Here is a 144,179-nt window from a genome sequence, read left to right as displayed (position 1 = left end):
CCCTCCTGTCCCTTTCAGTTCCCATGAGCTCAACTAGTGTCCACAAAACTAAGAAATTTCAACTGAAAGAGTACTGGGAGGAGGGGGGACATTATGCAGGAGGTGGGGGCTGCAGCTAGCCCCCTGCAGTGTAGATGGGCCACAGGCTACATCTGGGGATACTCCACGACAGTGAGCCTTGCTCCTGAAGACCATCGAAACCTTGCCACTGGCAGACACTTTACCCAAAACTTTGCATTTCATGCAGGTATTTAGAATTTTTTAAATTATTTAAAAGTATTTTTGAAAGTGTCACTTTCCTGGCAGGGTTACATCAAAGCCAGGACAGGTTACATACTCTACAAAGTCACAGAGCCAAGAGCACCCCAGGCTCAGAAGCTGCTAAAGGGAAGAAGCTGCTGGCAGGTTTTAACAGGCTCCCGCCAACGGAGATTTTTAATAAGCACAGAACACCACAGCAATAAAAATGTAATGTGCTAACCTGGGGTAAGCTTGAGAATGAGCTTCCTGAGGAAACCTTGCTGTTGATTTTCAGCGAGGCACAGCCTACACCTTATCCTGATCTATCTGGCCTGGAAGCTACCGAGCCTGTTGGCACAGGGCTTATCCAGTCCTTAACTTCAAATCTCAACCATCAAAATAAAATACATTAAAAAAAGGCTAGATGAGTTATTGTTAGTGATTCTTAGAGGCGATGACAGTGTACCCTATGAAATAGGCACACATTATGCTGGATGCCATCAACTACACTGCATTACACTGAATGTGATGAGGTATTTCTCATCATTACCTACAAAGAAAAAATAAGGGTGTTTCCAGCAACAGCAATATTATTGCTAATGTCACAGATGAGTAAAATCTCAGTTACAATGGTGTATAAAGTTCTTGCTATCTGTGTGTTCAGGAAAGATGAATTCCATCTGAGACAGACAGGGAAGGTCCACCAAGATGGTAAGAGGATGGGAATGCATGATGCAAGAGAAAACTGAAGGCATTCATCCTCACAAAAGAAAAACTGAGATATTATATTGTTACTATTTAATGCCCTGGGGCAAACACCACGGCAAGAGAGGATTCAGTCAAGCTGAAGGAGAGCGCTCCAGAGCAGTCTGCCTGTAGGAGCAGTGAAGGCAAACAACCTAATCTAAGAATGAACCTTATTTTCATCTTTTTACAGGCTTTAAATGAAATGTTTAGGGTTTTTTGGTGTACAAAAATCAAAAAGGTCCTTCCCTTTCTCACTTCTTATATTTTACAAATTGCCTCACTGTGGCACTATGTCAGCAGCATTTCTTGGCTCTGCCATGCTGCCTTTGTGTATTACACATGATCAAAATACAAAATCCTCTGATTTGTGGTAATGTCATTAGCCAAGGTGACTGGTGCAGTAGCAACAGGCAAGAAATGATAACTGGTCAAGTTGCAAATTACTGATCTATAGTCTGTTACACTGAAAGGAGAATGCCGTAGCATGTTGTATTAATATAACTCCGTATTTCTTAATCCATCAGGCAGAAAAGCACTGCTTTCTGCTGTACCCATTTTAATATTTTTAGTTGTTAAAATAATTTAAAATATTCATTAATCAATATCAGTAGATTTAGAGAAGGATAAAATGTAATTATGTGGGAAGCCTGTACTCATGGTCCATCCATCAAAAAGCAAAAGGTGAATTTTCTGGAATTGGCAAATAAACTGATAGAAAAATTCTTGACAGTGCTTTTTAAATCTATCTCCAAATCTGCTCATATCCCAAGTGCCTTGCTAAGAAGAGTGCAAAGGTGGTTAGCAGAGTAACAGTGACCAAGAGATGATAACTACTGTATCGTTCCTATGACCAAGTTGCAAATCAGAGATCAAGGCTGGGACATACGGAGAGAGGACAGCAGTGCTGATGGGATCTATCTCGGCGGGACTGATAAATAATAACAAACCTGCCAACCTAAGAATGAAAAAACGTGATTTGGATCCAAGTCACAATAATTATTTGAATTTTTTTTTTTATATACATAATAGAATTTAGAAAATGCGTTTGTCTCCTGGTTTGATAGCCCAGGTTTTTTGTGCAACCAGAAAAACTGAAACTTACTAAAAGCAAAAGGAAATGGAAGAAACTGGCATTCACATGGCATCAGGATATAGGATAAATATGGGACTGTGGGACTGAATTTAACAATGGCAATGCTGCATTGGCTAAAATAAACAAAATGCTTACATACCAACTATTTCAAAATAAATTAAGATAAATGGCAGTCTCAGAACAGCTGTTTTCTAGTTATTAGTTGTTTTGCTCCTCAATAAAGAAAGTTTGGTGACATCTCTTTGATTTATAAAACACTTTCTTTGTTGCAAAATCCCATCTATAAACAAACAAGTTTATTGCAACTTAAGCTGCAATTGCTCCTATTATACTGTCAGTTCTGATTAAGTTGACCGTAATCTGGTACACCAGCTTATTGTAACAGGCAGACATGGGTTTCTTCTCATGAGAACAAAGTAATGGATATGCGGAATGAAGACCTTTGTTTTTAAGGCTGTACTCTGTTCTAATGCAGCAAAAACCAACAACAAGAATGAGAACCATGATGGATCCATAAACACTGTGGATGTTGTCTACCTAGACTTCAGTAAAGCCTCTGACACCATTTCCCACAGCATTCTTCTGGAGAAACTGACTGCTCATGGCTTGGACAGGTGTACAGGTGTTGGTCAAGAGCTGGATGAATATGAGCCAGCAGTGTGCCCATGTGGCCAAGAAGGCCAAGAGCATCCTGGTTTTCATCAGAAATAGCGTGGCCAGCAGGACTAGGGAAGTGATTGTCCCCCTGTACTTGGCACTGGTGAGGCTGCACCTAGAATACTGTGTTCAGTTTTGGGCCCCTCACTACAAGAAAGACATTGAGGTGCTGGAGTGTGTCCAAAGAAGAGCAACAAGGCTGGTGAAGGGTCTAGAGCACAAGTCTTATGAGGAGTGGCTGAGGGAACTGGGGCTGTTTAGCCTGGAGGAAAGGAGGCTCAGGGGAGACCATATCATTCTCTACAACTACCTGAAAGGAGGCTGTAGTGCGGTGGGTGTTGGTGTCTTTTCCCAAGTAACAAGAAATAGGACAAGGGGAAATGGCCTCAAGTCATGCCAGGGGAGGTTTAAATTGGATATTAGGAAAAATTTCTTCACTGAAAGGGTTGTCAAACATTGGACCAGGCTGTCCAGGGAAGTGGTTGGGTCACCATCTCTGGAGGTATAGACGTGTACACGTGGTGCTTAGGGACATGGTTTAGTGGTGGACTTGGCAGTGCTAGGTTAACGGTTGGACTTGATGATCTTAAAGGTCTTTTAAAACTAAATGATTCCATGATTCTATCATTTTGGTGCTGGCCTAAAACAAGCACTGGCATTCTTCTCACTTAAAAAAATGCCCCATTATGAGACTTTGTCCAGTATCAGTTTAATAGCCTCTTCTCAGCTCACTATAATGGTGCAGGTGCCACTTTCCAACCTGCATCGCCCCACCAGGCAGCATGGAAAGTTTAGCTTAATAACTTTCCCTTGTTGTTTAAACAGGTTAAGTAGATTTCATTTTTGCCAAATACTTTACACAGAATAAATCATCTGAGAGCCAGGACAGTTATGCTGAAAGAATTAATTTCTGTGTGACAACACCTGTCATCACTTTTCCATTGAATCAAAAAACAGATCTCAAAGCTACAGTTGAATAAGTTAGTCTCTTATTTACAAAGTAAAAAGTAACTGTGCTTAAAAACTTCAAATATTTTGTTTGATGGCTAATGTTAGACGGAAACAAAACAGTTTTAAGAATGAGTAAGAAGATAGTCTGAAATGCCTCACTGTGGTTTGCTAAGTATTTTTTCCCACATGACAAAACAAGCTTTCATCTGATTTTCTGGCTTGTGGGTCTAGATTTCACAATGTGGGTGACACAGATGACACAATGGTGGTTCTACATCTCTTGACTCTTCCCTCTTCCCTCTGCTCTTACCAAAGGGGCATGGGGACAACAGTCAGGTCCTTTCTCTCCTACAACAACTTTTCTTCACCTTTTCTTACCTGTAGCTTCCTTCTTAACCTTTTGACACAAGCCCTGCATTCAAAAGAAGCATGCCCTGAGCAGATAAAAATTGGAGGAAAGGAGCAAGCAATGACCATGCAATTGCCCACAGGGAAAAAAATAGGGAGGGAGAATCTCACAGGCTGACATCTTTACAGGAACAAAATAACACATCAATACATCTCCTCTTCTGCAATGATCCAGCAAGTATCAAAATCATCCGTTTTGGAGCAGGAGCACTTAGATCTGGAGTTGACCAACTAGCATACATACCAGTAACGACCAGCCACAAAAATCCTACTCTGTTCAAAACTTACTTGATGTTATAAGTATTCAGGACTAGCTCAAATAAATCCCCCAAACAAACATTTCCAACAGGGAAACAGGCTTTCCCACCTGTCTAAAGTCTTGAAGAAAAAGGAGAGGCTGAATTCTTCACCCTAGGAGATGACAGTGAAAACCCAAGGGTCGGGAAAAAAACAAATTAAACACTGTCAAAGTGTTGTCCATGAAATTGCAGCACCCCATAGCACCTAGGCACTCTCTTGAGAAACAGGCAAATGAATATGTTGCTTAACACCAATGAGGCTTGACAGCTATGTTTACATACAGGCTTAGAAGATCAAACGATGAAGAGCATTGAAGTTGTAAGTTTAATGCTGAGAGGTTGATTTGTGCAAATTTTACAACTATCTCAGGTTTTACATCCCTTCTAAACCTGTTTTTGAGCTTTTCAAAGTACCTCTGAACATTCCCACTACTCACAGAAGTATCTAGTCCTCTTCCCAGTCCTGCTGACTTCTGAGCCTAGTTGCTATTTCTTGGCAATGAGTCTCAAGCTCCAGCTGTACATGACATAAAATGCATTTCCATTAATCTGTTTGGAATTTGCTCATATTTCATCTCTGTTCCCTTGCTCCTGTGTTGTGAGAAAGGGAATAAAAGCAACAAATCTAACCATTCTAAATGCTTTACTATGTTGTCTAATTTTGCACTTTCCCTTTTGCTTACGCCCTCACAAATGAAAAAGTTCCAAACTTTTCACTCTCTGTGGAAGATTGGATTTATTGGAGAGGGCAGGAGCTGCCTCTTTCTACTCTTCCTGTGCTAGGAGGGGAAACTGGGAAAGCTTTGTTACCTCTACCATCAGAAAGGGACCGACACATCATGCCTGTTGAGGAATATCTAAAGACACAAGATCAAACTGCTGGACCAAGCATGTTCCAGAGAAAGGAAGGGTTTTTTTCATGTGTCAGCCTGAGGCATCATTAGAAAATCATTTACTTGTAGACTTCTTGGTTCTCAAGCTGAGGAAGGCAATGAGTAAATGAGACTATCAGGTGCTTTCCTGGGTGACTCTGTCTCTGTGCTGTCAGTCACTAATAAAAGTAGCTCCCACCTCAGATGTCAGTGGATGAAGCATGAGTAACTCATTTAGTCACCTTAAGATGCTTCTAAATCCAATGGTGCCTTCTTTCCTTTCAAGTTAGAAACTTCTTTCCTCTTCTAAAGCATTGCTGATGGCAAGTGATGCAGAGTTTTGCAAATCATTATCATTCAAACACATTTCTTTAGTTACTGTAGGTTTCAATGTTACCATTTCAAATCCATCTAAGAAATGAGTTTCCTAAAAGGAATAGTGATCACACTGTGATGCTGGGCTAAGGAGAATATAAGCTTTGTTTTAGTGAAAGCAGATACTCAGATTTCAAAGGTCACTGTTTGCTTAATACTTTTCACAACAAAAATTTGATTTCCCATGTTACAGATTTGAAATTACTGAAGAACTGAAAACTACCATGAATGGGCTGTACTATATGGTATAAAACTTACTGTAAATGAGAGTTCTCATCAAAAAAACTTCAGCGGAAAGGCAGACCCAAATGTTCATGCAATGCACATAATTTTTAGTCACAAATTACAAAAACTGAAATACTTGGATTCTCCACAGCTCAGGTTATTTTAACTTTCCTCCCAGAGCCACTTCATCCCTTTGAGCAACATCAGTGACTTGGGGAGGTCTCATATATTGTATTATAATGCAAAAACCAAAAGCTTCATCTAAAACTAGAAACAATTCAGCTACTTCTGAAGTTGTAATAGGGGAGTAAGGACAGAAATAGAGTTTTCTCATGAAGAAATGCAGATGAGCTGAATGCATCTAGATCTGGATCCCTACTGACTTTACCACAGTTAGTGGTCAAAAAGACAGAGAGCAGGAGTTCTGGCAGCAAATATCTCTCTAATAGCTGTAGATGAGTTGCCCCAGCAAGAAGCAAGTTGTATCAACTGTAAAAAGTATGAGTTTGGATTGACTAGTCTGAGCCCATGAGGAAAAAACTCTGGGCTGACTGTGACGGACTTTGGATAAACCACCTGCTTTGGAAACACAAGCCAATGGCCCAAGCCCTGAGTATATGTATTTATGGTATCCAAAATATGCAGACTAAATAGCTTAGAAAAAGCTCAAATGATCCTAGAAAGCAGCCTGCCCCTACACTGCTGTGAGGCACGTTCACTACCCAAAGTCTTATGCAATACCAACTTTCACCGGCGTGCCGAGGTGGGCACATACCTGCTGTGTGCCCTGTTCATCCCCAGGCCAGTCCCTTCTGGCACTGGGTGCTTCATCAGCTCTGATGCAGCCCCACACATGTCATCGGGGGGGGTGGGGACAGAGGAGACCTCCCATCCTCAGCTCTCTGGGGATCTAATTGGGCCTGATCCTGCCACCGGGAAAAGCCATGTCTGAAGACTGACTGACAGTCAGAGAGTTCTTGGAGTTGAGAAGAAGGAAAAGAAAGATCAGTAATGTTACAGTTTTATAGATTAAAAAGAGATTATAAACAGAAGCTGAAAAGGCTGTCATGGAAACAATAAAATTGGCAAAATATCACTTTGGTTTTGCTCAGTATTGTTGTTTGAACAAAAACTTACATGCTATTAATGCTCTCTCCAGCACAGCATGAAAGAACATGACACATTAAGAAAGAAGGAGTGTTTAAGAATGGTCGATGTAGCAATGCCTCATAGGTCTTTAGTGGAAAGCTGGACTGAGAATCAACGTATATGCATAAAAAGTAGGTGCAGTATTAAGTCCTGTGGGGCTCCTTAATGCATAAACTAACCAGAAAACAAATTTATCAAGAGACTGATGTGGAAGACAGGAGAAGTATGCTCTGATATGATCTTTCAGAAGATTCAAGACTTTAGCACCCACAAAAGCACTACCTTCTTCCTAACCAAGAGACATAAGCTACTCACCATGCATGCTTTCATTAGTCCTACTAGGAGTAGTGTGAGCAGAGAAATTAATTAACCTGCCCCTGTGGATTTGTGCCTTGTTGTTGAATTATCTATTAAAGGATGAGCTTGTGATGAAGCCTACCCTTCAACAAACCTCTGATGATACATCTCTCTTCTGTCCAGTTTGACTGAAGTTTACAGGAACGTCCAGGACTCTGGGGATGTCTGTCCCTCTAGTCCAGAGTGGCCAGTGGGTTCAAGAGCTGTTTGCAGGGCATTTGGACACACACATGTGCAGTCAGCAAGTACTGCACTTGCCTTGCCTTGCCAAGAAACTAGATAAAACAAGACGCTCTCCTCATCTGCTTATTAAAGGAAAGTGTCCAAGAGAAACGTGGACAAATATTTTGCAGGACTGCTGTCTACTTCTTTTTAATAATTGTTGCATTAAGGGTAGTTGGAACAGCCTCAGAGATCAACACATAATTCAGATTTCATGAATAGCTGACCTCCAAGAAGGCTGTAGGTGGTCAAGCACATCTGCTTGACTTGAATGGGATCAGACTGTGAAAATCAACAATGAAAAAAAAAGTGAGAGGCCAGCGGTGCAATGGTAATAGGACACAAAGCCTTCCCATTCTGTACTGTTTTATGACCAAAATATCCCCAGTCCTAGAGAAAGATAGCTGTGAACCTGTCCTGGCGCCAGGCGCTGGAACCAAAGTGACATACAGAGAGTTGGGTATACTCCATTTCACACCTTCTAAGCACATATTTTATATATGTGCTTCCAGTGTAAAAGATAACAAACAGCAAATAGACTTAGCGAGCAAGAGCCATTTCCGGCCTGTTTAACTGCATGGAATTGTTTCAATAAACATAAACATTAAGAATATAAAGACAAGCTAATACTCCAATAATATTAACAATCTTTCTTTGTTCAGTCTTCTGATGACCCAAAAGGAAAATAAATGTATCAAGCTGCGCATGTGACTGATGCTCATTTTTGTCACTTTTCCTCTAGTAATCTTGCACAATTTACTATGTTTGTGGTTTACGACTTAGATAAAAACAGACCAGCATCCTGAAATACCAACTTATAAATGTCAAAATATAAGCAAATTTGCTTCTGCACTATCAGACTATTTATCTTATTAACGACTAGTCTTATTACATAAGATCTATGTGCTGTGCACTTATAAACCACATTATCAGCTTCATTTAACTTCAATCAAATTCATGCCCTAACAAGTATTTATCAAGATAACATGAATGACATCACGTATTTTGCCATAAGGTGTTTTACAACTCATACCTGGCTAGACAGTGTTTATTCCTCAAACTCTTCCATAATTAGATATTGCTTAAGTATCTCGTGTGTGTGCTAGTGCTCTGAAACACTCCGTGTAAATACACCTTGGAAAACTGACTTACCACCTGTGGGGGAGATGATATCATACTTCCTTGGTGGTATTACCATAAACCCTCAGTTCACATTTGCTTGTAATACGAGACATGGGAAACACATGCTGCATGTAGCTAGAAGAAAAAAATGACACATCTCACTTTTTAATCATTTCAACTTTCCATGGCATAGCCAAGTTTTTTGTGGTTTTTTTTAGTGCAACGTTCTTTACCGATGATTTTTGTCTTCATTCTCAGCCGCAATCTTTTCAAGCTGGTGTTCTCATTGCAGCATATGCCTCTCATGCTAGAAGACAGCGGTTTTGTTATAGAAGACAATTTTAGCGAAAATAAAGGAATTGGCCACATATACCATGGAAAAACTGGTCTACTGTCAACACACACATTTAGCCTGAATCCTCCCATCTTCCCTGAAAAAGGTTCAAGTCAAAAGAAATCCTATGGAGTGTGCTAAGCCAGAGAAGATTTGTGGGGACTGAACACATGAAGAACCTTACTGGGATACAGAAATGCCTTGTAACTTCCACCAAATCCCATAGCAATCCCACATTTCAAGAGGTTAATAGGAAAAGTGCCCGATAATTAGGTGAAGTAATTAAATGAGTCCACATCATCTACGAGCAAAGAAATGTACCGTGGTCACAGAGCAACTGCACTTCTATCAACTTCAGAGAGGAAATGTATCCTATTAGGATTTGGTCTCTGCATTAGGGTCTTGCATGTCTGCCCAATTTTCATAATTGTCCTCTACGTTTTCTGTACAAAACAGAATAGATATTTTAAATAACAAAAGATATGTCACTGAAATGTTTTAGTTCTACATTCACCAGAGATAGTTTCTGAAAAGATGAGATGTACAGTTACTGAAAAAGAGAAATGAAACATAACTTTGATGAAGATGGTCCTACCCGTGTACTCTACCCAAATACGCACACACTGCTGTATTTTTTCAAGCATTAAAACAGACTAGTTGGGAGATGAGGAGGAGAAGTTGAGAACATGAAAGTGTCTTCCAAGCAAATCATAAAAATAGCTCTTGTTAAAGTAGAAATAGGTGCTTCTGGGGACACGTAAACCCCTGTGTCATTTTCATGGGAAAAGGCAATGCTCTTAACTATCACAACACTGTTATGATAATAAACTAATAAAAGCAATGAAATTCAAAGGTGGCTACACATCCATATAGTTAACTATTATAACTCCATACTGCATTTTTTCAACCTTTTTCATTACCTCACAAGATCTTGCTGCAGGACATATAATATTGAAATGAAATTGCTTCCCACTCTGAAAAGAGAGCCACAAGATAATACAAATAGCAATACTGGGGTTGTGTGCCACAAGATTTATCTTAAAAAGAACCAAAACTTTTTGTTCTACTCACTTGTGCTCTTTTGAATACTCTGTCCAATTTTAGGCTCTGTCTTTAAGAATAACACAGAGCAATAGCAAGGTGCCTGGAAAAAAAATCAACAAGAATTGCCATATATCTATGAGCTATAATCTACAAGGAGGCTGAGGGGCTCCACCTAGAGAAGACTGAGGGGACACACCACGTCAGACTTCAAATATATAAAAGGCTGCAGACAGAAGAACCTATTCCCCATATCCCTGATGGATAAAAAGTGATGTGTCTGAACTGCAAGAAGGAAACCTGAAGTGTGACGTTTGGGAAAGGGCGACAAAGCCTCAGACATACTCAAAGGACAAAGTGGATCTCCGTTGGGTAGGGTTTTCAGGAGAGCTCAGACAACACATCTGCTGGAAGTGTGACATACGTATTTGATCCAGACTTGGCAGAAGCACAGTGGGCTGTGTTGTCCCTGGAGATCCTCCTCAGTCCTCCATGGCTCCAGCCGTGTACTCCATCTCTGCAATTTCCAGCTGTAGTTTTTAGCCACTTGGCCCCCTAGGCTGCTCCACCTTGTGCATGGGAGCACAAAGCCAAGGAACAAGGGGTCACAGTGGGGAGCTCTGTGTCCTCTGGATGCTCATGCGTGTGTTGCTGGTGAACGGCACATCTGCAGCCGAGGCTGTGGCTCTGCACCTGAGCTGTGCACAGCTTTCTCCCATGAGTCAGGGCGTGACCACATCCACAGCGGAGCTGGAGTTGTTTGTCCCAGGTGATACCTAACAGATGTAATAAAAGAGGCACTCCCTGACCGCATGTGGAGTTAACTGCTTTTTGCCACAAGTATTTTTCTACTACATTTGGGGTTTTAAACCTGTGTTTTGTTGCTGGATTTCCCAAATGAGTTTGTAAGAGGTGCCAGGAAAATGTTTCAAGTAAGGTGAGCCGGTGTCATCAGTCAGCTTCATCACTTGGCATTAAGATGAAAGCGAGTGTGGTGCCTAGTTGATTTTAATACAGGTCTGACTTGACAAAACAAACTTTGGTAAACAGCAGAAGTGGATGCATGTATTTATTTCTCCTGGTATAGAAGATGCTTGGTTTTTTCTCACATTTTCTTAGTAAGATGGGAAATATCTGTCAGAAGTTATCTACCAGTGGGAACACTTAGCAAGTGTCTTCTTGAATGTAAAAAGGCATTAAGTATAACAGGTAATGCCAGGCAAAAGTATAAAAAAGGAAAATGAGTCTGTAGGTAAAGTATAGGAACAGAAGTAATCAAATTTTATTTTATTGCCAAGTAAGTAAAAAATGTCAGGGATGGCCTCTGGAAAGTCCCTAATCATGTTGTTTCAGTGTTTTCCTCTAAAATGGAATTTTAATAATTACCCACCTCACAAGCGTGCTGTGCTGCTATGTTTAGGAGTGATTGCGAAAGGGTCTGCGATTACCTCACAAAAAAATGTTATTCACATTATTATCACTATGATCTGTGTATATTTATGCAAATACATTTGCGTCCCCAGGTGATCTATTTCAGATGCTGGCTGGAATTTATAGGTAACTACTTACACTTAGATTGTTCCTCCGTAGTTTAGTACAATTGATTGACAGAGATACTTATTCCAGATTACAAACTGTTTTACTGTATAATCTGGACAGTTGCCTAGATCTTAAATCAAGAGCAAATAGTGACTAGCCCACTCAAAATTCATCCTGTAATATGTAACAAGGATGCTGTAGAGCAAATTATGTCGAGGAAGGGTACATTAAAACCACAGTAAACAGCCCATTTTAAAATGCCCAATGTGGATTTAGTAAACAAAATCCATATACTTACCTGCTGAAATAATTAATTTATTATTTTATTATTATTATAATGATTATAATAATAATCATTTCAGCTGACCTTGATGGAAGGGTAAGAATTACACACCATACAGAACAAGTCAGGCTACAACTCAATAATACAACTCCACAAGGCAAGTGTACTTGGAATATAGATCTAAAATACCTGGGCTACATAAAACTCATACAAGCTTGCTCTGTCAATTCAGATTAGTCCAGAATAATCTGAAGAGATATGATCACCTATGCAGAGTTTATGCCAGACTAGATAGGATTTTTTTCATACTGCTCTTATGGGTATCATATCTCCTTACACATCTGGCATAAAGCGTAAAAACTGTCAGAACAAGTTTGTCCTGCCAGATGATGTGGTAACGCACTGAGGTGGCATTAGTGTGCGCTCACGGATCCTACAGCTCAGCGTGCTGGAAGACAACTGGCCAGAGAGGTGTGTCCATGCTGCACTACTTTGGCTTCCAGGAAATAAGAGTTTAAAGGAGTGTTAAATGAAGGGGTTGTAGTTGCTATTATTACCAGAAAGGAGGAATTCTTATCAATGTGAACACCAAAGATCACAGTGGAATCATCTAACAAGACTGTCAACAAACAGGACTGAAAAAGCACTCAGATATGAGTGACATGACTAGGACTAAGAAGAGTCAACTTTAGACCCATGCAAGAGAAGAGGTGTGTGGGCACGCACAGAGCAGGCCCTGGCTGCCTTCCACCTGCAGTGCTTGGTAAAACTGCACTGAAATGCATAAAAGTGCACCAGGGCCACCACCATCCCTGCTCCGCAAAGCCATCTCAGGCCACAATAATGCTGAGACAGGCCACAATCAAACTCATTCACCCCCATCAAAACAAGGTAAAACCATGTACATGCCAATGACAGCAGAGAAACATTTTTCTAACTTGACGAGACCTCCAATGCCTAGCCTTCTCCATTGCTCTGTTGTCTTGGCACAAAGTTTTTCCTACCGTTTAAATCTTGTGTAATGATCAGCTTTGACCACACATCCATTAGAGCTAGAAAAAAGCCTCAGTCCTTATTACTTTTTAAGACATTCACCCAAATACTGAAATCCTTATCAGCCTAAGCAAGCCAAAGAGTTTCCATCTTGAACTTTGCTATAGTTCTTGCTGCTCTGCTCTAATCTCCCTCCAGCCTGTCCACGTGTCTCTTGAATACAGTGCTTACAGTTCCCCTGATGTGACTTCACTGGGGCAGGAAGAGACTGACAGCCACCACGCATGTCTTACATATTATTCTGCTTCTTATCCATTGCAGACTGACATCTGCCTTTTGCAACGTCCCCACACTTTCTGTTTAATTTGTGATCTATCATGACACCAACCTCCCTGATGCTTGTGCACAGGCTGCCTTCTCAGGCAAGGTTTCTGCTTAGGGGCATAAGCATTGAAAATACTGACTGTTAGGTAGATACCATGAACCAATCTTATTGTGTCTAGTCCTCTGCACTTGTATTACTTCATCTTGTTGGTGTTCAGTCCTCCCTGCAATATACCCAAATCACTTGGGAAGCTAAGCCCGTCTCCTCTACTCACAGCCTGCTGAAGCTTCCCTCTCTAATTTGAATCATGTGGAAATACTGACTCGCATCAAATGGCCCATCATTTCTCTTGGTTGGAATAACTTAACGAAAAGTATGCAGCTTAAGACAAGAGGATAATTTAGTAAATGTTGAGTTTATCAACATTTTTCAAAGCTTGTATTTTCTCAGCATTTTAAGAAATCTGCCATGCAAAAATGCTTAGTATGATTGGCACCGTCACTTTTCCATGGGCGCTATAAAGAGTGAAGCTGTTTGCGTGCTGAAACCATTGCTTAATCACACCTACCGAGACTCTCTGTATCTCCCTCCTCTCTCACACCTGGACTTCACCCTCTTTCAGGAAGCGACTTCCCACTCCACTCTACCTCAACAGCAGCAAGTGCCGTGCAGGCAGAGCACTGCCCACTACGGAAGCAGCAACAGTAAATAACACCGCAGCAGATGGTTACTGCTGCTGTATTTTACATGTGCACTGCTTCAGACTCGGCATCCATTTCTATGATCCTTATCCAGCTGAAGGTCACAGTAGCTGGTTTGTCCTCCTGATCTAATGTCAGGTTTCTGTCTGGGAATTCAAAATCTGCAGTAGACTGAAAACATACCTTATGCTCCAGCAGCCACTGCTTTGCAACACAAGCATTGCAAATGCTGAGTATTAATTAGACAGATATCATGAATCAATCTCCATCACTCTACTTTCATCAAAAAACCCCTTATCTTCAGTAGGACTTTCTCTTGCATGTACAAGTGAAATGTGGGACTGCTGCTTCTTTACAGCTTCTTCATATCCGACTCCTCACAATTATCTTTTGATAACGTAACCCAGGATTACTTTAATAAAGGAAAAGGAAAATATTATACTATGCTTGTCGCATGCTTTTTCACAGCCTGCACACTGGTGGGCTTTCTTGCCCAGGGGAAAGGGAAAGGTCAAGGCACAGAAATACCCAAGTCTTCTTCAGCTTTCGCTCCAGGATACAGTTTATTATCTAAACATCAAATTCATAAAGTAACACAAAGCAAAGCTATTCCCTCATCCAAAGCCAGCTGCAGGGGCTCCCAGGCTTTCCATGCCAGAAAAAGGGCACACATCTTCATCTAAACCCCTGCTGAATCAAGTGACAAGCAGGCAGCCTGTAACCCTTTCCTGACTGTTTAACCCTGTCACAACAGGATTTGCTGTTGTGAATGTTTCATTCCAGGGCTCAAGCAGGCAGTTTTACACTCCTTCAAGTTTTTGAGAGCACAACACTTTAAGGGTTCGGTTTGTGCATCAGTACTTACAGCAACATTAGATAATTTTGCTAAACTTATTTAAAAATCAGGCTGTGGAGTGCTATATGTGATTTTTTTTTTTTTTAAACAAAATGGAAACCTTTCTTCACCAGAACAAGCCTGTACACACATTTCATCTTTCAGAAAGATACTGACAACAGAAAGACCAACCGTGTGTACAAGAGTTCATGATCTCTGAGAAGCTGCTATTAGATGTGAGTTTTCTACACTCAGTCAAAGTATCAGGACAAATGGGGAAGAACAACAATGAAGATATGCAAAAGTGTTATGTATTTTGGATGCTTAGAACTGAAAAACATGATGGTAAACAGTAAATTAATAAGGAAAAGAAGAGCTTTTTAAAGGGCAGATAAGCTGGAGGGTTGAAAATGGGAAGCAAGAAATAGCAGAGCAGAGAGGAGAAAAGCAAACAGATTTATTTTCAAGGCTGGTTCAGATAAATGCCTTTCACTAGCAGTCTGTGATTGCCTGCTGTACTGTGGGCTTGTGAAGATGAAAGGTAATGTTGGTTTGTCTGACTTAAGAACAGAGTAAAAACTCAATCCCTCAATCACTATCCTGCAAATTTAAACACCATTTTTCTGGATGCTGGCTGTACAGGGTCTATCTTAACAAGACAGAGAACAATAGAATGGATACTGGGCAGATCTACAAACTATTATCACTCCCAATTTTATGGGGAAGCGGAGGCACAGAAAAGATTAAAAGTGTTTATGTCCAGAAACACAAACTTACATGGTGCTCTTGTAACAATAGGTCCATCTTGTCTTCTGCTATTTTATCATTTTATGATGCCCTTATTTGTAAGAGTAGCACTCGACTCTCTGTACCCTGTCCCACTGCCTCCAAGGGAAGTGTGAGTAGCACAGTCTGTCCCCTAAATCCCACAAAACTGCATTTAACTCATGTTGTTTTCACTTCCCTGGAGATAAGAGGTGGTGCTGAGAATGAACGGGATCCTTTCCCTTTCCTGAACCTCCAAGCGAAATGTCTAATTAATTCCTTTGGTGCAGCCTTTAACACTGGGTTAAGACACGTAGCAGAAATAAAACCACTCAAGTTTCAGACCTCAAGGTTAGTTTACTTGCCTGGCAGATAAAAACACTTCCTTTCTGCTTGAAGACCTAGCTAATTTGATGTGGAATCACTGAAATAAATTTTTTTTTAAATGTCACTAGGCTTTCTCTGTGGTTACTTTCAAGGGTGAGCAAGTCAGTGTGTGGGCTCGGCACTGGACCCCACATCCCCTTGCAGTTTTCTGCTGTAACTACTAGACTAACTACTTGCTCTTCCTCTCCTGCAGGACCAGGCAACCCATGAGTGGTGGATATTATTTAAATCTCTCTAAGCGAGGCTAGCTCAAACAAAATCTCTCCAGGTAGTGTGGGGGGCTGAGACCCATGCAACAAAATGTGGATTGCATCTCCATCACAGGCCCCCACTCCTCAGTAGTGCTGCATCCCTGCACGCTCAGCACTGACTCCGTTGCCACAAATCATCTCATTTGTAGCTTCCTCCTCCACCTCCAATCTTCTCCTTGCCATGCCAGAGTATGTATGAACAGGGAATCCTACTCGCCGTTTTTGCTTAATTTTCATGAAGCTTTCAGGAGGTCGGTTGCAGAAGCAGCCATGAACAAACCACAGCCCAGATAACGTGATCATACATTCCTTGCCTGAAGAGAGGGCAAGACTTGGGCTCTACACAAAAGTGCAATATAGGCCTTTACATAACTGGTGGATTAAGTAAGAACCGAATCAGGTTCTGTCACTTTAAAACTTTCCTCCACCCTCCATCACCTCCATCCATCAGTTGCCTGCAGCATGTATATTGAGGAATCGCGTGCAAACCTTACCATAACCCAAGGCTTAACATAAACTATACTCTTTCAGGTCATTGGCAAATAACAGGTATATCCGGTTGTGCCTTTGTACTTGCCTGCACGCAAATTAAAAGCGCATGTAAAGTTACAATAATCAAAGTCAGTCAGGGGGAAGGGGAGGAGAGCGGGGGGATAATAACCGGGGGATCAGGTTATTTATCTTCACAGGGAAGCCACTGAGAGGAGCCTGCTTGCATGCCATTTACACCTCAAAAGAAAGACAGGGCCAAACCTGGCTTCTGGCCAAAGCCATCCCCTAGAGAGCCTCAAGCTGTGCCTAATCCTGCCTTCTCCCTGCAGATGGTAAAGCACCCTGTTACCTCCACCACTGCTACCTCTTCCCCACGGTGCCACACAACGTTTTAAGCTTCCTCCTTCTCTGTAGGGTGAGAGAGCTCCTATGTGAGAGGACAGTGGCCAAGACGGATTTTGGGCTTTCTTCCTGGGGAGACCTTTGCTCTCATGATCTCAGCTACGGCTGCTTTCGCCTTTGCCATGAGGGTGCACCTCCAAGTGCAATGCTGCTTCTGCGGCTGCTTCATCCCCTATTTCCCCACGGAGCCAGCACCCTGCAGGGTGACCCCAGATCTGCCCTGCCACCCCGGGGCGGGCATGGGCTCCCGAACTACTCTCCCTTCTGGAGGCAGCTAGCAAGCCTTCATGTGGCCACCCTGAGCCTGGGTGTGGGCTGCTTGGGAAAGGGAAGAATTTATGGCTATTTTTTGCTGTCTTTCTCCCTTGGCGTGCCATGAGATTAACAGACATTAGCAAATGCCTCTTCCCGGAGTGCTATGACAAGACGAAACCTGCCCTGACTGGCACCTGCAGTCTGTTTCCCTCGTGGTCTTTGATCTGCCATTGCTGAAGGTTAGAAGACCTGAATGGCTCAGAAACAGACACTTCCTTGGGTTTGCTTCCAAATGCTAGCAGCAATCTGTATGTGTTAAGAGTGTTTCCTCCCCCTGATGAATTTACTGAGGGCTAGAGGAAATGTTTATTGATATTATTTGTCTTACAGGAGAAGTCAACTGTCTTGATCAAGATTGCAGCCCTTACATGGAATACTGTAAAAATCTCCTAAGCTCAATTTTCCATCATTGACCACAGATACCACAAAGGGAGTTTCCCTTATCCCCTTGGTTTGAATATACTTTCTCCAAGTCTTTATTCAAATTAAAAAATGTGCAGATAAACAACTCCCATTTCTCATACCTCAGGGAAGAGCATGAATAATTTTATAGGCTAGAATATTATCCGCATACATCCCAGTCCCTAGTATTTGAGTCATTTCATTTACCGCTGAAATGCAGTTACCGCTGGAGGCAAATCCTCCAAACCCTTGCACAACAGAGCGGAAGAAGCCAAGAATGCCCTGCTGCAGAGGGATGTGCAAATGTTTCCTGAGCTGAGCTTCAGCAGCCAGATCAGTGAAGGTCCTGGTTTGGATTCACACATTTCCATCTTGACAGGATACTTCAGCAAAGCCAGTGCAGCCAGACCACTGTTTCTGGTGGAAAATCTATCACTCTGCAGCTTCTTCACAAACACTATTCAACATTTTATTGACCTGCAGTAATGGAAGGGAGAAGGAGGGTGAGCATGTTCATTTGAAGAGGGCTCTCTAAGCGGTGACATTTACAAGCAACTCCTTGACTGACAGGAAATTTCTTAGGTCCTTGACATGAATCTTCTCTGGGAAATCCCAGCTAAAGGCCTGTCTCTTCATGATTAAAAGCTAGGGAAAGCCCTCATGATGCACAAATTATGTGTTTCTGTTTGGTTCAGATGCCGTCTTGACAATCAGTTTGTGCCCAGCACCACCTCCTCTCTCAGAGCACCTGAAAACCTGCAAGGAGCAGTACTAAGGATAATATTTTTTTAAAATGCTGTAAACTTCCCATTATAAATTTTCAACCTCTTGGACAAGAAATTAGCCCAGACCCTATGGAGTCCACATCTAATAGTGCAAGCAAGTTTGGTGTATCCACTTGAACATGCAGGTAAGCAAACAGGCTTTTCAGAAGTTAGAACTGGAGCCCAAAGAAGAGAGGTACACACTGCCAGGCCCATGAAAACACCACATGACCAGAGGTAGCCAAGACCTGCCTTTTGCACTTGACACTATGCTTCAGCAACAGTCCTTGTCTGACTCCAAAAGAGAAAGCATATAAATATATGACTTAAAGTCTTAAAGGCACAGAAGCAGGCTGTTCCCGTGTGCCGAAAAACAAGCAGGCAGGGAAGGAGACCGGCCTGGCTAAACAGGGACCTTTGGCTGGATCTCAAGAACAAAAGGAGAATCTATGACCTTTGGAAGAGAGGGCAGGTCTCTCATGAAGACTATAAAGATGTAGTGAAGTTATGCAGGGAGAGCATTAGGAGAGCCAAAGCACAGCTAGAGCTCAACTTGGCTACAGCTGTTAAAGATAATAAAAAATGTTTCTATAAATCCGTTAACAGCAAAAGGAGGATTAGGGAAAATCTCCCTCCTTTATTGGATGCAGAGGGAAACATGGTAACTAAGGATGAGGAAAAGGCTGAGGTGCTCAACGCCTACTTTGCCTCAGTCTTTAGCAGTGTAACTGGCTGTTCCCTGGACACCCAGCCTCATGAGCTGGGAGATGGGAAGGGGAAGCAGAATGAGGTCAGCACAGTTAAAGAGGAAGTGGTCAGAGACCTGCTACACCACTCAAATGCACACAAATCTGTGGGACTGGGTGGGTTACACCCAAGGGTGCTGAAAGAGTTGGCAGATTGCTCGCCAAGCTGCTTTCCATGATCTACCTGAAGTCATGGCTAACTGGGGAGGTCCCATTGGACTGGAGGGTAGCAAATGTAACACCCATCTACAAGAGAGGCAGAAAGGAGAACCCAGGAAACTATAGACCTGTCAGTCTGACCTCAGTGCCAGGGAAGATCATGGACCAGATCATCTTGAGTGCCATTAAAAGTCATATAATGGACAACCAGGGGATCAGGCCTAGTCAGCATGGGTTAATGAAAGGCAGGTCCTGCCTGACAAACCTGATCTCCTTCTATGACAAGATGATCCGACCATTGGATGAGGGAAAAGCTGTGGATATTGTCTACCCGAATTTTCAAAAAGCATTCGACACAGTTCCCCATAGGATTCACATAGAAAAACTGGCTGCCCATGGCCTGAATGAGTGAATGATCTGCTGGGTCAAGCACTGGCTGGATGGATGGTCCCAGAGAGTGGTGGTCAATGGAGCTAAATCCGGCTGACAGCCGGTCACAAGTGGTGTTTCTCAGGGCTCGGTGTTAGGACCATTTCTGTTCAACATCTTTATTGATAAGGACATAGAGTGTATCATCAGTAAATTCGCAAATGACACCAAGTTAAGCGGGAGTGTTGATCTGCATGAGGATAGGGAGGCTCTACAGAGAGACTTGGATAGATTGGATCAGTGGGCCAACGTTAACGGGATGAGCTTCAACAAGGCCAAGTGCCAGGTCCTGCACTTGGGCCACAACAACCCCATGCATCGCTACAGGCTTGGGGAGGTGTGGCTGGAGAGCTGTCTGGAAGAGAAGGATCTGGGGGTTCTAATTGACAAGCAGCTGAATGTGAGCCGGTAGTGTGCCCAGGTGGCCAAGAAAGCCAACGGCATCCTGGCTTGTATTAGAAATAATGTGACCAGCAGAAGTAGGGAGGTGATAGTCCCCCTCTACTCTGCACTGGTGAGGCCACACCTGGAGTCTTGTGTCCAGTTTTGGGCATCTCTATACAGGAGAGATATTGAGGTGCTGGAGTGAGTGCAGAGGAGGGCAACGAAGCTGGTGAAGGCCCTGGAGAACAGATCCTATGAGGAGTGATTGAAGAAGCTGGGACTGTTCAGTTTGAGGAGGAGAAGGCTAAGGGGAGACCTTATCACTCTCTACAGCTACCTGAAAGGACATTGTAGAGAAGTTGGTGCTGGTCTCTTCTCACAGGTAATTAGTGACAGAACAAGGGGGAACGGCTTTAAACTCCAACAGGGGAGGTTCAGACTGGACATTAGGAAAAAAATTTTCACAGAAAGAGTGGTCAGACAGTGGAATAGGCTGCCCAGGGAGGTGGTGGAGTCACCATCCCTGGATGTGTTTAAGGGTCATTTAGATGAGATGCTGGGGGATATGGTGTAGGGGAGAACTTTGTAGAGTAGGGCTGATGGTTGGACTCGATGATCCCAAGGGTCTTTTCCAACCTGAATGATTCTGTGATTCTATGATATATATGTACACACACAGCCCAGTCTAAGAACCCCCTTAAGCATCAAGACTGGAGGTGTTGTAACAGGGGACAAAGTAATGTTCACAGCTCTGTGCAGCTCCTTTACCTAGATCAGACCCGCACCCCCCACTACATAACCAGGTTCATTCTCTGAAGGAAGGAGAAATCTGAAATTCAGCTTAGATTGCTCTAGAGGCTACTAGATTCAAATTGTGTTCCCTATTTTAACATTTTGATGTGTGTTCTGCTGTCAGGGCACCAAAGAATGGTACAGATGCAATACAAACTGAAGAACCCAAATGACCAATGTTTGTATCATGGGAAATTATTGCTTGCGAAGTGGTTCGGTGGGAACTGAACATTCATAGGCTGGGCTAATTAAGGCCTAGGACACAAGATAGGAAAACCCATGTTCTCATCAAAGAACTGTAAGTTTTCTTCATTCCATCTGTGCTTCATTACCTTTTCTTCCTGTGCAGAAGAGCCATGGTATCTACATGCACAGTTCCCTTAGCTGGAAACTCCAGGTCCTCCACTACTTGTAACTTTGTCCAAGTTTAATCATCTGTTCTGAAATCTGCTATCCCCAAAAAATCCATGGTTTACATGGCAATTTTTAGAAATGTTCAGTCCAAAACCAGTTGAATCCATTTACGAGAACAAGGAAAATAAGTGTTCATATTAAAACATTTATGGTGGTGGCCTTTTCTTTGAAAAGCTTTGTAGCCTCAAGCTCTAAAGCAGGGACTTGACCTTCATCTGGGTAATGTCTTTTCTCCCACATTTGTGCCTTTTGTTCTTCCCTTGATAATTCACTCAAATTTGGACAAATTTACAAACTTTGAAAAATCATATATTGTATATCTGTAGTAAAGACTTTGTGGAACTTCACAGGTAAATCTTCAAAACCTTCACCCTACAGAAAATGTTTCTGCCTGTGAGTGAAGTAGCCCTTGGTTTCAGCTGTAGCCCAGGACTGTTTTGAACTAGCATCTGTCACTACGCTGAGCATACAAGTGCACTGGCATTTTCTAAAATGGCAAATACTAAAATCTTAGCGTTAGTAAAGTGATTGCACTACAAACTTTGCATCACCACTACTACTACAACACCAAACAAAGTCTGGAAAACAAATGAGAAATATAATATTACTGCTTGTTAACATGTTAACAACATTGGCCCTAAGCAACGCTATCATTTTTAACCTTTGGAGTGACCTAGCACATCCTACAGGCTATGGGGTTTCCATACTTCAAAACAAAGACGGACCTTGGCAACACAGCTCTTGGTTCTGCAAACCTCAGAAACAGTGCAAGGATGCGAAGCTGCCAGGTGCCCCAGGAAGCCCCTTTGCTAAAGAGGGAAGGCTGAGCAGGCACAACAGTTTGCCCACACAACACATGTTGAGGACAGATACAATAATACACATTTTGAGCAGTGTCTAAACTTTCCTAAATGCTGTCATTTCATCCATCTTCTACAGAATACTTCTTTCAGAGTAATTTAATAAAGAGCATTTGTATAGTATAAATACAAAGACAGACACAAAGCACCACGGATGAGTACCCAACAATGTGTAAATTAGATTTTGCTCTTTTGCCTCACAGCAAAAGGCAGTTTAAAAAGGCTTCTCAAAAGGTAGCCACAAAGGGATCAGCTCTGGGTTTTCCTCTCAAGAAAGACTTAGCTATATGGTTTCATCTAATACTGTTGAGAAAAGACAGCAAACTTTGGAAAGAAATACCGTAGGAATTTGGCAATGCAAAATGAAAACAGTTTCATAATCGAATTTGATGCCTGAGTTAAGTATAACGCTATGTCCTCGTGCTGGTACCTGTGTGTTACCTGTGTGGAAACAGACCACACTGTATGCCTTTAATTGGCAAGTAACATGGAAAATGCAAACAGATGGAGAAGCTACAATTCAGACTAGCACTGGGCTCAGCCCCAGCAAGTACTGGGAGGTTTTTTGCCTTCCCACAGCAGCTGGGGGAATTTGGCTTAGACTTAGGAGCCCAGTTTAGGCTTTTCAATAACAAGGGAGAATTGAAAATGTGAGCTGGGAAGTCGGTGGGAATGCAAGGAAGAGTGAAAGTCCAAGGAAATCTGCAAGTTAATGAAGACTAAGAACGCGATATGCAACCACAAATACACGTGCTTTAAAAAGCATACCACAAACACTTTATTTCAGGCCACAGTGAGTGGCCTAAATAAATAACCCTGAATCATGGACCTGCAGCTGGCTCCTCTGTATGCCTGGCACTCTGGGTAGCACTGAGGTTGTGGCTCCTTAGATTTTGCTTATATCTCATGCTTGCCATGACAGGAAAGCTGCTAAATTGAGCAAAACCAGCAACCTGCATCAGACATGATCTCACTATCTTGAACACTTGTGGTGCCCCCGTCTCAAGTGAGTTTTAACACCGAGCCATTCAGTACCGTGTAGATAAGTCCGGGCAAGCAGGCACATCTATACGGCGTGGAGCAGCGAGCGCAGATGGTGGCCGCGGAGCTGGCTGCCCTGGGGTGGTGGCACTGTGTCTGGACCAAGTGGCTGGTCCAGATCTTCTGCTCCTGGATCTGAAACTACTTGAAGCACAGTGGTAACTCTGCATCGTGCTGGATTGCAGCGTGAACACAATCTGAGCGAGCTGTTGTAAGCACAGAGGCTTACAGGTTCTAATTCTGATTGCAATCTGATCGTTTTAATAGTGATTTTCCTGACTTACAGCAGTATTTTTGAGACTAGAGTTGAACTCTGGAGGTATGTAAGAACGCCTGTACAATTTTAAGCAGCCTGAAACAATAGGATATTGCATTTGTTTAAGTTTCCAAGTGATTTGTGTTTTACAGTTACGCTATGTTTCTTCATCTTATATAGTATTGTGCAACACTCAGAAACAGACAATCAGAAACAATATTTCCAAGGGATTATTTAATGAAGAATGGCTTGGATCACTCTATAAACTGAACAACTTGTACAAGCTCTGTACCAAAACAATCCCAGGATAAAACATCATATCAACTGTCATATAATCCAATTTGAGATTTGTAAAATTAAGAGAGAGGAGGAAAAGATACATAGTCCCAGGTATGGGAAAGAACCAGAGAAACCCAGTGTGGGAGGGCTCCCCATGGAAATCTGCAAAAGGAGGTAAGGAAAGAAAATGGGACAAGGTCAAGTCCTTGAGAAATTCCAGTTGCTGCTCATGAGGATTCATGAGCACCTTGCGAGTGTCCAAAAGAGAAGCCAACGGCTGCCATAGAAGAAAACCTGAGAACCGAGACTGCAAACCTTACTTAGGTAAGTAATTCTTAACACTTGTAAAAAATCTCTTGAGGAGTTAAGGGGTTTTCTTGGAAAAGAGAGGACTGTGGCAGAGAGATAAAAATTTCCTCTCAAAGGGCAAACGAAGTCTCTCCAGGTTGTGTAATTCTTCCTCCCTTATCAAACTTTTACCTCCACAACAGGGATTCCTGTCCACATAAAGCACTTTCTTTCAGAGTAGCAGAGGTACTGATGTCCCCACAGACTCTGCCAGCCCCCTCCGTCTGGCATTCCTGTCAAATCAATCAGGATTTTTAACAGATTAGGTCTGAATTCCTTTCCCTTAATCCCAAACTCACGCACTTCTGTCCTTCAACTCCGTTTCTCTTCCATATCTTACATTAAGTAGGGTTTTCTAGGCCTCAGAAATAAATCATTTTAGGTAGCGTACGTTTTCAGTGATTCAGTCTTCAATGCTTAACAAAACTAACTCTGACTCAGGAATTATGGACTGGCTTCAGTAGGACCTGCTTCTGACTTAAGTCCCCAGAACTGGGGAAAAAGAAACATGCGTGATCTAAGAGCAGTTCTGAACTTCTATGCTTCTAGAAACAAAAGAAGCAAGAAGAGCATACAAAGAGGTAGGCAGGAGGGCAATTTGTGGAATATAATGGAGACCAAGAGCCTGGTCATCCACTGCCTGCATTTTGTACCACACTCATTCATTGGTGTGACAAAATACTTCACCCAAGCTATGCTTGATTGTAAGGGACTATTCAAGGTCACACAGAGCCTAGAAAACTGGGTGAACATTCATTGCATACAGTCAAAATAATGCTCAGGCTGTAAGAGATGCAATAGTAAGCTAAGACTGTAAATATCCTGGTTGTACAGCATGTAGTACAGGGGGACCAGCTGGTACTACCACAATAGAACAAAACATCTCAGATTTTTCTTTCTCTCCTAAGAGCCACAGAACTCCTGAAGACCAAAGAGAAGCGGGGGAAAAAAAAAAAAAAAATTAAAGTTTTCTTACAGCATAAAAAAAAAAATATGTACCAGGATTTGTAATTCCTGGGCTCATGCCTTAAACTGTGAATTTCCAGCTCATGATAGCAGAAATGTGTTCCTTCCTCTGTACTGCCTACTAGCGGCCAGGCAGCAATAATGCTTGCAGGATAACGTTGAGAAAAAATTCTGTAGGATGTAGAGCGTACAAGGAATTAGGCCCACACTCAGACACTGAACGGGTGAGAAACAGTGAGGTGGGTGCAGGGCCACTTGCAGTCAAGATAAGAAACGGCACAGCAGGTCACGTCCGGCAGCCCCATCGCAGCCAGAGTTTGGCCACCTTGAGGACACCGTTTCTTTATAAATTCAGATTTACATGGGAGCTGGAATGAAATCTGTCCCACTTGCTCCAAAGTAAATGTCAATCTCTGGCTTTGACTGCAAAACAACTAGCTTAAGTGCTGTGTCAAAGACAGGATTTAGGGATTTACTAACAAGAGCTGTAATGCCTATGTTTGAGGCAACTGGTTACCACGGTCACCAAGAGAAAGGCAAATTTACCTGCTAGCAATGGCAAATACCCAGCACTATAATCCAGAGCTCAGGTAACTGATCCAGGCCAGTCCTTACCTCCCAGATCCAGTGTCCAGAACACTCTTTGTCTTTTCTTTGACTTGTGACCAATGAAGGAGGGAAGGGTGGCTGTTGGGGTGAGACAGGCCACTTCACCACAGCTGAGTGGCTACAGCATGTTAAATTTGGTTTCAACCTTCCTCTCTGAAGCTGGGCCATGTGCTGGGCTGGACCGCAGGGTCCTTCCAGTTCACCCCAGAGGTGGGGCTGGGAAGAGGGAAGCTCGCTTCTTTTGGTACTGCTTGGAAAAAGTGGTTTTGACACCTCTGTCACTTGACAATGGCAAAGAAGAAGTGCAGCACGCTCTGAGGCACGCAGAGAAAGGGCTGTCAGCTAGTCTGAGCAAGAGGTAGTACCGCCGACTGGACGAGCCCGGCACAGTGACAGCAGCCAGGATCACACTTCTTTGCAAAGAGAGAAGCTGTAGCAGCCTGGCCAGGCCTGGCTTGACACCCTGAGCTGGGCTGACTCCCAGCATCTATAATTTTGTCTAATCCCTAAATGCTACCAAAACACCTTCTTTTCTTCTCTTCTCATGACTTGACAGTAGAGAATCTGAAATGAATGCTGCATTTTAAAATTTTGCTTGGTGCAGCAAAAACGACGACAACAAAGCAAGAGCGCTCCGATTTCCTGGGGAACACTTTCCTTCGTGATGCCCGGGGGGGGGTGGGGTGGGGGGGGGGTGAGTTCTGCAGCCCCGGTCCCCCCCGGGGCACCGGAAAGCCCGGGAGGGGGGGGGGGGGGGGGGGGGCGCTTGGAGAGCCGCACTCCCCTCGCCAGCCCTGCCGGGGCAGGCGGAGGGGCCAGATTTCAGCGTAAAAACGAGCCATGAGCGGGCGGGCAGCGGGGCCGGCCGGGGTTGCGAGCTGCCCGGCTCTCCCCTGCCTCCTTCCCCCCCCGAGCCGGTGTCAGGTATTGCGAGGAGGGGTAGAGGCCCGGGGAGGAGATGGCTGGAGGCTTTCCAGCCCCGGCTCACGCAATCCAAACTCCGCACGCAACGGGGAGGCGACAGGCGGAGGAGGGGAAGCTCTCCGGCTTCCTCACCCCCAAGATGCAGGCGAGACTTTGCCTCCCGCCAGAGAGGGCTGCGAGCCCGCCCGCCACCCCGCTCCCCTCCCGGCACCTCCTCCCCGAAAACTTTTGGCCCCGGCCATAAAAGCATCCGCGGCTCAGCCGCTCCGCTTGGTGAGGGCCCAAGGGCAGCTGGCAAATAGCTGCGACCCCTCTAGCCCGGGGAAGGGCCAGGCAGCAGCAATTTGTCAGCGGGGCTAAGGGCGGCAACGCCCGCACCGCACCGCACCGCGGGCGCCGGCGGATTTAAAGCCGCCAGTGCCGATGCCAGGTGTCCAGAGGCGGCTGCTGCGGCTCCGGCTCAGCCTGGGGGGGGCGGGCCGTGCCCCCCGCGCCCTCTGAGCCGCTCGCCTTCTCTCCCTGCGGCGGGCTGGGGGTGGCCCCGTCCCGTCCCTGCAGCCCAGCAAGCGAGGGGAGGGAGGGAGGAGGGGGCGGCAGCAGCAGCAGCCGCGGGGCTGCACCGGGCAGGTGGCTGCCGGCGGGGCGAGCGCCGAAGGGTTAAAGCGCTGGGAAGGTGAAAACCACTCTGCGCTGGGATCGGGTGCAACTGGCATTTTTTGCCTGCACATGACCTGCCAAGCTCCGGGTGACAGGAACCGGGGCTCCTCATGAGTTTCCCAGAGGCGGGGATCTGAACGTCGCCGTCGCCGCTCTCCTGCCCGTTAAGAGTTGCCGCCGGCTGCCCGGCTCCTCTCCATCCTCCCCGAGGTCTCGGATGGAAGCAGCGTGCAACAGGTCAGTTCTGCTACAGGCGCCCGAGGTGGCCGTTTACTTCACCCCGTCTTCCTCTCGCCGCCTCAGAAAGCCTGGAGCGAAGCGGTAGGAGCGGGTGGTCCCCGGGCACGGGGATGGGCAGCGGGACGGGTCCCCACGCCGGGACCTCGGGCACCCTCCGCAGCCCATCCCCGCGACGGGCACGAAGGTGCGGGGAGGAGGGAAGGACTCGGGACAGAGGGGGCTCCGCGGCCACGTGCGGAGGTTTCCCCTGCGGAGCAGCGGTGAGCTCCGACGGCGGCGCGGGGGAGCCCGTTTCCCTCCGGGGCTCTTCCGCCTGCCGAGCAGCGATGTGCAGCGCTGGGATGAACCTGTCTCGGCGCACGGCGGCTGCTCGTCGGGCGAGAGCATCCTCCTGCCTCCCTTCCTGCCTCTCCTCGCCGGAACCCTCTAGATCCCGCGCTGCAAACTTTCCCCACCGGGGCCGGTGGAGGGGGGGGGGGGGGGGGGGGGAGAAGGGGGAACAACGGCCCCGCCGCCAAACCCACGATGTCGACCCCTTATTGAGCGCTTGCCACTCGACTGTCGGCGACCGCTCGCTTCTCGCGTAGGATCCGGGGCGGGGGGGGGGGGGGGCTGTAGGCACCCGAGGGGCGCCTACCCGGGGCGGCCCCGGACCCTGGCCCGCAGGCGGGGAGAGGCGCGGGCGGGCGAGGGGCCGCTGCCCGCTGAGCCGTGCCCTTCCCTTGCAGCATGGCCCTCGAGAGGCTGGGGGCGACCCTGCGCGGCCTCCCCCAGCTGCAGAGCTGGCTGCTGCTCCTCCTCGGCCTGCTCGCCGCCCTCCACCTGGGCAAGCTCCTCCTGCAGCAGCAGCGGCGGCGGCGGCGGCGGGGCCAGCGCCGGGCGCCGCCGGGCCCGTTCCCCTGGCCGCTGATCGGCAACGCGGCGCAGCTGGGCAGCGCTCCGCACCTCTCCTTCGCCCGCCTGGCCGGCACCTACGGCGCCGTCTTCCAGCTGCGCCTGGGCCGCTGGCCGGTGGTGGTGCTGAACGGGGAGCGGGCCATCCGGCAGGCGCTGGTCCGCCAGGGCGCCGCCTTCGCCGGGCGCCCGCCCTTCCCCTCCTTCGGGCTGGTGTCTGGCGGGCGCAGCCTGGCCTTCGGCGCCTACTCGGAGCTGTGGCAGCTCCGCCGCCGGGCGGCGCACGCCACGCTGCGCGCCTTCTCCACCGGCAGCCCCGCCACGCGCCGCCTGCTCGAGCGGCACCTGCTGGGCGAGGCGCGCGCGCTGGTGGCGCTGCTGGTGCGCGGCAGCGCCGGCGGCGCCTTCCTCGACCCCTCGCGCGTGCTGGTGGTGGCCGTGGCCAACGTGATGAGCGCCCTGTGCTTCGGCCGCCGCTACAGCCACGGCGACGGCGAGTTCCTGCGCCTCGTCGGCCGCAACGAGCAGTTCGGACGGGCGGTGGGCGCCGGCAGCCTGGTGGACGCGCTGCCCTGGCTCCGCCGCTTCCCCAGCCCGGTCCGCGCCGCCTACCGCGCCTTCCGCGACCTCAACCGCGACTTCTACGCCTTCGTCCGCGGCAAGTTCCTGCAGCACCAGCGCAGCCTGCGCCCGGGGGCCGCCCCCCGCGATATGATGGACGCCTTCATCCGCCTGCAGCGCGAGCAGCCGCGCCTGCAGCTCGAGCACGTGCCCGCCACCGTCACCGACATCTTCGGCGCCAGCCAGGACACCCTCTCCACCGCCCTGCAGTGGCTCCTCATCTTCCTCATCAGGTAGGTGCCGGCGGGGCGGGACCCGGGGGGGAAGACACCCCCTCCTCCCCCTTTTGGAGGGCGCCGCGCGGGCAGAGCCGCCGCCGGGGAAGCTCCCGCGGCGGTGAAAGGCGGCTGGGACGGGGCGGGGGGAGCCGGGGCAGCGGCGGCCGAGGGGCCGAGGGGCTGAGGGGGCGGTCGCCCCCGTAATAACACGGGAGCTCTGGGAAATCTGCCAGGAAAAGGTAAGAAAGGACGAAAAAACCCACCCCCACCTCAGCCTGCTCGGGCCGTCGGGCAGCGGTGCCGAACGACGGGTTGGCAAAAAGGCAGCGGAGTCAAACCCGAAAGTAACAGAGTTTACCAGGTCAGGATCGGGGAGATCATAGGAACGGGATAACAGCGGCTTAGGGAGGATAAAGGGTTCGTGCACCGCTTTACAAACCCGCTGTTAGGTTGCCGGCAGCGCGTGCCTTGGTCGCCGCTGGCAGCCCCGGGCCCCTCGGGCGGCCGGCGGGGGCGAGCTGACCCCCGGTGCGCCCTGCGCTGGCACCGGCCCTGCGGGGGGATCCCAGTGCGCAACGTGGGGGAACAAGGCGGCACAACGCTGGTGTGCTCGCCCATCTCGGCTTTTTCTTTCATCATCGGCATAATTTGTAGGCTCATGCAAACATTATCTACGCAACCACTTCTTGAAAGACTGGCAAATATTTCACGCTTCCAGCTAAGCGTACGATGCCCCGTGTTCGCACAACCCGTTGGGTTTCTCCCCGTTTCTTACATTTGCCCAGCATTCGACATGCAGAGCTGCTGCAGGAAGAAAAGGCAAGGACACGGAAGCCAAGCTTGAATACTGAAAGCGAATAAAGGGGGAACGTGTGCTTTTAGACAAGCAAAAGAAAATAAGCAAAACTTATTAATACTTTGATCTGGTTACTGTGTAGTCTTCCAAACTGTCCAGACTTTGAGACAGTCATCTTAGAAGACATTTTGATAGTAGTTAGAAAAAGTATAAACAGACTAAGAGTGGGATGTTCATAAAGCTGTTTTGACAATTATTAGCAGGGTTTTTTTCAGTTTAAAAACCTGCAGACTTTCATACGTATGCAATATGTGTCGCGATAACAAACTCTGTGATAACTTTTAGAAGTCACGTACAGAGCTGGGAAAACCAAATTCTTGTTCCCACAGAAAGCCCAATATTTAGAAGAGACAAGTAATTTTAGTTTTAGAATGAATTTTCAAAATTTGGTCAGATTTGGTTTTTATGTTGAGAATCAGTTACATGTGATACTAAAGTGAAAACTAACACCATTGCATGGGAAGTTTGAATTTTTCTCTCAAAGTTTTCCATCAAGGTCTGCATATTCATGCAATATATTTAAACTTTGCTCAAACTGCATTATTTAGTGCAGGGGTGAGGTTCTATGAGAAATATTTACAGCAAGGATTATTTTGAAGAAGGTCTTTTAAAAATATTATGTACGTACACACATCTTACTTTAAATGACAGGTATCCGAATGTGCAGGCTAAAATGCAAGAAGAAGTGGATAGGATTGTTGGAAGAGATCGTCTGCCGTGTGCTGAAGATCAGCCTCACTTGCCCTACATCATGGCTTTCTTGTACGAATCCATGCGCTTCAGCAGCTTTGTGCCTGTTACTATCCCACATGCCACCACGACCAACACCTTCATAATGGGCTACCTCATTCCAAAGGACACAGTGATTTTCGTTAATCAGTGGTCAGTGAATCACGATCCAGCTAAATGGTCTAACCCAGAGGATTTTGATCCAACAAGATTCCTGGATGAGAATGGATTCATCAATAAAGATCTTACTAGTAGCGTGATGATTTTTTCATTGGGAAAACGTCGGTGTATTGGAGAGGAGTTATCCAAGGTGCAGCTGTTTCTTTTTACCTCCATACTGGTACATCAGTGCAATTTTATTGCCAATCCAAACGAGGACCCTAAAATGGACTTTACCTATGGGTTGACCATTAAACCTAAGCCGTTCACCTTGAATGTTACACTTCGAGATACTATGGATTTGCTCGATCAGGCTGTCCAAAGACTGCAAGCAGAGAAAGCAGCCAATGACAATCAGCTGTCAGGAAACACCTAAGCAACAAACCTTGCATCTAAAGATAATCCCCCTCTCTCTTTTTAGTCTTAAATAAGTTATAGTTTGTTCTGGTGAGCTTTCTGGAAAACAGCCAATGTTATAGGTTACAAGAGCAGAAAGGAAAACTGCACAAGGTGTAATTCACTCCTCTCTAATTCTAGGAGAGCCAGGGGAACAACTTAATATATTAAATGATAAAACATATGCAATTTGAAAGTAAACCTTTTCTTTTCTAGCTTCTTCACAGAAGTTGCCATTGTAAAGCGCTTTTTATCTACTGACTTGTTGGAGCATCTCCAGGAACTGTTTGTACAATCCTTTCCATGTCTCCATGCGCTGTGCCTTAACTCTTAAGTTCGCCTTCAGTGACTCCACATCCCAAAGTGAAATCTCTTATTTTTTTTAAAAAAAAAAAGAAGAAAAGAAAGGGTTGCTCAGAAAACTGCAGCCTGACTCTGAATTCACTCTACTGGAAACTGCCGTAGGCACATGACAGGTCCTGCTGGGATGTGACTGCTGGGATGTACATTAATGCCTCAATAATAAATGTTCGAATGATTTTTGGTAAAATGGCAATGTAAAGTCTTGTCTGTAGCATTCCAAAGTGTTTAGATAAATGACTAAAAAAAAAGACTTGCTTATAAGCACGTTTGAAAATAAAATTCATATTTGAGAGTGAACAGAATGTCCTAATATAGTAGCTTGTCATTAAGTTTTGAAAGATCAGATTTGATATGTCACCAAATGGCAAGGGTGATGCTAACCATATGCTGAGCTGTTCATTAGCATATTCATGAACAAAATAGATATTTTAATTAGAAAGTTTTATGAACTTTGTATTTATCTAGTAAAGAGTTAATATCCCTGTCCCTAGGCACATAAGTAAGTCCAGTAACATCCACATGGGCCGAGGTATTTAGAAGTGAGAATTTGAGGGGTTTATATTAAGACTTGCATGCCGCAAGCCTCAAGTAAAGCATGCAGCAAATATACCCCTGTTCACTAGTCATTCTGTTAGGTTGAGTTAGATGGTATATCCAAAAATCAACTAGGTACTTTTAGTACAATTTGCTTGGAACAAAGTCTCAGAAGGAAAACTAACATCACATGTCCTAATTAATGTACCCATTAACTAAAGAAAAAGTACTTTTAAAATTTTTGTGAGGCTAAGGACATAAAATTAAAAAAAAAACCCCAACCAAAACTTTTATTTTAAAGTAAAACACACACATGAAACTTTATGGCCTTGAACCTCTCCTAATGTTTGTATACACAAAGCTGCATGTATTTCTCTAAAAATCAAACAACCCTATATAAGTGCCTGATTTTGAAAAGCATTGGGCACTTTTTTGGAGCTGCAGATGGCCTTCAATTACATCAAAAGTGAGCATACCTCGCATGACTTGCTGTGTTCAGCCTAGTACTAAATAAGGTATTAGTAGAGCTAGAAGAATAAGGGTGCAATTAGACAGTAACGAAGCTCTGCTGAGACCTAAGCAAGTAAAGATTTGCACTGGGTCTTCTGATAGATGGCCAGTCTCGTGACAGAACTCCTACTGATACTGGGAAGAGCTGGGTTAACAACACAATCCTGACCTTAAGTAGAAGCTTCGCTGCTGATTTTAAAAACCTGAATCGAGCCTAAAAGTACTGCTCCTAACCCCACACAGTAGCAATGTACCTGTTTAAAGTCTCTGACTTCATATTGCATCTATCTTCTGGTTTTTTAAAGCTGAAAAAGCTTTCTGTTACATACACAAGAAGTAACCTCAGGTGTTTTTCTGAATTATGTACAAGTTTGTGATATCCCAGAACTTAGCCTGTACCTGTGAAAAGCTTTATAAAGATACCCAGCATTTTCATATGGAGATCTACATTAGATCAAATGCTAGCCAAGACAATTTTCCTTGTACCATTGTAAGTATTGTTATTAAAAAAAATATAAAGGATGTAACCTACGACTGAATAGTTACTCTTAACACAAGGGTCACCAATTCATATTTTAATAAAAACGGCTTTTGCAATTTTGTACTCTTCCAAAAGCTTTTACTGTGCATTAGCTACTAATGCAATGTCCATTCACACTGCTCACATCTGTCAGGGGGACACACACTATATAGCTGTTGGTCAAATAATGCCTCATATAATCTGTGAAGTTACTCAAATTTAGTAGCACCCATTTAGAATGTATGCAGTTGTTCAGCGAGCTAACTTTTACAGTCACTTTGAGATGTATCATTGTGTTACCAAAATACTGAATAAAATTATTCTTACACTGCCTTTGCTTAGTTTTTCTATATGGCTTTCTAACATCAAGATAAAAAAAATAATATTTCTGATTTGGAAAGTATTATTATTTTAGATATTCATATACTTTTCACCTTCTCATATCTGGACTTTAAGGTTTTTCTCCATCCTGCCCTTGCAGCTTCTCAGGTCTGGCTGCTTATTCATACCTTGCCATCTGTGTTCAACTTCCTCGTGTTCCTTGCTAAGAACATTCCTAGCTGTTCATCTCCGCATCCATCTGAATTCACTCATGCCTTTTGCTTTCTTCTAACACTTGTTAATCTCTCCTCAGCCTGCACAATCTCCTATGATATGTTCTTCCCCCTGGCATTTCAGTTTACTTCCATCTCCCCTCATTTCAAGCCCACAGACTGGTTTTCCTTTCTCTTTTTCCCTCCTATATCTAGTCCTGGCATCTATATACTACTGATACTGGATCCCCACCACTGCTCTTGGGACCGACTTGTGCTGTTTTGGTCTTGGTGTACAGTTGGGAATGTCAGGAAAGAAATCTTGGGGCCAAATAGGCCTTAACATGCCCTTGCAGCACAACCTCTCATAAAAATCAAGGCAATCCTATGGTGAATCAGGGTGGCTGTTATTGCATATATAAAATGTTTTCTCATGATGCAGCAGCAACCCTACCCACTTTATCTTCTTTTCCCCAGTCTGCTACACAAGCCTGCTTGCTTCAGAGCCATCTTAGAAAAGACCTTCACATTTTCCCTAACCCTGTGGAAGTGGAACAAAAGCTGGATGGGACAGAAGGCCGGGCAGACTGGCTAGCAGGAGTTCCCTCCTGATTTGGGATATTTTTAGCTGGAGTTTCTCCCTAAGAGGGCAGAATTCTAAGTACAGGCTGAGTCGGTGAATTCAGAAGAAGCCAGAAGTAGCTAAGGACCTGTGGAGTAGGTGCAGTGTCCAGAGATATCCCATGCAGTGCATATGTGGCTGACCAGCGGGACACAGCGTGGACATGGAGCAGGTGTCCTCCCTGGGTAAAAGCCAAGAGCAACTTCATACGGTTAAGAGACACTGCTGCACTGTCCCTGCTTCCTGTTAATTTCTAGGTATTTTTCTGCTTTCCCAGCTCTCTGCAGCTAAAGTCTAGACTCCCTCTTCAGTGTTGACAGGCACATTTTTCTAGCAAGACCTGCTACCTTAGTGCCAAAAGATGTGGTGCTGATACAGTCAGAAGTTGGCATGAAGAAAGGATTCTTGGAGAGATTTTTGGAGATCACTGCAAATACTATTTACAGCAGTTGAGCAGGGAACCAGAAGTTTCTGATTGCCCACTGTAAGCCAGTACCAGGTGTTAAAGAAATAGAATAAGACTAACTCAGCAAACTGGCTTTTTTTTTAAAAAAAAAAAAAAAAAAAAAAAATCTGTATTTCCATTTTGTATCTGTTTCTTTGGAGCAGTTGCTAGAAAAACTATCATTTTCTGAACTAGGCAAGGTCACATCTGACATCAACTCATGCACATCTCATGAGATTTTGTGTTTGCACTATCACTGCCTCCCTCACCAACCTGTGACTGAATGTCACCATAGCAATACTAGACAAATACTTGTTGCTCTTTCCTCATGAAATAAAGCACAAAGTAGTTAAGCGGCTGTATTCAAGGTAAGATTTTTCCTTTAAAAATCCTCACACTCAGGTTGTAGTGATTTCAATAGGTCACCAAAGCCAAATGACAGCTTGCACTTGCTTTTTCTGTATGTGCGTATGCACACACTTAGTCCATCTCCCAGAACTTTAGTAACAGCTTTCATTCAAGTTGAGATAGGGGATTAAAAAAACCCAACCAAAACCACCAAAACAACAACAAAAAAACCCCAAACCACAAAACAGGAAACACAGGACGAACTTAAGACAAACATACATTTCTTGGAAAACCAGTAGCTGTCAGACCACCGCACTACATAACAAGGGGAAGCAAGTAGGCTGAGCTAGCAGAGTTGATATGGAATACATTTATAGTATTCACATGTACCATTGCATTCCTTGTGAAGCTAATAGTTAAACTTGCTGGCTTCAGCAGGAGTCCGTTCAGAGCTGTTGAAATAAATAGCAATAATATAAAACAATAAGGAACAAGACTCATCAGAACTTCAGAAACAACTGCTGCTAGAAAGAGGAGATGGCGGGGGGGTCAGTTCAGGACCTGTGCAACAGCTATCAGTACCAGCACAGTCATGGCGCTATGTGACTAAATGCAAATTCACAACAACAAATTCCAACTAGTTTTACATCAGACCCAGTATGTTTCTGTGAGTGGCAGGGACTGATGTGTAGGTCTGTCTGTAGGAAGTTGGCTCAGATTACCCAGGCAGAGCAAACAGAGACTAGGCAATTGGGAGCTTACCTTTTACCTGAGAAAAGTTAAGGAATTAGCCACGGAAAGTGAAGAGTTAACACTTGCCTTTGCTGCATCTTTAGCTTGGTTAATTTTTACTCAGACCTCTCGTTTGCTCACACAACAAACTGAACTTGGGATAACACTGAAGGTGGATCTGGCTTTTTCATGGCTGAAGAAAAGGGCTGGATTCCGAATGGTGGTGTTATTTTGGTGTACAGTGCAACACAGTGATTCAAGTTCCAACAACTTCTTTGCCATTTACCACCCTGCATTTTTTGCAGTCGATTTTTTTTCATGTTCTAGTCACTTGTACTCAGACCAGGCCAACTCACTTAACTGTCAGGTGAAAACAAGCTCAGTGTTGAGCACAAACAGCCTGAAGCATTTAAGATGGCTGTAGTCGATGCTTTGATAGCCCTCCTTTGGAGCTTTTTGCCAACTCTTCAGACAGCTCCACTAACCAAAAAGTTCTTTGTTTTGTTAGTGTTGCCTTGTCCTTCAATGCTTAGAACAGATCTTGCTTCAGCCTGAAAGGACAGAGCTAGGGCTAACCACATCAAACAAGAGTCTCTCAATTCCCTACACTCTTCTTTACCTGTGCTGGATGTCTGGGGACACCGATTCATCAATACAGTTAACTCTGAAGGTACAGGATGCCGGAGGCATTTTGACTGCAAATGTGCAGAGGGGGAAAGGGAGTGAACACACAGGGGACTTATTAAAGGTGCATAAATCAACTGCAGAGCTACATCAGAGTCATTTGCTGGAGTGGCTGAGAGCTAGTGGAGGAAAATGTTTGTCTGAAGTGTAGGAAGATTCCAGCTAGGGAGGAACTGTGCACAGGGTCTCTTGATTTCCAAGGAAAGAGAGGTGGAGATTTTACATTGCTTGTGCACACAGCGTGTCAGGATTAGGGTAATAAGAATCCACACAGTATTGAAGAGGTTCACTCACATCAGCAGCAGGGAGCATCAAACCGAGAGCACCTGGACCAAACCTCACCTTCACACCAGACTGAAGATAGAAGGAGCAATTACCTTCCCAAAAACTTTCACAAAAAAAGGATGTCCAAAATATTAACTCCTCACTGCCTGTTAAGTAATAGATTTGGGAGGTAGCAAACATGGAAACGAGAGCTGAGGAGCTAAACATGAGGGATTGGGCTGTGCCAGACAGGCTGCAGGTTTTGAAAGCAAAACTGGTCTACAATGGAAAGCCATGGAGAACCTGTCGTTCTCCCCTCACCTCAGCATCCCCAGAACCTTGGGACAACAGGGAAGAAAAGACAGCCCAACTGCACTGGTCTAAACACCTTTTGGGGAAACTTTCCTCTCGATATTGAGACCGAGCTGTGGAAGGAGCAGGCACTACACCAGGCAAAAATGCTACTGGTCTGGAGGCTTCAGAGCAGGTCAGCGTCATTTATTTGAACAAGCTGAGCAGGGAGAGGTTTCTATCAGAGTTGGATATTCCCATTCTATACAGTTCTGTCTTCATCTGTATCTAGGCTTGCTCAATATCCCCTAGGGAAAGAATGACATGTATACTGCAGGATGCTCCACAACTGCTTTTACCCTCTGATATTATTGGTATGTTTTCAGTGATGGATCACTTCTGGTTGGCAAGGACAATTCTACAATCTCCCTTCTCCCAACCTGAGCTCTAGTAAGAGCATAAGAGTTAACATGCAGAAACAGGCTTCTAACACTCTCATGATAACAAATGGGATTTCATCATAACTGAAGTGGAGATAGGGACTGAGACACCCTTGCTCCCAGTACAAAAGCAAGATTTAAGACAAATTTTGACTTCACAATGCAAGTATGGTTTGCAATCATCTGCAGAACAGCATGAAACAATACTCCATGCTTCTTTTATGCTTTGGATTCTGTGAAAAACTTTTAAGCAGTTTAAAATTTAATTCTACTGTATATCTCATTTTTAATTACACTTTTTCACTCTACAGGGAAAAATCATAAGTGGTGAAGCTATTAATCTTTTGTGGTTCAGGAAATTTAAATAATTCAAGTGAAAAAAAAAAGTGCCACCAGAAATTAAACTCAGACTTCACAATAATTACCCTAATGAAAAATGAGATTCCTGAATGAACCTTTGTTTCATTGTAACAAAACTCCTTTTCCTTCCCTTCATTCATGTGTATAGCTGCTGGGACACGGTGTCATGCTACAACTCGTTTCAAGACATAACTGCATTCATCTTTCTGTTTCTGTCAGAAGCAAAGAAGAGCTGTACCTACACTCCAGAACAATATGCCCTACAGGTAAGCTTTCTGGGCAACCCTTCCAGGTGGCACAGGAACAAAAGGGAAGTGTTTTCCACCAGCTTTCTCTGGATAAGCATGCTTTCTCTCAGGTGCGAAACATCCTGCCAAGCCTGCATCTTCCAAATATGTGACGGACACTTGTGCCACAGTGATCTGAGGGCAGATCAGCCAATGGGCTTTGGTAAGAAACACCACAGAAAATGTTCAATAAAATTAAACAAGGATGAATTCCCATAAAGGAGGGGAGGAAAAAAAGAATCCAGTTTAAATATTTAAATTAAGAAGGTTCCCCAGAGAATTACAAGGCAGATCCTCCAGTGACATTATACTTGAACTGAAACCTTGTACAAAAAAATCCTACTCCTGCTGGCATTAAGACTAAGATACTTAGCATCTGTGCACACAGATCTACAGCACACTGACAATATTGTCCTCTGCATTTCAAGAATAAGGTACTAATTTCCTCAAAGTCATCAGCAAAGCCAGAATTCAAAGCATTTGGCTGGTAACATATTCATTATACAACATTGTTTCAAATATCTTCATGTCTTACTGAAAGCCACAAAGATTCCTTTCTTATCTTCACAGGCTATCTCTTAGCCTAATACAATACTTTTCTGCTTGAGTAAATAGCTCTAGCCTGTTGCCAGAGTTAAGCGCATACAGTAGTTTTTATTGAGTATAAAACCATAAAACTGTAGAGCAGAACAGAAACCTTTAGGGAGGTTCTGAAATAAATAGATGCTCCATCAATTGTCTGCATGGCTGAAATTGTGAAAGCAGAACAGATACATAAGGATTGGATACTAAAGATAACTTTTGCTCTCAAGAGAACAGATGCTTTCTTTCAGGGTTTATGAAAAGTCAATGAAGTGACTGAACCTCTTTTGCTCTCTTTATAGCCCCCCAAACAGTATCCTGATTAGACCGTAACATTCTCCCTAGCAAAGATCCAGTTAGCAGGGCTTCCTGCATCCTTACATTCATATACAGTCAAGGTCTTCACGTAATTATGAACAAGTTCCTCCCTGAGGGTTTGTCATCCCTCTCTTTTCTTCAGATATTTCCCTGAAATACACACAACTTTAGCTGGCAAAAGAATTCTAGTCAGTTATTTCACTGAACTCAAGTCATGTGTATTTATTTTTGTCTACATAGGCACCTTCCTGCCTTTTGGGGAAATCCAGCAAGGTTTGGTCATATGCTAATAGAAGCAGTAGTTCTTCAGGCTCAATAGCAAAGAAGATTCTGTATGTATGGAGGAATAAGTATAGGGAAAATTGGAGCAGTTGAGAAGTGAGAAGGAGAACACAGCAGAGAAGGAGAAATGTAAAATAACAGGCCAGAGAAAACAGGAAGAAATGTTTCATCACATAGGGGAGAATGAAAACGGAGGAAAAAGAATGAGAGCAGCTGCTAATGCTAATTTGCCCCATCCCAGGTCCAATAGCTCCCCAGGGTACCCTAGGGACCACAGGTTGTAACTGATGGAGACACATACACATGCCCCTGCAGAGGGCAAGTCGTCCCATCTGTCCTTTTATCTCCACTGACTAGAGAGCATAGGCAGCCGGCTTATACTGAACACCTAGGGTTTGGGTTACTGATGTGCCATGTCCCCCCCTCACTACTCACCATATGAGACAGATATTTAGGTCTGCCCTGCTTAGAAACAGACATGTTAAGCTACAGAACATCTTCAGTGGTGCAGTTAGATTAGAAAAAAACAATAACTCTTACACCGGTGGGACACATTTCCTTAGGGATTGAGGAAATAAGCCACACTGATTTAATCAGACCATGCTGCAGAGTCTAACCCAGTTTAAGTACCTGATGTCACAGAACCACAGACTGGTCGAGATGGGAAGGGACCTCTGGAAGTGTTTCTGGTCCAACCCACTGATCAAGCAGGGCCTCCTGGAGCCAGTCCAGTCATCCTACCTTCACAATAATAATAACTATCCACCACACTATAGGCTTTTTCTTTTGGATTTTTTACAGTAAACACATAGCAAATAATATGTTCACCACTGGTTCACTTTCCTCTTGAAGTTAAGCCTGTATGGCCATCACCCTGAGAAACCCACTGCTGTCCCTAGGAAGGGCTTTTCCTCAGCACTGCCCCACTCCCACTGCATGAGAAAAGCCTTCCCTTCACCTTCCTTCAGGAAGCATCCCCAGAGGTGGGAACAGGGAGAGGCCATATAAGACAGCCATTACTGTCCATCTCCTGCTGTTTTGAGCTGGATTTTACATGATTTCGTGTGCACTTGCTCCATGCTTCAGCACGTAATGGAGAGGATCTATCTGCCCAGAACGATCTGTCACAGGCTTTCTTGCCACTGAACCGAGCCAGTAAGTCATTCACATCTTCCCCAGATGTTTCTGTTTTCTGAACTAACAGGAACCACATGTACTGCCGGCTCTCCCTGGAGACCTGGGCCAGCACAGAGAGGGGGGCAATTCTTCACTTGACTTCAGGAACGAGGCACTTGCTTGCCTGCAGGAGCTGGGTAGGTTCAGGATGCTTCATGAGCACAGGCTCTAACAAAGAGCCATTCCTGAACCACTGGGACCAGCGTACACAGGTATGACCCACTGGTGAAAATCCCCCACACCTTTCAAAGGTTTTAATCCTTTTAAAGTTCTAAATAGCACCACAGTGTCTTGATACTTGAAGTAACAATTAAGCACTACATGCAGCAGCCTGACCTATAGCAGTAAGTGAAGCAGCCATGCAATTTAAGATATGGGTAATAAATGGTGCCCTGTATGCTCACTGAGTTTTAGCACAGAAGTCAGTGTCTATTGTAATGGTTATCAATCAAAGAATCTAAGCTTTCCCCTCAGTATTTTAATAATAAATTCCTTGCAAAATACTGTCATCTATTCTCACGTTTCCAAATATCAAGACAACGATGGTAAATGCACGGCATGTCTTCAGTCAAACTCTGTAGCCAGGATTTAAGAGAGGAAAAGCTATAGAGCACCATGTTTGCAAACACCTAAGTCCCTAATCTGGCCATTACATTTTACTCTGTATTTTTTCATTTACTGCATACCGAAAATTAAATTTTAAAGATAGGAGACAAATTTCAATTTATGTCAATCCAAATCTCGACAGGGAAATTCAGGCCACGGAACATGACTTAAAAAATAAGTAGAAATTAGAGCTCTACCTTTTTCTTTCCATTGTTTGGTTTGGGGTTTTGGGGTTTTTTTGTGGGTTTTGTTGTGTTTTTTTTTTTTCCTTTGCTGTCTCATCCTGACCAATCAGATATTGGTCAAAAGCATTTGCAGAAGGCTCACTTTCCCAGTCTCCAGAAACTTTCTATTGAGTTAGCAAAGAAAGGTATCAGCACTGTACTTCAGATTTTTTAGAGGCTCTATTTTCTATCCAAGGCTCAAAAATGTTTGTTCACAGATGTTCATCAAAACAGGTTTTATTAAACTGTGCTGCAGAAATTGTCTCTAAATTTATTAGGAGGTACAACATGTTTTCAGCTTAAATGCATGTGGTTTATTGCCTTTTTAGTTTTGACTGCTAAATAGCAGCGCTTTTCCAAAAAACAGACTTCAGTGAAATATGACTCTTGGGGAAATACATTTCAGTAGTGGCATAGGCTTACATAGTAAAGGTTAAAAAAAGGCCCAGTGTTCTCCTAGAATATTTCTTTTCATTTGTCTAGCTCTGGCCAGGCTAGATTTTTTATAATGCTTCTTTCAAGGGACTGGCCCTCAACCTGTGCTCAGTAACTAGCTTGCACTCCTGCAGCAGTCCTATGAATTTCTCTATTGAAACTTGTAACTCCGAAGTCAGTTCGAGTCCATTCTCCACAAAGGCATTCAGACATGACTAAACAACAAATTAGAGAGAATCACCACATCCCTATGCTGGTCTAAAAAATTAGACCACCCTCATTGTAATTCTGCACTTGCAATTGTCAGCTTTCGACATACAACCCCCAGGATCCTTTTATAGGCGTTACTAGAAAACTTCTCTGCCAGTAGCCTGAAAGGCATGACAAACCCACTTATTTTGCCCACGAACAAACTAAAATATGGGGTTAAAGGTCATAATTAACTAAAGCTCCATTCAAAGTCCAGTGATCTTGATGAATATCAGGAAATTTCAAAGACTGTCAGGTCACATTCCTCTCCCAGACAAGCAAAAAGGGCTTCCAGGAGACAAAAAGACCTTGATCTCTGGCTCCATGCCCTCAAGAATTATTATTATTTTTAATGAAACACATTGAGGGTTCACATTGCTGTCATCTGTCTGCAACTTGGTTTATTTTTAGCTTGCAATATAGTTAATAAAAACCAGGTACAACCCTCATCCTGCTTTAGAAGCACATCTTGGAAATTGGACAGCTCTGCTAAAGCCATCATAGAACAAGATTTTAAGATGCATCTATAGGGCCATAAACCAAACTGTTCTTAATGTGCTATAAAAGCAATGTTTACCCATGTACATGCATTGAAACATCTGATGTTGCACTACCCCATTTACAGGGAAAGCCAACCCTGTTCAGGGGGACCACACACTATGTCACATTTAGCACCTGTTAGGAAAGTTTCAGCATGATTTTAATTATTTCCAAGCTCAGTAAATCCCCTATTGCCTCCTTGCTGGAAGGGTTTACATCAGTTAAAATGGTGTATCATGTACACTGTTTAAACCCCTAGAAAGCTTCAGTTTGCATCCTAATTAGCAAATTCCTCTCCTTTTCACTCTCCAGCTACAGCCTTGGTCATGACAGTATAAAATGTAATTTCATAGGTAGTACAGTACCTAGAAGTTCATCCAAAAGTCCCTATATGGCTGTCAATACCTATGATTAATTGCTCATGCTACCTAAAGAGCTATCCTACACTGACAGAGAAACTAAGCGAGAGCAGACAGGCCACCTGGCTGCAGTGACACCAGACTCTAGGCTCTTCCAGCATTTGTATCTAAAGAGTAAATGCCTAGAAAAGCTGGGAACATGAACTTGGTATCTACGTCTATGGCTGTGAATCTGCTGAGAAACGTGCACATCAAAAAACGAACAACTTATTCTTCTCAGGGTACCATCTTCAGGAGCCAACATTACCTGGGATCCTTCCACCTGAACCCCCAGGGAAGAGCACAAACAAGGAGACACAGGCACAGAAACTACATGAGAGGGAGCTCCAACATCTTTGGAAGGTTAACAGGTTTATCAGCAGCAAGAGAGGCCTTGCACTCCATCTTTGGCTCCAAGTCTGGTCCGCCTTGAGACACTGGTAGACCATACCCTGATTAATCAAGGACCAAGGCACAGCTGAAATATGTCCCTCACGTCAGACTACCCATGACATTAGAGGTACAGGCTCTTTTTTTCAGAGTAGAAATATGCAGCCAGACAAAAAGCAATAACCCTGTAGTCACACTTGGGCTTTCAGTTTTAAGAAGCCCAGCATTAGATGTTTCCACACGCCGTCACCCAGGCAGAGGGAAAATTCAAGTCACAAACAGCAGAAGTAATTCTGCTGTTAAAAGCAAAGTTGGGGTTGGAGTCCACTAACCTACCCCTCACATCTTGCTCAGCTAGGCACAGGGGGCAGCAAAAGGCAGTTACAGGAATATACAAGAAACAGAGTCTTGTTGTCTCCTTCAAGAGACCTTGGCATCTCCTAGCAAAGGGCATTCTTCATCTACAGCCAGACATGTTCCCACTGTTCAATCTGGTCAGCAAGATGCAAGCTGAGAGCTTAATCCATGGTCAATTAAAGCACCAATATGCATTTCAGTTATTAATAAGAGCGCTTCAAGGAGTACCAGAGTTTGTCCATATAGCTGTCTAGGAAAAAAAACCTTAAAGAACATTCTTGCATGTCACACTTCACAGCTGGGATGCCCACCTTTTCTGACAGAGCTTGTTCTGGTGGCACAAGCTTTTTTCTTATTCTTCCTATTGTTTTTTTATAGATGAATAAGATCACCACTATTCTTTTTAATACATGCTTTTTTTTGTGAGCAGAAAAAAGAGACCAGATTTATGTTTTATTTTATACTTCACTCCCATTTGGAAAAAGTCACACAGATCTTATTAAGCAGCCTGCCACTGCAGTGGAACAGTGCTCTCCCAGAACAAGCCACATAGAGACTGATTCCACAGAAGTGGGTTATCTGAAGTTTCCTTAGTTCTGAATGTTTGCAAATAAGCCTAAGCTTTCTGGGAGTAGAGGAAGGGTATTTGTTAGCAAGGAGGTTCAACTGGTACTTATATTAGCTGAAGATTGATTACATTAGCAGGGCAAAACTTCAGGATTATGCCCAAGCACAACAAATATCAGATGCTTCCAATATATTTCTGCTCCAACTCAGGGTGGAGTTCTCAAGTTTTCAAGACCATATCCCCTAGAAGTCATTTAGTCACCTAACTCCCATGTACTCAAGAATCTGGACATAAGTAACCTTGCACTTCTCCAGCACTTCCTAAGGGGAAAAAAAAAAAAAAAGAAAAAAACCCCAACAAAACAACCTGCCCATTATCTTTCTGTGAAAGTTTTCATGTAAAGAGATACAAGTACTGTACTGTAGTTGAGTTCCATATTTTTGCAGGAGGAAGAGGAAAGAATTTGGACATAGCCCTGGCAATCATCACTCAACAATAAGGAGTTATCCCACAAAACCATTATATTGCCAAACATCTTTCACACAGATGCATGTTTGCATTGTTCCTCCCTTATGTTTCAGGAAACAGTAAATAATGCTGTGGCCAATACTCAAACACAAGGTGACTTTAGTAGACCACCTTGTTTGGGACCAACCCACAGTCACTAACAGTTAAATACAATTATACACTACTGGTAACATCCAATAAAATGCAAACATTTAAAAAAACTCAGGGTAGCACCTGTACACCTAGGCAAAGGGCAACAGTCCAATTTAGGGACAGGCAAGTCTCTTCATTCCCCAGTATTGGCTTCTCCAGTAAGTGGGCTCATTGCCAGGGTTAGAGCATGGACTGAGAAAACATAACATCACAGGATGCAGACATGCCTGCTATGTTAGCTGTTTTAACAGGGAAGGCTGCAGCTCCCTAGGAAAACCACGCCTTGCTGCTACACTGTGAGACACCTTAATTCTCCTTGTTCATTGCAAGGGCTGGGGTCCCAAGCAGGCTCATGAATTTCACTCCCCAACCTAGAAACAGAAGAGCTAATCGTAACAGCAGCATATCAACGCAGTCAAGCCCCTCACCAAAGCTCTTGCTGGGGATTTCTGTAACCATGAAACCTATGTTCACATCTCAAGCCATAACCCTCGCAGCGAGCCCACCCCTTCCCTAGGGAAAGAGATGGGTGTTAAGGAGGAGATCCTAGGAAAGTGCTTTGCTAATCCAACTATCAGCTCCAGGAAAGTGTTCATGTCCCAGGGCAATCTTTTCATCAAAACTGGGTCTGAATGCCAAAAATGAAGGAAATGACAAAATGAGTAAAGAGCAAATTAAAATCCCAGAGCATTTAATTATGGAATCAACAAAACATGGTGTTCTTGGAACAAATGCCGTGTGTGCCCCAGGCACCTCAGCAACTGCTGCCTGGCACCACTGAGACTCCTCAGCATCCCTCTGTCCCTCAGTTGAACAGCAACTGGGAACTGCCAAAAGTCAAAGCAGAAATCCTGGCACACATCAGGGTTTCTTGTTTCTTTCTTTTTTAATGTTTGCGTTGCCGTCTCCAATACGACTTATGAGAACTCCGATGACTGAAACAACAGATGGGGCTTCCACAAAGCAGCACGTTGTCAGAGAGGAAACCGCACGGCTGGCAACTCAGCGGCAGCCCAGCATCACTGTTTCCCCCTACATGTCCTCACAGAGTTATCTGCTTATTAGGATAGATCTACAGGCTGCCATGTGGTCTCTGTTTATGGGAAGAATAGTGATGATGCATTTATATATTCTTTTAAAATTTAATTGATGGACATGCCTCCTTGCAAATCAATACCAGGGAAACATTAAAGCTACTTTGATGAGGAAAAAAAAAATTGGATTAATTAATAAGAGAAAATATAGCTCTCAGTTAACATATTCAATCTGTTTTTAATATGATTTTTGTAAGTTCTTTACTGAATTGTCACTCTGATAACATTGTGGTGGAAACACACCATTTTCTTTCCTACACCACAAAACCTTTGGGTCCTCCCATCCCTTAAGTTTACAGTCAGTTTAGAAATTGTGACTTGTGTCATGTGCAAACAGTGTTCTCTGAACACTTTTACTGGCTGGCTTTATTTCAGGGCATTAATCTGTCGTAACTTTGCATCCTTTCAGGCGGTGATAGAAACCCAGAAGATAATTACAATTGATTTCATGGCACCCTACTCACTATCACACCTGAGAACACTTCAAATCAGCAGGAAAATCCCTACTGAACTCCAGGGCACCTGGATCCCTCTCCAGATCAGAGTTAGAGATGGGGTTGAGGGCTTAGTTTTTTGGTTTTTGGTTTTAAACCTAGAAGAACATGAAGGATGAGGGTTGCAGACCAATTTGCAAGTGGTGGGTGTCAATTGTAGGAGAAAGGCCTTAAAAGACTTAACGCAATATTTGTCGAAAAAAAAAAAGAAATCAGGCAAATACTGTGTCTAAAAAGATTGCTTCAAAGGCTCACAGCACACAAACACTGGCGTGAAGTGCTTTACATGAAGCAATCCTCAGAAGGGTATCCTTTCACACCAGAAGTTTTCTAAACTATTCTGCAAAATTTAACAGAGAATTCCATCTTTGCTGAAAGACCATGCATCTCTCTAAGGCTGCTCCAATGCCTGCAATATCAAGAATTACTCAACCTGTCTCTGAATATGAGATACATCCTTTTGAAATCTGTCAACAACAACTGAAAAATCAATTATGTCTGTGGAAAAAAGAAAATATAGACTCAGGCAAATGGGCTGCTTCATACCCAAGTTTCCATATCGGCTGTATTGTATCATAATTATGTTGAGTGAAATACTACCTGACTGCAAAATTTCACAGCTCTCCAGTGCAAGAAATACATTTTTGTAGCCTTTAGGAGACTCAGAAAAAAAGAGATGTTCCACTTAATTGCAAAATCTTATGCTAGAGATGAAAAGGGACCTCATCTGAAAATAGGTAAGTAATTAGAAGTAGTTTGGCAAGATGATGATGAACTCAGTAAGTACAGCATTACCTCCCCTCAGTTGTGCATACTGTATGCATTAAGCATTAAACATATTGGAGGCTGTACATAGTGATGAAGATACCAATGCAGAAAGCAAATGCTGAACTAAGGTTCCAAATTTGTCCATTTCTGACTGCCACGTATCAGAAAAATCGGAATAAAATTCAAAGCCAACTCCAGAGAGGAAGAGATCAACACTGAAAAGCTGAGTTTGCCAAAACCCTTGGAAACTGAAGTCCTGGAGATATATACAACTCTGCTGAGGACTTAGTTTTTATGGGCACCTTCCCTTCTGGCTGTGGGGCCCCAATTGTCCCAGGTCAAACTTACTGACATGCCTGCGGTTCCTGCTGAATGCCCCGCCTGTCTGCTTGGAGGAAAAAGCACTTCGCAGCCCCTGCTATACTGGCTCTAAAGCTCACTGGTTTAAGGTTACATTTTGATTTCTCCTTATGTGGAGTACAACTGAAAACACCACTTGTTCTGGCAAGAAAATGAAGACATTCGGTGTAATATGGGTGAGCAGATCAGCTATTAGCATCTCAGCAGGAGCCGTTCAGGGATATGCTTCAGTCTCCTCATACGTAATACCCAAGATTGCCTCAATTTTGCCTGAAATTTCTCTCCCCTTCCCACTCCCACAGGAGTTGCTGTACTTTTTGATGAATGAGTACTGAGCTCGGGAAACCAAAGAAAGTCAAACATACCACAGATGGGTATTAAGCAAGCCTCCTCGAGCATTTATCTGTAAACCATAATCCTTACTTACAAAAAACCACACTCAAAAGACAAAACCCCACCTCCAGACACATAAGGCTCTCCCCTCTCATCCCTCCTTTTCAGCCACAGACTCCCTAGTAGATATGATGGTTTGGGGGTACTGATTACAACCGGCTCTCCTAAGAGACGGGGTTGATGGACTATGAGTTGATTCCTACTGTCTCAGTAAACCCTTTAGAGTTCACAAGCTCGCAGTTTGAGAAGCCAAGGCAAGGAAAGTTAATACATTTATTTACAGGATTTTTTACCTTTTTCTTTACTACCTGCCTACCCCAAGATGAGTCTGCAGTCTCAAGCAGGGTTATCACCAAGCATTTCCTCTCCAGCATATAAGGGATCTAGCAATACTATGTATGCAGCATACATGCCTTTCCTCTCAGAGGGACACCCAGTCAAGTGCGGAACTCCAGTAATTCCTTTTATGAAGCATTTTTAACTCTGCTCTTAGATTCTGCCTGCACATCATTTTATATCCTAACTTCTTTCTCCCTCACTTCTTAAGTCTTCATTTCACATGTTACAGACAGATATTTCAAAGGGTTCACAAAATAATTGAGTTGCTACAAAATGCAGCAAATAATATATATTTTAATTCCTCTATTAAACTTACATATATTCACACAAGTATTTTTATATGTATATACACACACAAACACAGAAACTCTGGTGCCTATTGAATTTCTACATGTGTAATTACAGTTTGACATTCAAAATGAGATGGGATGAAATCCCAAATCCATAGCATTCATATAAAAATAAATCCAGTGCAACACACAAAAGTCAGGATGTTGCAGTGCAGATTAACCCAATCATCCTGTTTGCCATTATCTGATGCCACTATAGATACACTGAACATTTGCTTCTGTTCTGCTGCTGTTTGATATGAGCAAAGCTCATTCATTCAAGTTCCTTCTCTAGCCTAAATTTAAGGATTACTTTTCAACAACCCCCTGACAATTTAAATAAAACACAACACCCCTTAGCTTTCATTTAAGGCTGACAATTGATGAAACAGATCACAGCTGCTGGAAATCAGCATTAACTCCCCTTGCAGAGCACTGCTGATGGAGCTGAGTGCATTTGCAGCAGCTGCCAACTGCCTCACACCCACCACACAACTTCCATGAAGGTCTGACAGTGAGGATTATAACTAAGTGCTGTAAACAGTTATGGAGGAAACTGAATAAAATATTGGCAGTTAAAATATATCCCACAAAACCAAGCTACAGCAATATTTTCATGCTAGTATTCTAGCTTGATTTTAGCACTTGTTTGCTTTTCCCACAGGAAAACAGCAGTTCATAGGTAAGAAGATGGCAGCTCATAGTTATGCGTTTGAAATGTCTTTTCTACCTTGTATTTTTCCATATAAATTTAAGTTAGAAAACATGAACAAAAACCATTTCTTTTGAAGTAAGGAAAGGAAAATAAAAACATTTTCATTTCACTGTCATCTGCCACGTGTACCAGTGACCCAGAGGAGGAGGACATGGTGGCAACAGAAGAAGGTTCTGGAGCATCCCCCCAGGTCTCACTGCAGGGGAGTCAAAGCCCTGCATGGAGGAGTCTTGCATGTAGGTAGTTACAGGCTCAAGACTTAATGTGCCTCCTCATCAGGAGTTACCAAATCCTGCCTACCTTTGGTTAGCTTTCCTAGGGATAGCTTCCTGATTTTTCTCTTTTAACTGAGTACTGGCAGGCGCCACGAGCAGACACACAGGCTTGCAGACACCCACTATTACAGCACCCATCATGTGTGTCACACAGACTCTTTCTGATACAGATGCAGCAGTGTGAAGCTGGATACCCCGCAGGGCAAGTACTCACCCTTCCTTCACCTCCAGGCCAGCAGCAGCCGGAGGCTCAGCCCGTTTTCCAGCAAACTCCTGCAGTAACACAGCTCCCAAGTGACCAGCATGCATTCCCCAAAGATGGGAAGCAGCCAGATATGTGAGCCCAACACCATTCAGGAGCTCTCTGGGAAGCTTTAGTCTGACCATGTGCACCAAATTGCTGATTCTCCACTGCCAGAGTCCACCTGAACCCCAGCCCCAGGCACCCTGGGCCACTCTCCCTGCCGCTCAGTCAGGTGTGCTCGCCTCTGTGCCGGCCTCACTAGGCTGCTGGCCCACAGCTGTGGGGAGCCCTGTTTGAGCCCCTGCGCTGCTCACTGCCCAGCCACTGCTCACCAGCTGGGACAGCCGGTCACAGCCACGCTTGTAAACACGCTTCTGTGGCTGGAGGTCCAGCTGTGTATCTATCGACACATCTGCACAGGCTTTCTGTGCACTCCAGAAAACCAGCCTGGAAGTGCAGCATAAATGCTTCCCAAGGCTTCACCCTTCCTGACAGCTCTTCAGGTACTGATGGAAAAAGAGGCCCAAAAACTGAAACCTATTTTTCTGCTTACTGCCATGTGTGTTCTCCAACCAGTTAACGCTTGGCTGAACCTTGGCTTGGCTCTACCAGTTGCTGAAAAACCACAGGACAGCCTTCCTGGTTTGCAATGCCAGCCTGGCAATGGGGGAGTTGCTGTCAGCTTCAGTGGCAAGCAGATGGTCTGTTCAAACACTGCGATGGCCCCCATTCTGGAGAACTGGGCCTCACTGCCTCTGACATGTTTTTCTTCAAACCATCCGCATGGGTGAAGGAAGCACTATCAGCCCTATTTTTTCAGATGGGGAAATAAGTCGGGGGTGGGAGGGAAATAAATGTTACAATGTAAAGGCTGGAGAAAAATTCTGTGGTGTGCAATAGGCTAGAGTGATCATAAAATTCCCCCTCTAGAGAATAAATTAATGACCTTTACAGAAATCATGTCTGGTGGACAACTAATTAAAAGTATTGCTCAAATGGCAATACAGGTCCAGGTCCAGTTGTTTGTTTGTTTTCCCTTAATCTATTGTTCTGAGCTTCTCCCATGACAGCTGAAAAGACCTGCCTTCTCATCTCCTGAACCAACAGGTTTGGTTAAGTAGGAATGGCTGTAAAAGGGGCTGAAAGCCATGTGCCACTGGAACAAGCTGAACCAGGACATACAGAAGCAAATGTCACACAAGGTCAAGCAGGTACTTTTAAAAATCTCATGCTGGCACAAAGCCTAGGTCTCACTGATGTCCCGAGGCTGCTTTGCTATGTTCTCAATGGCACCAAAATGTCACAGGTAGTTTTCTAGGGACAAATCAAACGAAACTACTCTTTAGTAAGACAAATGCCTCTAAAACAAAGAAGACATCAAATGACCGTGGGGTCACAATCTCAATTATGGCCTTTTGTGCAGGCGTGCACTGGTAATTCTTGCTCAGGGATTTGCGATGAATGCACCGGGAACACGGTTTGCTTGAAACTGCCAATACTCAGACACTGGCTGTATCAAAACCAACACACAGCCTAGCAGTGCTTTTCTATGAACTCCTTGCTGCACTTAAAAGTGTTGCTGTAGAAGCATTCTGCTCTCTTATTTTGAAAAACGTAAATTTTATTACTGCTTTAAGACTTCATCTATGATTTTATAGGGTACTATATCAGCTGGCCTAGAATTCTGAAAACCAGCACTCCTTAACCCAGAGCTACGGTCAGGAGCTTTACAAATGACTTTTCATTTCTTCATAAATTCTCCTCTTCCGAGATTAGGAAAACACAAGTAAATTGCTGAATCCACTTTGCTGATGTGCCACATTTTTCTGAACAACAAACAAGAACATTTTTCTCACCTGGGGGCTGAAATTTCATCAGCCGTGTTGATTACCTTTATCCATGAATTAGAAATCTGAACTTAGTTTGGTAGGTTAAAACGTACATCCACATTCATGCCCATATCCTTAAGACATGTTTAGATTACAGTATTCCCAGTCAATAATGTGGGGCTTTTTTTTTTGTGCATATAGGTAGGCAATTCAAACCAGCTCATAATTATTCTTAATAAACAAGAGATATGGAGAGTGGATAGATGGTGTTTGCATGTGTGTAACTTGGGTACATACTAAGCAGCTTACCCTGCACTCACATCATGGGTCAGCAAAACCACTAAGCACAGAGCTCAGATTGTTCATATTCAAGTTCACACTGGACATTGCTCCCACAGATACTTCTAGAATGACTGGTTGTTTATTTTAATGAAATGAGTAAAATATTTCCTCAAAAAAAAAAATTATTAATGTTTCACATTCTTAGTTCTAGTGCTTCATTTACCAGCGTCAAACATGCATGGGTTACACAAACATAGATGGGGTCAGAAAAGCTTACTTCTTTTTGTACTGTCAAGACAGTTTAATTTATTTCTTCTCCAGGGAGAAGAAGAGTCTGTAAGAAGGAAAAACGCTGGAAAATAAGCATATAACCTTATACACAGAACAAAAAAACCCCAAACAATAATGTTGGCCCTTCAGTCAGAGTTACTCCTTCTTGAGTTTGCATTGGATGAATGCTGCAATACAATTTAAATTGTAACATTACTGCAGGATTTTCTGATTTGGAGTACGTGCAATGCATCCATCATGACTATTGTGTGCCCACTAAAAGAAAACACCACAGAACTACCCTCCAGGGTGTCCAGAAAAATTCCAGAAAGCCCATGGACCTTTCTCAAATCCACAGTACCTCCCTACAGTTCTAGGTACTTCAGGTGGAAGTTGTTCAGGTAATGATGGCTGAAGATAAGTAGATCTAGGTAAGCCGATGTGTTTGGGTTGAACATGGCTAGATCTCTGGTAGCCACTTCTTCATTGTTTTGCTGTTGGTTTTTTGTTGTTGTTGTTTGTTTGGGTTTTTTAGTTCAGGCTTTTACTACTATAATAACGGGGTTGCAGGCATGGATTTAGTTGTTGGTTGGGTTTTTTTTTATTTAATTGGACACAGGGATTGTCACTTTCCTTTCTAAATCGTCACCTACTCACCACTGTTGGACAGCTTTCTAATTCATTCCAGAAGTCAGTGTATTGTATTACTACATAAAAATTGAGTAAATCGCTCTAAGACTCTGCAAAAGGAAAGACAGTAATTTAAACAAAGTAGTATGAGAGTGTATCACTGTAACTGTTTCCACAATGTGTCAGTGGCCAATTGCTACAAAAAATATATAACTTATTTTGTGGTTACCTGTTGTTGCAGGGGGATAATCCCAAAGGGATCAGGATCCAACTGAGAGAGCCCTTAGCTTCACCACAAGAAATAAAGTTATCTCAATTATCCAGGAAGGCAGAACTAGTAATTTCAACTGTAATGAAGCACAAGAATCTTAGTACCAGATCAAGGCCCCCTGAACTCACCTTTTGCAAACATTGAAGAGACAAATTACCCGAGAGAATTTACAGTGTATATACTGGAACAGAGACCAAACAAGAGATGCCACAGTGGACGAGCAGAGGGAGGTAGTGGGCAACATGGCCAAAGTACTGTGGCTTCAGGCAGCCTACAGCCCCATCTGCTCCGTACGGCTTAAGAGACCCGCAGGGGTTAATACAGTTAACTTCTAACTCCTCCACGGAGACAAAACTACGGAAGTGAATGTCTGCTTGTGGATATTTTAAACAAAAAAGAAAACATATGGCCCTCTGGAACTGCGCTTGCTGTTTCACCAGCTGATACGACACAGAGAACAGATAGCCTAGGCCTAGAACTAAATGCAAAAGCCTTATTCCAAGGAGCCATTAGAGACCAATTTAGGGAACGTGCTTCAATTTTAAAAGGTCTCAGATTAGGAAAGCGGAAACACAAAAAAGTTGAGAATGCTCATGTACGCTAACTAGCAAAACATTTAAAACCACAAAATATCTTAGCTGTATGAAACAGCAGTTTCTCATCCATGTGAGGAATATTTCTGCAAACTATAAAAGAACTTAGAATGAATCATTAAAACCAGCTTTTTCTCTCCAAGATGTTATTTTGTGATTCTACACATAGACTAGTAAGGACCAAAAATTAAAACAGAAGAATGGGCTTTATTCAGAAGTTTGAAAAGAAAGATCAGTCATTTCATTTATAAAATCAGAAATGTCATTAAAAAATGTAATCATGTGGATTAAAACCACAGGTGTGATAAATAAACAGTTGAGGACAGCCATGATACACATCTTTAAATTCAAGTCCTGAAACATGCTGACAAACATTTCACAGTACAAATTCATTAGGTAGTCAGGGCCCAAATGCAGAGCCAGTGTGTGCAGACACAATCCCACGGACTGCAGAAACCCAGCAGGAGTGCCCACAGCTCGTACGGGGCTGGAGTTGTGCACTCCCCAGGAACAGCAAGGCCAGGAGGGATCTTAAGAACTTGTCATCTAGTCCAACCTCTGCGAGAGGATGAACTGTGCCTTAAACATTGCCAATGTTTAAAGTATTCTTTGTTGAACTTTAAAACTTGTGTATATGATTTTATAATGTTCTCAGGAAATGTACTGCAGGGCTTTGCAAAGTTACCATCAGGAATATTTTCTCCTAATGCCTAATCTGAAGGTGGGCAATTACTTCTCATCCTAGGAACAGGGGATTTGGAGAACAAGGTTTGGGTTTTTACTGTCTTCTCTGCAATAGCTTTTTACAAGTATGAATACTCCTTTAGTCATTGCTCCTGCAGACTAAACAAACTAAATTCTTTCAATTTTTACACACAAAATGTGTGTCTAGCACTCTCATCTTTCTTGTCTCTCTCCACTGGACTCTTTCCAATTAGCCCCCAACCTCCCTGAAGTGTGGTGCCTGAAACCAGATATATTATTCCAGCTCAGACCTCATTAGTCATTATTAGGCCTAATTAGAATAAAAGGTTACTTCATGTGAATTTAATGGGGAATGCCTATTTATTCAGTCTAATATGAAATTTGCTTTTTCACAATAACATGACTCTATTGACCCATGATTAGCTTGCCACTCACTGGAATCTGCACATCCTTTCCAACAGAATTACCACAACTAGACAGGTCTCCTCCATCCTCTATTTGTTGTTTATTTCAATTCAATACTTTCTATTTGCCCTTAATGAAGTAAATCCTACTTATGCCACCCAATTTCAGCAATTAATTTAAATAACTTCTTGTTCTGATCTATTTACTTCAATACACTTTCAACCTTTGTCAGCAATAATTGCTTGTAAATGACATATCTATTGCATAATCCAATCTATTTTATAAAGTATATCAAGTATCATAAAATTGATCAAAGTAAAGGCCTCCTTATTGCATCCCCCTAGGCAACAGTGAATTGCAAACAACCTCAAGTACAAATCACTCTTGTAGATCCATTTAAACTATGCTTCCTATACTGGCTATAAAAATGTCTAAAGCAGTTTTTACCAAAAGCCCCTTACCAAAATCAAGATGTGTCACTTTTGCAGCTTCTCTGTTCACAAGTCAACTATTCTGTCACAGAAGGCATTATCTGATAGGATTTATCTGATATGGTATTTCCTCTTTTCTCTGAAATTGTGTATGAAAATAAGAGAACTCTGGAATTGAAAAAGAGGTACAGAAATGTTTTCCATCAGAACGAACATTAAAAACAACTAAAATGTGTATTTCAATTTGTGAAGGTCTTCAGGATAATGAAAACCATGAAGATAACAGCAAGAACTCAGAACCAGTTCTGAACTTTCAGATTTCGTTCAGAGATATCTCTTGGTAACGCTTGCATGTCTGAAAACATATTTTTAAAGAAAATGTTTGAAAAAATGGACCACCCTACTTTATGGAAAGAAATCTCTGTACTGTATGAGGAGTCATGGCATCAGGCTAAATTCAAATGTAACTCTACACATTTGTCTTCTTCCAGGCCACCTGCATCTACTGCCTTCTGTTGTTAATAGTTAAAGCTCACTTTCACTAAGAGATGCCTCAGTCATAAGCATACTTACTCTTTCTCATCTGCCCAATTTTTAGATCTTTGTTGCAGCGACTGTGGTTCCTACTTGCTAATTTCACTGTTCCCCATCTGTCCAAAATTAAAGCCCCAATTGTTAGTTCGATATATTGGTGTCATACGAGTCCTCCTTGTCTTAGCCATAAACTGGTCCACCTTACCTTACGCATCAAATAGGTCAAGGGAACATGTAGCTGTCCTTACCCAATTGTATTTCCTTTAACAGAAATGCTTACTTCTTCCAGATGTCCCTGTGTCTAGGTTAAGATCCTGAATTAAAAGCCAATGAAAACTGGCCTTTATTCTTCTACAGACTTTGGTGAATTCTGGATCAGTCTGTTGGTGAACAAAATTCTTTCCCTACCTGTCCTATTTTACTGAAAACATTGCTGTCCTACACACTCAGACAGAAGCAGTAGGTCTTTAATTAGTCTATTTTTATGTACAGGTTATATTCTATAGATGATATAAAAGGTTGGTGATGGTCACATGCTGAACTAGGTTCTTCGAAGACACACTGATGCCACCATGCTAGGCAACTGTTCAGAGAGAAAGAGCCAGGATTCACAAGCTTAATGGAGGCCCTGTAACAAATCCATTAAACACCACAGCCGTAATAGATTAATCAAAAATACTTAATTCACTGGTCTGATTTTTAATATTGTACCTGATGTTACAAATAAAATATAATTTTAGTATTTAATTTATAAAGTTTTCACATGTCCATGTAAAACCAACAGTAGGTTTAAAGTAAAAAGAGCTTTCTAGAGGCAACAGCTTTTTCTGTAACCTCAACAAGATTCTAACTTTATAAGAATAGAGAAATGTGTAAACATAAACATTCATGATTTTATTCTGTACACATCTGTGTAAGTTAGTTGATACAAATATAATTTACTATAGAAATATTTTTTTGTTTGTTTTTGCTACACACAGTTCTGTGCTGGCATCACATACTAGTTGATTAGTCTTTCAAAGAGTGAGATTTATGCATTTTGCATTCTAACCCCCAGTATGTCCATTGCCAGCAGTGGACTTCATGTTCAGAGAATCAGACTCACAGTGTCAGCAATCTAAAATTAAACTTCATTATAAGATTATAAATAATCAAAAATGAATGCATCATTTTCATATCATAATTGCCAGATGCTTAAAGGCCATGATCCAAGCCAACCAAAATCAAGGACAGTTTTCCCATTGACTTAGCTGGAATTCACCCGCAGTTCCCAGTCACTATAGATTCTCACTTTAGTTTTGAGATTTTATCACAGTATGAAGAGTTAAAAAGTGCGTAGTATCACAGCTTCAGCGTGAGAAGTAAAGCCTCTAGATCTTTCTGGGCCTCTTTATCCTGAAAGACACAGACAATCATGCATCAAGTTAGATAGGATAAATCCCTTCATTTGACTAATACGTGCCTATCCACATTTCTTTACTAACAACAGACATAACACACAACTGCAACAGCCACAGAATGTAAAGACTGCATAGTAAGCTAATTTATCAGTGAATGCAAAAATAAAGTTTGAAGTGAAAACAAGAGCCAGATGGCAGCCCTCCCTTTACAGCTCTGTTAAAGCACTTAAAATGTTAGCCACAAATAGCCTTCTCAGCAGACCAGTAAGCCTTTCAGTTTAGGCCATAAGTTTTATTGGTGTACTTTGCACAAAGTACTGCCTCGCCTTATACTTTACATAATCTTGCAACCTGACTGTGTGCAGTTTTTCTAAAGAGATTTCCGTGATGTTTGCTAATGATTTATTATGCAATTAACATGAAAGCACTGGGAAATGTAATTAATGACACAGGTTAGATTGTGGTTTCAGTGCATACAGCCATACCTACCTGCAATAACCACCATGGACTGACTACACCCTTGGTATCTTCCATACTGGTGTTGGTGGGCTCTGCCTATGCTACTGGGCTCAGAGCAGAGTGGAGCCAATGGGGGAGCAAGAGGCAAGTAATTCTGCTATGCTCGGAGCCAACACTATATTATACCTCCTAGGACAGAAGGGAAAGGCTCCTTTTAGGCCAATGTGTAAGCACACAGTTTGCATGGGGCTTTAAACCAAACCCAGCCCACAGACTCTTTCACAGGTAACCGGTGACATATGTTTTGGCTATTCCATGTATCATCTGTTTGGAAAGGGGTACACGCATATGAACATGTAACCACAGTACAAAAACTCCATTATTCTACTTATTTTTGAAATGTCTCCTGGATATAATTCACTTGCTGTACTTGCCACTGCAAAACTTCTAGCTTGCAAAATGCACCTTGGTTTAGAACCACATTTCTAAGAAGTCAGGACCTCATACCTGCAGGCTGGTAAGGGTCCAAACACCCGATACAATGCACCCATGTGTACTGAGCACTGCAAGTGAAAAGCACCAGCACATCACAAATTTTGTGCAAGAATTCCTAATGACAGAGAGCAGTATTTCTTTCCCAGATAACACCATAGGCAATTCTGAAAGAAAATAATGTAGACAGACAGTGAAGTAATCACTGAATTTCTGGATCACTTCATTATCCAATCAACCAAAGAGCTGGAACAAAACACAGGACATTTTAAAATACATTTTATGGGTGAAGAAATTCCTGCTTCTCTTTATTTTGGTTAGTTGTCTATAATGTCATGGAGGAATAGAGAAGAATATTGAGATGATAGAAACCATATGCCAGATATGTCAAACTACATTATATTATTGGTCTGGATTAAGGCATTAATACATTAGCTGGACAATTCTCTTGGAGACGCTGCTTTGCTCCCATTGGCAACAATAGGCTAAACTATCTGCCTAATCATTTATCAGAGGCCTTAAAAGGCACACGCTGCAAAGCCAGTAAGCTCTTGCCAAAATACTCTAACAGAAGGAAATGTCATACTGAATTCAGCACTCCTTAAACTCCACGTCACTACAGGCTGCCTGGAGCACCAGCCTGTGGCTTTCAATAAAAATTGGAAAACTCAGAATTTGTATCAATATATTGATTAATTCAGGGGAAATACACTTTTTTCTGTACTGCTTGTGGTCAACTTGTGAAAATGATTCTAAACTCCATTAAACAAAAACGTAAAAAGCCAGGTATTGTCCCATGCTATTAAGAAAATGGAAGAGGTTTTGCTGTATCTGGTCCTACTCTTTTCAAACTTTTCTAAGCCAAAAATGATAAAGATGCAGGTTTTTTCACATCTGAATGGTATTCAGCATTCCATGGGTTGATGGGACTCTTTATTCACTTTGCAGGATACAGCATTTTAAAAATACATCTCCAAACAACTTTGTATAACTGTCTTTCTCCTTAGAATCAAAGGATTATATTGGGCAATGAGTTTTAACGAGTTGCAAAGGTCCCAAAAATATTGCGCAATCTTCTCTGAATCTTTCTTTGGGCTTAGAAAAAAGAATGAAACAAACCCATGATTGTTCTAAGAACTAGCTGGAGAAGAAACTGCAAACACGGGTTGCCAGTTATATACAAGACTACGTTAGTAAAAGCAGGAATTATTATTGCTGCAAACTACTTAACAGGCTGCGTTAATTGATCCAGCAGCTTCCAGTCAATAATAAGAACTCAGATGGCAAAAGCACTGAAAAAAATCAGTAATGGCATTAAAAACAAAGCTGAGAATGGTCAGTGAAGGGAACTATTATGTCACTTTGGACAGAGTCCTTCCAGACCAAGAGGTGTGTCACGCTAAAAGGAGAGAAGCCACAACTCTGTTCAGCATACCACTCTCCAGTTTTAAGGATGAAAACTTCATTAATGATCAAGGCTTGACTGTTAATGGAAGACAAAGCCATAAATCCTGTATTTGGCCAGCTCTCTTCCTCATTGATTTCTGTGGCTTTCTAAAAATGAACAATAAGGTCGGCTTTTTCGGTTTGTTTTGTTTTTTAAGACGGGCTGACTTTGATCTCCCTTTAGAAGGCAGCAGGGAGAGGAAGAGGTGCAAGTCATAGGAGGAATGCGATATATTTGTGTCAGTCCCATTTGTTCACCCTGAGGCTTAGTTCAGTGCTGACTGAATACACAGCCATTTTCAACCTTGACTTTCTACTGTCAAGGCTTACATTTATTAAACACTTCTCATATCATTTTCAGAGTTGAATATGAGTTCAAAATGTTCCGCAAACTGCTACACAAAAGGGATTAAAATTACAGGGTCAGTGACCATATTTTCCCTCTTCCTATTTAGTTGCTTTTCTTTTATGTTTCATCCTCCATAGGGGATATGCACAGGAAAAAAAGACCTGGGAGGCCAGGGACTGAACAAGGAAGAGAGGGAGTTGAAAACAAGAGCAAGATGGAAGAGAGAACTGGTGGGAAAAACAGTATGTTGGCTTAAGTGGAGGTAGTCTACATTTTGACAGTGAATTTCTGCTGAAAAATTTTACTGATAAATATATATACACACAGACATACACATATAAATGTGCATGTAAAAATTAAATGTCAATTAAAGCAGAGATGGAAAGATAATGATTTTTCCTTCCTTCTCTGCTAATTATTTCCTTATGCCCTAAACACACTCAACTCAGGCACTGCACATGTGTGCACTTGTTGACAAAGTCCCAACTGTCAACAGAGAATGATACACCCCCATGACCACAACCAAAATGGTTACACCAGCCAACTGTAACATAATTGTGTTCAACCACTGCCAAATCCCAAGCTGACATGCATCCTGTAGAGTTTCACTGAAGTCAGCGGGGCTGTGTGGTATGCTAAATGAGCTGGGCTGCAAGGGTGGTCCAAAGCTGTACTCTGATACGCAGCAACAGCAATGAGGTGCTTAGAGCCACTCCTGCTTTTGGGTCCAGCTGTATCATTCCTTCACAGCTCCAGGAGAAATCCTGGATTGTAACAGAAGAGGCTCCCAAACATGCACAAGGAGCGTTAATTAAAAAGTAATAGCTCTTGTGGACAATACAAATCATATAAAGCTATATACTATCCCTTCCCAGTTTCATGATAGACTCTCACAGATGGTGTGACTGTAGTAGGTGTTAATTTGCATACAATTGCATAATGATGTTTTTCCCCTTAGATATTTCAATAAACCAATGCAATCATCCACTTGCAACCTTCTATATAACTCCTGTATGTCACAAGTTACGGCATTTTATGTTCTTTCATATTTTTAGTACCTTCCTCTGGGGATGAACCATGATTTCTCAAGGCTTTTAGGATCAAGGCAAGCACAGCTTTAAAATATGCAGCTGACAATAATTCCACATTTTCTGATTGTACTTCAAGTAGAGGGAAAAAACACCCTTTCACACACAGAAGACTGAATAAACAGTTCATCTAGTTCAAGGAGTGCTGTTGAAAAATTACAAAATGGCAGAATTCAATTTATAATAATTAATAGTCATGTAAAATTTTTATCCACAAGTTCTTTTCTAATTTAAAAGATTAAGTTTCACCTTTTACTATTATACACAACATAGAGCTTTTGGTGTTCAAGGCATTCCTCTCTTTCTGTGCAGCTGCTGCCCTGACCACGATGGCACCTACAGCCCTTCTTTCTGTGCAGTCATTGCTGAAATGACTTGAACATGATCACACCCAGTTACAGCCTCTTCAGAAAGATCCCTGTTGAGGCTTTCTTTCACCCTGTATATTGACTCTGAGACAATGTATTTCAAATTCCTGCAAGCTTGACTTCCCCTGGCCACTCTATAAAAATGTGAAACCAGTTACGAACCTCTTCATCCTGCAGGGCACCGCCACCCCTGTGAATACTTCTCCCACTCTGCCCCTGCACCGTCACCATGCCAGCAGGGACACATTCCATGCTTTGAGGAATCATCTGTTGATCCATCTTGCTACACTAAGAATTATGCTAAAACTGTGTTACCTTTGATAGGATGTTAAAATGAATACTTTGTGATAAACTAGTCAATTTAATCATTAAGCTCGGTATTTATCAGGCTAGACTTCATGTATGAAACTACTACACTATAAAAAAATGTCTTCATCATTTTTTGGAATCACTTTGGAGGGGGAGAAAGAATAAGCAGACAATGCAAACAGACCGTTTGGCAAGAACTTCAAAAACATGCAGACGGCAAATCAGTCTGATCACTAAGATAGAAAAAAAATAGACTGTATTCACTGAAGTGCAAAATAATGTAAAATATAGGAGGTCCCAAATTCTTTTAGAAGCCCTTTTACAAATGTCTCATTTTCCCCAGCATTTTACAGTTTGAAATCTGATCTCTTTATAATGAGTTTTTAAAAGGCCCATTCCCTGAGCTTGAAGCACTCATACTCAGTGTAAACAGAATCACTAATTAAGGGGTTTTTAATGTATATTCAAAAAATACTTTAATTTTGGGTTGGTGGTAGCTATTAGGAAATTCTTGTTCAATGCCACAAACAGTATTAGCAGGAAAACAATAGCCTAGAATTCAAACTGAACACAAATCTGAATACTTCCATTATTTTGTAATTGAAACACCATGGACTTTTGCTTGGCATTTGGAGAACAAATGTGCATAAAATCTAAAGGAATGAATATCCTCTGAAAACAATGACATTTTGTATTGAGCTGATGGTGTTGAGAAAAGAAAATGTTCTGTTTGGTGAGAAAACAAAAACATTTTTTATAAGGTTAACCCAAACTATTCACATAGTTTCAATAGGTAGCTTTTTCACAAACAAGTCATAATTTGTACCCTTTACTTTAACAGCAAATTACTTTTTTCTCCTCAAAAATCTTACTTAAAAGGACAGATTACCACAGCAGCTTCAAGTGAGATCTGCTGGAAATATGACAGCAAAGTCTGATACATATGACCAATCTATGGTGGCCAGAGTAGGCATTTCTTGAAAAATCTATTGCGGAAAATTCAAGATATACAAATGGTCTGTTCTAACAGGGACAACTGATGGGTGCTGAAGTTTATACTCTGCCTTCTCTTCCATCCCTCCATAACTCCCACCCTCTTCCTTAAAGACAATATTAAAAATGTAAATTAATGACCAAAGAGATCAATTATGGTGATGTGAAAAAATGTAAGAAAATCTTACGGGCATGATTTTTCCTCAGCAGCTGCATTCTTGTGTAAACATTCAGCCATTGTTCCTGTCCATTATTACATTTACCTCCTCCTCCACATGGGCTTTTCTAGTTTCAAATGTCACTGAGGCCGAAGGCAGAGTCTTTAACAAGTCTCTGCTTCCTGCTATTCTACACCCATAAGAAGTGAATGCCATAATGATAAATTTCTGTAATATCTAAATCTCTCTCACTTGTTAATTTCAACTTTGAATTGCTTTCATTTGTAATTGCTGGGAAGGAGGGAGTGTTTTGAAATCAAGATTATTTTTTTTTTTTAAATCACCAATAATTTTTGTGAAATACATTCTCAGCTTCAGGGAAGCTTTTATCTGCATTTTAAGTAAGACTTCTGGCAACTCTCAGTGCAAATAGATTTGCTTTGCACTCTTCCTGCTTTGCTGTCTTCAGCTCTTCCAAGACTATATTTTCTGTAATGTAACTTGCCGCTTTTTAGATTAATTTTCAAAAAACGTCATAGAAACCAGAACTGTGAAATTTTAGTCTCTTTCTCTGCTAGACTGTTAATCCCTTTGTGGTGAGCTTACTGGTCCTACACAGAGTTCACTTTCACACCCACGCTTACCTCCAGATACAGGAAAAAATAATTTCTTTACTATTACACTTTATAATCCTGCATTGAGACTTTAATTTTCTACAAGTTCCATCTTTGAAAACACTCAACAATCTTTGTTTATAAACAAGAAGTTAGAGTCTTATTCCCCTTACATGCCAAGCACTATGTATTTAATCAAGCACACTCCCCCCATTTGTCTTTCTATACACAAGACAAATGCTCATGTTTTCAAATTTAAATTTAATTTTTCTCCTGAAATTTAAAAAAGTCATTTTTTTCCATCACAGTAGTCCACATCTGGTTCCAACAGCCCTTCATGTAGTCACACTCACCAAAGCTTTGAGCACACTACAAAGTAATGAGTCTCAGTAAGGGTAATGTAACATCTACTAGATAAACAGAGCAGCTGTTATGCACTTCACAATAACTCACAGCAGTCCTGAACATTAGGATCTCTTTTACTGAAGGGGTGAACGTTTCCCAGGACCCTGAGGTTATCCACCTGGACAGCAACCAGAGAAAAGCAGGACAATTTAATGTCCCATGCACCTCCAGCAGTGAAGTACCGCTCTACAGTATGACAGTATTTATGGCCAAGGAAGGACCATTTGATTCATTGGAGGTTTTTGTTTAGAGTAGAGAGGATAAAGGTCTCTAAAGTAGTACTGTAACATCAGTTTCTTTTTCCAGATGTAATTTGCACCAAATCTCCTGTATTTCCTTTTAAAATAAAAAAAATGCATAGACTGATTAGTTAAAAATGTGTCGAACTATTTTTAAACACTGGTATTAAGGACTTACAGGATTCATTCGATCAGAACTTCTCTCTTTTATGATTTCTTTGGTATCCTTTTTTAGGTTCATAATAGGGTTGAAACTAGCCATCTGATTATTTTTTTTTTCTTTAACAAGAATTCCCTCTGTTTGGAAGCCCCTCTACGCCTTGAATTAAAAACATATTCTGTAAGTGGTAGAACAGATGCACAGAAGGGATATTTGGATGTGATACAACATTCAAGACAAAAATCATCTCACTTAACTTGAAATGTTACATGAAATAAATCCTAGACAAAGTGTCAAAAAAGTGCCCTGAGTTAGACCAGCTGAGAATTTGATCTGAGGGTTAAAATGAGATATGGGCTATTTTTCTGATGCTGAGCACCTCTGGTTCCCACTGAAGTCACTGGAAACTGTGGATGCTCAGAAGCAATAAAAAGCAAACCACTGTCTGCTATTATTTTTCATACTTATGCTGCAGAATGATTTGTATCATGAAATACTATACATTTCCTTAATGTGGCACTTTTCCAGCAGCTTTGTCTCTCAGTCTGCTCTGATTTTATGCCTTTGTACATATACATGTTTCTTGGTAGAAGCCAACATTTCAAAACAATAAAGGAATTCCCCTGCCTGAAGGAAGAGAGAAAACTCACATGAGAAACTATGATTACACTTGGGAATGATGGGTTGCGCATGACTGTGACAACATACGCTGCTGAAAACCCTGAGATCCTGTGCTGTGGCAAACTGAAAGAAATCCTCAGACTGCTGCTGACCTGCATTTTCTTTTTCAGACCATGAAACCCATCTTTTACACGGCTGTAGTCAATTCAGGCACTTTATCAGCATCCGTTTATTACTGTCTCCCCAACGTCTCTTTAGTCTTATTACAACTTCTTCCCTCCCTTAAACTAACCTGACTAAATGTTATTCCTATGTACAGCTCCAAGCCCTGAACCACTTCAGTTCCAACATGTCTCCCCGCAAAATCAGTAACAGTCTTTCTCTAACACAATAACCAAAACAACACGTAACATTCTAATTCAGATGGGACTTGAGGTAACAGCATCAGCAGAGTTTGTGTTCCAGATCTTCATTTTATAGTAATTCCTTTCAGCATGCACTTGGTTTTACCTTGTGCTGACTGCTCTCTCTTTTTTTTTTTTTTTAAATTTAATTATACACTATTTCCCCAATGCCATATTTTTCTGGACTTCTTTTTCTAAACTTAACTCAAAACACATCACAGGTAAACAAGACAAAGCAGACAGATATGTGATATCTGCGGAAATAGTCAAAACAGAAGAGGACAAATAATCTTGTCCTCTTCAGATGGACAGAAGATTTTTGGGGCCCATTTGCCACTCGCTCTTCTGTTCACAAACCAGTGTCATTCTTATTCTCATCACCATCCTGCTTGCCACCCTACTCGGATTGTTCCCAAATTCCTGCTCTCACTTCAGGGTTCCCCCTCCTTCTCAGGTCTGCCGGTACTTCAGAAATGTGATGGGCGTTCCTTTTACCAGGGACTAAGCCCCTCCCAGCAGCCCAGGATGCACTGAATTCCAGCTCACATTTAGGGTGATGACACTGGACTTTAAAGGCAGGATTCACCTCTCATTAGATGCACAGTCTAGGAGTTGGGTGTCTCAGGAAGACATCTTACACATATCTTCGCATCTAGTCTCTCTCTGCTATCAGGGGACAGAGAGAGGCAGGATGGGGCACCTGGATGCATCTCTCTCCACTGAGTGTAGGGGGAGTCTCAGCAATTACCTTTGGTCACCAAAATTTTATCCAGCTATTGTTATCAAAGATGAATCCCAATTTATGCTATCTCTATACTTTTTCAAGGAGTCTTTATGAATATGTTGAATGACTTCCAGTTTACTAAACACAGGCAGTCTTCTGCCCACCAGAAGTTTCTATGACATATGTTTGTTTGCAATTTTACTAGATAGCTTCAGAGTTCATTGCAAGATTAGATGGTCTGTAGTAAGTTGAATACAGGAAAAACAAAAAATTCACCAGCACAGTCAGTGCAGATATATACAAAATGGGCTGAGTTCAAGCAATTTCAGTTGTATGCTCTCTCCTTTACAGCACTGGTCCTACTTTTTATGCAAAGACGTAGGGTATCAAAAACCAGATAATTTACAGCAGTCTTTCTTATGTTCTGTAATAGGCAAACTGAAGGTACATTTCAACAGTAAGTAAAGAATAAAGCAGAGTGAAGAGATTATTAATGTCATATCTGTATCAATACATATCTAAAGAAACACTGAACTTAAGCAACGACTGCTTAATTTATGACTGGTACATACTATTACTTGGGCCAAAAATAAAGGCCACCCAGGAGCAGCTGCTGGTGAGGCATGCAGTGGTCTTTCTTCCCAGCAGGAACACTTGACATAAACATGTTAGTGCTCCACACACAGCATTTATTGTCAATCAAGTTACAGAGCTATTTAGTGGTCTTTTTCCTTAACTTCAAAGAATTAAATGGGATAGGGCCAATTCGTCTCTGGAATCACCTCTCTCTCTCCCTACCACATCTGCTGTGCTCAAAGGGGGTCCCTTAGGCTGACAAAGCCCAGGTTTGAACTTGTCATGCTCTAGGATGGTAAGATGTTTCCAGTCATAGGTCGGTAATTATGGAACTTGCTTCTACATGAGATCAGAGTGAACCTTCTTGCCATGACTTGGTTTATACTTGAGAAATTAAATTACTTAAAATCTCTCAAATATCTGTAGAAATTCTGCATCCACATACTAAAAATACTCTAAAGGGCCTAAAAGGAATCTATTAATCTCTTAAAATAAACTATGTTCCAGCAGACGTAACTGGAAGAACTGTGCCTCCTTAACTGCACTGTGGTTGAAGACAAAGGCAATCTTGAATAACTCATCTACCTCTGCTATAGCTAACACTGTCCTGGAGGCCTTGACAAGAATCACACACCAGAGGCTTTCAGGAGCAGAGATAGAGACTGTGGGACAAAAATCTAGAATGCTTTCAACTGAGAAAAAGTCTGGGGCAAAATTTCAGCACAGCTTGAGTGACACACTCAAATGCTTATGCTTAAGATAGTCTAATGAAATGGGTTGAATTACAAAGAGTGCAATTCAATTTCTGACAGCATCTGACACAGACAAGTCCCTGACAGTTCCCAAACAAAGATTTTTTTAAAGCTGTTGATACAGACAACTGTAATGAGCCAACCTAGAATGGAGGAAAAAGGAAGGTTCCGTATTCAAAGGAAAAAGTGAAACATTATGTTTTTACTGACAGTGTAATAATGGGTGCCAAAGACAAGACAGTGGTCACAGGAGAACAAGTTATCACTCTCAATACCCACCTCATTAGTAACTGAGAGAATTGACAGTGCAGAATCACAGTACTTCAGTGCATTGTTTTTCTGGCCAAGATCTTTATAGCACTGAGAAGAAAAAACATTTTGTTTCCAATCAGACCACTGTAAGAATACCAGAGTCTACAAATCATTATTTTTAAAAGAACCTGGTTACCTTTGCCAAATACACATAATTGCATTTGGAATATCCTGGACGCATTTCTTCTGCCTAAATAATAAAAAACAGGAAAGAAAATAGACATAAAACTTGTGTGATGAGATTTATGTGGTCTGCATAACATTTTTAGTAACACACTGAACTTCCTCAAACGTCAGACTGAATCATCCCTACTGTGCGCACCACAGTCTGTTTAGCACTTCAAAAAACCCTCAAGAAAACAAGAAAACCCAAAATTCAAACCCTAAACCAGGCACTTGAGGTGCTGATATTGACCACATAAAAATGTTCTGTACTGCTTGCTCTCCTCTGTCCCTGAGTGCTTTGTAAAGATATCAGATCATTCTATAGAATATCTATTGGATTCATTCACTTACACAGTAGGTTGGAAGACACTGCTCTCTCTAGTTTATTAATATTTCCCCATCAAAGAAATGAACAAGAAACCAACCATTCACACTTTGTGTAATGGATAACGAACTGTCTTCGTCAACTTCATCATTATTTTTCTTTCATAGACGCATATCTTCTAGCTCTGGGTTCACCTTTCTTTTCCCGTTACTATCTTCTGAAAAGTTTGGGTCGTTAAAAAAGTTCAAGATTGTCTTCCTTTTAAAACATGTCAAGGATGTAGAAGCTTGAAAGATGACTAAAAACCTTACCAATTACCTACTAACCAAGAAGCAGCTTTAATCAACAAACAGCTTTTGGGAGAGAAAAATTACATCAGTGAAATTTATAGTAGCTGTAATCCTTGGACCAAAACACTGCTGCTTTCACCAGAACTGTGTATTATCAAACAATTGAAAAAGAAACCCAAACAGTTGTCTTTTAGACAGTAATTTATTTTTTGTTGCAGAAGATGTCTTAAAACCACAGTTACTTTGCAGCCCACCACAAAATGTCCTGAAGCTAAAGTGAACATTTCAAATTATTTCTACCACCTTTGGAGTTTGACCTTAAAGATAAAAATCTCTTAAACTGGGAAGATGGTAACATATTGTATTGTCCAAAATTCAGGAGATCATTCCATTTTTAAATAGACTAAGAGCACAGAAAATAAGCACTTTTGATAGTGAAGAAAATATGCTTGTCCAGTTCCTTTGAGAAACTGTCTGAAAGTAATTGTAATGATGTAAGTTTATACTTTGAATTCAGTAAAGTGAAATGCTGTATTTTTCAGCTCCAGAAGCAGAAATGATTCATATAAAAGAGAGCTTTATTTTATCCATGTGATATTTTCTCATAACCGTGCATTCAAGTAGAATGCCCAGGAACATGGACCTATTTCTATATGACAGTTTTCTCTTCTACTTCACGGCAAAGGTAATATCATCTCTAAAACAAGAAAGGCTTCTACTGAAATTCAATGAAAAGAGCTTCAGTACAGAAAAAGAGAATTGTCACAATGTCAAAGTTTTTCTTGCCTATGTTAACCCTCTTGCAGAAACGGGCAAATCAACGGTTATTGCTATGGTTAATTTGTTACGATGGCATATATAACTGACCTCTATCCATCTCAGATTAAATCCAATAACTATTAACCATGGTAAGTCATTGACGAATTCCCTAAAACTAAAGAACAAGAAGAAAGGTGCTACCCACTCATCTTCAAACTAATTTTAAAATAGAAAAGAAAAACTATTTTAGTAGAGAGCTCTGTGGTATATAGGACAGCCCTAGATTGACAGCAACTGAACATAATCTGTTGAGCAGACATCTTGACAACAGTCACATATAGCAGCTGGTAAACAGACACACAGGAAAACCCTTGGCTAGGACTTACCTTAAGGAAATTCTGCAATGCTTCTTCTACTGTTGAAGTTGGTGGAGTCCCAAAGAGAGCAGCAGCTACTTTCTTTTCAATCCATGACAACTGAGCTACCTATAATAAGGGGAAAAAAAAAAGTCTTTAGGGTTGCTTCTCAGTTTTGGAGTAAATCCTGTGCCACTGTACTACTTATACAACCTATCTTGCAAAATAACCTGTAAAGGAATGTTTTATACTGTTGGTTTGCCAGCTCAAAGCATAGTCCATAGGATTTTAGATTCTGTTAACAGGAAAATTTACAGATTAAGAAATACATGACAAAACACCAACATCATTGATATTAGATCATTCCAATGTACAAAGCTTTAAGTACAGTTTAGGTTTCATAAGACCTTGCCCTTTTTTAAAAACTTAAGGCTAGAAATAGTGCTTTAAACCTGTTAAGGTTTTCGTGAGACAGACAGTTTAGCATCATAGTCCATGTACTTGACTACTTATCAACATCACAAAAAACCGTTGCTACAGTCAAAATGGGAGTGTTTTTGGTGCTTGTAAAACAAGTTCATTTATTACACAGAAGCTGGTGACAATCACTGTTAAGAAATAGGCTTCATTTCTTCCTCTTAAAATCTGACAAATAATGCTTGCCAAAGACCTCATTTCAGGAAGGTGGGCTGCTATAAAAGGACTTCAGGGAACTGTCATATTGCCACACAATGTACATGACTTCTTGCCTTACATATACTGACACCTGACAGAAACTGCTCTGGTTACTGCCATAAGGTATTTGGCTCCATCACCTAACCTGGTGAAACACATGTCACATCTCTAATAAAGGATGGAGCCACTAAGAAATGTAATGTGAGACTGGAGCTTGTTTAAATGCAGAAGTGAAGTTACTCCCCTTTGGAGAATTCTACTGTATCTGTGAAGTTGGCACTTTATTCCTTCACATCAATATTTGAATCACAGCACTGATGACTCCTGTTACAGTGGAGTCAAAAAAACCAAAGTTCTGCGTTTTCCTAGCAGTTTCTGCCCTGATTTATGCAGAGACAACACAGAGAAGGGATACACACAGGCAAAGAAAGAGAGCCTCTCATCGGAGACCTGGAGGTGAAATATGAGTCACATAGTGACATCTCTTTTTCAGAGGGAGCTGCAATTCAAATAACAGAGTTGAGTCTTGAATTCAAGTCTGTCCTACTGCTGTAAAAATTAAAATGGTTTTGATAGCTTTAGATTATTCCCACCTTACTCCCTGGCTTCCCTAGCTCTTCAGGGCTGTTGCTGTTTCCCCCGCCTTCTCCAGCTAAATTCAGCAACGATCCAGTACATGTCAGTTAATTATGGTAAAATATAAGAATCCATCCACATGTACTATCCACAGCCATCAGCATTCTCTTTTGAACAGTGTTTTCTTTTGAACAGACATCAAGCTCTATGTACTTCTTGTTGCAAACTGCCCTAAAAATACAGTTGCAAAGACTACAAATACAGGCCAGCATGCAACAGAAACATGCATAGAGGGCCATGTTTTCTCATTTGGGCCCCAATGACTCTAGCTACATCAGAGCAACATTGCTTGGAGACAAAAGGCATCCTGGTCAAGTCTTGCTGGTTGTTCGGCCAGGGTCCAATGTCTTATTTGTTAAATGCCGTCAGTAAGTCTTTCACATAAAACCACTACAAATTATATTCCAGAGAGAAACAATATTAAGAAAATAAAAGCTTTTTTTCCATCCTCTCTCATATCCCACTCTTGAAGCCTCTTCTAAGGGAATAAAGTATTTTTTACAAAAGCTCTCCAGCAATCCCAGCGTCCTTACTGAAACAACGAGATGTTTCCCCTCTCTGCACTTCAGTGCTCTCACACTGTGTTACAAACTGCAGCATGCTGGTTAAAGCTTCAAATTGTAGGTACGTATCTAATTCCCTCACACACTTCATTTCCCTACCTGCTCTATCATTTATGAGACATATTCTGCAAAAGGATTTTTGCAGAAGTGTTGCTTTCTTCATGCCAATCTACTGCTGCAGTGTTCTCTATTCTTTTGGAAGAGGAATGGGGTTTCTGTATTTCTAGGTCCATCACATCAAGATAGAGGTAGCTTACAGAGGGAGGAAAAGGGGAAAAAATAAAGGGAATGTATATGCTTATACTGAATTCTGCAAGACCACACAGCACCCTGGAGATACACATACACTGCTCAAATACAATTACCACACACGTGTCTGCTGTTATGCAACAGTGAAGAAACAAAATTGCAGTTTTTCCATGTGGAGCTATAATTACGTATTGAAAACACAAGTTCTTCCTGGCAGTTGTTTTATTTTCTCACAAGATTTAATCAGCACTGATTTACTGAGGTTTTAGTCCTTATTTTGTCTGGCTTGGGTGCTGCTTTGCACTATTCAAACTTTAAAAAGCCCAAACATACATGCACTTGGCCATTTTTATATTACAAATCCCACCAACCTAAAACAATGTTTAAAAGTGAAATGCAGGTACGCACAATAGTGAGTTTTCTTTAATGTGCACTGGCTTCAGCATTATTCTTTGTGACTATTACACAGATAGTCTGAGAGTTCTGTAATGTTTTGAGCAGACTTATGTGCCTCTGGCTTGATGCATTCATGGCAGCTAACTAGCTATCCATAATTGAAGTGCCTGGTTTACGTGAGTTGTCCAGGTTCCTTGCATGGTCAATACAGGCATTCTATTAGACAATTCCTCTTCACCTACGTTAGCCTGGGATGAACACTCCTCTCTTTTTCTTCTTTCTTTCCTTCAACTACAAAAGGAGCATACACAATTATACCTTGTGGATGGCTAAAGACAGGTGAGGTAAATCCCATCACAACAGCTTAACCACGCCCCACCTGAGTCAGTCTGCACCCCTCTATGACTCAGGTGAGACAAATGGAAAAGACCTGTTTTGTGCAAGACACAAAATTGTGTCCTGGAGCAATAATGATGAAGAGGAAATTATACCCTTTCCCTAAACACACACAAGTACAGTCTTTAATTTGAAATAACTTTATTAGAGTAAATCTTATGCCATGTTCAGTGAAATGGAAACATCATTCCTACTACACCAACTAACTTTATTAAGCATTCTCTGTGTGTGAGCAAGCACAGACAACAGAAACCCTGGTGTAGCATGCTCTAGTGTAGTGCAAATTTGACTTCTACAGTCAAGGTTATTCCAAACAGTGCAAAGCATATCTGGAGGTCCAAACAAAATCAAGTACAAAGAGACTGTAACTCATCAACTTCAGCAGAACTATGATTTCACTTAATGCATGTTTCAAGAACAGTACAGGACAGCAGAAAAATAAGAAAAACAGCTACTGCAGCAAGGAATAGCTACAACAACAACAAAATTAAAGAATGAAGATTGCCCTTGCCCTACAGATGATTTCCAAACCTTAAGTGAGTTTTGGTTTCTTTAGGTCTCCCAGGTTCTGACGTCAGTCCCCAAAGCAGCCTGAAAATTCATAAGAGCACTGCAAGGAACACTGTGTTTCCACAGAATATCAGGTTTTAATGTATTGGGTCACTTGAACATCGCTCCCCAGCTGCCACACATGAGGAGAGCTAGTTCCACTCACTCAAGTGTGGAAGAACAAGAGCCTGAGGAACCATCAGCCAACTGCTGAACTGCCCTAGGGCTGGAGGGAAGTGGGTCACCACGACAGATTGGTCTCTGTCAAGGAGAGAAGGCCACTCTTCAGTATCCCAAAGCTAAGAGATGCTTGTCTCAAACAATCTTTCCTATAGATCTGTCAAACAGCAAGCTCTCATCCATTTATTTCACTCAAATCTGTACTAATACCAGAGATGGAAAAAAGCCAGCCACAGAGTTAAACTGCAGCTGACTGGAAATTTCATACCCAGCACGCTCCTACCAGGCCTCTTGTTCCTCTGAAGTCCAAGGCAGAAAATGTGGTTCTTCCCTAAATACTGGGAAAAGGGATTTGCTAACATCCCTTTCTCTTCCTTAGCCTAGGTTCAGAAAACCATCACATATGAACTAAAATGATGGCTGGAGTTTGGGTTTTTTGGTTTTGCCTTCTGTTTGTTTTTGATGAGATGCAAACCCTGCCCATTGACATCTTTTCAAATTCCAGGATGTTGGTACCACGGAAACTAACCCACTTGGACTCAAAATTCAGCCAGGATTGACTTGCAGCCCTAAAAGATTTCCTCCTCCTATGTTGTGATGGTTTAATCCCTGCCAGGGTCTGAGACCACACGGCTGCTGCCCCTCCCCCACAAAGGGAGTGAAATACAAAGCCCCGGGGCTGAGATAAGGAGAGGTTTAATACAACAGAGCAACAGCAACACAACAAACAACAACAATAACAATAACAGTGATAACAATGAAGAGAGCAAAGTATATACCGATACAGCAGTGAGAGAACTGGCTGCGCCAACCCACTCGATCACCGATTCTTCCCGAGCTCACACCAGGATGTGATGTCAGCATGGTATATGAATAACCCGGCTAGAGCTTCCCCCCACTGCTGGGGAAACTTAACCCTATCCTGGCTAAACCAGGACATATGTTTTCTTGCTAATAGCTCACTGAAGACAGATCACACAATTGCCTTCCATAAAGGAAAATCATCCCATTGATCCAGCTTCAGTAAAATATTAATGGCACCTACTTAAACATCCCCAGAGAGTTTCTTTTTCTTTTTTATTACAATATATTAATGTAAAATTGTATTAAATAATTTTGTAATGTTTTGACTTCTGGAAGAGATTAAGTAACTGGATAGCAGTTTTAAATGCTGGCTTCCAACACAAATATTCTCTTCTTGCCAGCTGAGGAACCAGGACAGTCTGCACAGGCATTTAGGCATTTATCCAACTTGAATTCCCTGGACTTTTCACTTTCCAGTAAGGGGAGCAGACTTACAGAGCACACAGACGAAAGAACTGGGTCAATTTGTTCCCTGATGTAACCCAAACAGATACTGGGATACACCAGAGATGAATCCAACACATGTCATGTAACCTGTGAGAACAAAATCCCAAGAGATCTAATTTTTAACACCTCACTAGCATTTATCAGAGGCTCTGATGCAGTTTCACAAATACGTGCTGTTTGGTGTCAGTCCTGTAATGGCAAGTAGCTGTAAGTCTTAACTACGTGCACACTCCATTTTAAAAGCTATTCTAAATATTTAAACACTAAAAAAAAAAAAAAAAAAAACCAACCACAAACACACAATTATAAAGGATTATCAGATAATTGCACCCAAAACTCTAAGGAAAGAAAACTAATTCCTATATACCATGCACCACAGGTCAATTCACTTCCAATAAATACTTCTTGCTGATCTGAAAAGCAAAGTAGTTTTCACTTTTCCTTAATGAAAACAAAGCTGAAACTTGAAAGGCTCTAAACACTGTACTCACTTTAAATCTTATGAACTAACCCAAGTATATATTTAAAACATTAAACCTTCCCTAAAAGATATGTACTTAACAAAGCCTGTTTCTGTCACAGAAGGCTAAGAACAAAAAGTTTCATCCACCACCAAAGACATTTTAAATGAAAATTATTTTGCTGCAGCTGTTTTTCTTTGGAATAGTAACATCTCTTTTACATACTAAACACTGGTTTGCTTTGCTTACTAGATATTTTAAAGTATATTCATTACAATTATACAGTATCCATCTTTTCCTAACATCATCATCAAAGCTACCCTGGAAAAAATTACCACCCCGTAGAAGTTCATATCAGCTCTGGAAAAAGGAATATTAAAATAACATTTGGTAGAGTTCTGCAGTTATCCATTACTAGTGGTGTTCAATTATGTTTGTTCAATGCATAAATAAATAGGGCTTTTTTCCCCATTGTCACCTCTGCAAAACAAACCAAAAAACATTAGAGCTATACGTGGCTTCTTGTATACACAGCAGGTCTCGCAGGCAAAATTTTGCCCATTATGACACCTATGATTGGTGAAAATGATTGGTGAATATCTTGCCTACCTGATTGTGATACCAAAAGTAATTTTCTAACAAAGTTGAGATGATACACACATCAGAACAGAATATTCCTGTTTTGTATAGCTCTACTGGCTTTATAATAGTAAGAGAAATAAGAAACAGCAAAAATTGGTTTTTAGACAAGGTGGCACACAATTGTTACCGGCTCTGCATCAGACACAAACCCCCACTACTGCAAGACAGTTCATCCCTCCTGCTGGAGGGTGCTATGACACTTTGCATCAGCTTTGGATCTGGCCCAGCAGGAATAACTGCTAAGAAACTTGGTACTGCCATACCGTTGCTCGTTGTAAAGGACTGTGTTACACTGAGGAAGGTGAGAAATGGCAGTCAGAGCCAAATTCTAGCAAAACTCCACAAACCAAATAGCTTTTTCTAGTACAGCATGCGGTCTCTATATCTAGATTTCAGCCTTCAATAAATCTTCTCCATTTGCCTACCCTATATGTTTAACCTAAAAGTCTGTTCAACTGATTGTCATTTGTGAAGATGAACTGGAACGCTGAGTTACAACACTTGAAGCATCCCTTTTTATAGTCTCTATTGCTATACCTATTTTTTTCAGTTTGTCAGCCCAAAAAACAGCACTAGAAGATAGTAATAAGACCCCCCAACATTAAATGGGGAGTGAATGAGAAATGTCTGACTATACTAGGAAGACTTAAGTACATCAGGTTTCCCAAAAGCGTTACCAAAGCCTAGAAAGTATCAAACACTAGTTATCTTTTTTAACTGCACTGCTTCAGTAAAAGAATATGTGACTAAAACTAGACAATAATACCCCTGGAAGCAAAACTTACAAAAGAACAAATACTGTGGCCAATCCTAACTTGATCCCAAAGTCAGCTAGGCTAAATGTAAAAACTAACCATCTTTCCTCAGTCATCCCTTTTGTTTCTTTAATTTCCTCACACTGGACAACACAGTCTTCCCAGCTTCAACCTCTGCTAGACTAAACAGAGGGTCTAAGAGAAGCATTATCACTGCATCTATGGGTACCAGTATAGAGAAGGAGAAATAAACGAAATTTTCAAGCACCCTATCATAATCCCTACCCTGAAGAAGTATTTGGAACCAATGTCCCAGCCAACAGTCTAACATGAAACACCACAGTTACAGAATAGGACCAAGAAATTTGCCACAGCTTCCACAAGCTCCTGTGACTATCTACATCACATGCATGGCCAAAACCTGTGTTAGTGGATCAGCACAGAAACCTACTCATACAGTCTGCTAAAACTACTGAGGATATCACCAAATTCACTGGGCTAGGATTAAGATCTAGCTTCCATAGTAGAACCTCAAAACTAATGTTCCCAAATGATGGCCTCTTCCTGCTACTGAAAGTGTGTAATGACAGTAAGTTTTTAAGAGCTGACAGCTCCAGAAGTTAAAACAAAATGTTACTCAGTCCTATACTTGCAGTTATTTCTGCTATGAAAATCTAAGTGTTTTAGGTCACTAATTTGTCATGGCAGTCCCAGAAGGCAAGAATTATTAAAAAAAAAGGAAGAAAGAGAAATCAATTCTTAAGTATTTCAGTGGCTGCATCTATTTAGGTGGATTGTTTCACTTAATAAACTGTAGGTAAGGTCATACCCTAAAGCAAATCCTAATCTGTGGCTTTAATGTTCAGTAAGGAAGCCCTGCATAGGTGCTGCAAATGTGGAACATGAGTTTGTAATGATACAGTGCAACAAACCACATGTATTAGTCAGGAAGTGGTGATTGTCACTAAAATGAAACAAGAGTAAAAAACCAGTGCAATAAAGAACAAAGTGAGGTATACTGAGATTACATGTAAAGTTTCCAAAAGCGGTAGCTCAAGTGAGAAATAAACCATGAAAAACATCTGGGAGTGTTTGACAAATGGAAGCTGCAGTCAGCTGTTGCACACAGCACAGTATAAAAGTGCTTAAGGAATGACAGGAGAAAGCGATGCTCCTCAAAGGCAGGACAGCAAGCATACCATAGAACAACCTTCAGCAACTCACTTTTGCATAGCTAATGCTGATATTCAAGAATACAGTGTGATGAAAAGTAAAATGAAAAGCTCTTTGAAGAAGTTGGTGTCATTCCTTATTCAAATCAACTGAGAAAAAATGTAGTTGCTGAAAGCTCTTTCAAAGTTACATCTATGATCTGAAAAAACTGCTGAAAGGTTATTTTGAATTAAGTCTTGTTGCAGATAAAGACAAAGTGAAAGGGTGCAATGTATCACCACAGCTCCTTCTTTCCAGTTTGCAGGCACTTTCTAGTGACTGGCACTGGAATTAGCTGGAAAAAAACCCGCAGGGCTGGAATTCACTGCGCATTAGCAGTTATTATTCTGAGAAGCCTCCCAGTGATCTTTTACAGTGTAGACTATGCAAGAATATTTCCTTCTGATGAAAGATTCCTCACAGCACTAAAGATGAGGCAATAAGGATAGCCATCTGAGCCATCAAAGATGTGGGTTTAAGAATAAGACAAGTCTCATATTACAAGCGCAAGCACCATTTTTTCTAAAAAAAAATTAAAATTAATCAACAGCTAAGTTTGTAAGACAATTATTTTAATTTTTCATACATGAGTACTTATCACTATGTCATTAACACAATATTAAAAAGCATCTGTTGTGTTGGCATAACACAAATTGTATCTCTTGCAAAAATTTTCTGTGAATGATAGATTTTTTTGCCTGCATCTTTGCTGTGACTTTCTCCTGGAATTTACCAAGCCAGTATGGTAGCCTTGCTGCCACAGTCATAATCCCACAGCGTATAAGTGTATTTAACTTCAGTTATGGATGGGGAATAAAGTTACCAAAAGGCTATGTTACCAGCCCAAGGTCACCCAGAAAGTTTGTGGCAGAATAAAGAAATAAAATAAAGGCTCACAATACCAGAGGTCACACTTCCCCCTTCCAAATATCAATTACTTTTCATTCATACATTCAGATAAGAAATCTGAACACAGCCATGAGGGACATACAAACACAGCTTACTTAATGTACATGACAGGAATGGGCAGCAGTTAACATCACACGTGTGGAAGTTAATTCAGGAAATGTAAATGTACTGCTTCATTTAGCTCAAAACATCCACTTTAAGAAACAACCTTTGTCTTAATTCCCACTATTTAATTTCAAATGCAGTGTCATTTTTCAGTATACTCAATTCATACATCAGATAAAAAAAACCAACTTACTGAATAGCACCATCTTCCATGTAGGTAATATAAAAAAGGATCTTGAGGCTTAAGTTCAATTGCTTTGTCTAGGTGCTCCTATTAGAAAGAAAATCAGTGTCACTTCAGATGACAGTTTAGCAAGTGTGTTTACCTTCTAAGAAGTTTGCTGCAAATCATAAACAAATTCAGAAATCCACCTCTGCTGCATTTCTTTTCTAACATCCTAAAAATATTAACTAACAACCCCCTTCCTCATGGACAGAAACCATAAACAAAATTTTTTAGCAACTTTGCACAAAATGCAAGAAGTCATGCTGTATTTAGAACATGACTAAGCAGCTCTAAAGTTCAATCAAAAAACTCAAGAACTTTTGTCTTAAAAAGGCAACAACTTCAATTAAATTAATTTTATTTACAGTTAATATTAGGAAACTGTCACACACAAAATCAGTGAGAATGTAAGCACTCTCTTTGATAGATCTTACATGCCAACTCCCATTTCTTCCACCCTGGAATATGACTACCCCAATGAAATGGTACATGACACAACAAATTGTTACTATAATGTGAAATCCAGAAAATAAAATGGTTCCGGTTATAGTGAAACCATAAAACCTAGGAAGTATCTAATGAGGTGCTTCTTCCAAAAACATCTTTATTACAGCTCATGAATATCTTTCTTTCTCTCTTTAATCTACTAAAGAAAGCTCTTATTGCTCAACCTGAGTTTGAAGAAAAAAGAACTATGTTATTTCGCACCTAACTACCATCTGCCTCTCAAAATAATTTTCACTTCTAAGGTTTCTTTTTTTTCCCCCCAGATATCTCTGTTTTTCTAATTAAGCCAGTCACTAAAGTATCTGTTATACAGATTCAAGAGCCTGTTATTGTATCATTTTGTCCACAAACTATTCAGATAGGAGCTATGTTTTGATGCTATAATTTTCCCAAATCCTTAATATTCCCAAACGATTCACACGGTTTTCAGTAATTACTTGTGAAGTGGAAAACCTCCCTGAAAAGGCTAGTGCTAACACTGCAGGCTCTTTTTAAACTCCATCCTTAAACAACTACAGCACTTTTGTTATTTGTCATTTTCCCTTCATTTCCAGCTTGTCCCAGTGCCTGGGGCTTAGCTCACTTGGCACAGCTCAGATGTAATTAATGCTCTCTCACAGGAAAGCTCTGCCACACTCCAAGCCCTAACATGGACATGATGTGATAGAGACCCATGCTGGGCATTCCCTGGGAAGTGGAACATGTCTGCTGCCTCTCACTGACACCCAGAAAGGGGGGACACCAGCTCGTAGGGCAAGGGATCAAAAGCGTCTAAGCAGTGCCGAGGGCAAGGAAGGGGAGAGTAGCACATGTAACACAAACTGCTAACTCTAAAAAACACAACTACCTTTGAAAGGACAGTGTTAAAACTAATATTACTTCTTACGGGTGACATGAGGGATGATTGCAGAACTGTGTTAATTTATCACTTAATATTTCATGGGTTTATTTTCTAAACAGAACTGTCACTCCCTTTTCTTCCCCCCTTTGACTGCAAAATAAACTTGAAATCTTAATGCTGTTCCAAGAATCCTACCTCAGTTTTTATATTCTGGAAGCATATCATCTATTTGCATACATAAAAATAACGTTTTCACTTTAACATCGGCACCAAAATAGACCTGTGAGACTGAATTACTGTGTTGGAAAAATCTGTTTTAGACACTATGTAAAGAAATAATTTAAAGGAATATCTTAAAACCAAAACCCTACAAAAACATACCTTAAAGAGATAACCATTCCTGATTTTGTTTTGTACACTTTCAAACTGAGACATATAGCCACACATAATTGCAAACCTGAGAGGGGAAAAGAAAAACACACACACATACTTTTCGTGATTTAAATAAACCTTTGAATCAAATTACAAAATGTTTCAATACCTAATCCACAGATTAACACCTGTTTTTCTTCCATCTTGATGGCTGGATAGAAGTTTGACATGAGCTGTACATATTCAGGAACAGACAAAAAACCAAACCAAAATTAAACAAAACAATAATGGAAACAAGAAGAAGTTTAAATGACACTGTTTGGGTTGTCAGTGAAGTGAAGTGAAGTGAAGTGAAGTGAAGTGAAGTGAAGTGAAGTGAAGTGAAGTGAAGTGAAGTGAAGTGAAGTGAAGTGAAGTGAAGAAACAGGGATTTCTCCTCCAAAATTTCTACCATTTAGATCAGAGTGTGACACCTCCAAACTCACTCCAGCATTGACAGCAGCTTAACTGGACACATTGTGCTCTGCATTGCAATGCACCGGGAACATGAACACCATCAGGCACGGTACCTCGCCCAGGAAGGCAAATCCTTAGGGCACACTCTGCAGGGAGTTGTGTGGATCTCAGAAATCGTTCAAAGCTGTCTTCTACCCTTCTCAAGCATCTTGGTGCATTCCTGCACCTCCAGCATTTTTAAAATATCTTTAAAATTATTTAAAAATATACACACGTATTCTTCTCTAACAGGATCACTACTACTATTACTAGCTGCCTCTTACTAAGATTATTATTATTACTATTATTATTACAAACTGGGGACACTGAGGGCGATTTAAAAAAAGTGAGATAATTTCTATTAAAATTTTGTATTGTTAAGCAGGTATAAATGAAAATATTTTCAGAGGTCCCTACTTGTAAAGATTCAGATTTCCTAAGCAACACTGTTGTCTTATCGGCACTCCACCTAAACTTCTATTGCTTTTTCTTTAATATTTCCTACTATGTATAAGGAGTCTCCTACACAGATGTCAGTTGTACTTTCCTTGGACCTATTTCCACTGGTATTAAGACAACTTTGCATTTCTGTATAAAACTAACAGAAGCACCAAAGATATATTTAAGCAGCATAAACTAATACAGATTATTTCTCTAAATTTTTCAGAATTTTGCTTTTGTATTAAAAATTTTACAACGCAATATCAAATTAAAACAAAAATTAATCCTAAGGGAGGAAATCAAGTTGAAGTTCAGAGGAAAACGTGGAAGTTATGCAAGAAACTTACCGAGCTAATTGCGGTAACAGACCCACCATGTGTATGGTACGGACAGTTTTTAAGCCTTAGTAAACCTCAGCTTTCTTTAATTTCTTTATAAAATGTAATTATTCAAGCTCCAGTGAATCCTCATTAAAATGTCACTGCTTAACATAAAAGAAATTATTTTGCTGCTTACAGTTATAGCTAATGATTTTAAGTTAGAAATACTCATGCTCCAGGTTGTTACTTTTTTATTCAGTAAGTGTTCCCAGGTACGGCGTGCGAGTCAGCATAATAACTACTTCAATTTGTAAGAGCTCCAGACAGACTGTCAAACAGTGTTGAACAGGACGTATGTTGTGACCAATGTGCACTGAACAAAATCCGGCTAATGGCACCACTACTTCTGACAGTTAAAGCTGCAGGGGGACCGCAGTTCATATGGGAACGAGCTGCAATTGAGGGAAAAAACAAGGGGTGGGGGTCAGGAAAGTTCAGGTATTTAGAAAGAGGGGGAAGGAACTGAAAACTTTATTAGGCTTAAGTAACTCAGGCAACATTTCCCCTATTCCCTTCACTCATTAAGTGCTAATCAGATAAACTCAGCATACCATAGCTAAACGGATTGCTGCTACAAAAGAAAACAATGAAAAGCGAACAAGCTAATCCAGCATCTTGCAGTATTTCCTTGTCTGTGCGTGACAAGAAAGAGGGCCTTAGTTTAAACCAGTTCAAAGAAAAATTTCTACTTACAGCTAAAATCTCTGGGCAGGGAAATCCCAATAAAATTTTCAACAAACGAAAAATAAGCTAACCTACTAACTTTAAATACTTTTTTTTTTTTTTCAAGAGAAAAATAAGAATGTCTTTCATGCATTAGTGCGGTTTTCTTTCTATGTTATACTTTTGAACTAGGCTAGGCAGGCAATTGACATAAATCAATTATTTAATTTTTGGAGTTCTATGGCATTTCAGATATTCATTTCACTTCTAAAAAAAGGTGGGGTTTTTTTTCCAGAAAATAATTTTTAGGCGTTTTAAATAATTTTCATAGTTTAAAAAACAAAGCAAACTTTATTTGCACTAAGGCATAGGATAATATTAAGAAAAAGATCAGCGAAAACGAGGAAAGAACTAACTAGAAATGATTCCATCTGGTTTTTGTCATTCAACCCCGAAACCATCTTTCCAGACTTCGGGCCCAGCCCTGGGAAAGCGGAGCCCGATCCAGGAGCGCGGGAGCGGCGGCGGCAGAGCGGAGCTGCCCGGCGCCCGCAGCCCTCCCTCTCCGCTGACACCCGCCCCACCTCGTGGTGACACTCGGACACAGCAGCCAGCCCCAGGGCCTGGGACTTTCACAGGTTCTTCTACAGCGTCACCTTGTGCGCTATTATAAAAATTGGAGGGGGAATGAATAAAAAATATATCACACAGTAATGTTCAAATATCACGTGAAACAGGTAAAACGTACGTATCTTTTGTGAGAACGAGTGATACTGGCTTTTCTCACAACCGCTGCCTGCCTTATGCCCTTTGAACATCAAGATTAAAATACCGCTTACAGTACCTTTACAGAGAATTGTACCAAGTGCTGCAAGGAAGTGACCTAACTGCTGAGCTAATGCTACTCCTGGGTGATGTAAAAAACCAGCCACAGATGTGTTCATCTAAATGAACATAATGATCATAACCTCACTGAGACAGACACAGCACTTCTGTTAACATAAAAACATGTTACTTCAAGGTGGAAGAAAAGTTACTGAAAACAGTGTAGAAGCATAGAGATTAATTACCCACAATACTCCTTTTCTAAGCACAAACACAATCGAACTAACTCAGTAAAGTCAGCGCCATGTCCCTTTGATACAAACAATGCCACTGGAGCTTGGACTCACAAGAAACCACTGCTGACAGAAATGGACGCCAAGTGCCTCCATGGCCCTCATGTAGAGGGGTCCAGATCAAGGTGGATGAGCGTTTCCAGAATTTCTATATGTACTCTGACAAGATGAAACTGCAAGGGGCATACCTTACCTGCTGCAAAAGGAGGAGCAGCAGGTTGATTCAGTGAGTTTTATCAAGTATGTTCACAAGCAATCTGAATTTTAATACCAAAAATGCAGAGAGATGCCACCAACACTTAGACCCTGGCAATCACAGCTTATTCCATATGAGATGGATTTACAGAAAAGATTTAAAGTCTCAAATCAAGATTAAGCCACATTAGGACACTCAAATATGGGAAGTTTTACCTTTTCCCTGATAAATTTCACAGGGCCAAAATCAGAAATAACATGCATCTTCCCAGGCTTGTTCCTCCCTCTTCTAGATCCCCTTCCATGTATCCCAACTCCAAAAAACCCTCTTATTTCACATAGACTTTGAAAATATGTGGGTACAGGGCTTACATTTAGAAGTCTAGGTCTCCCTTTTAGCAGCCTAGTATCAACAGCAAAGTTTTTCTTAATTGCAATTGGTATGACTTTGTGAACAGGAGAGTTTGTGATATTTACTAATAACAGAGAACTTAGTTCATCTGTTTCACACTGATTTTTCACTCCTTCCTCTTCATCTGAGCCACATTTAATGTGTAAGATAGTACAAGTAAAGGCTAATGTGTGGGTAACACGAGAGGCCCAGTGAAAAGAAAGTTCACTTCCATTCCAGTTCTAAATGTGTTCCTGTGTCTCCCCTTCTCTGCACAGCTCAGTGCATCCCATCTTATTTCTTAACCATCAACTGCCTCACCAGTTTCACGCACTCAGTATTCTGACAATATCTGCAATGCAGCCTGACCCTCAGACTTTCTTTTTAATCTGACTTCAATGAGCTATCATTTCCTCTGTAGGGAGATTTTTCAATTTACGTCACTGTTTATGACCCATTGCATTACCAGTCCAGAGATCACAGTTTTGCTTACTTAAAATTGTATCACTTTCCTACCATGGTATTCCATCTATTAAAAAGTTTCCATGGAAAAGTAGAGTATCAGTTTGATATCACCTTCCTCATGGTGGTGAGGGCACGGAAAGCAGTGGCTAACAATGTGAAAGACTGCCAATATACAAAGTAAAATGCGCCAAGGTGCAAACTGAAGTATTTAGGTGGGGTGTTGATCTTTTTTTTTTTCCCTTTGGTTTGGGTTTTGTTTTCTTTTCTTTATTTTTTTCTTCTTCTTGGAATACAACTGAGTCTACATTGTAGAAATTGGCAGAAATACAGTTTTTATATTAAAAATTCACCAGAGCACCAAAGCTGAGCTCCAGGGAAACATCAGATGTAGCGCACACACTTGCATAGGTGGTGTTTGCAAAAACACACGAAACACTCAAATTTTAGTTAAAAAAACACCCAAAATTAAGGGCATTTAAGAATTCTGGCTTAATAATTTATTGCAACACCTACAATATACCAAAACAAGTAAAAAATGCTGCTGTTAATGCATACTCACAGAAGTTCACCAGTAGAACATGTGGATGCCATGTTTTGCATTTCTGAGGCTGTGGAACCTTCAATTATGTTAAATTTCTGTCTTCTGGAAATTTAACTTTTATTTATATAACAGACATTTTTAGTTGTTATAGGTGCAAATACAGTCTTGAAGAAATTAGCAGGATATAGTCTTCACAAATGTAGAAACAGAGTGAAACAATAGCTTTCAGAGATAGTAACACAACAATTCTCCTTGACAGAAACATAATAGGGATCACTAGGCTGCCAGTGTTATTTCCTCTGTGACCATTCTGGCAAAAACCTTGTAATAAATAGATCATTTCACATTTCAAACCTAACTCCTTTGCACTTTACATGAGGATGCTGTAGTGTTTCACCAAGGCACTGCTATTTCAAGAACCTCTTCCCAGGGGATGAATCATACTTCTCCTCACAGGCCTGGGCTCAGTCCCTTGCGAAGGGCTACTGTCATAAAAGTGCCAACATCTGCTACCTCCCTTCAGTGAGGAGGGAAACGCGCACCGAGGAGAAAGATCAATAGATTGAGAACTTGGAGAAGAGAACACGAATGCCCCGAGGCATAGCAACAACATTTCTGAATTGAAATATTCCACTGACCTGCCCTACAGAAAAAAATAACAAAATGAACCAACCCCCTCTAGACTGTGATTTCTTTTTTTTTTTTTTTGCACGTGAAGTGACTTTCATCAGATCTAATCACTAACCCCAGCAACCACACAGTCCTAATGCATGACCTTCCACCATTCTCTCATTTAAATGCCCTAACCAGAAATACACAAGAAGCTATGCATGCCTCTGACCCACTTACTACAGAACAAGTTACAGCATTTCAGAAATAGTTTCTGAATTTGCCTTGCTGTATTTGAAATTTTAAATTATTTTTACCCAAATAATTAAGTAATTTAAAGATTATTGACAAAGATTAAGCATAATTAACCACAAAGATTGCTGTAAAACTTTTTTGTTCTTCCCATGAATCAAATACAGGGCAAATAACTACTAACCTGCAACTTTGTTATACCAAGGTTTGACTGAAAGTATTTCTGCACAAGGTATACCTCATGTAAAGTAAGACTGTATGACAGAAACAGATGCTTGTAGCTTGTGAGTTACCTGTCTCTTCTAAGTCTACATAACAGATAATTAAGGGCAGAAGGTTACAAGTATTTAGTCAGAAACATGGTATGGATTTAATTTTAAAAGTTGTCAGTAGTTTGATAATATCCTTCCATAAGAACTACATTTTTCCTGCTCCTGCATAGCTGCCCACATTTCTGCAAAATAACCTAGTTATATGGGTTTAAGAACTTGACTTTGTCATGCTGGGTAGTAATATCTCTTCAATTTTAAATGTTAATCCATTCATTGAATTCCAGGAGAAAATTCTGGTTGGGTCAAAATAGTAGTAGACTTTCTTAGGAACCATCTTTTGAGCAGTTCTCTACCCTGTTATGAGTGAGTTTACCATCTTTTGTTCACAAGACGTATGAGTTAAAAGATTCTATATTTCTTTGTGTAGAAACACAACTTTCTACATTTCTGAATACTTTGTACCTCTCAAGTAATACAAAACACCTTCCAGCTAGATACTTCACTGTTACATACAAGCCTCTCAGCACCTTTGCAATTGTTGAGGTTTGAACTCAGCCAGCAGCCAGACGCCACGTGGCTGGCCGTTCACCTCCCCTTCCCCCCTCTGGTGAAATAGGGGAGGGACAAAAAGAAGAGAATTCGTAGGTTGAATAAAAAGAAAGAATTTACTAAATATAACAAGAGAACAACAGTAACAATAGTGAGTCCAAAAAGAAAACGGGTAAAATGCAGCATTGGCTTACCGAGCGTTGCGACCGCCCCCCCCCCTGCCCCCAGCAACAACAAGACCCACCAGGACACAATCTCTAGACTTCCTCACTGGAATATGTTCTATCTGGGACCACCACTTCTTCCATTTTTTGTACACCAAGTACAGCAAGTCCACTCAGAAGTATAAGTCGTATTAGAAAATCAAAGGTTCCCTAAGTGTCATTTCTAGCCCAGGCACAAGCTTAGCACAAAATTATATGTGAACATAAGGGTCAACATTTTGAATTAGTCCTGGAAATGAATAATCTCTACAGCTAACAAAAGCTAATATGATTTCTATGATTATACCCTTCTCCATTTTTTGGCTTACTAATATAGGTCAGTCAAAACATCCAAGCAGGTAGTTCCAAAATTGGCTCAATGAAGGCAATCCATTCCCTTCCCTTGTGTTTCCTCTCAGTGGGAGAGTGTCAGCTCTGGAACCCACTTCCACGGACAACCCTGGCCTTGGGAAACTTGTTCCTGCACTTCTGAGTAAACCACATACCCACAATAGAGAAAAGTCCTGGGGGCAGCTGTGGTTCAGGGGGAGTCTTCACTTAAAATTACTAGGTTTTCACTCAATAACTTCACTCCAATCTAAATGAGGCGTGCTATATGACTCCTATCAGCAGGTAAGTTCTATAGAGTAACCCAAATTTAATGGCAGCACTAAGTTTGTTTGTGGCAAACAAATCAAACCTCAATGCAAATAATGATCTTCCTAAGTAAATGTCATGAACACTGGCCACAACTAGCAACCTTTCTGTTCTTTGCAAAGCCTGTACCAAGTCCTCCTCAGCAAAAAAGGAGGTGCAGGGTTCTAGGCAACAGCAGAGAGGCCTTCCGGACCTCTTCCAAACTCTTGAAGAAAAAACAGCAACAAAAATAAAAACTCACTTGTTTTGTAAAAGAACTTAAAAGGGATTGTTTAGTTTTTAAATAAAAGCTCTATTAACATGCCTCTACATTATGTGTTTTCTGTAATTGTAAAGTTGTAAAGCAGTGTCATCCGAATTGTTTGCATAGCACTTCCAATTAAAATCTGGATGACAAAGATGCTCCACAGTCCAAGATGAGCTGTGAGGATTCACAACTATCATTTGGGAATCACTGACCCACAAAAAGATTTTGTTTGAGGCTTAGGAAAAACAAGAGGACCTGTCACTGGCTGATGCCAACTTTTGCATGCAAGTTCCTTCACAACTTGAATAATTGACACTGGCTGAACAAAGCAACAAATCACTTAGAACATTTACTCTGCCTCTCTTTAGGGTGGTCATACAAATAATAAAAGGTTACAGTTATGTTTTTCCTTTCCAGTGTTTCCATTCACTTCAGTTTTTTTCGAGGTCACCACCGAAAAAATCTGAAGGTTTTTTGATCTCATTGGCAACTGCAACATTAAGTATGATCATGTGTTTTCAAAAATCTGGATTCAGATATGAAAATTATTTGCAGCTGCAAAAATTCATTACCAAAACCAACTGACTACTTAAAGATATTTTGCTCTGTTCTTTCTCCATATATTTTATCAAATTTAATTTGAGGATGAATATTGGTTACTTGTCAGTATTCTGATCAGTAAGTTGGCCAGTTTTATTGTTGATATATTTTATAAAAAAATATAGATGATCTACTAAGAAGATATATGGCATTTTTTTGTTCTTAACTGAAGTAAATATGAAAAGTAAGGCAAGACAGCTGAACTCTAGGCCTGCATTAGCAAGTTTGCTCATGAGGCCATTCCACTAAATCCTCCTGGTGGAGACAAAAGATACATTCTATTTCCCAGACAGTTTACAGCAGTTTCACAAAACAGGAAAAACTCTGCTCTGAAAAAGGGATGTTTTTACCAGTATACCTCCATCTGTACTAGGGTTTTACCGGAACAGTTATTGTCAGTCAGGGTGTGACAACAACATATTTATGTGGTAAACAGAGCTTTCAAGAAGCAGGGATAAGCTTCCAAAAGAAACTTTCAAAGAGGTCTATAGTCCTAATCCTTGCTTGACAGGCACAGTGTGCATTTCTAATGAAGAAAACTAAAGCATAAAAAAAGCATGATGTTATAAAAAGTTCTACAGAATAATTATTAAGAGACAATATTCAAAAATGCAGCAGCAAATGACTCTTTTTCATGCAGAGGAAGGGCAGAAAATAGTTTAAAAGACTAATTCAGCTCCAGGGAGGTGTTGTCTATTGACTTGAAAATCCCAGAGTAATTGACCCTAAAAGTGAAAATAAGAGCACATGGCTAAGCTAGGGATATTGGATGAGTGTTAAAGATATGAGAACTGGATGGCATATTTAAAGATATATCTATCAGAAATGGTAAATACAAACTGAATTGGCACTCACAAGAGACATAAGAGGCAATAAGAAGAGGTTCTATAAATACAGCAGAAGGAAAAGAAACATAAATGAAAGCAGAGAACAATTAGCAATAAGGAAATAATGACAAAAGATGAAACCAACAAGGCTGAATTTAATTTCTTCTTCACTTATATTCCCCCTATCCCGAAGGGTTAACTGTAAGTATAGAGCAAGGAACAGGACCAGGAAAAGAATAGGCCTATCATTTAATCCTCATTCATTTAGTAAGCCATAATATATTAAACAGTTTAAGAGAACATTAGAAATAATGCATGAGTGGGCAATATAGATAGCAGCTATACCAAACAGGAGTTGTTTGGTATAGCAGCAAACCTCAGTTGTGCTGATAGGAAATACCAAAACCCCTCAGAAATAAGAAAGGACAGATTAGCAAGAAATCAACTAAAACTTTCCTTAATCAAGTCAGAAAACGAGCTTCCTCATCAGTAGCTAATGCAGAATGAGATAACCTTACATGAAAAATGAGAAAACTGCCTAACAAAGAGGTGGTCTTATTTTATACAGGCTAAGATTATTTATCTTATACAGCTTAAGAAAATTTTATGCTGGCGGTGAGATGAAAAGGAAGGATTTTGGACTGAGACAGCATTGCTTTCACACTGAGCTTGCATTCATGCTGAGCTTCATCTGTGTATCTAATCTCCCATAAGAGTCAATGGAGACCCTGTTCAATTCACAGGATCCCTGCCCAGACACAGGTGCCTGCTGCCACTGGAGATGTCCTAGAGTTTCCCACCACTTCCAGTTGCTGGACTGGAAGGGCACAGACCCCCAGAGATCCTGTGTAATATCTGCCACACCATGCAAATATCCTGGCATATCAAACAGCATGTGTTGCCTATCAACTCTCCATCCCCTATCAGTGGAGGACAAGTCCCCTGCTCATGTGTAGACACATATAACGGAGACAGTATATTTAGGTGTCAATCCAGAGTTGGGTACTGCCCTTCATCTCTGAACTTAGGTAAAACTGGTATGCCATTCTTTAAGTGACAACCTGCTAGTGATCCTAGTATTTTTGTGCAAATTTGTTCTATTTTTTTTTCTTTTAGTTTTGTTTTGTCTCTTATTATCCTTTTTAACTATGGATTTCATATTACTTTCATGTATTATTTCTTCATGCCTTAACTGTATTGCACTGTTTTCTGTTCACAGACAGTCTTATCTATTTATGATTTTAGGCAAAATTCTGTTTGCATACAACTTTGAGAGCACAGTTTCTACAGGGAAGATTCCCTGAAGTCTTATTTCCCGTTCATGGAGATTAACATGTAAAATAATGTTTAGATAAACTGGGTAAATTTGCATTAGCTAGTCTCAGACAATCCAGATCTGACATATAGCTGACTACCAAAATCTCCTGAGTAATACAGAAACTCCCAGCAGAAAGGAAAAAGGTAAACATAGTAGTTATCTACAAAAAGGAAAGGAAAAGACAGGGGTTACAGACAACCAAGCCTAACCTGAAAACATTCCAGGATAAATTTTTCTATAAGTGCAGAAGCATACAAAACAGTTAACACAAGTTTGTCACGAACAAACAGTATCAAACAAAAATATTTTTATTTTCTGACAAGATAAACAAGCCTGGAATATTAGAGGAATGCAACAAATGGGATATATCTTGACCTTTATGTGGCCTTTGACTTTGCCCTGCCTGATGTTCCTCAAAATCTAACCATGGAAATATCATTTTGATTAAATCACCTGTAGAGATGGTTGCAGAACCAGGTTCATGTGAACCAGTTTTGTGCTGGGTCCATTGTCTTCCAGTAATTTCATTAATGAAGTCAATGATTTCAAAAACCCCACAAAAAACCAAAACACTTTTAAAATAAAATTGTAATCTGGGAGGGGATGCAAGCATTTACAAACCTAAATGGCCTCAATAAACCTAAAAAATGATCTGAAATCTACACGAAATCAATGAAATGTGTGTAAAGTACTCTACCAAGGAAGAAAAAAGAAATGTACAGTTAGAAAACAAGTCCATCTGGTTAAGCAGCAGCACAGCAGAAAAGGATCTGCTAGGACCACAGACTGAACAACAGTTGGCAGCCTAGACAAAAACATACAAATGCCTGTCTGGAGTATAGAAGTCCAATCTGCCCAGTATTCAGAGCCTCAGTTAGAGCAGCCACACCAGTATGGGGCATCATACTTTAAAAATCATGCATCAAGTTAGAAAGACTTCAGAAAAGAAAGACAAGCGGATAAAATATTCAGAAAAAAATATTATATCAAACTATTCAAATCTACACCACTAGAAAGCCACCAGTTCAACAGCAACTGATAAAACCCTTACATTCACTTGCAACCCAGATACAAAAAGGATGGAAACTGTAAACCATACAGAAATTCATTGACTGTTACAAGAAGCAGTAGCTTACAAAACATAGGGTTTTCCTCTTAAACCTCTCAAAGAGGCTTTCTGAGCTAACCTCTGGAACACATCTCCTTCCACTCGTAATTCTTCCCTTGCTAGATATGCCTGCCAGTACAAGATCTCACATCTGAAGTCCAGCAGACCACCTACATCTCCCTGAACATGTAAGCTTTTATCAGCGTAGTTTCTGCCAGAGGAGTTGTATTTATACTAGGAGATTTTGCCAGTCTTCTGGGCTGGGGAGGTAGGGGCAGGATGTCTGCTTGCATGTGATTTTTTTTATACACATAGCTCTAGCTGAGAGGGGTACACCAGCATTACCCTAAAGAAGTGACCATGGCTGTGGTCAGGCAAACAGCAGAAATGGCTGTAAATTGCTTTCAGCAGGTGTTCAAGCTTCACTTCACCTTGCACTGAGGAGTGATGCTCAAGATGATCCTCTTCTGTTAGTTTTGCTGCCACGGTGGCAACCTCCAGCTGATAGGAATTAACAAACAGCTGGGTAAGGCCAAAAGCAAAGGCTTCTATCTTAAACTGCCACATCATAGCCACCCCGGGGCCTAGGCTTCATTTCCAGGCAGGCATCATCATTACTTCCAAGACATGGGAAAGAGCAAATGCAAATCTCTCTGTGACAGTGAAGCTTAGTCAAGATTCCCACGGCACACCACTTCTAGCACCCCACTGTTACAAAGCAGATGTTTGGATCACTAGTTGTTATAAGCAGAAGGAAAAAAAGCATCATAGAAATATGGTAACACTCACAGGAACACAGTGTGGAACAATAACATATCCATCTTTGAAGTTTAGGAGAAAGAGACCAAGCCAGAGAGTCACCTAATTAAATGAAAACATCTGTGTCTAATCAAGTATCTAAACCTGAGCTAGCTGACATGTGCTCCCTTTACTGGTAATGGAGATGTTGTCAGCTGAACCTCAGGAAAAATTCATCTCACCCTAATGCAGATGGGCAAAATGGACTCAGATGAACTGCACTCCAGAAATGGCTACTTCTTTTTCAGTTGTGAGGGGAGTGTAGGATAAAAGGGTTTGGTTTAGATATGTAAAAGTTAAGTGAAATCCCACCCTAAATGTGTAATGACAAAATTAATGAAGGACATAGAAACCAAAATGGAAAGGAAAAGCTAACTATATTAGAAGAGAAATCAGGAGCTCAGTAAAATTGATTAATAAAATAGTAAAGTGAGGAACTATCTGCTGGAACTCAGCAGAATTATCTTTTACCTTATAATGTTGATTTGATTAAAAATATTTACATTTGCAAAGAGTTTGCCAGTCCTGGCAAGGTCTACAAAATTAATCCAAGTGCCAAGCTTAGAGGAAAATGATATGATAAAACAAAAATTGAGAAGTTAATCAAAACTTCCATAGTCCTCTCATGTCTCTTTTTAACTATTAGATTTCAGATTATTAGAAGTAAAAGAAAGGATAAAATAGGAGGTCAAATCACATTATTTTGCAAAGTGTTGAAAGAGAAGGTAAATGGAAAACTATGGTTTCTCTGAGCAATAATATACTGGTTTAAGCAAATACTCCCTTCTACATTTCACGGTACGTACTGAAGTATAGTTATCGAGTTGTTTCACATGCTATAGTAAATGCTTCACAGAATATGTCAATGTAATTTTTAGCTGCAACTGATGATAACTGAGTTCCATAAAACTATGAAAAGATATTAATGAATCATTTATGAAATTGATGTCAGACTGTAGCATGATAAATGTAACTTGCTGTGGGCACTATTTAGAGACAAAGACAGCTGGGGTTTTTTGTTGGATTTGATAAATACATACAAGTTTGTAAAAATGCACATTTTGTCCAACTTACCACTGGTGACTCTCAGCACTCCTGGCATCCAGCTGAACAGCCTTTTCAGCTTTAATCTTTCCTGTAAACGAAATAAAATATATTAAAGGATTTATTGTACTCTTCCACATTTCAGGCAACTCCCAAGAACAAAGCAACCTGATACACTCTAGCTGCAAAGAAGAAATTGCCTCCTGTTCTTGTAAACATTTAGATGGACAATGTAACATCCAGGCTTTACATCATTTACATACCTATACATACATATATAAATATGTGCATATATATATATATGAGTGCAATTTTAGTATTTTTCTCTTAAAATCCAACTCAGATGCAGCTAAATCAGGGAAAGACTGACCTGGACTGCCAAATGAGGATGTGTTGTCTCTAAGACAGAAGACCCTTAAAAGCAGGTTAGAGATGCACCTGTCAGAAGAACCAGCAAAGCTGTTTCCTGCCTTGGGCACAGGAAAGAACTAGTTGAAGTTCCTTTCCAGCACAAAGACTTCTATTAAGTTCCACTTTTAACTGAATAAAGATGACAGTAGGTGATTTGATCAAACCCATGCTCCCGGTAAGAAGTTCAGATGAGATGTTTGCTGTTTGCAAAGTCTCAGCTGCAACCAATTAAGCCACACTGACATTTCTGTATTGCAAGTTAACTTCATAAAAACAAAGAACAGCATACACAGTCCTCCAACCCAGCAGAATGAAAAAAACCCCACGAAACCACTGCCAGCTCCCCCGCAGTCACAATCCCTCTGCACCACTTCCAAAAACTGAGATGAAAAAGGCTACCGCCACCCACCACTTCATGAGAATCAGCCAAACTAGGCTGGTTACTCAACACCTAAGACCCAATTTCATTCCATCATTCTTTATCTCTCCCTGTCTTTTGCTGTGCCATTATTATTCACTGGCTGACGTTACATGTAGTCACTGGTAAAAAGCAAAGGATCCAACAACAGAGTTTACTGTCATAGATTTAGTTTCTGTCATAATGCTCACTGCACTGCATGATTTCCATACAAAAAAGCCAAGCTGCTACTAAAGCAAAGACAATATCAATTAAGTAACTAAGTGCAAGTCCTCGTAAGTGTTTAGATGACAAAAGGATGGGACAAGGACCTTGGACAAGCTAAGGTTGGCTACGAAATATGTAATGACAGCACAAAGACATGGCACTGCCTTTAAGAATGACAAAAGGCAGCCAAAACTATTTAGTCAGTGATGTTGTCATGGCTACCAGAAAAGTAGAAAAAGTTGCTGACAGAAAAGTAGTCACAAAAGTCAAAATAACCTGAAATTGAAATACACTTAGAAAACCTGAATCTGGTGCAGCAAAACAATGAGAAGAAATGGAGAAACAAAGGAGAGAGAGAAGTATTCCCAGATACAGGCAAAAAGGATTATTGTAAGAACAGTGTGTTGATGGGAGGAGAGTGACACAGGTAGAAAAGGTGTAGGTTTTATTGTAATAAAGAGAAGAAGGCCCAAAACAAAAAGGGACATGTAAACTGTACCTCTAGCCAATATGTCTCCAGACAGTGAAAGAAAGGGCAATGCTTTCAAAAGCAACCAAAAAAAAGTGCTGTGAAGAAGAAAATCAGACTCTTGTTGAGGTTAAGCTGTCAAACAGGACACATGGGGAGAGATGCCTGGATGCAACACCAATTGTCACACACAACTTCTGTTTCTGGTCAACAGTTTTTACAGATTCACAAAGTTTCATCCCCACCATCACCCCAAAAAGGGCTGATGATATGCAGGACTGCTCCTTTGCCACAGGAAAGCAGAAAAACAAACCTTGACTTTGTCTTGGCGTTCATTTATTCCTCTCACTCTCCCAAAGATGTAATTAAGAAACTGTGCTGACAGCATCTGTCTTTTTTCACATTCTGTATCCATCCGATTCTCAAAAAAATACAGTATTTTAAGGCACCATCCAGAACCAACAGCTTTCAATTATGACCCACAGTACTTCTTCACTGACTTTGGATCTCTCCAGTGAGGAAAGAATGGACTGAAGTTGTATACTGTGGTAGTTGATTGCACAAAACATTATTATTACAGCACAAATGCTCCCATTTATTGGTTTGGAAATTTCTTGGATTGGAAGACTTGAACAAAGTTCAAAGCATGTTTCACTACATTCAGATGGTATTCTACACAAACATTTTTCCTCTGCTTACCATCAGTAACATATTTCCTCTTCTCTTCTGCATCAGTAGTCATCTCAAACAGATCTCCGTAAGCGCGTGCAAGTCTCCAAAGAAAGTCCACACAGTTTTCATACTGAAAGTAGAGGACAACTAGGTAATTAAACTGATCAGAATGTGATTTAAACAGTTTCCTTTCATAATGCTTAAAGCAGGTTATTGGAATATGGCATAAAATCTTTGGTTATTTTGCATCCTTCTATACTACTTTTAGATTATGTGAGAACCAGATGACCAGTTTTTCACAACCAAAGGAGAACACCACTTTTGGAAATACCCTGGGCTGTCTAAAGAGGTTTTATTTCATAAATCAGTTTTAAAGTTCTTTTAATATAAAAAATAAAAAGGTAATCCAGTAGAGCACAACAATCCCTGAATGATGTGGTGTGTATTTTCTTTAGGGATGACACAAGTACCACACTCACTCACAATTAGCATCTTCCTGGGTATTTCAATATGTAAATGAAAATATAATCAGAACTAATGTTTGCCAAATCAGAAGAAACTGATACACTGAATTAAGCGCTGCACATCAAACCACTTCGAAATTTTATCTGGAGCTATATATGTGCACAATAAAGTCAAAGGAAAAATTCACATGAAGTATATCAGAAAGGTATAACCAGACTACAGGCTCATCATTTGATGTCTTGAGAACACTTGCTCTGATTACTATTTAATGCCACAGGACATTTGCACACAGACCATTCTAAAACCAGCAAAAGTAAGTATCATTTACGTAGAAAAAAGTCCATGATCTTCCTCTGTTGCATGCAAGAATACATACAACAAACAAAACCTCAAAGTTACTGAGTCTGGATGGGATACAAAATAATAAATCATCCTGGACTTCCAAAGGGCTGACTTTGTCTTGTTTAGGCACCAGCTTGACAGGATCCCTTGGGAGATGGTCCTGAAGGGTATAGGGGTCCAGGAAGGCTGGGCGCTCTTTAAGAAGGAAGTGTTAATGGCTCAGGAGCAGGCAGTCCCCAGGTGCTCTAAGAGGAGCAGGCGGCAGAGAAGACCACCCTGGCTGAACAGGGAGCTTTGGCTGCAACTCAAGGAGAAAAGGAGAGTTTACAGCCTTTGGAGGAAGGGGCTAGCCACTCACAGTGATTACAAAGACACTGTGAGGCTATGCAGGGCAGAAATCAGGAGGTCCAAAGCCCAGCTGGAAATTAATCTGGCTTCAGCAATCAAAGATAACAAGAAATGTTTCTATAAGTATGTCAATAGCAAAAGAAAGACCAGGGAGAGTCTCCATCCCCTGCTAGATGCTGAAGGAAACTTGGTAGCAAGTGATGAGGAGAAGGCTGAGGTGCTTAATGCCTTCTATGCCTCAGTCTTTAATAACAAGACTAGTTGTATTGAGGGAATCCAGCCCCCTCAGCCAGATGATAGAGACTGGGAGAACGACCCCCCCGCAATCCAGGAGAGAGTCAGTGACCTGCTGCATCACATAGACACACACAAGTCTATGGGACCGGATGGGATACACCCGAGGGTGCTGAAGGAGCTGGCTGGGGTGCTCGCCAAGCCACTTTCCATCATTTACCAGCAGTCCTGGCTGACTGGGGAGGTCCCGACAGATTGGAAATTGGCCAATGTGACGCCCATCTATAAGAAGGGTCGGAAGGATGATCTGGAAAATTATAGGCCTGTCAGCTTGACTTCACTACCCGGGAAGCTGATGGAGCAGCTCATCCAGAGTACCATCTTACAACACATGCAGGACAACCAGGGGATCAGGCCCAGTCAGCATGGGTTTATGAAAGGCAGGTCCTGCTTGACAAACCTGATCTCCTTCTATAACAGAGTGACCTGCTTATTGGATGAGGGAAAGGCTGTGGATGTAGTTTACCTTGACTTTAGCAAGGCCTTTGACACCGTTTCCCACAGCATTCTCCTGGCAAAACTGGCTGCTCGTGGCTTGGATGGGCACACGCTTTGCTGGGTAAAAAACTGGCTGGATGGCCGGGCCCAAAGAGTGGTGGTGAATGGAGTTAAATCCAGTTGGCGGCCGGTCACGAGTGGTGTCCCCCAGGGCTCAGTTTTGGGGCCACTCTTGTTTAGCATCTTTATTGATGATCTAGATGAAGGGATCAAGTGCACCCTCAGTAAGTTTGCAGATGACACCAAGTTGGGTGGGAGTGTTGATCTCCTCGAGGGTAGGGAGGCTCTGCAGAGAGACCTGGACAGGCTGGAGCGATGGGCTAAGGCCAACTGTAGGAGTTTCAATAAGGCCAAATGCCGGGTGCTGCACTTGAGCCCCAGCAGCGCTACAGGCTTGAGGAGGAGTGGCTGGAGAGCTGCCAGTCAGAGAGGGACCTGGGGGTGTTGATTGACAGCCGGCTGAACATGAGCCAGCAGTGTGCCCAGGTGGCCAAGAAGGCCAATGGCATCCTGGCCTGTATCAGAAATAGCGTGGCCAGCAGGGACAGGGAAGTGATCTTACCCCTGTACTCAGCACTGGTGAGGCTGCACCTCGATTACTGTGTTCAGTTTTGGGCCCCTCACTACAAAAAGGACATTGAATTACTCGAGCGTGTCCAGAGAAGGGCAACGAAGCTGGTGAAGGGTCTGGAGCACATGTCGTGCAAGGAGCGGCTGAGGGAACTGGGGTTGTTTAGTCTGGAGAAGAGGAGGATGAGGGGAGACCTCATCGCCCTCTACAGCTACCTGAAAGGAGGTTGCAGAGAGCTGGGGATGAGTCTCTTTAACCAAGTAACAAGCGATAGGACAAGAGGGAATGGCTTCAAGTTGCGCCAGGGAAGGTTTAGACTAGATGTCAGGAAGCATTTCTTTACAGAACGGGTTGTTAGGCGTTGGAATGGATTGCCCAGGGAGGTGGTAGAGTCCCCATCCCTGGAGGTGTTTAAGAGTAGGGTCGACATAGCGCTGAGAGATATGGTGTAGATGGGAACTGTCAGTGCTAGGTTAATGGTTGAACTAGATGATCTTCAAGGTCCTTTCCAACCTAGATGATTCTGTGATTCTGTGAAAACTTCTATGCCTGCCCAACATGAATATTGACACTACCTTGAAATATTTCTTTTTCACTGTATTTTAAAAAATATGCATGAAATTTCATCTTCCATTCCTGTGGGCATTTTAATGATTTTATTAAGGAAGTTCTCAAAAGCAGTGCAAAGCATAAGTTAATAGCAACATAATATTAAGTTTACCCATTAATACCTTGTCATCTTTCTCAAGCAGCAGTCTGAAGCCTTCCTTTTTATCATCCTCTGAACCCTTGTGCAAATTGTCCACCTGCTGTAAAAGATTAAATAGCTCTTCTTCTTCTTCTGATTTCACAATGTTATTGGGTGATTTCATACATCCCTTTTCTTCCTCGGAGTCTCCTTCAGAATCAGTATGAGCTGTAAGATAACTAAAATCACAGAAAATAATAACCACCTTTTCTAAAAATATTGGTAAAGTGCTGTTAAATTCAGATGCAAAAATTTCAGAACACAATTTCATCCAGTTGTTCAACCTTAAAGGAGTTTTCATTCATGGTATCAAGCTTATTATTGGTATTATTACAAAACCTTTATCTTCAAAGGGACAGACAATCGTATTCCAAACATAACAGGCAAGTAACTACACTGTCCGGCTGCCTAATACTGCATTAAAAATGCAGATACATATTAGAAACACATGTATCCTTGTGTTTCAAATGCAGAACACTTTAAACCATTAATGTGTATTAAGACATGCTCTGTAACCCTGAACAGGCCTCTTCAACTCTTTACCTCAACTTCCCTATTTTTTGAAATACGAATGAGTTTACTAACCAGAACGTAAGTGCTGTAAGAATCACTTATACAGTGTTTTCTTAAACACTTGTAAGATCTATATATAAGCAATAACACCACTGTTATCAATTCCTTTACTTATTTCTTTTGAACATTCTGAAGGTCAGTATACCTGAAACTGGGAAAAGAACTCTTATTAATTCATTATAATTAGTGCACAAGTACTCAGCACAAGGCAGTCAAGGACAAAGAAATATTTAAAAAAGCCATAAATACCATGCAGAGATAAGCAGGTGGCCTTACTGTCCAAAGTGGTGAGCATACATTAGGGTGCTCCAACTTCATATAGGAGCAGCCGAATGGCATTGTGACCAGAACTAAACATGAGCAGATACTCTTACAGCCTGTAAATGAACAAGTACAGCTGCTTATCATGCTACTCAAGTGCTAGATGTGGCACAACAGTTTTGCTGAAAAATTAACCTGGTAATATGGGAAAGAGGAGTCAAAAATACATTTGGATAAAACAGTACATACAGAAATCATGTGTGTGTGTGTTCAAACTGAAAAACAACGTGGAGCAGAGCAGAGATGGGAAACTTCATAGATTCCTACAGATTTGTTTTACATAATCTTGATGTTGCTGAAGTTGATAACACATCCTATTGTATCCTGCAGAGTCTTTATTTATAAGCCACTGACCATTTATTTTGGTTTTCTGAAGCATCTTTCAAAACACAGCATCTTGTTCTTCCATAGTTATTTTGAAGTGGGTGCAGAGCTACATCATACATAGGCTGCATTTGTAAGAGCTCTAACTTGACCAAAAGTGCAAGGGATTTGGTGGGAGGGGGGCAGTCCTTTAGCTCCCATACATAACCCTATGATGTGAAATATGTCTGGAAAGTACCTTTCCTCACATGGTTTGGATGCCATCATCTCCCCCCCTCCCCCCCCCCATTAATGTGGTTTGTGCAATTACCAACCTAAAATAAGGGCACTAGATAATATAAAATAGCAACAAGTAAGCAGTAAAGGCAGTTTCAAATTCCTACACAATACTGCAACTGTAACACTTGTTAGTTATAGGAATTTGGGCACTGCATCAAATGCTACTGAAGCAGGTAGATAGGAAAGTAACAAATCAGTGTTTGGAAGTCAATGCTGATGTTGTTATCTTTATCTTTGCTGCATAAACATCTGCTAAAACTTCTATGAACACTACTGTTCCAATGTTAGAAAACAGCAAAAAGTGATTATTGGAATATGTTACTCTCCCAGCAAAAATACAAAGGCCAAGGCTGGGCTGACAGCCAGGCCCTGTCACTCCAAACAAGCCCAGCAGAGACCTCCAGCAGCACTGTATCAAACTGTCATTGCCAAACATCAAATTCGTATGATACCAGGTAAGTCATATGAGAATATTCATTGAGAGACTCAAATGGAAGAAGCGTGAAGTAGGTCACTACCTAACAGATGATGTGAACCCATGAGGATCTAGTTATGAAATATCATGGAAGAATAATCTTTTAAGATTAGACTATACTGCATCAAGCCTTTCCCTTATCCCACCTCTCCTACAGAAACACAATCTCCAGGGCACATCTGTGGTGAGAAACAGCAGAGAGGACAGGTCATTTCTTCCCCATTCCCTCTCACCTCCACTGTCCTGGGAAATTCTCTCCTACCTCCTCTATTTATCTGCTTTATGAATCCTCAAATAATTTAAATGTGGAGCAGGCAATCTTAAACCTTGATGACAATGCCATAAATTTCAATTTACTTGTTGACTGCATGCTTTAAAGAAGGCAAAACAGTACCTATAAAACAACCTGTGGAAAGTGAAAACCATCATAGTGAATAATGCTCTTTGGGTAAGGCAATGCCAGTAATTCCTAGGGACTGCAACAAACCATACAACCCTATGCCTGCTGACATAGATGAGAAGACACTAAGGGGCAGGAGTTCCTACACAACCAACAGACATGAATGCCATTCTCAAATGAAGGAAACAAAATGTTTAAAATCTTCTCCAAGTTTGGTTTGAAGTGAATAATGTTCCTCATGAGAAGGCCAGAAATTAAATGTCCTGATACCAAAATGTCCAAGGAAGTCCAAACAGTTGCTTGTGCTTAAGATTCAACATATTAGTTACCCTCGAGTTGCACCAGCATTCCTCTAACTTTTTCCTTTCTTTCCTAGAAAAATAACTTTATAGTGCCTTCAGAGGGTCTTCTCTTCCTCATCTCTTCTTCTTTGGCTCCAGAGCTGATGTTGCTGCCTCTAAGCATTTCCCACAGGAAAAGCACCAAGGTGATAGCCAAGGGCTTCATGACTTATTTCTGATGAGTTCCCACCTCACTAGTCACACACCCCAGGCAAACTCCTACATTGCTTGGGAGTCTTGGGGGTAAATGACAGCAAGGTAATTTAATCAAGTATAAAACATTAAAGTATCACTTCAACCATTTTGAATGTTCAACCATAAGGAATGTTTTCCTGTTTTGTTTCTGATTACATTAATTTTCTTACTAGCTCTCTGTTCGATCCTTATCATAGCTGAAATGTTTTAAGCATGAAAACATGCTAAGAAGGGAATACAGACTGTTAAAAAGTTAACATCTAGGATTTTCCCTGTCAACCTGGGTAAGCTGTACTTTACCAGTTTGAGTGGAAGCCAGTTTTATTACAAGATAGGAAGTCCTTCCAGCTACTCAAGGACAAAATAAGAGTGTAACAGATATTATTGATATAAAACTACATAAGAAGAGCTTGATAACTGACTTCAACAAAGCAGCCAGCAGGCTTATACATCTACTCATTCTAAGAAGCATGTTATGAAAAGCAGTACTATAAAACAAAAGAAAATCAGTACTAACACAAACAGAAGTGGAGAGTCTTTTTAATACAGTTTAAAAACTCCAAGAGTCTAAGGGCTGATGACAGTAGTACAAAAGGGAAATTAAGAAAAAATGAGGAAGAGTCAGTATGGTTTTTTTTACAAATATTTCATATAACAACACCAACATCTGCAATTTTACCTGTTATCTTCCTTCAAGAGGTTTTATTAGATGATAAATAGAAAAGTGAGTATTTACATGTGATAAACACATTGACCAATATTTGATAAAATGGAAGAACTTTAAAAATGTCTATAGTCAGTGCCAATTTGTTTTCACCTTTATTACCAATAGATTTTATTTGAAAGAGAAAAGCAATGGTAAGAATGTGACAAGCAATGATCAACCAACAGGACTCAGTTGGATCACAAAGGACTGTTCAAAGTTCAAAGAACAAATGGAAACTGTGCTGGACACCACACTGCGGTTAAGCTGTTCAGTAAATCCAGGCATCTAGCACTGGATTAAAGAAAAACCCCCTGAACTACATGGTGTAAAACACCACTGTGGTATAAACCCACTTTGCTGATTCAAAACCTGTGTTGGATTGCTTGTAAACTGGCAGACACTGGGCCTAACCAGGTATCATCTGTTCACAACACTTCAGCTTTTAGACAGATCAAATATCATCTGTTGTCTCCCTGTCAACTTAAAAAAAATCACAAGGTGACACAAACACCATCTCATCCGGTCCAGCTAATTTAATAGAAAGGTGATTATATGTCACAGACTGATCTGGATCAAATTTGCACTGTATGACCCAGCAGAGTGCATATCCATCAGTAATGATAAGCAGCCTTCAAGGAAAAGTTTGGCAAACCCAATTCTTAGGTCAACTGAGGGTTGCATTGAAAACAAATGGGCAGCAAAAATAAATGAAGAAATGTAAGTGAAGTGATCCTCAGAAGCAGGCAAGGGAAATGTTTCTTCCTGCTGAATATTTAAACTATTTCAAGGAAAAATTATAAATAAAACATCTGTAGGAAAAGGATTTACTGCGGTGAGTCTTTCTGGTGACTGATGCCAAACGTAATTTGAAAAGCTTGGATGTCAGGCCAGCTGAAGCATGATACTTGGATGTCAGGCCAAACATGACACTGATGTCAATGGCTCATCACTGCTCTGTCAGAGAGGAACCAGCTTTAAAATCACAAAGAGGAGGATTAGGTGACATTCTCCATCCCAGGGGATCATCTAGACACAATTTATTGTATTCATAAATGAATGAGTGCTTGTTACACATGCTCAAATGTTAAAAGATTGAGGTTTTCACTCGTAAATGATGGAAACTGAAACAAACTATTTAGAATACAGAAAAGCACAGGCTAGAAACTGTAGGCTCTTTAGCATTCAATGTCCCATCCATTCAGTGTACCTTCCACTCATATAATTATTGTAATAAAAATTACTAAGTAAAAATATATCTCTTATTAAAAAGCGTGTTATATTTTTCCACTTACAGAAATATATCATTTTTTAAAGGCAAAATAGAAAGCTTCTCTTCCCAAGGTGTTGAATAACAACAGTGACATTAAGAATATGACCAGAGCAGATCAAAGCAGTGAGGACCATATCAGAGACTGCCAGCTTCAAATATTTTATGGAAAAAACAGGTAGTATTAAAAGGCTTTCTGGAAGAAGTTTACAAATCTGAAACCAATGTAGCCATCGAGCACAAGTCCATAAAACTCTTAAGATTACTTCATCTGTCAATTCCCAGCATCTACCCATTTAAAACCAGAAGTGCTTAACACAAGCAAAATCCTATCTTTTAGATCCTGAAAATACTGCTGAGGCAGTGAAACACATTGCTTGAACTTTAGACAGAACACAGAAAGTGAAAAAACATTTAATCTGTAACAAAGAGAAAAATTATTTCTCTAGTGCACAAACTAGCAACTGAATGCATTATTGTGTGTGGAAATCACCACAGAACAGTATAAACCAATGCACATGGTGTTACACCTACAGCACATGAAGCAGTGATTAACTGGAAAAAAAAAAGTGTGTTGTTACTGTCTCTCATGGCAAACTCTCACAGAACATGCACCACTGTCATTCAAGTTACAGAAGACCTGAGAAAAAGCTCAGAAATTGCAACTGTACACACGTTAGGATTAACAACTTCCATTTGCAAGAAGAAGAAAAAATACAAAAATAAAATTACTTAAACAAAATAAAACTATGTTAAATTTAGAGAAGATATGCAAAACAAGCACATCAATTACAAGGTGTTAGCAGGAGAAAAACACCTCTTTTCAAAAGGGGTTAAAAAATAGCTTTGGAAAAGCACATACCCAAATGACTAACACTATCTATAACCTTGAATTGTCTTCCTTCCTCCTGACTGTACACAAATACTTGTCAGAGAAGGCCTCTCTTAAGGACACATTCAAAGCTCTTGCACACTATAATCATTTGCATTGGATCATCTCATCACCTGCTTCGTCACACAGAACCACCTGAACAGGCAAGTCTCCTTGGTTCTCAAATTCACCTCTCCTGACCAGAAAACAGGATCTTCTCAAATGCTAGGTGTGGAATAACCCCTACACTGCGTCTGCGAGCCTGGTTATTCACAAACTGGTCCTTTAGCCTTATCTACATCTCCAAATATTTTATGCATAACATAAAGGCCTCTGCAAATCAACTAATGGATGAAACAATCTGAGAAACAAACTGAAATGCTTCTACATTTCTACAAATGATTTTACATGTCTTTGAATACCTCTGCCAGTACTGAATACTTAGAATAAAGAACTGGCTCATAATAGAACTGACAGGTCTCGAAATATGGTGTCAAAATCTAAGACTTGTGAAGCATGTGGGCTGGGATGTAACACAACAAGAAATTCTGCCCACAGGAACTGAAAATAATTTTGGAGAAACTCTTAAAAAATAGAATTGCATCAATTATTATATGCAGCATATTGCTGTCTTCAGAATATTACAGTTAATGAATATATCTTTAGAGAAAAAAAAAAGAGACTTAAGATAGGCAATTTACAGACATAATGCTGCCTACACAGGCACGTATAACACAGAGGAGATGGTTCAAAAACTCAGCTGCTATAAACATACCCTTACTAAATTGCATATAAGTATCTAATCGGATTATATCAAAATAAAGTTGCAATTACAGGAGTAACGTCATCACCATTTTTACTTTACTACTGAAGGGTATATTCCGCAACATATGAAAAGACAAAAATACAGTGCCTCTCCTGGACTCCAGTTATGTCTGATCCTTCAGCATGTTCCTCAACCCACATGTATAAAAGATCCCATTAACCACAATGGGACTACAAGATGTGATCAAAACTAGGAACTTTCTGCCTTACTGGATCAGTACCCTAAATCCCTCACGATTACATTTTAAGCCACCACAAAGTGTATACAACAGCAAATGCACATAAACATACTGTCACTTGTACACGTGCTGCATTTGGACAGAGCTTTCATAGCATGTAATACCTTTAGGCAGAACACTGTGATAACTTGTCTTTAAGGCCCATAGTTGACAACTGTCATGAAAGCACAGAAGTATTTGTACAATTTGAACAAACTCTGTCAGACAGAAGACAAGACTACTTTCTTACGAGAAGCACTTTTAAAATTACACCATTATTCAGAACTTTGACTCTCAGTTGCATAGCTATGTAGCAACACTGCATCAGATTGTTACTAAATGCACCCTTAAAAATCTGTATTATGTCTGGCATTAAGCCAACTTCAGCCTAGCACAGATTCAGAGATGGTCACCCAGAGCTTTTTCTGATCTAAAAATTACTAATCTGAACTGTTTGGGGCTTTTTCCCTGAATATAGAGAAATATAAAATAGACATAAAACTTTAAAAGGGTTCCTGTTTCCCATACAAAGTTTCACATAGGTATATAGAAAATATTATTGACTCACCCTCCTTCACTTTCTGCTTCCTCAGAGCTGGTAGTTTCTGTTGCACCAGAAGTTGTCTCAGCTTTTCTCCGCTTCGTTGCTCTGTGTGATGGGCTAACCCTCTGAACATCTCCCTTCCCTTGAAGTTCATTTCGGACAAGCTCTTCAAGCTTTGGAATAGCTTCTTTCAGAAATGTCACCTCTCTCTTCAGCTCGTCCACACTTACTAGCAAGCCATTCAATTTTTCTAGTATCTGCAGTTGCCTTCCGTGTAAAACCATTACTGCTCCTTGCTCATTAGGAGCTTCATTTTGCAAGCCCGCGGAATTAAGCCTGTTACCTACATCTAGGAACGCAGGTATATGCACAGGTTTTCGGATCTTACGGTACCAAATCAGCATCAGGCTTATTCCAGCAGTCCCTGCCATTATGCCCAGTATTAGTCCTTTATTTTCGAAGGGAGACATTTCTGCACTCTCCTAAAATTGTGAGACAACAATAACAGTCGGAGTTAAAAGTTTTTCCTCGTCTACCCAAACGACTTACTTTGCTTTTAAGTCACAAAAGTGTACGGCTAGAATAACTGGCGCATGCTGCAGATACAAAGTTACGATACAACTCCAGCAGATTCTGCAGCAGCAGGCTCTGTGCTATGACAGCAAAGCCCAGCCGGTTGCGGGTTTGGGGAGGGGGGGCAGGACGAGGGGCACACACTGCTGCATCGCCACGCGCGCAGGACCGCAGCCTTCATTTTTAACCTTCTCCGCACCTTGGGATTTGTTTTGATGCGAGAAACTCATATATTCGGATTTTCCGCAACTACCGACCGGCGGAAACCCAGCCGTCAGGCCGCAGCGCAGCCCACGCCGCCCGGAGGGGTGTCCCGTCGCCCCCCCGGCCCCACCGCGCCGAAGGGCTGCCGGAGCCCCGCGGTCACCTCTCCGCGGGGGACCGCCCCGGCCCCGGGCCCGGCGCCGCCCCCGTTACGTACCGGCGGGCCGGTCCGGCAGCGAGTCCGGCCCAGGCGCGGCGCCGCGCGGCCCCGCAGCTCTCCCGCCGCGGCACAGGGGGCGGCGGCGGCGGCGGCGCCGGGGCCGCCCCGGGGCGGCGGTACCCGGATCGAGGGGGACGGGCCTCCGCTGTGCAGCCGCCGGTCGGGCCGCTCGGTGACGGGCGCTGCCCAGGGGAGGAGGGCGCTGGGCCGGGCCGGGCCGGGCCTGGCCCGCCCGATGGCCCCAGCAGCCCCAGAGGGGTCGGACCTCCGGCCTGGCCGGGACCGGGGCCGGGGCCTCCAGCTGTGAGCTCGGGTGGACCGCGGCTGTGGGAATCCCGCCGGGCCGTGCTGCGGGGGGACGCCCGCCGCACCTGCCTCAGACAGGGCTCGAATATGCTGTTCAAGTGCAAATTTACCTGTGTGTGACTCCCTTCGGTCTGTGGCTACTTGGTTCCACTCACTTCACCTTTGCTCCCTCTAGGCCCTAGAGAAACTGTATTTCACTGCATTAGTGGAGACCTAAACTGCAAAATCACAGAGAGCCCCCTCCCAATTACGAGGAAGAGGAGCAGTCCTGGCAGTAAAACCTTCATTGCAATTTTAGCCATCTAAGGACCCAAAGCTGATTTCACCAAAGTCCGGTATAGATTGCCCAAAGTCATGGAGGAGCTTGGGTTTAACAGGGAGCAGAAGGTATTGCTCCTGCATCCCATCTGAGACATCCCTTTTATCGGTGATGCTCACAAGACCTTTTTTTCTCCTTTATGACAGTATTTCTTTCTGGATCTGCCTCCTGTGCCTCCTGTTTCTGGCCCTGAATGGAAGAAGGATCATCACAGACGACCTGATGTGCCCACTCATCTTCCTGAAGGCTTCTGGAGGGTGCCTGTGCACAACATCCTGACAGAAATTAAAAGCATAAAACTCATGTTCTTCTGTGTGAGGGGTCAAGGAAACCATTAAGGAAACCACTGTACCTGTGCAATGAAAGAAACTGCTCGTCAACAGCTGGAATTTTCCTCTGCTATATCACTCAGAAACAAAGGAACACAATGTAGTTCTTAAAAAAAATACTAATTAACTTTTAAAAGTGAACAAAGTGCCGTTAAAAAAAAGCACCTTAAATGAGTACCAAGAACTCAAGAATTTTCAGTCTTACTACAAATTAGCAAATGTACATCACTCTAATGTCTATTTATCTTCAAAGACTTCCTTTAAAATAACTACAGCTGATAACTAGTTTTCCATTTAGAACCTGAAGATGAAACTAGGCTCAGGTGAGACCAAACTACAACCTGGGAGAAAGGTACAATTTGTTAAGATGAAAAAATGAATACTGTTTCAGTATTCTACAGTTTTCCTAGTTACTAAAAAAGTGTAATCTGTTCAAATGTTTGTAATCTGAGATTTTTAAACTGAGGATGAAAATCTCTTCAATTTTATGGAAACTTTACTGAAATAAAATTATTTTAAAGAACAAATTTCACAATAAGTAATTATTTTAAGTTACACAATCCAGCAGTGTTTTAAAATGGAACAGGCAGGACTACATGAATCACCATACTGATGCTATTTCAAATATTCAGGGAAGGTAATTTGTTGGAGAACCTTTATTTTTATTTTCTCTTTTCAATACCATCTGCTAAAAATCTTTTTGTAAGCCAATTAAAACATGAAAGGATTTTAAAAAGAGAATTAATCGGAGGGCAAACACAGCACAAAGCTGAAACAAAAGGACTATGGATGCAAAAACCTAAGTGAGTTTTTTCAAATATTTTCCAAAGTGGCTGTCTCAGGCTGCAGGCCTTAGACAAGTGGGCTTGTTTTCAAAAATAATAGCCCAAGGAGAACCACCACCTACAGCTTCCTGGATGTGTAGCAACCGTGAAAATCAGGTCACCTGTCTGGTCCCAAACTCCTTATTTGCTCTTCACCCATGGCCATTTTACCCAGGAAGAGCAGTGTGAAAGCACAGAAGTTATTGCATGCATGTAGAAACCTGACAGAACACAATGGCTTTCCAAGCTGGGGAACTGAACACGGATTTACCCACACAATTAAATAGGTCTAAATCTGACATACATGCTAAAAAACTTAAAGGAACTGTTTTTAGAAAAGTGCTGTTCTTCTGCATGTGGATTTTTTCCTAGTTCAAAAGAAATTTTGTACCTGAAGTCCTAAAAAACATGCAAGTCCAGACCACCATCTGTTATAAAATGGTTAGTCCAGTGTATTTTTAGTATTTTTAGTGTATTTTTAGCCTTACTTCCTAAGAAGACAAAGCTTGTGTCCCCAGGCTGTCCATGTGCTGTCCTTCCGTCAGGCAATACCATGACACCTTCTCCACCCAGTAGCTCCTGAACCTGTAGCTTAATTTCAGCCAATTTTGAAAGAAGAAAGATATCAAGCTACTGAAGTTCCAACAAGTTACATGAAGGTCAGCAGCTCTGGGATGGTAAGACCCTGTGAACATCCTGCCTCCCTCTACCCCTGGCCCCAGGCAGATGTTCAGGCATGAGCTCAGCACACTTGAACTGCAACACTGACACACCTGCATAGGAAACCAGCCTCATAACACTATTTGTGTAAAACCAGGCCATGTAGTTTAACTGGTCTTTTGTGAAAGTTTGGATTTGGACAGTATTTTTGTGTTGTATTAGAAAAGTTAGCTTATTATTGAGCGATTGTGTTCAATGAATGAGAGAACCATTACATTGCAAGTAACTGATGCATGCTGTTTCCAGCCAAGATGTAGCTTAATTTACCAGTGCTTTCGTTTATCCATGGAATGCATTTGTATTTTACAATTTACATAAAACTCTTTAGCTGTAATTCTTCTGTAAATTTTCTTTTGTGGTATGCTGTTCTTTCTGAAATGCCATACCAACTAGAGATTAAACTACTGCTTGTAACAAATACAGAAACTTTTAATGTGTTAGTAATGCTTCATACTTACTACTTCAGCAGTTGACTTGTAAGCGTAAAATCAAATCTTGTTAATGAATCACCAAATATTATGAAAGCTTAAGTACCTTTGACCAGACTTTGACCAGAAATCCTACTGTTCTGTCAAGTTGTATTGAATTCTCCTGAATCTTTTGATATAAAGATTAAAAATTATATCTTACCTCACAGGGAAGGGAAGTATTCACTGTCAGACTTGTCAGTATTCTCTGCTGCTCTTGCCCTGAACAATTGTCCAGTGCCCTTCATGAAAAATTAATAAATCAGAGATAAAAGGAGATGGGTAGTAGCACACTGATCTTTTCAGTTTTCTTCAAATAAAGATATACTGCTTAGCATAGTTCCCAGAGGAGATCAGTTATTGTAACTGCCGCTGTCTTTATGTCTGTGTGTGTGAGAGTGTAACTGTACTTCTGCACCCTCTCCAGTATTTGTGAACCTTCGGCCAATCTCAGTCAAATTCAACAGAGAAATTAACTTCTGACAAGTTTCTTTGAATTAGTTGATCTCCTAAAGGAGAAAGCCCTGAACTAGTGCCCCCACTTATGGGGAAGATTGCTCACCCCTTGTTGCACAACTGAGAATCCACACAGGAGAAAAGCATTTTGCAAGGGCAGGAAAAGCTAAAGCAGAGCTTACATTTTATTAGATGTGAGGGAATTGAACTATAAGATATAACCTGATAGGAAACCTGACTTCATTAGTTCAACTGCACACACAACCATCTGTTTATTTATTTATTGCGTTGATAGGATCCAGTGCTGCAATTTCAGCTAAGTACAAATGGTCACTGATGCCATGGCATTTAAAAAAGAAAAAAAAAAAAAAAGAAAGATACACACGCTGTTCCTGCTTCTTTGTGTTTGTCGTCAGCTTATCAGGAAGCTCAAGGACATTATCAAAATATATTTATGCAAGCTATATTAATTTTTTACGTCAAGTACATGATTCAGTTTCTTTGATGTAAGAGATGAGAGTAGGCATCCCAAAAGAGCTTGTATATGTTGTGTTTACAACAATAGGAAAAAATACTCAAGGCTACATCAGACGTAATTCCACAGCGGTGCCTGATTCCTTCACAAAGAGAAATGGTTCTGGGAGTGCCTGGGTATACTCCAAAAAGGAAAAATATATGAATAGTCATAAAAAACATAAATCTGTATTTTACATATATATGTATATATTCCTTGGGAGTCAAAACTCAAGAAGAGTCAAACTCTTTACAAATATGTGTATGTGTGTGTACATGTATTCCACATCATCCAATGTATTTTCTCCTATCTAATAAGAAGTGTCTTTTTTTTCCAGCTTCCCTATCAACATGCTATTTCAGAGTATATAAAGATATTCCAATAAGTTTTACTGTTTCTACCTGCAAATGGCAGAGTGCCCCTTCCTGAACTCCACAGATTGGTCCCTCCAGTAAATATCACCTAATACATGGCCCTAGGATGTCTGCAATTTCACATTAAAAAAACCCCTTCATCCAGGTGACATGGTGTGTTCTTACATCATTTCTACCCCTGTTCTGTACTAGCGCTTGTCAGCTTATCAAAAATTTCCCTCCTGACTTTAACTTTCCATCTAGGCCACTAAGGCTACACATACAGTAGGGACTGACAGGCATGTGTCTGCAGGCAAAACCGTTGGTGCTGAGGCCATGACATCCATGTGTGCCCCGGGTTAACTTTTGACTAGCTCCAGCCTGATCGCAGGGGCTGCGTGCCCATTTGTGACTGCAGTGCCTTGAGTGTGCTTCTGCAATGAATCCTCCCAAACTGCAACTCGTGCGCCCCAAGCCTGGTCCACGGCGTGAAGCAGAGCTTGCCAAAGCTGGGATGATTGGGAGATCTGCCTCACAAGTGGACAGCTGACCCAACCCAAATCATTGCTCCATACAGGCATATTTACACTAAGAGGTTTTGATGTGGGTTACACAATTAATCAGGTAGGACAGAGGTGAATGCAGGGCAGGAGGTCACCTCCCCTCAGCAGTTACTGTGTGCTGGCAAGAGGGTTCCTCCTTCATCGTAGGATCATTTTTGGGCAATGACAATTGATAAATGCAGCAAAAATCATGAAGAAAAGTGGTGAAACCAGGAGAGTTAAGGGGAAGCAGAAAGAAATTCCTAATCAATTATAAGATTTTTGCTATATACAATAACAAGACAGGATTTCTACTGTATTCAATGAACACACACATATACACTCACACAAATATATTTATATACACAGCATTTTAGTTTTGCAGATTGTTTCAAGTCCCCTGATGTACTTTTTCAGCAGGAGACAGGTCTGTTAAAGTAAAATGAAAATGTGGATTTTATTATTTTAATTGCTGTTTGCACCCAGTCCTGATGTTTAAGAAGTTTTTCCTCTGATTCCGAGCTGCAGATTTCTGAAGACTAGAAAGTAAATAAACCGGGCAGCCTTTCTGAATTTTGGTGAGATGGGCTCACAAGCCTCTTGCTTATTCATAGTTCTAGTACTGCTACCTTGTGGGGGAAAAAGGGCTGCAACGACTTTAACACAGCCCCTCTTGTAAAAGAGGGTATTAAGATCAATTGTCAAGAATGATAATGATGGCCTTTCAAATGTTTGCAATTTTGTTGTTGTTGTTTTTGTTTGTTTGTTTGTTTTTTAATTTAGAAATATTTCACCCAGCCTGTGTTAGTGTGATTAAACCAGTGGGTTATATGGGGAATTATTATTCAGTGTGGTCCAGTCTGAGATTTGGGCTCATTGACTGTCTAGAATTTTGTACTGTATTTTAGCAGAAGTAACAAAATCCCTCCCAGTACATTCTGGAGTATAAGCAGTACTGCTGTCTGTGAAAGCAGTGAAAATGTTTCTTCTATTGCCACTTCTTATAGATGCTACTTAAAGCTACCGCATGGTTACTCAATATGTAATTTTGAAAATCCAAATATAATGAACAGCTACAAAAGCATCTCAGGTAACATTACACTATTTCTCTTAAACAGGCAGATCTTTGGTCAGAGTAGTTGTTTTAGAAGCATTTTCATCGGCATGTGCTTTTATATTCAAACTGAAATACCAGTCATTTCTGAGAACAACAGAGTAAGATCCCAGCCTTAAGAAGAAATTGTACCAACAACTGAAATATGTGTTCTTGATTTGTTTTCCAATTTTCAAATGCACATGCAAATACAGGTTTGTATGACAACAGGCACATACAGAACTTAATACACTTCTATAATCCACTTTAGCAAGTTACTAAGCAGTTTTAGAAGATCGTCTATGTTCATAAAGGTGGTACTTTGTATTTACTCAATAGCTTTGGATTGGGAAAGTGGGACTTAAGCAAGTGAAACACCTAGAAAAGTCAGACAGAAATGGAAGAGCTTGCCCCAGAGCTGGCAAAATTAAAAAAAAAAAAAAAGTCAAAGCAATTTGATTTGACACTTCTATTTTTTAAAAAAATATTTTAAAAATTTAAATGCTTTTAAAGGAGTCTATAGATCTTCATTCCTCACACAACTGTAAGTCCTACTGAGTAAGAAGTTTGAAGTAAGCATAAAATCTAGCACCACGCTCTGAACAAGTCTGATACACATTAAGAGTTAGTCTGAACAGCCAGCAGTGTGTGAGGCAACAAATGATGTAGATAAGGTACTGATTTCACTGTTTTGCATCTGATCCTGATTGAAAAATGAAGAAAGAATGCTAAAAACTGTGCTTGTTTTTTAACTTACTGCAGCGTTCTCCCAAATGAGGGTGCAAATGGAATTTATAAATGTGCAGAATAGGAAATCTGTTTGATCTCAAGGTACTCTCTACTCATTTGTGTAAGGCTGCAAAATAATGTAGGGCAATAACATTTAAGTTTTCCTTGATATTTTTATCAAAACCAGCATCACACCTGTATTAAGTGTCATGATCCAATTATGCCTTTGGGCCATGATGTTTGGAACTACTGATGCAGGCTTGCAAGTGGGAGTTTGGAGGACAACATGAGGCTGTGCAACAAGGAGCAGCAGCAGGGTAGGAAGGTCAGAGCACAAGTCAGGTACCAGTTGGCTCCAAGGCAACACGTGAATCAAATGCCTCCCCATAACCAGCCTTGGTTCCCCCTGTCCCTGACAGCAAACCTTCAGCATGGGTAGTTTGAAGTGCATGTGGCCTACATGATTGCCCGGGAAGCTGATAGAGCAGCTTATCCTGAGTACCATCATACAACACGTGCGGGACAACCAGATGATCAGGCCCAGTCAGCATGGGTTTATGAAAAGCAGGTCCTGCTTGACAAACCTGATCTCCTTCTACGACAGGGTGACCTGCTTATTGGATGAGGGAAAGGCTGTGGATGTAGTTTACCTTGACTTTAGTAAGGCCTTTGACACCGATTCCCACAGCATTCTCCTGGCAAAACTGGCTGCTCGAGGCTTGGATGGCCGGGCCCAAAGAGTGGTGGTGAATGGAGTTAAATCCAGTTGGTGGCCGGTCCTGAGTGGTATCCCCCGGGGCTCGCTTTTGGGGCCACTCCTGTTTAACAACTTTATTGATGATCTAGACGAGGGGATCGAGTGCACCCTCAGTAAGTTTGCAGATGACACCAAGTTGGGTGGGAGTGTTGATCTGCTCAAGGGTAGGGAGGCTCTGCAGAGAGATCTGGACAGGCTGGAGCGATGGGCTAAGGCCAACTGTAGGAGTTTCAATAAGGCCAAATGCCGGGTGCTGCACTTGGGCCACAACAACCCCCAGCAGTGCTACAGGCTTGGGGAGGAGTGGCTGGAGAGCTGCCAGTCAGAGAGGGACCTGGGGGTGTTGATTGACAGCCGGCTGAACATGAGCCAGCAGTGTGCCCAGGTGGCCAAGAAGGCCAGTGGTATCCTGGCCTGTATCAGAAATAGCGTGGCCAGCAGGGACGGGGAAGTGATCTTACCCCTGTACTCAGCACTGGTGAGGCTGCACCTCGATTACTGTGTTCAGTTTTGGGCCCCTCACTACAAAAAGGACATTGAATTACTCAAGCGTGTCCAGAGAAGGGCAACGAAGCTGGTGAAGGGCCTGGAGCACATGTCGTATGAGGAGCGGCTGAGGGAACTGGGGTTGTTTAGTCTGGAGAAGAGGAGGCTGAGGGGAGACCTCATCGCCCTCTACAGCTACCTGAAAGGAGGTTGCAGAGAGCTGGGGATGAGTCTCTTTAACCAAGTAACAAGCGATAGGACAAGAGGGAATGGCCTCAAATTGCGCCAGGGAAGGTTTAGACTGGATATTAGGAAGCATTTCTTTACAGAACGGGTTGTTAGGCGTTGGAATGGGCTGCCCAGGGAGGCGGTGGAGTCCCCATTCCTGGAGGTGTTTAAGAGTTGGGTTGACATAGCGCTGAGGGATATGGTGTGGTTGGGATCTGTCAGTGCTAGGTTAACAGTTGGACTAGATGATCTTCAAGGTCCTTTCCAACCTAGATGATTCTGTGATTCTGTGATTTCCCTGAGGCCACACACCGTTCTGGGGACGATACCTGTCTCACCACCACACCACACTCTGCCATTTGCCACTCTGTCTTCACCCCAAACTCTGCCACACCAAAATGCACGGTCCTGCCAAGAGCTGCTGCTACCAGAGACCAGGGCCTGGCCGGTGAGCCGAGCACAGGCAGCGAGGCTGCTACCCACACGCTGTGGGGGGAGGCAGGGAGAGGGGTACCCCTGCTAAAGCACATGCTTGGTGCAGCCTGGGAACTAGAACTACCAGAGGAGCTGGGTTACAGCACAGCCTTGCAATGACGTCTGAAATGCTGCAACACTGCCTGGTCTTCGGAGGGGCTGTGACCCATGTGAGAACAGAGGCCCTGACTCCCTGAGACAGCCAGGGGACCAGAGCCCGTGGCCCTCGGGTCCTTTTCTAGTTCTGCACCTTCTGTTGTGCCACACATACTGCACGTGCTGCCGGGGCAGGAGGAGCACGGAGCCCTCCGTGGCTCCCCAGGTGCCCGAGTCTCTCCCCACGCACAACAGGCCCCCGGAAGCGCTCACAGCAGGGACTCACCCTCCTCGCACGGACGTGGGCGCAAGGCCGCCCGGCTGCCGCCCGGCCTACTGTCACCCAGAGAAATCCCCTCGGCGGCCCCGGGACGCGCCCGCGCCACAACGGCCCCACTGGGTGGCGCGCGAGCGCCGCCGCCCAGCGGCCGCCGGGACGGGCGGGGGGAGCACGGCGGGAGCGGCCGGGCCGCCGCCGCCCTCCCTCGCCGCTCTCCCTCGCCGCCCTCCCTCGCGGCGCCCGGCGGGGCCCCGGGGCCACCCGCGGTGTCCCGCGGCCTAGGGGCAGCATCGCGGCCTGGGCGCTCTCCTGGAGGTTCCCCGCGGCTCCCGCCGAGCCGTCCCGAGCAGCCCGGCTGTGCGGCGCCATCTTCATAAAACTGCGTCGGGGAGCGAAGGTGGGGAGGGGGGTTCCGTTCATCCGGGGGCGAGAAGGGCCGGTGATGTCTCTGGAAACGAGCCTGTTTATACCGACGGAAAAGTCTACACACAGCCCCGCTCCCCGGTGTGCCTCACTTGTCCGGGTGCTTTGCGGTGGGCAAACGGCCGTGGCGGCATGCCGCCAGCTGCTGCTGCCCCGGCGGGCTGCAGGGAGCCTCCCGCCACAGCCCTCGTGGAAGATCCCCGGTCAGACCCGGCGGGACAGGGCCGCGATGCTCGTTCGGTCGGTGTGTTTGGTGGCCGGCTGCGAGTCCAGCCAGGAAACCTTCCTGTCCGGGCCCCGCGGTCAGCGGTGGCAGCCGTGGTGCCCAGCAGTGGGGGAGGCTGGGGGTCAGGTGGCAGCCACCAATGGCTTTGGGAGTACTTTGCGTGAATCACAAAATCATCTAGGTTGGAAAGGACCTTGAAGATCATCTAGTCCAACCATTAACCTAGCACTGACAGTTCCCAACTACACCATATGTCTCAGCGCTATGTCGACCCTACTCTTAAACACCTCCAGGGATGGGGACTCCACCACCTCCCTGGGCAGCCCATTCCAACACCTAACAACCCGTTCTGTAAAGAAATGCTTCCTAATATCCAGTCTAAACCTTCCCTGGTGCAACTTGAAGCCATTCCCTCTTGTCCTATCGCTTGTTACTTGGTTAAAGAGACTCATCCCCAGCTCTCTGCAACCTCCTTTCAGGTAGTTGTAGAGGGTGATGAGGTCTCCCCTCAGCCTCCTCTTCTCCAGACTAAACAACCCCAGTTCCCTCAGCCGTTCCTCATACGACCTGTGCTCCAGACCCTTCACCAGCTTCGTTGCCCTTCTCTGGACACGCTCGAGTAATTCAATGTCCTTTTTGTAGTGAAGGGCCCAAAACTGAACACAGTCATTGAGGTGCGGCCTCACCAGTGCCGAGTACAGAGGTAAGATCACTTCCCTGTCCCTGCTGGCCACGCTATTTCTGATACAGGCCAGGATGCCATTGGCCTTCTTGGCCACCTGGGCACACTGCTGGCTCATGTTCAGCTGACTGTCAATCAACACCCCCAGGTCCCTCTCTGACTGGCATGGCTTCTAAAATTTTGGCCTCAGGAGACTGAGATATGAACAAACAGCCATGTTCATCTTTGGTTTTCATTAGTTTTATCTAAGAAGAGGTAAGGAAAGAGAAAATAGACAGTCTGAAGTCTGGAAAAAGGAAAATAATGAGGGAGGAAAGAATGGTCAGTGAAAACAAAGTTGCTTGGATAACAGCTTGCTGACATCCAAAGCAGGTGCTTTTACACCCTCCCTTGCACCAAATCAGTGGTCACTACGTCGCTCAACTCACTGACCTGGCTGAAAACCACTTTCTTGTTGAGTTAGTTTTCTACCAGATTGGTGGGTTGAATCAGCTCAAGGCAAAGCCCAGTGTGAGAAAAAGGAGAGGAGCACATGGCCAAGAGCTGAAGGAAAAAGGTGACTGATTTGACTCATGGAAGTGTACCTTGAGGATGCACCACTAAGTAGGACTCTTGTAGTAGAAGGGGTACACGATACAAGTGCAGAAAGGAAAGACACTTAACTGCTTGTATCCTGTACATGTGCCAGGGGAAGAGTAACGTATCTCAGGACTAGTTAAGGGAGCAGCAGAGATCTTTGTGCTGTTTATTCTTGTTTCTAAGGTAGATCTGAATGAGAGTAATTTTAATGGTGTGTCTCTGTGTAAGTTGAGTCTTAATGAGAAAGATTTAGCTCAGAGCATTCTGTCCTTAAAGTCTTAGAAAAAAAAAAAATCAAAGAAAAATGGAAGCAGAAGTGGAATAATCACAAGTAAAAACTGGAGGTTAAAGGAAAGAATCAAGAAATAAAGGAAGGTGGAGAAAGTCTGTAAAATTTTAAATGCCAAGAGAGCTTGTCTCTGCAACAAAGGTTACCATGATCTGGATTCCTTCCTTCTGAATTTAAGTGTTTAACCAGGGTACATAGGTGTAGTCTTTCTGTAACTTCTGTGGAGAGAAAGGTCCCTTCAAAGGGGAACAGATTGTCAAGCTCAGAACACCCTGTGTCAAGTAGATGTCAGAACAGCTCAAATCCTGAAGTCTTTATTCAGTAGTTGCCTGTCTGCTTCAGGCTGTAGGCTGCTGAGTCTTGCTCTTACGTGCCTAGGGTACACCGACCTCTGCCTATTGCAAGACATCTTTGTCATGGAAATTACTGGAGACAGATACTGGATTGCATTATATGGGAGGCCAGCCCATGGGATCATCGTTGTCTCTTTGGTCTTATAAAGGGTGACTTTAGTTTCAACCTTTGGCAAGATGTCCTGCGATCTATTTTGAACTGGAACAGGAGGATGAGCAGAAAATCACGAAGCTGTGATAGCTTCCCTGCTTATCTTGGCTGCCTTCTCCCAAAGGCTTGTACTGGACAGCAGTCTGGTGCGGCAAAGAAGCTTGACCAGTATTTCTAAACAAACATGGGTTTCTCAGTGCATTTTTTTCTTATCTGCATCTTTTTTTTATATACTTTAATCTCTTGGAAGCAACGGCAGTCTTTATCTGTGACGGCTCTAAGACCATAATCAGTGTTTAACAGTAAAGTGTAAAAAAAATTAGTTCAAACTGAGCTGGAAAACAGTGTCATTATAGGCACTTCAGTTTAAAAAGTCAAGTTACTGCTTAGATTCTAGTTCATTTTCTTTGTAGTATCTACTTCTAAATACCATAAGAAGGTGAAAAACATGCACTAAGCACAAGCTTCATGTTTTCATCATGTTTCACTTTCTGATATATGGAAAAGAGTAGTACATGGAGAGTTGCAATGTAAAGGAATAACATGATAATTGATTTGTTGCTTAAGCTGAACCAGCAAAGTCACAGTAACACTTCAACAATATTACTTATCAGGAACAATGTCCCGGTTCATTTTAAGAGCCCAGCTTCAGTGGTAGTAGTTTTGGACCCAGTAATGTAGGTAGTGCTGCATACTTCAGAAAGATGCCATTGTCCATCTTGGCTATAAATGCATTTCAGTCAGCTAAGGTAACAAGTGCAAGTTATTAAACAACTGGGTGTTGAATAAAAAAAGCATATATTTCTTTGTGGAAAAAAATAGCAGGATAATTCACTTTCCTCTTAAATTCAAAGAATATTGACCAGGACTAGGACTCTAATAAGAAGCAGAACTTTTTATCAGAGGACTACAGTGTTGCATAAACCCCTTTATTTAAAGTCCCTGGCAAGACATGTGCACTATTTTGGCGGTCACACTAGAGTGAATACTTAATTCTGGAGGGAGTATCTGATATTTCAGAAGTGTAGCTGGGTTGTGGCAGCCAGGACTGCAGACCCATCATAATGCCAGGTCTCCCAGGGCCCTGCGCCTTCCCTGTGCGAGGCTCTCTGGACCATTTTGGCTTCCTTATTTGGAGCAGCAGTAGCAACACAGAGCAGAGCTGGCTGGAAATTTCTGAAAGAAAATTTCTCCATTGGGAGAAAAACCCAACAAACTGTAATTGACAATTTTCTGGGCAGCACATTGGCTGTGACAGAAGCCAGGCAGGATCCAAAGCTGCCTGCTCCCCCTGCAGACTTACTTGGCTTTCTCTATCAGCAGTTTGCATGGTTTCTGGGCTTTTTGACAGCTCAGTAGGGAAGCTACCATGGGTCAGGGAGCCTGTGAACCTGAGAGGTGGGGCGAGGATCAAGTCCACACTGTAGTCCCACTTTGGACAGATAGTCTTTTCCAGAAATGTGAGAGAGAAATTCTGGTTCTCCAGGGCTCCAGTGAAGAAAAGAGCAGTCGCTCTCCTATTCCAGAGCACCTCAGGCAATGCCAACAGCAGAAAGAGCATCCATTCTTCTCCAACCCAGAAGCAGCAGCAGGGATAAGGTGCTCTAAGGAAAAAGAGGCATCCTCTCTTCCCTTTTTGAGATGCAGCAGCGGAAGGGACCCATTAACTTCTAATCACTCCATCAACTACATGGGACTATTGCTGCTGTGCTTTTCCATTCCTGGCACATAACATTTTCCATGGGGATACAGTCAACGGACATTTAACCTAGAGCAGTGAGTGAGGGGAGGAAGCACAGAGGGTGATTCATAATTCTTAATTACTGTTCTCAGGCTGAGGAAGGCACTAGATCACCCCAGCTGCTAGCTCAGCCATGCTTAGATCCTGTCTGAAAATCTCCTTTACATGTTTTCAAACAAGCAGTGAAATGCTCAGCAACCATTTGGCATGGATATTTTTAGGCTCTACCTGTTAGTAGCCATTTTCAATATAGCTCTGAGCACATGTATTTCCTTTACAATAAATGCAACATGATAGATTAGCCAGACAACACATGGTGATTCTGCTTCTCTTCACAGTAGGTTAGAAACTGGTCTACAGTGAATTTAACTTAAGCTCAGAACACCCTGTGTCACGTAGACATCAGAATAGCTCAAATCCTGAAGTCTTTATTCAGGCCCCGATTAAACAAACTGCACAAGCATAAATCTAACTAACATCACGGCTTGCTGAATGTAAGTCCCAAGTCTTGCTCAAGCAAACTATTCAGCGAAGTTAAAACAGATGCAGCTTTTAATCTGGTGTTTCAAGTCAGAATCCCTAGACCTGTGAATAAAGCTTATTATCACTTTGTCTTTTCATACCTTTTAGTTGTCTTCAATTTTCTGGTCATCTCTAATTTATTTCCCCAGTTAGAGGTATTTCTAGAAGAAAATAGAGCAGGACAGCCTTGTAAAACATTTGGTCAAGAGGCAGAATTAAACTTGTCACAACTAAGTGATTTGCCATAAAACAGTGAAAAACTCATTAATCTTTCACTGTTCCATTTTAGATTGTGAGAAGAGAGGTGAAAATTTTTTTAAAATATGTCTTCTGTACACAATATCAGGAGGTTAAACATGTATTTTCTTCTCTGTAAGCAAGTCCAAGCACCTGGCTACAGTCCAGCAGACGTTTTTCTTTGTCCATGAAGGCAATCTCCTACACAGTTTACCAGGGGAGGATGAAATTCCTCAAGCTGTGTTATAAACATTCATCACTGAAATCACGCTCCTAATAACAAGAACAGCAGACAAAATTTAAGACAGCTCTACATTGGGTGTGCTTTACAGATGGAGACTATAGAATCAGGAGTGAAGCAGTAAAGCCAAAGACCAGATAAGCCACTGTGAAAACATTAAACAAGACAATTTTCCACCAGTAAGAGTTTTGAGGCTCAGTGAAAGTAGGAAAAACCTGATTCTGTCACTCCAAATATAAGACAAAGTAATGCTTAGATGTCAAAGGAAAGAGTCTGAGAAAGGATCGTTTTTTCTCTTTTGAAGAGTCTTGGTTCCTCCCTGTAGCAGTACTTGACAGAGACAACCTACAAGTACTTCAAAGCCACATAGTGTATATTTTCTTCCCTGGACAACCTTTTTAAGAGCTCTGAGGAATCTCCCTGTTGTTCCTCTGTCTTTCTCTTGCTCAAGTTCATTCCTCTTGAACCAAGTCTCTAGAGATGACAGCTGAAATCAGGGTCCTGTTGAGACCATGGCACTGAATGGGCAGCACTGATTTTAACTTGGCTTGCAGTTCACCGTGGGACTGAAAACGGGCAGCGTTGACACCAGCTCCCACAGGCTTCTGGTCAGGGAGACTCTCTTTATCAGCAAACCTTCCTGTCTTCCTGTTCAGCTGCAATTTACTCCCTTCTCTGCCAGTCTCCCTAATTAGTGCAGAGGGTTTGTTTGTGTATAGCCCTAATAAATTGTAATCACCTTAGATATAGCGATTCCCCAGGCTCTGACCTTTTGCTCTCCAACCATGTCCCGTGCCAAGTATTAGGTGGGAGGACTGGGCAAGGATTTCCTATGTACTGCCATCACCAGCAACAGGGAACTCAGACTTCCCTTCCTCATTTAGGCCTGTGCTAAGGGCTACCAGCATTAATGAATTATTTCCTTTATGAAAGCATTTCACAAAAATCAATAGGGATAAAGCCAGAAAGCAATCAAAAACCTGAACGAATTACTACAGAACTTCTAAAGCATTTTAAAAGAAAATGAAAACTTCTCAGGGTCTGTGTTTTTGTGACAAAACCTATGTGACTCCATGAAAGGCATATTTTTCTAGGAAAAAAAAATAATTTTAGGAGACTCCAGAAAGGTTTCTTAAAATGCTGATGGCAAGAAACTGATGGGATGGGATTTTCTGGACATACTGTGAGTGTATGAATACTAGTCTTTCTACCACTGCAGGCTGCAACTGGTATTCAAAGAGTTACATTTTCTGCTGCATTGCTGGCAGGTTTCTGGTGTGTGAATCTAGTGAATCTGGGAGCCCCATCGGGCTGTAACTTATGCAGAAGGCTGCACTGAGTCCTGGCAAGCCCAGGCCTCCGGAATTTAATGGTGCAATAGAAGGAAACGTGCCAAACCATCTACCTGAACTACTATTCCCTCTACACATTCCTCTGTGGTGTTTCTTGGCTGGCTGCTTGATCCCTCAGCTCTAGAACTGAAAAAAACCTGGTGATTGAAGTTATATTTCTCACAATCCTTTACATAGCATATGTGGCAAGAATACCCCAGAATACTATAAAAATTCCATTTTCCAAAACCTGAGAAATAATTGTCTTTTCCTAATATTTTTATGTTGGTGTATTTGTAGTTAATAGTCAAGACTATCAGATGGGTGCTCACAAATTTAGATACAAATACTTGAAAATCAAGTGCATCTTTAGACATTTAGGTTTTCAATTTTTGTTTTGAGTAAGATATTGCAAAATTAAGGCTTTGGATAGGTTGCCTTTTAAAGCAGTCTGTATTAGAAAAGGTTTTTTAGACTAATACTACAAATCTAAACCCACAAATTTATCCTGTTTCATCATAACCACTCACAATTCTTTCTTCACTGTATATGATTTGGTCAAAATCCCATCAACTGCAACAGTCTCATCTTCTTCTCCCCAGTGGATCTCTATTTATGTGACTATTAAAGCAGATAACAACTAGCATGAAACTATGGTCCTACGGAAACAGAGGATCTTAACACAGGAAAAGTTCCAACATACAACTAGCAAGTTTACATATGTAGATGATTACAATCTCAGCTACAGAAAGGAGAGAGGTTTCTGTGTTTGCGTGCTTGCTGTGTCACAAGAAAACAGTCTGGGTTAGTTGGGACATGCAAGGCAGTCATGTCAGTCAATGGGAAAAGGCAGGGCAGATTTCCTGGAAATGATGGAACCAATATTTTTGTAAATTGTGGAGTATGGTATTGTTGTGTATTTGTAATTCTTCCAGGGACTATCATAAACATCAAAGGTTGTTTCCAACAGAAATAATGTTTACCATGACTATTTCTTAGCTGTATGCTAGCTATATACTGAGCAGCAAGTTTTAACAGGATGGCAGTCACAGTACAATGATTGATATGCACAACATGCTGCTGTACCTATTGCACATACCATATAAGCATCAGCTCAGCAAGGAAAGACAGGAATTTGGAAGTAATTTTGCCCTGTATATTTGTGGGCTCTTTCCATTTGTCTTGACCAGACAAACTAAAGCAAGGAATCCTATTACTATCCAGCTAATGATTGCCACTGGAACTTCTACTATCCCACAGATTTCTCAAGATAGTCTCACATATATAAAAATCCAGATCTCTATTGTTCTTGTCCATAAAGTAGATACTCCTTCCAAATGTCCTGTGTCCAAATGACTGTAATATGTCATAAAATTTGAGTCACAATTCCCTGTATTTCACAGTGCTATTGGATGTAGCAGAGTCCTTAGACTCCTGTTGGAGTGAAAGGAGTCTTTTCACTGCCTTGAACAAGCCTTGGACCAGACTGGCTGCTTGGCACATTATTTTGGGAAGTCAGTGAGTCTCCTAGACTTCACCTTCTCTTCCTTTTGGAAAGCTAATTAATTTATACGCCTTTAGAATCTCAACTATTGTCTAAGGAGAGATTTGGGGTTTTTTGTTTGTTTGCTTAAAATCCTGGCATTGAAATATGTATTGTTCATAGGCTAAGAAGACCCTCATTTTTATAGACCTCTTGAGAAAACAGAATCACAAGTCTTCAATAAAATCTAATCAGCATTTTAAATTACTCACAGATATAAGAGTTTAACTAAACACAGAAAATACCCTGGTGTTCCACCCCACAGGGTCTTATCGCAGTCAGCTTGGCTTCTATACTACAAAAACATCCTCAGCTCTTCAAATATGCCAATAAACTTCCCCTGAGAGGCAGACTTCAGCAAATAAAGCCCTCCACTCATGCTACATCACCAATGTTTGCTTGTTAGACTTTGGATGAAAGAGTCAAAAATTTCTCCACTGAACCAACAAGCTGCTGGAGGAACTTGAACTGCTGTACGCATGGGAAAGCAGAGCAGTTGAAACCGTAAAGATAGGATTTGGGACAAGGTGATGTCACAGCCTAGCATCCAATGTTTTTTAGTATGCAAGCAGGAAAACATTCAAACCCCAGAATCCTAGCAGCCAAACAGTTCTGCTGTAACATGGATGTCACTGGGGTGTTTTTTAATAGACTTGCTATACTGAGCCAAAGTGAGGTCTTTAGAGAGTTACGGGAGGAATGGAGTATGCACATCGGGGAACTAAACCAAACCAATACTGATACTTTAATCGTACAAGGCTTGCACTTGCTATCACATATAAAGGAGGTTGTATGTTGTTTTAATTCTTTTTAAAAGTTCACATTGATTCTCCAGACAATTGTATTATACATGGATATAGAGAATAAAAAGCTTCATTGATGGATATCAGATGATAGCATCAATAACCAGAATAAAAGAAAGTTGGTCCCTAAAGTAATATATTATTTTTCTGTGAGTAAGAGTAAGCTAGAGAAAGTAGTGTGTTACTAGCCTCTCCTTCAGAGGTGATAAAAAGGGGATTGAACACATCCACAGTGTAATGATGTTCAGATGGGATACTGGGAGACAGAACTGGTCAGGAATGAGCAATTAATTCAAAGAAAGGAAACATAAAAATGAGGTTAGAAACACAGAGAACATTTTTTAAAACTGTATTTATTTTCTATAAAAAAATTATCTTGAGAAAAATATATTTTCTTTTTTAAAGCAATGTATTTGAAATTGAGTAATAAAGCAATAGTTCAGTCTAAGGACAGCAGCTATTAAATTTCCAACAAAGGTGTAATAGTAAATGCATATCTGCTATTAGATGCTAAGAAAAATACACATGTGACAACAACAACAAAGTAATTAATGTTTTCGGGGAAGGAGAGGTCTGGGGGCCCCCTCGAGACTCAGAGAACTTCTGATGTAGAGATACTCTATGTTCAGCGTTCTCTCCTTTCCACTTGCACCCTGTGCTGGCCATGACACAAGTGACATTCTGACATTATTCTTGGTTTATAAATCATCAGAAAATTATTTGAAAATTACATCAATTTCACTTTGGTTTAGAACTGCAGATATGTTTGCAACTTATCTCCAGAGAAGATTATCTGAGGGGTTAGTAAGCATAGGGCTCATGGCATTTGGCTTTCAAATGTGAATCCTTTACTTGTAGTTTTTGAAGGTCCTAACCAACCTAAGTCTTCCTATAATTCTATGAAAATTTCTAATGATAAATAAATTTTGAGGAATGTCTGTACAACTTAGCGATAGTTATTACATTTACAAAGCTGTTGAATTATGGAAGACCTCAGGATTTGTGCTACTCTGCATTTGTTAGTAGGGCATGTACTGTGTGTCCCTGGACTTGCTGAATCTGTACCCAAAACCAAGCATTGCATCTTCGTGTGGTCTCCTGACAACTTCAGCCTAGGGCTGACTTAATACTCTGGAGTGGAAGATGGCCCAGCCAGCCTGGAAACCCAGACTGTCTGGGTCAGTTCCAGCCACCAGGAAAATCTGCGTCCCTCGTGCATCACACAAAAATGCTCAGTCAGCAAAATTTAGTGGTAACTTACTTAGGTGGAAGCAGGTCTAGATAAGCATTTAACAGAAGTCTTTCTAACTTGCCACTTTGCAGGGGGGCTGGTGTTGCCAGAAGGAAAAAAGTCCAACAAATTCAGAACAAAAAAACCTAATGCATGGTTTCTACTGGTGCTAGCTTTTACAAACCACAGCCAAAGACTGCCACAGTGATGAGAGAACTGGATCAGGAAAATACATCTAGCATTGGGTATTTCGGGGTCTAGCTGAAGTCTGAACATGCTCCATGCTACTGCGTGAGCAGTCGGGAAACTCATGCACACCCGAGTGCAGTGGCAGAGCTGAATAAATTTGCCTCTAAAGCGTGTTCTGGGATACTGCTGCCTGGACTTGTGACAATGTCTGCCTTGAAGAAATCACAAACACTTGTAATGGTGGTTTTTTTCGCTATCAAACAGCACAATTTCTCTTTCACTCATGCAGAAGAATTTCAGTTCCCTACTCCATATTTACCAAACCATGAGAGGATCAGTCCCCAAAGGGGCTGAGGCCCCCACCTGCCACTTCAGCTACCTGAATCCAGCCCTCAGATCCCCAAGCAGTTTTTCCAATGCACCTGCCCAGGGAGGCACTGAAGTTGTCTGCCTGCCTGAATTACTGCCTCTCAGCATGTCATAACTACTGAGGTGCAGTTATGTCCATGCTGTTACATGTTTAAGCCCTTCTTAAACAAGCTATTAGCAGATCTACATTGCCTGCAGGTCTGTTTCTCCAGGCATTTTCTGTTTGCACTGTCACAGGGTCTGACATACAGTGTTCATGGCAAAGGTGTTTCCTCCTGATTCATCTAACTAGGGCAACTTCTGGAAGGTAGGAGAGTCTACCCCCCCCCAAAAAAAGGGACATTCAGAATATGTAGAATAACCAGCACCCTTCTCATAAAGAGAAAAAGAAAGACAGTACACTCTGCTCATGAAAAGGGTCTGACTTGCTTTCAGTTACCTGTGCTGAGAAAAAGGCACATAGTGACGAATACTGAGATGTAAATGCATCCAGCCAGCACAGAGTTAGGTCCTCACCTGCCCCAGAGCCCTGCCCTGCCCCTCAGCACCTTCCATTGCAACTTCCAGGAGACTCTCAGGACTCCTTACACGGTATCTGACAATGTATCCAGGCACTAACCGGGAGCAGTGGATCCCCTTTGTGCTGTTAGCTGTTAGTGCAGGATGCAAGAGAAAATGTGGGCAGGGAGAGCTGGGGGAGCACAGAGAACCCCTCCCAGCCATCTGACAGCCCGCCTGACAGCCTGAGTTAGAAATCTGAAATGCATGCTTTGCAAGAGAAAGGTTTCCTTCCTGCAATGTTGGAATAAAGACCTCCTTATCAAGGGGTTGCATTTAATCTAATTACTTTGCTGAGGCTGTGGTGCATACACCATAATGAGTAAATGCAGCCTTTTGTGTGTACGTGTGTGACAGTTGTCTAAGTGCATAGTGGCCGAGCCTCAGTAAAGGTCCACTGCAGCTCCCTTTACCCAGGTGAAGTTATAACAGCCAGGGTTAATAGAGAATTTCCCTACAGCTGTTTTTCCAGGCAACAACGGACAGAGGCAGCATATCACAACTGTTCTGTCACGAAAGAAGATACTCCTTTTTTTCAAGTCAAAATCAGGACTTTCTTTCCTCCTCCTTTGTCTTCTTTAGGAACAGGCTCATGTGAAGAAGTTCTTGAGATGTTTGGATCCTAGAAGCTGGTTCAGGCCCATTGTGGGACCTCTTGAGAGGAGTTTCTCTTCAGCTTCTCATAAAAATCCTGTCAAGCTGAGAGGGTATGCGGGTGAGTTTCCTGTCTCAGCTGAGTTCCCCTCTTTCCTCTTCTCCATTCTGGGGCTATAGCACATTTCCTAAAAAGATGCTGTTTGCTTTACTTTTTAAATGGTCTGCATCATGTGTGACATGAGTGTGCACAGCGCTCAGGACTAACCTGCAAGTCAGGTGCTCCCAGGTATTTCTTTGTGCAAATACTAATCCCATTCACACCTGGAGAGTGTTTTTCATGCTCAAGACAGACACATGTGTGTTTCTGGAAAGTCTGGTCTTTCATCTTTTCTAAACTATTGATAATAAGCATCAAAAGATTTTAACCTTCATTTACCGAGCCACTAGCCCACAAATGATTTGTAGGTCAGTTTATGTACTGTCCATACAGTCTTAGGGCTTTCAAGATGGAAGCAGCCCTGGCCTTGCCAACGAGTGTTATATGACATGACAGGTTTGTGATGCTGGGTTAACCTTCAAAGGAACTGGACTGAAATCATGTAGCTATTTTCATTACAGCCTCCACCTGGACTGACATCACAGTCTCACATAATAAACAAGAGCCCTGTCCACTAAACCCTTTCAAGCTTCATGTTTTAATGAAGTTTTCAGTTCATGTACAGATTTTGGTGAAAATCCACTTTGAAAAAATTACACTGTGAGTACCTTTCTGTTTGTGGGTTTCCCCTTCCCTTGATCGTATTTTATTTTATTCTGTTTTCCTTACTAATTTTGCCAAAACTAACTTATGCAGACTTTGTTTTGCTTTACTCCCAGGTTTCTACTTCTAACATTTGATTTTTAGAGGTTTTAAATTTTGGACTCAAGACTAAATGTCTCAGGTTTTCAAAGCCGGAGTAATTTGCTTTAGCAAGCTGGTGTATTGCACCTGTATCAGCTTAGTGGCACAAAACTTCTTCAGGGAATTTTTCATTAGAGATTTTTCATTTTATTTTCATTCAGATATCAGAATGAGACCCTAGTCAAGAACTGAAAAGACTGATTAAACTTTAAATAGTTTTACTAATATTACTGAGGAGAAATGGGCTGCATAAAGGATTTGCTTGCTGTGTGCTTGGCCAGTGTGAGTGCTTAACCATTATTACTTGTGTTCAGCACTTGGTGTATGCAAAAAAAATAAAGTTTCAGAAGTTTTAGCAGATAAGGCATGGGTTCAAACTACGACCTGAGAGAAAATGTGCCACTTTATTAAAGCTGTAGAACTGGCTCATATGTCTGAGAATCATATTTACCAGAGTTTTAAACCACAGCCGTATTTGGCGATACATGCTGATATCCTTATGTGCTAAGATGATGCACCATGTGCGATATTTTGTGTGCCCAGAGTCAGACATCTGATCTGCTCGCTTCACTTTGTATTGATGCTCATGACCTCAGCATGGTTTCATATAGGCAAAATTTGAGATTTGTCCTGTTGCTGCCACTTTAGCAGGGATAGGTCATTATACAATTAAGGGTCCTTTTCTTTAATACACAAATTAAGCTAAATCAGCTTAATTACACTGTATTTGCCCAGTCTGTCTGGGCCCTTTGCCTAGTGAAATGATCTGTGATGTAGGAAGGCCTGTCCACTCTGAACCTGTTATTTCTCCACACATGCTGCTCTGCCAACAGCTTTTTCTTGTATTGGGAATGAAAAACAGAATGGCAAACAGAGTGTGCAGTAGTGAGAGAAACTAATGAACAAGGTCCATATTTGACAGCTTAAATGTGCTGAAGCCAGTCAACACCTGAAGTCACCTTCTAATGCCAGTTACAGGCATGTCTGTTGACTGAAGCTGGGGCATTTGCAGGGAAGATGCAGATCTAGAAAATAGGCTCACAGCCTGTCAGAGTCAGGCTCCTGGCAGAGCAGCGAAGCAATTCCTCCATCCTGACCATGAGCAAAGCAAGAACACATGTGCCTCCCTGACGGAAGAATATAACTCTTAGCTACAGGCACAGTCCAGTGCTAATTAGGCTGGAAGCTGCAGATACCCTGGTCTCTGGTGGAGTGGTATCTCATTCCTTTCTTTAAGCTATTACCTGGGAAGGTCATGCAGGTGGTGTATGTTAATCCTGTCTAGCCTCTTCTCCAGACCTCTGTGGTGCTATTTTCTGGCACAAGCACCCAGAACAGACAAGGGAGACAGATTTTCTTCAATCCATCCTTCTGGCATCCTTATGTTGGGTAGTACTTTCCAAAGCTATCCTTGCTACACTGCTTGAGGAGTATCTAAGTAATTTTGTCATGTTTGGTAGGAATTGGATGATCAGCTAAAGCCAGTTGGGAGGAAAAGTGAGAGAAGCAGGTGATGATTAGAGCTGAATGAGAAAGCACTCATGCCAGACCCATGCCTGTTCTCAAGCTGAAACTCAGCATCCATCTGGGCTGGACACAACCCTGTACTCATTCAGGAGCTCTAAGAGGACTGAGGCACACAGTGGGAGCCAGCCACATCCCTACCAGCTACTGTGCCAGCATGTAACCCCTCTCCAAACAGCCTGCTGAGACTCCACCTGGACTTCTTTTCTCTCATTCCAGAACCCATGATTTTCCTCACCAACTACCTCCTGGTTCAGCCATCTGTAGTGTCTGGCAGAGGAAACCTCAGAGTGCTCCTTCACCTGCTTGGTCCCTGCTAATGTCAGCTCTCCAGTCACCTCCAGGGCACTGTTCAGCAGCACCTCCTTGCTTTTTGGGTACCTTCAGAAATGAGGTAGTCAGAGGCACTCTGCAGAATATTTCTTTTCTTGTTCTTCACTGTGAATTGCCAATCATTTAGTCTTCAGCCTGTCATTATTGTTGGTTTTAATTTTGCACAGTCATACAATACCTGACATTAGAAGGGACCTTTCATGATCATCAAGTCCAACCCCTCCCACCTTGCTCAAAGCCGGGTCAGTTAAAGTAAATTGTTCAGGACATTGTTCAGTTGGCTTTTGAGTATCACCAAGGGTGGAGACTCCATAACTTCTCTGGGAAAGCTGTGCCAGTATTTGATCACCCTTACAGTAAAAATTATTTTCTTTTGTTTAAATGGAATTTCTTGTATTTCAGTGTGTCCATTGCCTCTTGTCCTTTCAGTGGGTACCACCACATTGCTGACTTACTTCTAGTCCACCAGGATCCCCAGGGCCTGCTTTCCAGCTGGTCAGCGTTCAGCATGTACTGGTGCATGAGGTTATTCCTTCTCAGGGACAGGATCTTGCATTTCCCTTTTTTGAACTTCATAAGTTTCCTGTTGGCTCATTTCTCCAGCCTGTCAAGATCCCCCAGAATGGGACCAAAACCATCTGGTGTATCAACTACTCCTCCTAGTACTGCACCATTTGCAAATTTGCTGATGGTGCAGTCTGCCACATTATCTAGGTCATTAATGGAGAACAATCAGGTATTTCAAATGCTGCTAGCTTTTATCCACGGGAAGCTCATTTTCTCATTTGAACATTTTATTTATGAATATCCTACTGTAGAAAGTAAATCCAAACAATTCTCCATTTTTCACCTTTATGCTTTAGGTGCAACATCAAGCCATGGGATGATTAAGTGAATCATAATCCAATAAAATTTGTAACAGAATATTTCCAAGGAAATGGTTTTGTTTTCAGGATGAACCTCATGGAACAACATTTAGAAGACCACTAGGATTTATTTTTGACAAAAGTTTCTCTACAGAAACAGTCTGTTTTCTAAAGAGGGTTTTGTGGCTAAAACACAGAACAAACATACAAAAAAAGAACAAAGGATACATTAAAGGATACTCCCTAACCCTGAAGTAAAACCTATAAATGCTGGAAATAGGATGTTCTCACACAAAGAAATACAAACATATATATATATAAAATGTATGTATATAAAAATTAAAGAAGTTATATTTTCACTTTCCATCCAGCATGAGCATAGTCTACCTTTCACAACTGCTGAATATTGTACATGTTTTCATGCTAGTATAACTTCATTCTGTTGATCCAAACATGCATGCAAAAGACAAAAGATAGATCTAAGGTGGGGTGGTTACAATTTCATACACAGACAAGCTTGTAAAACTCCTGTGTAGGAGGTAGAAGAGCAGCTAGAGTTTGCACAAGGCCAAGAGCTCCCATTCTCTTTCCTAGCAATAAACAAGGCCCAAAAATATCTCTGATAATGTTGATCTTCATTTCTGTCCTACCACAACTGTCTCTTTCTTTTTTGTCCTGTGCTTTGTCATACTTGTTATTGTTCTCAATCCTGAGAGAGAATGGGGCAAAATGTAACTCGTGTTTGTTCCTTTTTGTATTCGCAAGCTGTGTTCCTGTTTGATTAGTGGCGTTTCCTTTTTCCTGTTCTTTGTTTATTACTATAACACACTTCCTGTTTATATGTTTATAGTAACCAAACAAAAATAATGTTGTTTAGAACTTAGAGACACCTCTGTCTTGGAAGTGCTGGAAGTTCAACAACACAAAGCATTTGAGTCTTAGGCTCTTTCCTGATGTCTCAGCTTCCTCTTCCTATTTCCCCCCACTCCTCCCAATTCTGCTCCCTTTGTCATCACACACCCCATCTTTGCTTTTCAGTCACCCCAAAACACTTCACTCACCCCATCTTCTCAAACTTAAGTATTTGGCAAGAAGGAGGGAAAGAACCACGAAAAGGGTCCATGGTGCAGCGAGTGTAAACATAAGCTTCATAGTGTCAAACCCTCCCACTGGTAAGAGCAACAAAGTTGGACATTGCTCCTCAGTGACAGGACATGTGCAGAGAAAGCCAAACAACTGAAACAGCCTATTGCTGGGCATCCACCAAAGCTGGATTAAATATTCTAGATCTAAAAAAACAGAAGTATTGCTTTTGCTTCCTCATGGTTTGAGGACATTTAGGGCTTACATCTTCAAGCTTCTTATTATCATATTGAAGGCTATTGTTTTTAAATTACTATTTTCCTTTTTAACAAAAGCTCACATTCACAGGTCTCAGCCTCACAAGAGCACCTGGAGCTTTAAAAAAGCAGGACAGTACAGATACCACCCCAAATACCAGAGGACCCTACCAGCAGAGAGCCCTGTCTGCCTTTAGCACAGTGGGATGTCACTGTTGACTCTGCACCTGCAATTGTCATGAATTTGCTAGAAGTTTGGAAGCAAGTTTCTTCATACATCAGGTTCTTCGTTTGCCAGTCACACCAGTGTCCCACAGATGTACACAGGCAAAGAAAATGGAGATCTTCTTTAGGCCTGCCAGAGACATTGCATACAAATATTCAGGGCACAGTTGCCTTAAGAATTAATGTCAATGTACAGATTACGCTTTCATACCTAGCCCCAACAGGACAGTGCATTATCGGTAAATAAATGCATCTCTTCATGCCCGACATGAAGGTTATTCCTTCCATCCACAGACAGTTACACCGTGAGGTGCAGAATCACAGACCAGCAAGCTGTGGCCTCCTGTCATCAGGAGCTCTTTGGTGACCACTGGCAAGTAGCTGCTTGCTACTGCTCTTCTGGCCCTGTCCACCACAGTCTGCTTTCCACTACTGCAGAGTCCTGGAGGGCTGCCTCCAGTATACCGCTGCTGCTCCTCCTTCACTCCTGTCCTCATCCTGACAGCAGAGTCCTGTTTGGTCTGGAGGGATTACTGGAGCCTGGAGGTTGGAACTGGAGAGTAATGTAACATTTAACAATGAACCAGACAGTTCATTGCAACAAATGAGACCTCATAACCAGAAGGCTTTGGTTGTAAAGTGGTGTCAAGAGCCATCATTTTCATTTGGTGACTGTAAAAGTAACTCTTCTTGCTAACCACTTACAGTCTGTATAAACAATCTTATTAGCAGCTTAGACCATTATTGAGAAAGAATTATGTCTGTTCAAAAGACGAAGAAGATGCCTTAAAGACAGAATTTAGATCAGATGAGACAAGGAAGGACCATACCAAGGAAAACAGACTTACTCTTCCATGATGGCTTTTGTTATACAAACATTCAAGGAAATACTTAGAGCTTGGAGAAGCTAATTGCTGGAACCGATGTTTGCTACACATCTATTATGGATGTAAGTCATAGCAGAGTGTCAAAAAACTATTTCTTAATTAATAACCTGACTCCAGCATGTGGAGCTTTACAGTGACAAAAAACAGCTGTAGCATGTGATGTCACGTAACAAGTGAAGTTTTACAATCCCTCCAACTAAAGTAACTGAAGGCGTGGGAAGGTTGTGGACAGCACTGTCAAGCAACTTCAGTTAACAGTTCTAAAGAAGTTTTCCGTTCATGTGCCTATTAGCTAGGATAATGATGCTAACTATTTAGTTGCCTAATTATAAACTTAGGTGTCTAACTTGAGGAGTACAATGCTGTCCTAAGTTCTTTGTCAAGCACTGAAAGAAGGGTGTCTGTGATCCAGAGCGCTGCATTCCTATTACTTGACTGGATGTTCAAGAATACAATAAAAAAATATAATTGTAGGGTAATAAATTCTTGCCTTGAATGTTTTCCTTTTCATAGGCATTCTTGTCTTGAGTATTTTCACAGGCATTGATTTCCCTCAGGTAAAAATATATGCACCAGAGTCACATTTACATTTTTGTCTAAGTGTTGCCACCCTCTGTTTTCCAATAAGTTTTTATGCCTTTTTTAAACAATATGTAATTTGTAGCAAGTTTTATGCTTCAAAAGAAACACATAAAATTCTGTTTATTATCCCATTCTTTATTTGTCCCTGAGTTCAGCTTGTCCCACCGTGGCATTGAATAGTCATTTGCTAACAACTTAGTAGATAATCACCAGTTTCATCTCCAAGACTTTAAATAGTTCAGGGTGGTGCTTGTGCGTTTTTGCATATACATGCATACCCTTCCCCTGCCCCCAACAAGCCACAGTTAACCACAGACAAATCTCCACATATCTAAATACCATTTTTCCTTGCACAACAGCGGGAATATGTCCTGAGTCACCCCAGCATGCTCTTTTTCGTTTTCTCTGGAACCGTACAATTAGCATCTGTTTTTAGTACTTAGCGTTCAGACAGAAGGGATACAGAGAAGTCCCTGTTGTTAGTTGTTGCTATGGCCTAGTCCGTAGTAGTGCGCAAAATTGTAGCCAGCAGAAAGAACTACAGGGATCACTCTTCTAAATACATCCCCACATTTTTTACCTATTAGCCTCCTTTTTCCTAGGCAGAAATAAAACCTTTGGAGTCGGAGAGTTAAGAGCCCCATTAGTGGGCCAAGCAGTGCTCTGTCTATAACCCATGGATGCAGGGGGAGAACACAGAAGGTGTAAGAAGACAATATTTGTATGCTGTATCCCTGCACAGTTAGTTATTATGAACTCGCAGCTTAGGTCCACAGAAGAAAGGAAGTCATCACCTCCATGCCAGCACAGAGGGAACACACTTCACGGAAAGACTTGAGTTTATTTCTTAGAAGTTTCCTCTCCATTCCCGCTTGTAATGCACCTGAGTATCACTGCAGGCAGGGCACCACAAGCACTCTGAGCTGCTAATGTTTTGTTACTTAGTTTCTGAACTCTTAAAAGACTAGTTTATGGGGCTGCAGAAAAGACATGGAGAAGGATGAGGAAAAAAGTAACATCTTAGCTAAAGGACACATCTCAACCCTTTTTAAGGTCAGTAATTTGATGTTATTCACAAAGGACTCAAAAGTAAGCTCTGACATTTCATCTAATTATCACCTAAAGCTCAAGTCTGTTCATGCTAGTTATGCGTTGCAAAAAACAGATTAAACAACTCCTACCACCACTCGCTGGTTTCCAGCTAGGTTCTTTGAACAAGTACAGCTGAGTTTACAAAGGCATTTGTGTACCTCATTTCTTTACCAGATCAAGCACATTATGCAAGTGTTTCAGTATGGAGGCACATTTACAAACATTTTGCAATCCAGTGAACCCCAGCTCAATAGGAGGCTCTTCCTGAGAGAGGTGGACAGTGAGTCATGCCCAGAAGTCATGTGTGTCTAAGTGTGGCTGTGAAAGGGAAGAGGCAGTAGCGGAGCGGGGAGCGTGGAACCAGATGCTGTGCTTTGCCAGGGTTCCCTGGTGCTGCAAGTGGCCACAGAGACACTAGCATTTCAGCCTTGATGCTGACAGGTCCTGGAGCACAAACTGGATGTATGGATTGGTGAAAACCTGGCTGAAATCTGTAGGCCAGCCAGTTCACATGCTTACAATGGGACATAATCTTATGATTCTGCAATGTGTGCTAAGGAACAGGGAGGATGATTCTTAAAAGTACCACATCTTTCCCTTCACAACATCCAATGTGATAGTTTTCAACCATGCAACCACTATGACCTTAACAATGCACCAATGATGGCTGGGTTTACATTTTTTCTACTATTACAGTCAGATATACCCACAGCTTTGTTGCAGCATTTTGCATAAGGATTGAATGAATGATGATTTTACTTTACATGTGCTCTTACATATGATAGTACAGTTGTGCAAGTAATGACACCTGAACATAGTGATCTGGATCTCTCCAGCTGTTGTAAGGCAAGACCACAGATGCCCATATTTTCAAAATGTTTGCAGCTCTTGTGCATATTGCTTTGACTCCTCTCTCACTGTTTAGTCAGCCATTTAGTTATTGGCTGTGAGCTTTGTATGTGAAGCAAAGTTTTCCCCACTCTATTTCTGTCAAAGCAGCCAGAGAGGCAATGATAAATAGCCCAACTTGTTCCACATATTTTCATGAACAGAAAGCCAGATTGGCTTATATTATACCAAGCATCTGCTGGATCGAGCTAGGAGGAAGTGTTTGTGTATTTGACTACACATCCTTTTTGAGAGGATGAGCTATTTTGGTGTCAAACCACATTAGCAGTTAGACAAGATGGCACGTCCATGATTTTCTCAACATTAAGCCCCGAAAATTGTGAAACAGCAATTCTAATCCTAATTACTTTGGACCATACTGGACCTATCTCGAACACACGCAAATTCACAGACTAGTCTTCTGCATGTCTTGTGGCAGGGAGAGACATAATCAGAGCCCCTGAACTTCTAATGCCTATTGTTGTGTGAAAAGTAGGCTAATTCAAGATAATTTCCCATTCCTTCAGTAGAATCCCTCCACAGAGCTTGTTATGACCTTCATTGAAAAAACAGTGCGTGATTATATCATGTCAACAAGAAAGATGTTGCCTGTAAACTTTATGACCCACAATTAAATTACAAGTGTAACTTGCTCCAGTTTGCTGCTGAATTCCAAAGAGGTGGAATCAGAAACTGCACACTGGAGACTAGTGAGACTCAGCTCTAGCATATACTGTGCATCCAGGGTTTTACTCTTGCTGTATGGTTTGGTACTAGGCTTTAGGATTTGCCTTTTCTGGATTTGAGACCAGCCTCAGGGTCTGATACTGTACTCCATCGTGGGGTCCAGTCACATGGGCGTCAATAGGACTCTACAGTTTATCCAGTGAGTTCAGTGAAAATTTTTCAATCCAACCAGTAGTGCACAACTGAAATGCAGCTTAACAGGAGTGTTTTAGCAATCTTGGAGCCTGTAATGTGGTGGCTTTTATGTTGCAGATGAAACGTGGCACAGCAGATAGATACGGACGTCACAAGCAGTGATTGCAATCTTACTTGTAATACCAGCAATCTCAGTATGATTGGAACTCATTTCATTTAGGATTTCAAAGGATTCAGTCCTCATGGTTGTCAATAAAATGGGTCCTCTATCTACTACACACATGGCCTAACTTCAAAACTGTTTATATTAAGGTAATTTTGTTATCCCATTTATCTGAAGAATCCTTCACAGAGAAGCTTAGCATAGCAAAACCACAAGCAACTATCTATTATTTGGGTGGTTCAGAAAAGCATTGTTACCAGGAAAAATTTAGTGTTGACCCTGCTAATTAATAGCCATCTTTCTAAAGATCAAAGAATGGAACCTGATCAGGAACAGATGCTGTTATGTATGTTATTTACATTTTCCTGACTGATGTCCTAACATGCTTTTAATGATTTATCTCCCTTTTGCAAAGGGTAATTCCATGGTTTTATGAAAGAAAATCGATGTGTCTGTTCTTGGCAAATGACTGCATACCTAAGATTGTGCTGCCCTTGATCTGTACATGGAATTTTCCCCAGTGTGAATGGGGATTTCATCCAATGTGTATGACCACAGCCCAGGAACGGAAAAATCCTGCTGTCCTCGGGGAGCTTTTTCTGGGGAGTGATGGGACACCAGTGATACTCCACTGGGCAAAAGGGCTGCAGGACTCAGACATAAAGACTGGAGAACACTTGTAATACAGAGGCTTCCATCTTTCCCATCCTGCAAAGTTTAAGTTGCAGACATTAGTGTGGCATGTCCCTACTCTCCACATTTGGATCTCTGCAGAAAAATCTGGTATTCCAGATGCTTCAAGACAGTAGGTGCCGTGGGTAACTCAGGCTGGATAGATGACATGCCCAAGCAGTAAGAACCTCTTATCACTGTTTATGTCAATAATCCAAGTTCAGACATCCAGCTCCATTAAGGAAAAGTAAACTCTACTTAAGCCAAAACTGGATAAAAACTCTGTGCTGGTGAAATCTAATTGTACTGAGCTCAATTTCCATTTAGAGAAACTGAAGATAATGACCACAAACTTATTTTTTAAAAATATGGCAGTTGATATGCAAATAGCTCAGAGAGAAGGCAGAAAGATGACAGAAATTATGGCAGGGGAGTAGTCAGGAGAGAACAGATGGTGAGAGGAAAAATCTTACTCTAAGCTCGATTTTGTATGCATGCATATCCTGTATATAGGCCACCCACCCATGACACATGGATTTTGGAAGAGTGTTATTCTACCCCTTATACATAGCACTGGCTTTCCCTGTAACTAGGAAAACATTTATTTTAAAAATTGAATCAACCCTCACTAAAACATGGGTTTCAGTTACAGGAAGAATAGGTTCATGAACTCCAGATAGATTTCTGAACCCTGCCATCTTAAAAAAAAAAGAAAATATCACATGTCTGCAAAACTCTCAAGCTCCAGGAAGCTTACCTCTCTCTGGTTCACCATGCAAACTATCCAGTATGGGGTTTCAAACTGCATATGAGGCAAAATAGCTACTAATACTAATTATTAAACAATAGAAAAAAGAAGGAAAAAAGGGAAAGTGTCTCAGGTAGTAGAGCTACATCATTCTTCTGCACTAAGGCAGTAGTTGTTAGCATGGTATCCAAAAACTTATGGTATTCTAGACAACTATTAATGCTAAACTGGGACACGATCAAGTCTTGCAAAGTGGGATTAAGAATACTCTTCCATTCCTTCTGTTCCTCAGCAGTTCCTAAGAGGCAAGATTTGTAGTCCAGGTGCAGTTACTTCTCCCTCATTCCTCACAAACAAAAGGTTTTGCCAACCAACACAACCTCACTGGACACTGCTAAATATCTGCAGCAGCTGGGGCATGGTGCAAACTTATGGAACCCATACTTGGGGAGGACTTCTGCCCTTTCAAGAACCGTTGGCGGTCCTATCCTGGCAGGGCAAACAATGCTAACAAAATAGTCTCCAGATAATCAAGTGGGCATTTGTCTTCCTCGTGGGTATCCGTGACCTTGACAGTACTCTTTTCCATACCACTGTTTGCAGAGTGTAGTTTATGCTTTCCCTATTGAGTGTAACTATTTTAGCGACATGCTCTTGCTTCTATATGTATGCGTGGAAGTTCTCAGAACGGGGCACCTGCTGATTCAGGAGGGAGGAAGGTTTAGTTCATAGAAACATTTTACCTCTGCTGAATGTTTTGCAGCTTTCTGAAGACCCATATCTACATAGCCAACTGCTATTAAACATTGTATGGGTTAAGTTTCAATATAAACCAAAAATAAAAATCCTTTTGGTCTCAAACCACTTTTATATCACTACAGCTTCACAGATTCAAAGCCCCAAGTGACTTGAGCTGTAAATGGAATCAAACCTGTTGCTTCAAGTCTATATAAATTAAAAGATAGGGTTAATAACTCTGATTTTCATGCAATTAATTTGAATTGCACCTGGGAATAAGAAAGAATAAGAAGTCTTGCCCACTACATCTGGAACTTTCATTTCTCATAAAGGTTTTTTTTTCCTGACTTTCCCCCAAATACTGATTTACAACTTTTGGCAAGCTCACTTCTTCCACCTCCTACCTGCCCAGAGTCATCCAGTGCACATACAGCTTGACAATGTATTGGTTTGACTAGGACATAAACAAGCGAGAGTTCAACTGGTCGCATCTGAGAATATCTGGCACTTGAGATACTTGAGATTTCAGTATTATTTATGCCTATAAATTCAAACATACCACTGTGAATTCAGCAGCTGCAGCTTCCCTGCATAGTGAGACCCATCTTCTGGGTATATAGAAGGACCTCGGGAGGTTTGCCACGTTCAAGAACAAGGCTGTTCTGTTTGTTGTGGATGTTTACGTGACCAGATATACTCTGCTGAACAGTACTTGAAAAATATCTGTGGCATGTGCTTCATCCCAACTACTCATTCCCTTTCCTTGACCTGCCCTTTGTGGAGAGCATGGAATGTTAAACATTTCTTGTTGGTCTGCCCAGCCTCTGCTTTATTTACACTTCCTCTCCCATTCCCTTATGCTGGGGCACCTTTCAGGATATTTTCTTTCCTGTTCAATGTAATGGAGTGCTGGTAGGGCCAGATTCTTCAGCAGTAAGGAAGTGGACTTTGGCTATTAAGGCTGGAGTCTGTACCCACTGAGGCTACGTGTAGAGTCAGAGGTAAAAAGTATTAAAGCAAATTAAGAATTAAATAATGCTTTGTGACTTGCTGACCAACACATCCCTTTTTCTGCTGCTCTGAGCAGAAGTGTTTTTAAAACAGTAGGTAAAAATCAGTTCTGCCAAAACATTTCTTCTCAATGTAAATGAGTTCTGGGCTCTTGAAACCCACTAGTTCAGTAATCGCAGAACCATCTCTGCTGCATTTAGCAGAGATTACATAGCAAAGAAAATTCCTTACAGCAGAACAACCAAGAGCCTGCACTTTCAGTCAAACTAGTTTACAGATTTTATTTTAAACTATTATAGTGAAACTAAACTGTCTGGACACTTACTTAAAAATCAGTCAGGTTTATTCTAATATCAGTAAGACCACTCAGAAGCTGCTTCAAAATAAAATAAAACAAAATAAAACTCTGTGCCACTTTTTGAATCAAATTTGCCTGTAAATATGTGAGATAGGTAAAGAATCAGGAGAAAGCTGACGGACAGGAAACAGCACAGTGTCCATGACCCAGAAATTCCCAGTTAAATAAGAATTAATTTCTTCTCGCAGACTTCAGCTGTTGCCTCAGAATTCAGCTACTTTCAAAGCTGAATGTCACCTTATGCCACCTCTTTGTGAGGTGTTGTAATGACAGAGCTGCCATATATCTGTTGTTTATTTCCAGTTTCAAATGCTATGTATTTTAAAAGCAGCTACCATCTTTGCTTCTTCTGATTTATCCTTTCCATTAAAAGCAAGGAAAGAGGAAAGCTGTTTTCAGCAATGAGGTTGCAATAGAATAGTAATTTTAAAGGACAATCCGTAGAAAAGTGTCAGAGCAGGTTCCGTAGAAAGGTGTGAGAGAAGCTTCCAAAAATTGTAAAAAGCACTTTTCTCGTCATAAGTCTTGTTAGATGTGAGCTCCAGTAAGCCCACCATGATGATCTCTCATAATGTACAAGATCAAAGTATTGATGCTGCATGGATCGTAATCACACATTAAGTTTGAAAATTCATACTTTCAAGTCTAAAACATTATTAATATTAGTGGATTAGGTTCTGTTATCCTCATTTATTTTGAACAGAGGTTGCAGACCAAAGCAATCCTATTGGAAGTGAATAGCCAACTGATGTAGGAACAGGGGTAGAAATGGGGCCTCCCTGTGTCTCCACTGGGTACAAATTAATTACTTGAAGTATTAAGAAGTCTTCAGCCCAGCCGCTTGTCTGTACTAAATGTTACGCATGCCACTAACTTCACAGTAGATCAAACATTGCTTTCTCAAAACAAGACCCTGGCCCAAATTTTGAAAAGTGTGTGGTAACTACAGATGCCTCTGAATTACCTCATTTACAGAACCCATTGAAAATACTATCCTTGCAGCCACGGTAAGGAGACTAGTTCAATACCCAAAGATGCAGCTTTTGCAAGTGTGGTGTTTAGCTGTGGAATTTAAAATCCAGCTCAAGACCCAAGACTCACAATTATATTTACTAGCTTGGTAACAGTGACACCAAAAAGAGGCACGCAGGCCAGTGTCACAGTAGCTTAGTATGTTCAGGGCTAAAATACTGCCTGTCTGCCTTCAGTGGTCATGAGGTTTAGATCCAGCTGCCAACTGCCTGCTGAGCTCTGACCTGAGCTTGAACACAGCAAGTCTGTGCCTTAAATCTTAACTAAGTCTTGGTGTGTTTCTTGGTGATAAAGGGAACATTTGCCTGTAGTGAGAGGTGCAAAGCAGATCCATAGATTCCTCATCCTTTCAACTACAGAGCAGGATGAGAAGGATCTTTGCAGTGACAAAGGGCTGCACAGTTAATGCATTCATGTGTGCCAGAGGGAAGCCTGAAGGTTTCATAGTGAGGAAAAAAAATGTCTGAAAGATCTGGCCAAAAAATAGTGCCGTCATATTTTTCCTCGCTGCTGAATAGGCAATCACCAACATTTCTCATCAATAAAACTATTATTCATGATCTCAGCAATCTGATGAAAAGATTCTTTGGGGACATCTGAAAATAACTTTGTTTCCAAGGATTTACTGGGAGAGAGGGTAGGAATTCCACGCAAAGCCTATGTTCAAAGTGCTCAGATTCCTTGTGGTTTCTCATCTTCCTGGAGGTAAGCTCATAAGAGAAAAAATGTGTACCAACTTTTATGTCATTGCACAAGAGTACTGTAAGATGATCAGAAAGATTTACTCATTAAATGCCAAGAAGTTTATTTAAGGCAAGGCTCTGCCCTTCATGGGGTACATGAGGCAATGGTGGGGCTGTAGGGAAGGAGTACTCATCACACAAGTAGGGCAGAAGAGCAGCCCCAGCACCGCTTTCTTCCCAGTAGTTATGTGAACACAGAAGAGGGGGAAATCACCAAGTAGGTTATGGAAGCAACCTAGGATGTGGAAATTGG

At 41.7% G+C, this 144,179-nt stretch overlaps 2 protein-coding genes across 6 annotated transcripts; one reads left to right on the top strand and one right to left on the bottom strand.

Moving 5' to 3' along the window:
- Positions 1 to 26,667: 26,667 nt before the first annotated feature.
- On the top strand, positions 26,668 to 33,783 carry CYP1B1 (cytochrome P450 family 1 subfamily B member 1). Of its 3 annotated transcripts, none has more exons than XM_074818258.1 (4): positions 26,668 to 26,753; positions 27,493 to 27,647; positions 28,379 to 29,398; positions 30,891 to 33,783. In XM_074818258.1, the coding sequence occupies exons 1-4, from the start codon at positions 26,670 to 26,672 to the stop codon at positions 31,501 to 31,503; spliced, it is 1,872 nt and encodes a 623-aa protein (XP_074674359.1). In that variant the 5' UTR covers positions 26,668 to 26,669; the 3' UTR covers positions 31,504 to 33,783. The 3 variants fall into 3 exon arrangements, with proteins under 3 accessions (XP_074674359.1, XP_074674360.1, XP_074674361.1); XM_074818259.1 differs by lacking the exon at positions 26,668 to 26,753 and adding an exon at positions 26,933 to 27,026; XM_074818260.1 differs by lacking the exon at positions 26,668 to 26,753 and adding an exon at positions 27,005 to 27,026 and having other exon boundaries at positions 27,506 to 27,647.
- A 20,531-nt stretch (positions 33,784 to 54,314) lies between these two features.
- RMDN2 (regulator of microtubule dynamics 2) lies at positions 54,315 to 107,966 on the bottom strand. Of its 3 annotated transcripts, XR_012622462.1 has the most exons (12): positions 107,901 to 107,966; positions 106,931 to 107,388; positions 99,551 to 99,746; positions 96,329 to 96,431; positions 94,155 to 94,215; positions 80,961 to 81,036; positions 79,199 to 79,276; positions 69,997 to 70,095; positions 68,208 to 68,261; positions 68,039 to 68,119; positions 58,092 to 58,250; positions 54,315 to 57,597 (listed from the first exon to the last, which is right to left on the bottom strand). XR_012622462.1 is itself a non-coding variant. In XM_074818256.1 (11 exons), the coding sequence occupies exons 2-11, from the start codon at positions 107,374 to 107,376 to the stop codon at positions 57,544 to 57,546; spliced, it is 1,248 nt and encodes a 415-aa protein (XP_074674357.1). In that variant the 5' UTR covers positions 107,377 to 107,388; positions 107,901 to 107,966; the 3' UTR covers positions 57,076 to 57,543. The 3 variants fall into 3 exon arrangements, 2 of the variants coding, with proteins under 2 accessions (XP_074674357.1, XP_074674358.1); XM_074818256.1 differs by lacking the exon at positions 58,092 to 58,250 and having other exon boundaries at positions 57,076 to 57,597; XM_074818257.1 differs by lacking the exon at positions 58,092 to 58,250 and having other exon boundaries at positions 57,076 to 57,597; positions 106,931 to 107,383; positions 107,897 to 107,915.
- Positions 107,967 to 144,179: the final 36,213 nt, after the last annotated feature.

The sequence above is a fragment of the Strix aluco genome, chromosome 3 (assembly GCF_031877795.1).
Source record: "Strix aluco isolate bStrAlu1 chromosome 3, bStrAlu1.hap1, whole genome shotgun sequence".
NCBI classification, from domain to species: Eukaryota; Metazoa; Chordata; class Aves; order Strigiformes; family Strigidae; genus Strix; species Strix aluco.
Note: the sequence above shows the minus strand (reverse complement) of the source record. Positions and strands in the feature narration are given on the sequence as shown.

Bases quoted from the DNA above. Each gene is read 5' to 3' on its own strand.
- CYP1B1 (XM_074818258.1), top strand. From the start codon at position 26,670: ATGAGCGGGCGGGCAGCGGGGCCGGCCGGGGTTGCGAGCTGCCCGGCT. The intron at 26,754-27,492 runs GTATTGCGAGGA...TGACCTGCCAAG, and splicing joins CCCCCCCGAGCCGGTGTCAG to CTCCGGGTGACAGGAACCGG. The intron at 29,399-30,890 runs GTAGGTGCCGGC...TTTAAATGACAG, and splicing joins CTCCTCATCTTCCTCATCAG to GTATCCGAATGTGCAGGCTA.
- RMDN2 (XM_074818256.1), bottom strand. From the start codon at position 107,376: ATGTCTCCCTTCGAAAATAAAGGACTAATACTGGGCATAATGGCAGGG. The intron at 81,037-94,154 runs GTAAGTTGGACA...TTCCCCTCTCAG, and splicing joins AGTGCTGAGAGTCACCAGTG to GTTTGCAATTATGTGTGGCT. The intron at 57,598-68,038 runs GTGGGTATTGAG...TGTGTCTTTCAG, and splicing joins TTCTCTCAGTTACTAATGAG to GATAAAGAGGCCCAGAAAGA.